Genomic DNA, 144,179 nt, shown 5'->3' on the forward strand with positions numbered 1-144,179 from the left:
TTGGGGGATTGTGACCATAGCTTTACGCTTCCACCACTCCCCGCTTGCAGAATTAGGTAAATTGGGTCCATTTTGTGACTTCAATGTGCTGTCTCGTAACTACAAAATAGCGTATACCCCCTGGACATCCAGCCCCAGTCAACACCCCCTAGGACAACTACCTCCTAGGACAACTACCCTCCTACGGCAACCACCCTCTAGGAAAACTACCCATTAGGACAACTACCCCCGGAAAACTATCCTAGGGGATAGTTGTCCGGGAGGTAGTTGTCTGGGGGTAGTTGTCCGGGGGTAGTTGTCCCGGGGGGTAGTCGCCCTAGAGGGTGATTGCCCTAGGGGGTAGTTGACTGGGGTGATCATATGGGGGGTGGATGTCCTGGGGGCAGGGGCGTACGCAGGGGGGGGGTTGGGGGTTCAAACCCCCCCCCCCCTTGGTATTTTTATGTATTTAAACCCCCCTAAAAAAACCTAAAACCCCCCCCCCCCCCTTTGTTTTTTGTTTTTTGTTTTTTTTATTATTTAAAAAAAAAAAAAAAATTATACCCACTGCTAACCTAAATCAGGTGACCTTACCCCCCCCCCCCCCCCCCTCAACGAAGAAAAATGTCAAATTTTGAAATTTCGAGACCAAAAAAAAAAAAGTGTCCGCTTACCCCCCCCTGAGCGACTTTTCGGCTGGCTGAGTCGTTGCGATTTTTTTTGGCCTCCAAAAAAAAAAAAAAAGTGTCCGCTTACCCCCCCCCCCCCCCCCCCCCCCACTGAGCGACTTTTCGGCCGGCGCGATTTTCAAATTTTCGGGAGCAAAATATTTTTAAACCCCCCCCCCCCCTTGAAAAAATCCTGCGTACGCCCCTGCCTGGGGGAAGGTGTCCAGATACGGAAAATAACATTACTTGGAAAATAATGATTACAAGATCAAAATCTAAGTGTAAAAGGGGTTAAGGAGTCATAATTTAATCATATAAACATACACGATATATACCAACGATATATTAGTTTTTTTAAAACTACTTGTCAGAACTGAACTGCGTTTGATGTTGCTTGGCTTTTTCCTTCTAAGTTTCCTGTTTTATTCTGGCCTTTTAGAATTTGGCCATACAACCTTCACTTACGATTCGTCAGACTGCTAGATAGTGAAAAAAAAAACATCCAGAATCATCAATCTTAGAGGAATGTCTCATTATAAGGAGCTTTCTTACCTGCAAGATATCGGAGTCACAGTAGTAAATGACCTGAGCCGCTTGTTGTAGGCATCATGAATTCTACGAGAAGTAGACTCTGATCGTTTTGGGGTCAGTACAGAATGCAGACAGTGCAGTGTTTTTTTTAATTATTCCCTCAACTGGACACGTTTATACACGATTTAATACCTAGAATTTAAATATGGCACATGTTTATTAACTTTGACTAATACTTAGAAACCCGTTGCTCTGTCCCTGCAAGTAGTTTTACTTGCACCATGCAAATAGCATTGCACCATGCACCTGGTTCTCGTAAGCACACACCCACTCATCGGTCTGCAAGAATCTTCAACTGTTAACAGGCAGACAACCCCAAAAAGAAGAGGCTACTTCTATGCAAATAAAAGTCTATTGTATTACTTCACGAATGAATGATCCCGTGTCCAGCAGGAATATAGATGTTTACTATTGAAAGATTCAGAGGCCGGCAGTTCTTTTTAACAGGGGCTATTTGTGTTAGAATAAAAGAATGCGCTTTGGTATTCTTCACGCGCCTACGTACGTTGGTTCTTGTTACTGGTATCCAGGCTCGCTTTGGTACGAAAAAAATAAGAGGCATCCAGGAAACAAGGTGGAGCTTGGTATATTGAAGTTTGAAGTTTGAAGTTTGAGGTTTATTTGTTCCACATTTACATCAAAAAATTATTTTATTTTTTTGATTTTGTTATACAAGCGTATAAGTTATAAGTTAAAGATTTCAAATCAAATATAATGTACGGAAAATGGGTACTAAGTTTCAAAATGTATAGATATGACAGGCAAGGTAAAACAATGTAATACATGGGGAGCCTAAATAAAAAGCATAGCTTGTATGTAAATAGGCTCCCATACTGAGTAACACAATATAGTAGATCTGAATTTAAAAGGTACTATAAGAGGCGAACACGAAGTAGTATAGTATAATATTCTGGAGACAAGGAGAGTGACTTTGAGAACAAAAGAAAAATAGAATAAAGACTAAAGCAAATAATTTAATATTGCTTAGTAGTGCATTCCCAGCCTCAATCACGCCATAACGGGAATCTAACCTTGATAGCAAACTAGTCTAGAAGAAAGAAAACAAAATCAGAGAATCTTAATGGTGAAAGTTATGATTTTAAAAAATAGCAATCACTATATTTCCCTATATTTAAGGCTTATCAAAGTGGCTGAATCGGTAATGTCTTTGTATAATCGCGTTTCCCTATCTCCGTGAATATGTGGCAAGTATATGAACATCGACTATGAGAGATACCCAACTTTGGTGCCAAATTACATGTACGTAAAGGATAACATTTCCACGTAACATAACAGAAGAAATAAAACGATAAAGGCTCATCAAATGCAAGTGTCCAATAGTTTGTCTTTTTATTTAGCATACGAGAGCAATGCACATACACTTCTTTCTATAATGAGTTGTTCGAGTTCTGGAAAATGTGGAGAATGTTTTGTGAGCTTTTAATTTTCTGTATTTCAGTTTGATTTGATTTTTTAAAATTGTTATGTGTATGTATTGCATAGATATCAACGTATTTACATTTACAATCTTATAACTTTAGACGTATGATAATGACATAGTATATAGTATATACATAAAAGGGGTCATTTTGAGATTAAGTTTGTAAGAAAACTCGAAGAAGAAATGTCACCTGAAGAAGATTGTTCTTAAAGTGACCAGGATATAGGATTAGATGTAATTGAAAAATTTGAACCAAACATTTTTCTGCAGTCCGGTTCCCCAATTTCCATGTGCAGTGCATTATGATCTTTTGCAAGACTGAGTCAGTTTCTTTTCATTCTGATCATTCAAAATATTTATATTTTGATAAACATCAATCCCCAATTCCTCATGCACTGCATAATCCACTTTTCACAAGTGTTTCACACAGTTGCTTTCACAAAGTAATTGCAAGTACTCGACTTAATCCATATATTGAAATAACTTCTTGTAGACATGTTAGAGAGGATCGGCCATGGGGCGCCAGATTACCCGATTGTGAGGGGTACTACATGCTGCCCTTAATTACTACCTGGACCCTACACACCATAGGATCACCATCGCTTATCGCTTACATTCTCGTTAAAAACATGCGAATAATATCGTGTTAGAATAACAACAAAAAATAAAGATATTTTAGGACCTTCTCAATTGTTCTACTAATATAAAAAAGATTAACTTTTCTTTAAAGGGATCCGGTCACTTTGTCTCAGATTCTGAAACAAGAACCTATAGATTTAGCTCATGCTGTAATGATAATTATAAATCTTTTTGTCAATCAGGAACCCCATGACTTTTACAAGCCGATCGCCCGTTTGATTATGAAGATATTTATAATTGGAAATCGATACAAAATTTTGCGTTTTCCTAACGGTTTTCATAACATTACAGTCTATTGGGGAAACGCAGGGGCGGATCGACGTAGCGATTATTCCGGCCCGCCCCCCCCCCAGCCCCCCAAAACGATAAAAAAAAATAGGATAATAACGTAAAGTTAACCTTTATAAAAACAAAAACAAAAGCGCCCCCTTCTCTCACGAATAAGGAGAAAAAAACAAAAATAGTGGTCTCACCCCCCCCCCCCCCACCCCCCGATTATTCACCGGCTGACTAAGTCGGAACTAATATTTTCTTCCCGCCGGCTGGATCCGCCACTGGGAAAACGAGTATGGTAAAAAAAAAAAAAAAGTCACTCATAGATTTTCCAACTACTTCTTTGCGTCTATTTCATGGAGCAGTATTCCCTTGCTGTCTATTAGAGCCCCATTCTTATGAACGCAAGGTTTACCCTGCATTGGGTCTGATTGATTGTTGTGAGAATCGCTGCTACTTGGTGAAAATGAAGTGATGAGAAGATCCCTAAATGGCGCCAATTTGGTCTTCCAGAGGCCACCCACTCGTTTGTTACAACACAGCACGATTGGTAGGATGAAGGCCGAGAGTTGGTTCAGAAGCTGAGCGATGATGGCTAGACTAGTGATGGGTTTGAACAGGAAAGCCACGTAGATGATCCAAGACGGAAGCCAGAAGACACCAAATATTCCCGCTATCTTTATGTGTTCATAAAACATAAAAGGTGTAAAATAGAAATAAATGTAAACGGCAGTGGTTTGTGGTGGCATGAATGATAGCGCCAGCTATCGACGCATCGTATGGAATAATAATAATGACAGTTATTGTAATTAACCGAACATCGATACCGGAATATAATGTAGTAAAGAACTCAAGTCGTGCATGCCTGAGCATGTAAATAAGTCCTAGCCTTCTACTGATGTCAAGAGAGATCTAATGTTCAACTCGTTATTAAGCATTCTTTGTTTAAAGGGACACCCAACCTTGATTCAAAAGTAGTCTTAAGGAAAACAGAAAATTAGAGAAGAAGACTGGTGAAGATTGAATTAAATTGAACAGAAATTAAGAAAATTATGATTTTTTTTCAAAAGAATGGGCTCTTAAAGATAAAGTTGAGTTCTGGTCATGTGATTGCATAGTGAAAGAAACGGTGTGGAACCTATCAGAAAAGGTTGATCATCTAGTATATAAGTATTCGTGTGTATTGCAAGGTTCTGGAATCATCAAAATCATAAGAAATTTGGCCAAATCTTGGCAAAGTTACAAGCACTGTACACAGAATGATGTATATGGGACTACACGAGCACATGGCGAAAAAAAACCTACCCCCCGATTTTCACGATGTTTCATGTCATATTTAGAATATGTAGGCATTTGAAGAGGCATGCTTTTCAGGGAACATGTTTAATCTTAATTTCTTCCACCCTTGCATAATTACAATGATAACGCTCACAAATTATTTTTTACCTCTTCCCAGAACTCAACCTTCTCTTTAAATTTGGCTGAACCGGTAATTTATCTGTGATGTACTAGCGGACAAAGTTTCCATTTGTTCCAACGCATAAAGTGACTAAAGTGACATAAAGTGATAAAGTGAAATTGTTAACATTTTAAAACGGATGACTCAGGAGAGTAATTATTTTCATTTTAGAGGACATATAGCTGGCACTATTATCTTCTGCAGTGGCAGTACAGGCCACCGTCAGGTATATTGTCGTACTGTTATTATTCCAATACTTGGTGTATTGTTTTTCTTTCATCGTTGTTTAATAATAATCATGAAACTTAGCTTTTTTTCCCTTTTTTTTTAAAGAGCACCACTCCGGAGTATTCCCTTAACATCGAAATATGATATCTAAAAGTGTACTTTAAGGGCCATCTATGCCACTACAGAATTACGGGGACTCTTTTGACACTATCTGCGATATCCGAAAAGCATACGACTGTTTTTTTGTAGGCCTAGTCCACGAAATTAATCAGAACAAAGAATGGTGTAGAGACAAGGCGGATTTGTTTTCCCTAAGGGAATATGAATCTGTCGTGGCAAATATCATCTTTAAAATTACCCAAACGACAGTGCTGAGATTATACCATACCTTTATTGTTATCTGACGGTCATTCCTCCAATCTGACTTTCCTCTCGAGTTAAGTGATGCTAACTCTTGTCGTGTGGCTCTCAATCTGTAAAGCACCAAAACAAACAAGAAACAGTCCACGAGGAAGGGTACTGCAGTTTGTACCGCTAAAAGATAATTAGGCCATCCATCTACAATCCAGCAGTATTCGTCGATGTCATAGATCTTGATGCCTCCAATGTGCAGAAAGACGGCTAGGAGAGAAAACAGCAATGGTACGCACCATCCAAAGAGAGAGAGGAGAAGGAATAAGCGGCTTTCAGAATCTTCATCGACGCGATGAATACCTTTCCTGCCAAGTGTCCACGCCAGGAAAATAGCAACAGCCGTCCACCAGTAGTTTGGTACAAGTACAAAGTAGTAAATGAGAGTAGCTAAGAAAACACAGAGTTGAGGATTATCAGTTTCAAGTGGGATGTACCCTGATGTGTAAAAGAGAGACAGCAACCCTGCAACTACAAGGCTCAGGACATTCTTACCATGGGTGTTACGGAGCTCTTTGAACATGACAAACGTGAGCAGGCAGCAGAGAAGTGCAGCTAAAGAAACACCGTTGAGGACTCGAAGACACATCTGCAACCACTCTGGAATCTTGTCCCACGTCTGATCGCCATACAAGAGGATAATTGGTGGTCCAAAAAATACCGTTGGGCAGTATAAGATGAACGACAAGGTGTCGATACGGACTGGATCGTCAAAATCATCATTAGCGATAAAAGCAAAGGGAGGTAAAAAATCAGTGACTATTGTTCTTTTTATACTACAGTTACCATCTTCCTCCTGCTCCCATTCCAGTGCCAACCAATCGCTAGAAGAAGGGCACGAGTTATCCATCCTGTTATTAGCATCTGCATAAATGCAGTAAAAACTGTATAGAATTGACCCACGTCCAAAGAGGTCAAATCTAAACAATTGATGTAAAGCATGATTCGACTCACACTCCAGCATCTTATATTGACAGTCCTCTGCAAAGTATTCAACATATGCAATGTAATTGTTGTTATCTGTGCACTGTTTATCAAAATCTTTTCGAAAATTTTGCATGGATACAGAAATAATGGAATAGCTTAGATTTGAAGTCTGATCCCCGTAGTAAAATGTATTATTTCCTAGGCAAACGGGAACTGTTTCAAACTCGTCAAAATATCCTGTAAAGGAGATCGTTACTTGGCCATCATAGCCATAGTCAGCCATCCCTTTCTGCCAAAGCCTTACGTTGTCAACATCTCCAGATAGGACGCTTTCTAAAGAAGTGCCAATATTTTGAACAAAGTTATCTGTGACAGAATGATTGGATTCTTCAGTCATTACTTCTGCTATCCCTGTGAACATCTGAACAGACGATGCAAACCAAGCTGCTTGGAGAATCACCAGGTAAAGAAGGACAAAGTAGCCTGGAATCTTACCCATGTTGCGTTTGTTGCTTCTAACTCGTATCAAAGTTTGTCTCATGAAGTGTGAGCTAGGTGTTGACGGTAGTGTATTCTTTTTGCAGCCTGTTCATATCCTTATAAGAGAGAATTTTCTGTCCTAACCTTCCATACGTGACATGGTTAATGCAAGCAGAGAATTTGGTGTAAAGTCGATGCAATTGTATAGCTATTCAAGTTGAAATTAATCCTGACATTTTTTACTGGTAGTCGTTGAAGTATCACAATAAATGTCCTTGATATCAAGTTTAAATCTTTTTAGCTCTCAGGTTTTATCACAAATATGGATTGTGATGAAAGTTGAACAGATTAATCACGGAAGGAGACTGTGCTGATCATCATATCATTCAGTGAAGAATAGTAGAACCAGATCCTGTGAAATGAATAGTATGGAAAAAGAGAAATTTTGAAATGCGGCACACAAATCTGTCTTTTAGCCCAATCATAGCAACGAGAACGACACCAGGGTCCATTTCAACGAAACATTCCTAGGCCTAGATGTCAATTACATGTATTTACATTGTCCTATGTTATTAGTTGACAACTTATAGCTTTTACCCCCGTCACATACACGAATTTTTGTTAAAGTCCTTACGGATCGCCAACTCGTAGTCAATTGCAAGCATTCGTAAATAACTCGCTGATATCCGTAAATAACTCGTCACAACTCGAAACAACTCGCAACAACTCGTAGACACTCTTAAGGATTCGTGATAGGAGAGGCATTTAAAAAAAAAACCTTTAAAAAAAAATCTTCTTACGATTGTCCACCGATTGATTTTCCCGTAAATAGCTCGTAAATAGCTCGTAACGATCCGTAAGTTTCGTAAACCGCTCACCACTACACGTAACCATCCGTAAACTGCTCGCAAGAATCCGTAAATGGCTCGTAACTAATTTTTGTAAACGATTTGTTGCAGTTAGTTTACAATTTGTTTACGGATTATTACGAGTGCTTACGTGTTGTTTAAGATTTCATTTGGGTCGTGTTACGATGGCTTTACGGATTGTTACGGGTTATTACGACCACTTTAGATATATATACGTATACTTACGTATTCTTACGAACTGTTTACGATTTGGGTAAGGTATAAAATCCGCAGATTCGAACACTTCATTTTCAGTTGTTATTTTTTGGGCTGAAAATCGTAAGGACTCGTAAATACTCGTAACTAACTCATAACTATTCGTAACAACACGTAAACAGGTCGTAACTAATATGTTAGTTGCTCATAGTTATCCGTGACAACTCGTAACAGATCGTGGATTTTTGCCGTAAATACATCGTAATGACTCGTAATAATCCGTAATACACCGTAACTCGTAACAACTTTTAAATTAATCATGAAAGTGGCCAAATCGCAAGGATCCGTGAAAGACCCGTGAATTTGTGCGATCCGTAAGGACGTGTAGGGGCTATTAGTAAAGTTTCATGAATATTGGCCCAGACCGGCAAACGAATGTATTGCATTACCTCGAATGGGGTCGGTTTTGTAGTACATAAAACACGATTGCAACTCATTCCTAAAAATCAAATTAAGTCAATTGCAATAGCCTTGTACGTCATCTTTTGAAATTTGCATCCATGACAACGAGGTTTTAAGCAATCCGAACACAATTTTTATGTAGTGTTCAACAGGGTATTGAAATTTCTCTTTATTTTTTTTTTCTCATTATAGTTGCGATCGTGTTATAAGGTACCTTGCCATTTTCAAAGAAATAAATTTCAAGCAGATGGTGTTGGGATGATTAAAAGACCAGACATATTAAGTAAAGTACATGTTTAAATTTGATAAGTATATGTCTAACTATCTGTTTAATAATGGCAATGATAACAATGATAATATGTTTCATTTACACAGGGTATCCTCATCAGTATTATAACTGTTCTCCCTGAGGGCCCGGCAATCATACTATTACCCCGGCCTTAGCCGAGCTACCATGAAATAACGCTCGAGTATAAAAGGAATTTCTTCCTACCGGGAGAATTTCTTAAAATATACGTCAAATGTTGCGTTTAAAAGCTTTAGCAAGTTATCCATTTACACCGAAACAATGCCTCTGGCCTAAACATCTCACTACTCACAGGGGCGTCAATCCTTTTTTTTTTAATGTGGGGGGGGGGGGACACAATGGAGTAACATATGGGAGTGTCTGAGGAGGGATATGGCCCTCTCAGAAGTTGAAAGAAAATTGAATTTTCAAACTCATTAAGATAAAGACCAGTTATGGTCATGCGATTGCATTGTGAAAGAAACGTTGTGGAATCGATCAAAAAAAGGTTGATCATCTAGCATATAAGTATTGGTGTGTACTGCAAGGTTCTGGAATCACCAAAATTATAAGAAATTTGGCCCAGTCTTGATAAAGTTACAAGCACGGTACACAGAAAGATGTATATAGGACTACCCCATACGTGCGCGACCCTTCGTTATATCTATCAGGTCCAAATAGATATAATAATTTACCAAATATATGAATTAGTAGGCGGTTTCTCAAGAAAATTTGTATGATCACGTATTAGTGAAAACACATTCTTTCACACGATTGGTAAAAAGAGCTTTCATTTCATTTTTTGAGAGGCCGTTTCCAAAACTAGTCTTTACCTTTAATTTCCAGCCATTTTTGACTGAAAACCATCGTTTAGATTCCAATGTATTTTTTTCTCCTGAAAGGGGGATATCTTATGAGATGATGATGTGGATCCTAATCAAATGATCGGTTGAAAGCGTACACGTGACCAGGAATTTATTTTGCCTAAAGCGTAATTTGGATAATGACCGGTCATTATCAAAATATGTTATAAAATATATTTTTTTATGAAACAAATAAAACATAGTGTTATAAAAAAATTATTACACATCATTTTGTTCGGGTATTTGCAAAATTACCCACACTCTGTACCTTCAAAACAGTCCAAACACCCTCGGATATCGCCTCGGGCGTGTTAGACTGTTCCAAGGGTACCTCGTGTGGGTATTGTTACTAATGCCCTCACTGATGTGTATTATTTGTATATTACTATTGGAAAGACTCGGAGACACATTTGCTATCTTAAGCTTTAATATTGTAATTATTATGTGAAATGATTCCATGGATTATCTTGATTACAACAGTTAAGTTTAAAGTTAGTTACTAAATGTACCTGTCTTTTTATTCATTATCGCTAACATAACGTTTTGATACACTGTTTAGGTATATTTAAAGATATTTTTTTCAACACTTTTGTCAAATATTGAGTGTCTATCCATTGTGACATTGTCTAACACAAAACAAAAAAAAGGAAACATGTAAGTCATGGTTATAATTTGTAAAAATGAAACTGTATACAAAATTATATAAACTACAAATAAAATGGATGTAAGTGAGTAATAATTAACCATCACTATGAACATGGCGGACAAAGAAAGAGGACAAAATATACAGTTCCTCATTTTACCCTCAACAATGGCTGTGGTAAATAAAGGAACATCCTTTCACTGCTATTATGTAAAAATGTGTAGAACAGGTGTCACATGCATATTCACCTGTTCTACACATATTTACATAATAGCAGTAAAGGGATGTTCCTTTGTCTATATACCACAGCAATTGTTGAGGGTAGAATGAGGGACTGTATATTTTCTCCTCTTTCTTTGTCCGTCATATTCATAGTGCATCTGGATATTGATATTATGATAACCATGAAAATCTCAGAAAAATATACAAGGTAACAGTTCATTTACCATCCCGGTTTTTTAGTATGGTTACATTCCATTTATCATTAATGTCTACAAAACGCTCAGTCCACTTCATATTGACGATAAACATCTTCAGTTTTAATACACATTTTCACTTGAAATAGAGAAATTGAATATGACATATCTCCTGATGAGTTTATCCAAAATTTCAGTAAGTCGAAATGTTACAACTCGGCGATAATAATGTTTTATACTTGGAATCTCGGAGTTTGTGGTATCAATTTTCAACCAGAGTGGCTAGAAAACTATGGTTTAACAGCTAGCTGAGCACCTTTATGTAGCAATCTCAAAACATTCGATCAGGTATAAACTCGGAAGTTGAGGGCTTTACGATTCGAGTTCGAGAATATAGTTAGTCATGTTTGCTAGCAATCATTACCATAACCCCTGATTAAATCACGTTTTGAACAAACTTAATTCAAACTGAAAGTGTGTTAGGGAAACGATGGAATACGCCCTAAATAGGCAAGAAACTCAATGATAACATTTCTTTTATAAATACGACATTAAAACGATAAAATGTTTGCCTGAAACTTTATGTATTATAATTTAAAGTAGGTCCATTTGGTATTAATACAAATAAATTGACTGCTATGAGAGGCATCGCTGTTTCTATAGGCTCAAGGGGACATTACATTGAGATATGACCCAAATGCGCCCGAGAGCCAGTATAGATACAGCTACGCTTAGATAAATATTATATATACCGAATTAGCAAACACATCTACAAGGAATTCCTACCGTATCCTCTTCTTGAGTAAAGACTGGTTAAAACATCACAGAAAATCTGAGACACTGTCTGTAAATCTTCGCTAGAAAGTTGCCTGAATGTTACGATTATTTGGGAATCGCAGACAAAAAGCACTGTATGGTATCCGCGCTCCTACAAAGAAACTTTTTAGACGTAAACCAATGGGGATCTCAGCAAAATTTATTCATGCGGCCCGTACGTTAGCCGGGCCAACGGGCATCTTTAAAAAATATATATTGTCCGGTAGGCGAGCATGGCTAAGATCACGACTCCGATTTCGACCAATCAGAAGGCTAGATTTCTAAAGAGAGGTATATAATTTCTTTTACTAATTCTTTATATCACGAAGCTGTATGTCATTGCCGTCTACTGGAGGCTCGTCGCTGTGATTAAAGGCTTTATCTTTCACTGAATGTGTTTGAGTGTTATGGGAATCAGTGAGACTTGTACTATGTGTTAAGCTGCTGAGATGATCCCTTAATGGCGCGAATTTGGCCTTCCAGAGGGTAGCCACTCGTTTGTTACAACATAATACGATTGGTAGGATGAAGGTCGAGAGTTGGTTCAAAAGCTGAGCGATGATGGCTAGACTAGTGATGGGTCTGAACAGGAAAGCCACGTAGAAGATCCAAGATGGAAGCCAGAGAACACCAAAGATTGCCGCCATCTTGTAAATTAAAGGAGAAAAATTGTACGATATTAATTAAACGCTACTGGGTAGCTCGGAGGGTTATATCTCCCTAAAAATGGAAGTGGATGGTAGGACTATATTTGCTTCAACTGATTTTTGTCTTTCTAATGTGAGTTACCGTTAACAAGTTTGGAAACTTGCTAAAAACAATTCTAATCATCCCAATTCTTCCCTCTTTCTAAAATAAAAATTATTTGATTATTCAAAAGAACTTCCATCCTTTTTACACAAATATTTACGTTTTTATAGCTCACTAAACAATCTTTATGCAATTGTAATTAAATTATGTGTGAGCATTCGAAGACGACAGGAGGAAGATAAGAACTCTTGAACACTTAGATTCTGATCATCAATAATATTGTAGGATAATTTTATTAGCGGTCAGCACCGTGTTGGCTAGCCTATCCGATATGCGTCGGGTATACTTGTAAAGCCCGACGCATATCGGATAGGCTACATGTTGGCCAGCATAGATATTAGATGATTGCACTGGTATGATTTTTTTTAATTGATCTCTTAGGAACTGAAGAGCTATGACATTTCATGTTACTATAAAAAATTGATTTTACCTTTATCGTTAATTGACGTTCATTCCTTCGTCTATTATTTCCACCCGAGTCCATCGATGCCACATCGAGTCGTGTTGCCCTTAATCTGTAAACCACCAGGACAAACAGGACACAGTCGACAAGGAACGGAATGAAACTTTGTGTGGTGATAAGATAGGTCGGCCAGCCATCGATAATCCAGCAGTATTCGTCGATGTCATAGATTTTGATGCCTCCAATGTGCAGAAAGACGGCAAGAAGAGAGAATATTAGAGGAAGACCCCACCCAAAGAGGGAAAGGAGAAGAAAGAAGCGGCTTCCAGAAACGTCATCCATGCGATGAATACCTTTCCTGCCAAGTGTCCACGCCAGGAAAATGGCAACAGCCGTCCACCAGTAGTTTGGTACAAGTACAAAGTAGTAGATGAGAGTAGCTATGAAAACACAGAGTTGAGGATTATCAGTTTCAAGTGGGATGTACCCTGATGTGTAACAGAGAGACAGCAACCCTGCAACTACCAGGCTCATGACATTCTTACCATAGGTGTTACGGAGTTCTTTGAACATGACGAATGTGAACAGGCAGAAGAGAAGTGCAGCCAAAGAAACGCCGTTGAGAATTTGAAGACACACCTTCAACCAATCTGGAAGTTTGTCCCACGTCTGATCGCCACGTAGAGGAATAATGGGCGGTGCAGCAATGGTCGTTAGGCAGTTAAGCGAATATGGCAAAGTATAAACAGGGGCGATTTCTTCAATGCCTGTATCATCAATGAATAGTAATTCTGGTTTAAACGCACCAAATATATCCTCATCGATTGTGCAAATTGAATCATTCTGCTGTTCCCATCGGAGTCTCAACCAATCACCGGCATCGGTACACAACCCAGTTTCAGACTCCTCATCAGGATTGACAGAAATGCAGAAGAAGCTATATAAAACTGACCAAGAATCATGAATCTCATATCTATACAGCCGTTTTAAATCAAGATTTACTTCACAATCCAGCGTCCTGAATTGACAGTCCTCTTCAAAGTATCCAACATACGCAACGTTCTTTTCATTATCGGTGCATTCTTTTTCAAAATCATTTGGAAAGTTCTGCATTGATACAGAAGCAATGGAATAGCTTAGATTTGCAACCCCATTTTCGTAATAAAACGTATTGTTTCGTAGACAAACTGGTTCAAAGTCGTCAAAAAGTCCTCGAAAGGAAATCATAATTCGGTCAGCTTCAGTACTTCTATTTTGAGGAACTACTACATTATCAACATCTCCTGACACCATGCTTTCCAAAGAAGTTTCCAGGTTAAGAAAGAAGTCGTCCGAAAGCGAAAAATTGGACGATTCGATGACCAATTCTGCAATTCCATTGAATGTTTGATCCGAAGCTGTCAACCTGACAGCTAGAAAAATCACAAGCTGGAGAAAAGCGATAGAGGCAACATATTTCCTATCCATGTTGTATTTGTCGCGAGCGAACAATTTGTATTTGCAAAAATAGTTGAAAAGTAAGATACATGAGGTTTTCAGGAAGCAATATACATCCCATCCATGTTGTATTCCTTGCACGGGTTTCTATGATTCGAGCTGAGTCGTGATCTTATCTTTGACGTCATGAAAATGTCTTTGTACTCCTAAATCATCATATTTAATGTCTCGTACGGCGTGCATAGTCAGTCTGGCAGTTTCTTGTCAAGTACACCAACAGGGTGTTATCTGTGTGCAGTCTGATGAATGACTGTTGGAAGAAACCATTCATTCTATACGATGCATGATCCTGTGGAAAGAACACATAAAAAGAGGTTTAAAGAGTGACAATGGAAGTTTTCATCTAATACGTCAGTCACACAGCCAAACCGACTTCACACCCGTCCGACCGATTCTTAGCCATTCAGGGTAAAGTAATTTTTGCACGGTAGACACAAGGTCGGTGACTTAAACGTCTCCATTTACAACCAACAATCTTGAATAACGAGTAAAAGGGGGAGGGGGCGGTGCTCCTAAAATAACAGTGCCCTTCGATTGTGGCCCCGGAACCAAAAAGGCACCTGACAATGTCTACATGTAGAATTTTCTTCGTGTATTTGAAAGTCACACTTCCACATAACCCATCTACCAACTTAGGTTTTCACTTTTCAAAGTGATTATAGGTATGTTTATCATGGAGTTTGTCGCTATTAAAATGACTGAACCCTTCAATTGCCGGCCACAATGACGAGAAGACAACACAAATTGTAATTAAGGGATTACATAGCCACTCGCTTGCAACCCACTACTAAAAAAAAGTCGATAAGAGTTTCGAAAAGGAAAAAGCAGTTTCCGTGAATCAATTGTAATTTTTCGGAATGAAAGACTTCAGTGGCCGTGTGTTTAGAAATTGCGAAACACCTGCTGATATCAAAATTTCGAACAAAGATTGACAATCCAATGAATCTGTGAAATGTGATATAATTTAATCATGTTATTAGAAACAATTATGAAATTTCATATAAACAGCCAAACTCATCGAAAAGATCAAAAACTCTAATTGACCTTGAAACTATATATTCTGTTTGCTGTTTCTGTTATCATTCTGTTTGTAAAACTGTGTAAGTCTATGTATTTCTTCTGAAACAAAAATCCTTAAACAAAATAAAAGATTGTCCCTAATCGCAATCACAATGATCAATGGGCAAGCATATACAGCTAGTATATATATATATATATATATATATATATATATATGTATATATAGTGCATTTGCAGGTAGTTAATGACCTCGAGTCTACTGTATTTGACCAATAGTACGTTACGATATATGCACTGTTGAACACTTGATTTCGTCTTAAAATTTCATGTCACGTAGTTCAATATAATCCAAACGCAGGGATATCTACATGAATAGCACTACTGATATATCCCCCGATAAAACGTAATATTCCTTAGTATATAGCCTGTCCTTAAGTGAATTCCAAAAGATCCTCTTAACATGTAACACCTAGATTTGTAATACTTTAAAGTGAAAATAACATCACGTTCCTACTTGGAAAATAATAATAGGCCTACACGACAGCATACCAATAATATATTGGTTGTTTTAAAACTAATTGTCAGAACTGACACTGCGTTGGATGTTACATGGTCTTTTTCTTCTTCGTGTTCTGTTTTATCCACTCCAGCAAAGCATAGAGTAAATGATAATGCGTATTGACCTTTAGCGCTGTATACTTGCTGAGAGGCAGCAATTACACACAATACACACACTGCACACAATTGTACTCTAATGCACACAATAAATATGATGTGGCTGATCGGCAAGTTCGACAGTCAGCTCACGATATGAATTTTCCAAATATTCTTTCTAACATCGGTAAGTTGAAAAGATTGTATTTTACTGTTATTTAGGTGTCATCAATTGTCACTAAAGTACCGATTTTGAGTGAACTCAGTTGAGTTATGTACAGTGGTGTTTGAAATGTTCAGAATCAACAGAACAGTTTTTAATACACAGCCAGGATAGTAATGCAGCTATGTGGGGTTTTATCCTGGCCTTTATTAGACAATAATACCTTCACTTACGCTTCGTGAGACTTTTAGTCACCCGAAAAACACTAAAATCATAAAGAACGGCTGTAATTGCATGTCTTAATAGGTATAATAATGAAGCCTTTCTCACCTGCAAGATAGCAGAATCACAGTAATAGATGACCTGAGCTGCTTGTTGTAGGGCATCTGAAATCCTTCGAGATGTACATGTAGACCGTGATCGTCTTAGGGTCAGTATAGTATGTGCAGTGCAGTGTTCTTTATATTGTTATTCTCTCAACTGTACACGATTATACACAATTTGATACCTGTATAAACCCGTCTGCTCTGTCCCTGCAAGAAGTCACATTACTTTAATGCAACTAAAAGGCTATTGTATTACTTCACGAATGAATGATCCCGCGTACAGCAGGAATAAAGATTTGTGTTAACCATTTACAGACTCAGAAGCCAGCAGTTCTTTTAGACCGAATAAAAGAATGTGGTTTGGTTATTTTTGGTGTTGTTCTTCACGCGCTTACGTTGCAACGAATACCAGAATACCCTAAATACCAGTAACAAGAACCAACGCGTTTGTTCTTGTTACTGGTATTCAGGGTACCAGGTAGGGCTTGCTATATTGTAAGTAGTGTCATTCCCAGCCTTAGTCACGCCTTAAAGGTACTATGTCCCATGTGCAGGCCAAAAAAATGAAAAGGTTAAATTCCAACGGCATTTGAAAGACCGTATACTAATTTAGAACTTCCCTCAAAACGAAAAGGCTTGAAAATGGCTTTTAGTGGCAACATGACGACCGTTAGTTATCGCATCTACTTTTAATAGTGATTGCAATGAAAGTCTGAATTCCAGACCCTTTTACCGAATGTGTGTACGTTTTGTGCTGCACTTAAAGATTCTCTCAGTTTATTTTTGGCCATTATGAGTAGTGGGTAATTGATTTAGGCAATACTTTCATGTACCTGTTTCATTTTATGTATGTTATTACCAAAGAAAAAAGATGACAGTCACTCAATAGTGTCTGGCAGTGAAATCTAGAAGGTAAACGGGTTTCCTTGCATAATTTGAATATTAGGACACTGATAATGTTTAAATTTCATAGATAGGACATAGACCTACATGAAATATTCATAATTCCTGCAAAGTTCTACAGAATTTGATATTAGCTGCAAAAGGGACATATAGCAAACTACTTTAGAAGAAATCAAACAAAATAGAGAAGCTTACTGGTGAAAGCTTGAATGAATTCAGACAAAAATTAGAAAGTTATGATTTTGGGGTTAAAACTTGCAATCGCTATATTATGTAAGGCCTCTTTAAATTGGCTGAACCGGTAATGTCTCTGTGATGTAGTGGTGGACAACTTTTTCATCCGTTCCAACGCACAAAATGACTGAAATTTAAAGTTAAAAAAAAAATGTATGACTCGGGATGGTAAAAATATATTATCCGTAATTTATTTTGAGTAGTGCCCCAAGGGTGAAGGCACAGCAATTAGTGATATTTTGTACACGACGAACCCAAACGGGAGAGATATCAGTCACTATGTCACAATCCACTGACAATATTGTCAATTTGAGATTCGCATAGCTGTAGTGATTTCATATTTCAAACATACGTAATTTTCTTATTGTGGGACAGATTTATTTCAAACTTTCGCCATTCTGTTTCTCTGTCTGACATACATGGGCGCTATACAAGAACCCACTATCATCATTATTATTGTTATTCTGCTTTTATTCAAATTAATTTATTACAAAGGTTGGATTACCTACTCCGACCCGAGTCTTAATTGGCTAGTTATGTGTAATGTGAAAGGCTACTATTTTAGGAGTCACAATAGGGATCACTTGCATCACCTCCAAATATTATAGTCGATTCCAATCCAAATGTATTAGTCTGACTTACTATTTGAGAGGAAATTCGCTACTTTGAGCATGGATTTCTACTCCTAAACGAAGTGATCCATCTTAATTATTACTCATTAGACGGTGGATTACTGTACAGTTAGAAAGTAAAGTTTGTTCGGTCTCTTCTCAGTCTCATTGATGAGACTAGGCATCAATATCAAATTCGGTGCAAGGTGAAAGTTCAACATCGGGATATTGGATTGTTGATTCAATTTTTATTCAGCAACTAAACGGGATGTTTGATGATAAACATGAGGAGGTTCTACGGCGCTTGCTCGGGCGACAACTTCTCCATGGCAAATTATTTATACTAACTGAATAAGTAACTCAACCATGGGTGTCGATCCCGGGGGGGGGGGGATATATCCCCCCCCCCCATATATTTCAGGTGGGGGATGGCCTGTACAATCATCCCCCCCAATAATTCACCATAATTATGTTTTTTTTAATGAAGAGAAAAAGTAAAGATGAGAGCCCGATGAGAGTAGTTAATGTTAATTACTCGCACGATGACCATCAATATACGCATTTTGCTATCTCATTTTCATAATACATACATATATACGAAGTAAATGAGACAACCGTATATGAGACAAGAATAAATTGAATTTTCGCTCATACGGCTTAATCAGGAATTGATGAATTTATTCAATTTGTTCAATTAACAGCATCATATAAATGCAGTGCGCCAAATGCAAAGACGTAGCGTCAAAAAGCAACGAGCTAAATGTTAAGCGCGAAGCGCAAAAGTAGCAATCTGCAATGCACATCGGACAATCCTGGACAGTGTTAACATAAATGAACTCTGTGACGGATTCGTGATGAGATCGGAGACAAGATTTTCGGACATAAGTATGACTTATAAGATAGTTCACTAGTTGTTATGTTGTCTCCGTTCACCATTTTTAAAATTCACGTCATTGTATCTTTATTTTTTATTTTTTCACTCATTTTATTTCCTGATGTTTCCTAAAACATTTTTCATTTTTGGAGAAAGATTATTATGTCACAACTGAATTCAAACAAGGATTAATATAGAGAACAGTACAGCGAATCGTCTTCTTTCTCTAATAATTAAGTGAAACGGCAAGGCTTCCGCGTTTTGCGCGGGAGGGGGCAACTAAATTCAGACTAGGGTTAAGAGTTATTTAAATGAAACGTCAAAGTACACGATACAATGAATCGTCTTCTTTTTCTAATAATTTAATGAAACGTGAAAGCTTCCGGGCTACGCGGGATGGGCGAAATTGATTTCAGACGTGGATTAAGAGTAATAATCAATGAAACGTCAAAGCTTCCGCGCTCCGCGCGGGGGGGGGAAACTGAATTCAGACAAGGACACGATACATGTAACAAATCGTATTCCTTCTCTAATAATTTAATGAAACGTGAAAGCTTTCGCGCTTAGCGCGGGATGGGCGAAAATGAATTCAGACAAGGATTAAGAGTAATAATTTATTGAATCGTCAAAGCTTCGCGCGGAAAGGTGTGGGGGGGGGGGACTGAATTCAGACAAATATTAAGAGTCGAGAATGGTACATCGAATCGTCTTCTTTCTTTAATAATCCAAAGAAACGTCAGAGCTTTTGCGCTACGCGCGGAGGAAGGGGAACTTGATTTAAACATTAAGGATTAAGAGTCGAGAATGGTACATCGAGTCGTCTTCTTTCTTTAATAATCTAATGAAACGACAGAGCTTCCGCGCTACGCGCGGAGGAAGGGGAACTCAATTCAAACAAGGATTAAGAGTCGAGAATGGTACATCGAATCGTTTTCTTTCTGTAATAATCTAATGAAACATCAGAGCTTCCGCGCTACGCATGGAGGAAGGGGAACTTGATTCAAACAAGAATTAAGAGTCGAGAACGGTCCATTGAATCGTCTTCTTTCTCTAATAATTTAATGAAATGTCAAAGCTTCCGCGTTCGTGTGGGAGGGGGGAAATTCCTCACTCCTTCACCCAACCCTCTAGGGAGCGCGCTTCGCGAGCACTGTAAGTGATTCGCATGCTTCGCGTGCTCACTACCGCTCCCCCTATAATGAAATCCTGGCTATACGCGCTTGGAGAGGGGTTGCCACATGCTTCTACCCCTTGGTTGCTTTGATCCATTGCCGAAAATATTTTGGCACCTATCATCCCCCCAACTACGGATACAAATCGACACCCTTGACTTCAACCCTGCACCAAACACTATACCTAGCACTAACTCTAACTCTAGACCTAGCTTAATACCCAATGACAGCCTTAAACCTAAACCTATAATATTTGACAAAGAGCGAATGTCGGGTCGCCATTGACGAATACGAAAAGAGTGGACACGAGTAGAGGGAAATTTTAACGAAACTATACATGTTTTGGTCGATTAAGGGAGTATAATATTGCGGGGGTAAGACTACCACACAGCCTAATTGCGATATCATTTCCATTGATATAATTCGTATAAGCTTAAGATTCTAAACAGCATGATAAACATTATTATGGTTTGGGAAAGTATAATGTATATCTAGGTATAGAAACGTTTTCATTTACTGCATATGCTGTGAATTAGAGTCAACTTGATAATCATTTGATGTCAAATTAAGTCAGTTGAGTAGTGTCAGCAAAGTAGTATAACGTACTGTTGAAATGAATGTACCTCTTTGTGTTCCCCAGTCAGTATGATAAGCAAAAGAATGGAAGTTCAATATTTCAATACAATAATTACTCCGCCATGACATGGTTCTTGAATCGTCTACGTGAGTTTCTCGTAGTTATTTCCCTTAGATTTGTTAAAGAATAGAAATCGGTTAGCAACTATTGGAACAATGTAATTCGGTACTTGTTTACTCACCGCTATTTGAACAATCCTTATAATAGAGAGACTCCACAGCAGGAGAAATGACCCATACTACAGGAAGGCAGGAAATGGTAGCAGAACTTGCTGAATCCGATCAAATAGGTCATTTGGTTATGAATGTTAGCTATAGCTATATGTGTGGGTGTATTTGGATTATCGTGTGGCTGCCTCGATGTTCTATAGACTAGTATTTTTAGCATTATTCCAAAATACTTTCATCATGCTCTGCTGGACTATCCCAACGTGATCCTCTATTTGATTTGGTGGTTGTTGTTTTTTCCCTGTCTCTTATCATCTCCTATCGCCTCATTTTTGATCTTTTTTAACTCTCTCTCTCTCTCTCTCCCCACCATTTAATATATATCCCCTACTCTTAATACGTGTGAATCTCTCTCTCTCTCTCTCTCTTTTCCTCTCTCGTATTATCTATATATCCCCTAATTCTGTATTTATCTAGTTCTTTATTTCTCTCTCTCTCTTTCCCTCCTCTCTCTTTCTCTCCCCTCTCCCCTCCTCTCTCCCTCTCTCTCACCCGAGACGGATCCTCAATGCGAATGATTTGTGCTTGTGTGTGTACACGGTTTTGTATGTGCATGAGTACTCTTCCTGTTTGAACTTTTAGCCTAAAAACCCACCGAGAAACATTTATTTCGTTCTTAGTGCTATCATTTTAATTGATATGTTACTATACATGCGACACAATAACAAATACTAAAAATTTAAAAATCCAAAATAAATCACTATTCTTTATAGGGTTCTATGATTTATTTCAATTACACGCAATTCCATTCAATCAAGTAGGGACAAACATATTAAAATACGATGAAATACAGCATAGTTACCGTTGGTAGGAAACTGGAGAAGCTTGAGAACAATCTAAACAATCTAAACACGATAAAGATGCGGGTAATATACCTTTACATTACCATATGAATTACTACGACGGTTGTATTTCTTTAAAACTTGATTTTATTAGCGCAAATATTCTCTAGTTACCATCTGAACTGCGATGAAAACGATGAATGTATAGTAATATATCAATATTGCTACTATTTTTACCAATTGAAGATCACGTAGATATTTATTCAAGGTTTATTGAAATGCTAATGTACTCTATCCGTTTAATTTTTGTTATGCTATAGCAACTGTCTTGATGTCTTAATTGGTGATATGAGACCATGTAATGGCAGTGATATATTGATTTTTGAAGGAATGAATAACGGATGCATGAATGTTCATTGAACGAAAGAATGAATGAACGAATGAAAAGCAAGGGATGACAGATCAATAGAGACGAAATTTATATTCAAATACATTATCAGAGTTCTCACCAATTTTTTTACCGTCTTATGTGCTTTGCAACCACGTCGGTAATCCTTATATATCAAATGTGTAACCTTGTAAAAATTAATACAATTTATGTAGGGTATTCAATTCTTCTATTGTTTCATCGGAAGAAGGTTAGCTTTGTATAATGATGAGGTGCATTATCAATACTACGAATGGATTGAAGAAAAAAGTAAGAATTTAATACGAAGGTATGGTCAGTTACGTGATAAAAATATCAAATTCCTATCACGATGTATTTATTGATTTCCTTTTTCACTCCCATAGTTAAAATGGAAGCGATGATATTATAACAGTGGAGCCAATGTGGACGAAATAAAGTCTTTTATAAGAATTTGAGTTTCTATTAAATGTACAGTGCGTTAGAACTTATTGGTACAATTTTAATATGTGTAGACCAACAATGTATATCTATTTATTTAGTTTCTCATTGAAATGACATTAGATAAGTTGGATTTGTAAAGCGGAGAAACTCGTCATTAACCGAGCATAAATACACAGAACGTGTTATTCAAATCCCACTCGATATTCCGTCGGATTTGTTTCCCTCATTCAGAAACTAAACAATTTGTTTATTAAATTCATTTATTTACATATAAAGTGTAACTTAAAATGTGAAATTCCTAGTGCGATATAAATTGCCAATGCTAAATGTCTCTATTTCGGATTCTTTAATAATTAAAAATACGTTTGCCTGCTTATTTTGAGGCAATGTGAAAAACCGTGAAAATCAATTATGCAATTATCCGATGAAAATTATTGTGCATGTATCATCACAATTGTAATAATCAGTAAAGTAATTTCTATATCTTATTCCCGGATGAGTTCTCCCGCTCCAGCATCCCGCAGAGCTGCATGAAGACGTGCTCGGCTACCACCAGTTCTCTCCTTCCACAGTCGCAGAACCACCCCGAGGGCTTTCTGGTAGTTTCCGCCTTGCAATGCTAAGATCATGGCCCCTTGATTGCAGAGTAGGCCGAGCGAGTTACAAAGAATGCAGTATTTAGATGATAGGAACGAGCTTGAAAGCTCGTCAAGCTGATCATCAGTAACAAACCTGAGTGAATTTAAGGAAGAGGAAATATCTGTTTGTATATTATTTCCCTTGTTCATTGTCCAATACTCTAAAATAGTCGTATAAGGTCGAGTAGGTATTCAAGGAAAGGACAACAGATTTTACAGTCGCAACTTTTCATTTAGTCTAATAATCATTTAATGATTATTATCATATATGATTAAATGATTATTAGACTATATATAAATATCAACTAGTTGTAGGCCAAACGGCTATAAACAATCTTCTTCGTGAGTGTTTGAGCGCCACTTACGTTCCTTGAACGCTACATTCAATTCGACCTTTATTTGACATGTTCGAGTGGTACAATAGGATCTAATATGATTACTGCAACTCAACCATTGGCCGTCCAAACCACTTTAAAAAATTACAAGAATACTTTATTTTTAATCTTTATGCTTACATTTCTGTGATAGTCATGCTGCAAGATTACGCTGATGATGATGCACCTTCAAGAAGATTTATGAAAAACAATAAGCAGATCGTGTCATCAACTTTTCCACCTGAACAAATAAAATAAAAGATAGAGGTGAAGATATAAAAGAAAGTAGTAGTAGTAGGAGTATTACTTCTAGTAGTAGTAGGAGTAGTAGTAGTAGTAGTAGTAGTAGTAGTAGTAGTAGTAATTGTTGTTCTTGATGTTGTTCTTGCTGTTGTAGATACAGAAGACGATTTGAGTATAAACCTTCTATTAATCGGATAAAAGCGGTACTGTAATATAAATGGTTATTAAAATAAAGAGTAGATGATACATTGATTTTCATGGTTAAAATAGTATTGGCATCTTACCTGAGGTCTGTTGTATCTCTGATACACTATAACATGTGTGCTTTACCTGAGAGCTAGGGGATTGTCCTTTCTACTAGGCTGCTAGTAGTGAAGTGGCTTGGAAGTTCAAAGCAGTGACATTCTTCCTATAGTGGTAATGGTATGCTTCAGTTATCCAGCTATTGTCCTATTGTCACTGGCTGGTATGTATATTATATTGGCATGTATATTACATTGGCATGTGCATTACATTGGTATGCATTGCAGCTGGCATGTATATTATTTTGTTATATATACATAACAATGTCCTCTTTCAATCTTTTCAATGATGTGAGTTTACTGTCAGTGGCATACATGTATATTACCTAGTATGTGTCATATTATTACATGTTCAATGTTGCATCCATTCATTGTTATGATCACTCAACGGCTGTTGTTATGCAGACAAATGTATATACTGCACTATTATTCAATAAAACGCCCTCCTGTGGGGGAACCTAATTGTATCGATTTAGTCAAAACAGATACTATAATTATGAAGAAAAAGATTCCACAGTCATCTACACAATCATTAAACAAAATCAAGAGTCCCTATTTCTCTCTAAACTATTCAGGTCATGATTCCAATAAATCATGATGTCCATCTATGTTATGTCTCTCTCTCTCTCTCTCTCTCTCCTTCTCTCTTTCAGCAGAAATCAGATATGAGAAAGTGGTATTGTAACGGTACTTACATGAATCACAACTCTACAACACTTTTACATTGACACCATCAGGTAGAAGGCTAGACCATTGTGTCAACAGTCGAATCATTACAATACTCATCCCATGCAGTCTATACTTGGGCATGGTTCCAATACAGACAGTTCAGTACAGACACTTCAAGCAATAAATAATCATGATAAAATAATGAATTGTCGATTACAATCGCTTCGTACTTTAAACCCTTTTCAGATTAGCATTGTTGCTCATGTTGTTAACATTAATATCATTTGGTGGGGTGTCCAAAGTTCACGTAAATATTTAAAACAAATTTTGGTATGTAATATTTGGTCCATGATATTTCATATCATACACAAATTTGTTTTGATCAATTACTACCTAATGATCAGCAAAAATTCTTGACTACAAATAGTGCAACTAGAATATTTATCGTCAAAAGGATTCCAGCGATATCGCGATCTCCAAATTCGATGTTGGATTGGCTTGCGTAGCAAGTGAAGAAAAGGTCATAACACCTTAATTCGCGCATGAAAGTTCACAGGTGATTTATCCGAAAGAGCGATCAACCAATGATAAGATGATTACATGAATTGGAAGGTTAAATATCATACAATCAATTGGTATCACTATTTACTAATAATGTTGATGCCATTTACTCTCAAAATCAAGATCTCCAGACCCTAAACGATAAGTTCATATTTTTTTGAACGGACGTTCCTCTTTCAATTGGTAATATCAGATTTTCGAAATCTTGCCGATAATTTTGAGACATGGAACTGTACGTGAAATGAGGTGACACTTTCATACGTGTCAATGTTGGGAGAGTTGGTGAGTGAGCGAGTGAGTCACATAGAGAGAGAGAGAGAGAGAGAGAGAGAGAGAGAGAGAGAGAGAGAGATTGAAAAATGGGAGGGATGATGGAGAGAGAGGGCATTGTAATGTAGGCCTACAAATATTGGCACACAGAAACTACAATAATATGCAATTGCAATATATGAAGACGCTCAGAATTAAAAATATATATAATAATTTACTACAACTTGGTCGACTCTGACAAATATAAATTAACGTCTTGTCAAAATTAGTTGGGTTCGACCTCCTTTTATAGGTCTTTTAATAACTATAAAACTATAAAAACTTATAACTTACACCATTGTATGATTATAGAGGTCACCTCGTCACGTACAAGTCAATACCAATAAGATGAAAAGTGAAAGAGCGCCACCTATACTCACTCCCCCTTCTCTCTCTCTCTCTCTTTCTTTCTTTCTTTCTCTCTCTCTCTCTCTCTCTCTTACATACTCTTATCTCTTTTTCTATATCCCTACGTATGTTTCTCCCTCTCATCTTCTCCATACCAATCTCCCTCTCCCTCGCTACCTATGCTCCCCTCTCTGACACCCCACCCAAACGCCCACACACACACACACACGCACACACACACGGTCACATACACATCCCACTCTGCATACTTTTCTTTCAAGAGAAAGGATATTTCAGTAAGCACTGGCTATGCCACGGCTTCATGTAATTACAATGTTTAATCGTTAACAAAAAGTAGTAGTAGTAGTAGTAGTAGTAGTAGTATTAAGTATTTGGCTTTGTCTGTCTGTCTGTGACTGGGAGGGGAAAAGTTAACTGAATAACTTTGGAATAACTGATTGGGGTTGTTAGGCCGTATGGACCACGTACACCGGGATCTATATATAATACACTTATTACTAATAATGCAGTGGGTTCTTAATGAACAAAGGTGGTGACTCTCCTCTAAATGGGGCTCCCATTCAACGTCCTATCCGAATAAAGAGTGTTCTCCACGATAACGTAGCATGCGTCTAAGAAACAGGGGATAGTGATCTCCCTTGGTTGGATTCCAAGTTCCAACCCACTGTATTTGGCTTGACAGGTAGACGTTTTACCGACTGAGCCAACTCACCTCCTAACTCAAACTATTATTAACCTGAGTGTGTTATATCATGTCTCACTATTATTATATCTTTGACTGATTAATGAAAAGCAATGGATGTACTCAAAGATACAAGTCAAACCAATTGGGATCTACATTGATTGGAAGAAAATCCACTTTTCTCTTTTTCATCCAACATGACTGTTTGTTTAATGAGCCGCATATCGAAGCCATATTATACAGTATTTACATTCATCTGATCTTTCGATACAAAATATCCACCCCTTCCCTTATCATAGTTTGCTTTTAAAGTGAAAGAGCACCCTCTTATTTCCTTCAGATCACCCCCCCCCCCCCCCATTTCTCATTCGGGACTAATAAAGGGACTCCTGGCGAATAAAAGCGCCAGTTACGATTCCTCATCGGTGATAGATGGTTAGCTCCTCGGGATGATCATGCGAAGGAGAGTGTTAGGAGCATCATATATATTTGATGATGTGGCTTCATTGAGATCAACCTGACAAAATGGCCACGGATAAACAAAATGAATGCTCATGTTCCTTCCATATCAGAATCCTCTACTTTGCTTTTTCAATTCTCTGTTTTCTCACAATTTCGATGTTTGTGCTAACATTCTGCTACGTATCGCAATTGCGAGAAACCAGGCTCTGCCTCCCCGAAGCTTCAGGGGAACCCTACGTTCGAGGAACCGCTACCATTTCTCAAAGCGATCGCTCGCACCGTGAGTTTGCTGGAACGGGAGGCCACCCAAATGCTAACACTTTAAATGACAATTTTCATCAAATTTTCGAAGATGGAAATGATTTGGAAGCTGAGAAAGGCAGAAAGCATGGTGCGGAAACAGGAGAAAATGGGATTTACAGTGAGAAAACTAGGAACTTGAGCGCAATCAGAAAGGAAGATGGGGATATTTCTCGGCGAGCTAGAAGGAATGTGAATGGAGTGAATGGTAGAAGGCTTCAAGTATTAGCAACAGTGCCCATATCTATTCCCGTATGTATATTAATCCCCTTTCTAACCATAATTTTGAATATGTCACATTGAGGAACTTTACTCACATAATCCTATACGCACTGTGTTATCATTTGGCTTATATTTTTGGCTCATATATTTTTTTTAGTTGCGGCTAATTGTTTGATCATGTTTTGTTGTATCATATACTGTTCATACCGAATTTGTAATTTACAGATCTTTCGTGAAAAAGTCACCCTGGTAGAAAATAAATATTAACAAGAATAAATAGGAGCGCGTACATATGTGAATAGTCTGCTGCTCACCATCATTCTGCTTGTGGCTCCCGACTTGGAGAGGAATAGGGAACGGGTATCAGATGGTAGAGCCCCCATCATCAGGTTCACCTCTTCACCTTTTGTCCTAGTCTGGAGTAGTTTACAGCTTTTTTGTTCTCTCTCTCTCTCTCTCCCTCTCACTCTCTCTCTCACTCACTCACTCTCTCTGACTTAAAATAATATAATGATAATAGCGGGTGTCGTAGATCTTCTTCATACGAATTAAATTTTGTGTATTAAATCGGACATGTAATCCAAGTGTGTGAGCGGCGATACCCCGCCATAAAAGTGTGGAGATACACGACGAAACGAAAAAGAACACAGAACAAAAACTCCTCCTCGTCACTCTCGATAAAATAAAAAATAAAGGTCGTGACAGAGAAAGGGGAGAAATGAGAAAAATGCAGAGAAATTAATAGAGAGAGGAGCTAAAGACTGTTACAAGTAAAGAGAAAGAGAAGGAGGGGAGAAGTGGCATTGAGGGCGATTTATGAGAGGGCCTTTTAAAGTAAACGACTTCAGTTTTTACACCCATCTGACACCAATGACACTCATACCAGATTAAAAGAAAATGTTAATGTCTTCTTGCACTATCATGATAATTTTTTTCGTCTCCCACAGCAACGCTCCATTCTCGGCTTCCATTACAGCGATTGAAGAATTCAAAAATCAATTCCGTTTTCAGACACAAATTTGTTACCTCTGGAGTAAGAGATCTATTTTTGTAAAAATGGTATCTAGATGAAAATTCCTTGTTTGGGGAAAATCAACTTAGCATGGTTGACACCCCAACCTTTTGAAAAAAGCAAGTGAGTGACTGAACCATTGGTAACTATAGAAGGTTGTTCTTGTGTCGTCAGATACGGTGATGAAGTCTGGTTTATTATTACTATTCACAATTTGTTTCTACTTGTCAGAAAATGTTTATTTTGCTGAATGTTGATCTGACATAAATACATTTTGCAAATTGTTTACTCATTCTCCTTGCATCGAAACTCAATAGGGACAACATCAAAATGACGGTTTGTATCCGGTTCTGAATTCAAGGGGGCAACCAAGTTGCTACGTTCATCCGATAAATATTACTATTAAGCTTTAACCTTTGACTCAGAAACAATCGCTCACTCTGCTGAATATATAAGAAAGTTCTGTGGGCAGCAACAATACAATCCATTATCACTACACAGCTGTAAACGACTTTCGGCGCTTGTCTCCAGAACTTTTACTTCTTACGCTCATCCTCTAATGAGTTGTGCAGAAGAAAACACCAAATTGTTGTCAAAATTAGAAGGGGGTGGTGATCAAAATATGTTAGACGTATTCACCACTTTTACTAAATACTTTCTTCCTATAATAAGAACGCATATAATAAACACAGCAGTATTTGACGGAGTCCCACTTTTACGTCTATACCACTTAGGCCCGGGCTAATAATGATTGTCTTCAAAATAGTTCTGATCTAGAAACATTGTTGTCTCAGTTTCTACTTCATACACGTTATCAACTGTAAACAAGGTATTGCAGACATTATGAATTTTCTTTTTAGGATGTCCTGGTTTTACTAAACCACCCCGAAAAAAAGAAAGCCTGTAGGCCTTTAAAAAAAATATTAATCATATTTTACTTCCCTCCTTCTGTTGAGTGAAACGCTGATCTGCCATTGACGGATGAATGTACTTCTTATACACTTGCACAGTGGGTCGTAGTGAGTGAAATATTGAAAATGATGACAAGCTTTTGACGTCTACAAACATTGACCTGCATGACTCCCACTTCATGCATTGAAGGTATTCTTGAACAGCGGAAGGGACTGGTGGTGCCGTAATATATATCTGCCAGAATTAATGCGATTGTGACTTTACATGTAAAATAAATGTATGTTTCCTGTTAATAGCTACATGGTATGAGGTTTGAAGGTGGGGAGTGATATGAAATCTTTTACGGGTCATGATAATAATTTGGTATTATTGACCTGCGATATTATAATCATTATCGAAGTGAACTGCATGCAGCTACCATTACCCCAGCACTGCCAGGTATACCCGTTAATTAAATGCACCTGGGTCGAAAGAGACGAATCGAGTGGAAACACATTGTCCAAGGATATCAGCACTGAGCAAGGACCTCTCTTATGAGGGTATACCTATGGCACCTCTCCCCTTAGTCAGGCGCGGATCCACGTAGATGGGGGGGGGGGGGGGAGGGGCCTGACCCAAAAAAGCAGTTTAAAAAAAGATGGTAACCACAAATTTACCTTTATCATGTTTTTTGGGGGGGGATGTTGAGTAAAGAAAAAAAAAGAAGAAAAGATTTTATTTTTAGTGCAGACCGTGGGAGGGGGGGGTGGCCCACGGTCTGCGCGATTCGTACATTTCTGCCCCCCCCCCCATTGCAAAATCCTGGATCCGCCACTGCCCCTAGCTGTTTGATGTAAGAATACACCTAAATATATTTGTATATATTACATTGGGGCGTGGGTATGTCTTATTCAATATCGTTATTTGATAAGATCAAAAAATAACTTTCGTTTCCATATTAATGCCATGGTCATAATGGATTTGACCACCTCTATAAACCATTTGTCACCATCACCACGGGTTTTCAATGCCAATTACCCCCCCCCCCCCCCCCTTTCCTCCTCATCCTCCACTTTCCTCACTTTTGGCTAAGTAATTTACACCCTTTCCATTCATCATGTACTCACCAAAATGTCAAAGAGATGCATCTCCATCATGACAAGACAATCGCCTAGAGAAATGTTCATGGATACGTTTTCCTGCCAGATTGGATGTTTTTTATGTTAGTAGTAGGACGTCCGTGACATAGATACGTTCATGAACCTCTGGCAAGGAACAAACATATAGTTATACCATCTGATGGTTGGGTATCGTGCCTGAAGAAACGGACCTGATACCTAATCTCAATCAGGAAAACATTCATTATTTTTGCGTAGATTCAACCATCTTCTATTTGTATTAAAGTTGCATAGTTTTTTTCAAGACGGCAGTTTCGACATTTGCCTCTTCAATTGTTGGATTTGAGCATCCAGGCACGTTGTCATAAACTATTCTTAATTTCAGTGAACATCACTGCGTCCTCCAATTATCACGATGACAATTTCGTAATACACTCTGCAGTATACATACGTAACGACTGCCTGGATCAGTAGGCGTGCGAGTTGCAGATTAACCAACAGATATTTAATTAACAAGGTGTTATTTAAACTGTTTACGATTATGTGAATGTAAGTGAGAAAGGGGACACTGATTTACTGCGAGAATAAAGGGTAAAACGCTATTTATTCTTCATTTTTTGTTGTTAAAAAATGGAAATAAAATCATATGATACTTCATTCACTTAATTCTCCTTTTTTGAGGTGGGGGGGGGGGGGGGTGGAGTAGGGATGCCCGTGCTCCTTTTTATTTATTTTTAATCTCCCCTTTCCTCCTACTACTGCTCCCGCTCTACATCATACTCCCCGTCTCCCCCACCTTCTCCTCTCTATTCATAATTATGATCATTCTGTACAGTCATCTTGGAAAAACCTGGCTTCATAGTTCTTATGAAACACTGGATAGTTGCCATATACTGTAGGCCAAATTCTTCTCACAGAGAGACAGTATCGTTGCAATCAGTCTAGTCAGGTCACTAGGGATATCACTTGTGTCTAAACAAAATCCACTAGCCACCCAGCACGTGAAATGGACTTTATCAAGTTGAATATCGCCAGAAATATTTGTAGAATAAACACAACTTTCGTGCACGCTCCCATAAACTTGGGATCAATGGAAGTCTCGGGCCAAGCCTCTTATTCCACGCGAGTTGGTTTTGGGAAAGAAACTTGCTTTACGTCGTTCTACAATTTATTGTTGTCTACAGTACAACCATGCAGGAACGCTCCAGGAACATTATTTCCAATGAAAGAAGAAGGGAGGAACTTGAAATTGTGTCAGACGGAATTCGTTCATATTTTTTCCGTCACTTTGACCTGCTTAAAATTCCAACAGAAAATCGAATGCACGTGGTTATTTGCACAATCAAAATCAGAGACCCAAAACAGTTTCTGAATGTTGAAATTGTTGGTCATCAGCGGTTAGGGTCGATCACAGTGATCATGATGACATATAAATGCAGTGAGATAATGCCCAATTATAGTGGAGAGATGTGACACTAGATACAAAGGAAAGGTAAATAGTGTTATTTGAACCTATTCTTGGGTGTGCGTGTGATTGTGGGTACATGCACGTGTATGTACAATCGGGTGTAAATATTGCTTCCCAACGCATAGTAACTTTAACATCTTCATAGTTATATTTTGGGTTGCATTTCGAGAACTTGAATCCTCACTGACTGCCATAGAATCCCTGACTGAACTATAAACTTATGCTTATGATTATGTAAGAGTGTTTTTCTGGAATATTTTTTGGAGTGAATGAAATTTATTTTAACAAAATAGGAACTTAGATATATATCCCCCCCCCCTAGTTATGCTTGTTATAAAAGATGTAACCCCTGTCAAACCCATGGTCTGTATTCCAATGATTCAGTTAAACCCAACACTACATAGGTTTAACAAGTCACACTTACTTCCCTTGTTAAAACCCTTTTTTATACGATAACTTAGTATGTATAAGCCAACGTCGGGTTTAACTATCTGATGTATAGGGGCCAATCAATATTTGTGAAGATGATATTTTTATTAGCAATGTTAGATACAGTAAACATCCCTGATGTATGCCCCTGGCGACAGGGTTTCCATCCCTTTGAGTGATAAATCTTTGTATGTTGTAGTCCTCTCCCGGCTATGAACGGCTCAAGTTAGGTAGATAGCTTGTATCCGTTTGTAGCCTATAGGGTTTCATAGAGAAGTGTGTATTGATCTGAAGCTCATTCCAATAACCCCCGCCATCTCCGAAGGCGGGATGATCGGTCAATTCCTTATGGGTAAATCACACTCTGGTGTCCTCCCGAAGGTCATAAGGTGATCTTTGTATTCTATTTCCCTAACAGCTATGATGTGTTTGTGCTTGATGCTATCATCCCAACTATAAGGGGGAAGGGGGGGGGGTGAACTCGTCTTCATGTATCTGTATTCTTGCTCCTCTGTTTGACGGTTTATTATATTTTCTTTACATAGGAATAATCCAAGTTTGATTTTCACAAGTTTTTCTGTAAAGCTGTTATTTTGATATTTGTGCTGTATAATTTTAATTCGTATTTGGAATCGAATGATATATCCCCCTTAGAAAAGAATGCATCAATACCGCAAGGGGTAACAATCGCGCTTATTGGAACATTGTTAGAATGAGCCTGATTGATTAAGGCAGTTTCATGCCCCTTGTCGGAGTAATACATAACCAGAAAAACTGCGCCGTTTAGGGGATCCCTGAGATAAATAGCAATAGTTACACAAGCTATTGTTCGAAGAAAATTAGGTATGGACGAATTGCTATTAGCGTCACAAGATGATTTACAACACTTCATTTTAAGTGTGATTGAATGAGAGAGACAGGGAAAGAATGAAGGAAGAATGGAAGGAAAGAAGGAAGAAAGAAAGAGAAGTAAGACAGACAAAACGGAGAATGAGGAACAGAGCCTGTCGAACTCGACCTCATTCGGAGTTCACAATACCTACCATCTGTAAATCATGTAAGTCAATGATTGTTGTTGGTGTCGAAAGGTGAACAAACGAACAGATTCTTGGCAAAATCCTGCCTTTCTTACAGTGGATCCAATTAACATTCAAGTCGGCCTTTTATGGTAGCTTTTGTAGCTTTGTAACACCAACACCAAATCGGGCTAATGGGATTTTTCTCGTTCTAAAAGTTGTGGAGTGAGGGCGAATGACATGGGCTGGTCATATTTAAAAAAATCATGTATATTGAGGGATGAAGTTTCAGGAATGGAATCGGCTTGTGCGTTTACGGATATGTCGATTTGTTGTTTTTGTTTAATAAATCCAGGGGGCATGTATTGTGATTTAGGGTTTATCATGTTTATGAGATAATAATGGATTCCGTGTGTACCACCATAATATGGGGGTACGCTTTCTGAGCAGTCAGGTAAAATAACCACCACTACACACACAAACACACCCACACTCACACACACACACACACACACACACGCACACTATTGTCTAACATTCAAGGCCTCTGAAATGTTTCTTTTCGGCAATACACAAGAACCAGATCTTTTTTCCTGAAGGGTACAGTACAGTATATCATCTACTTGAAATTATCTCTCAAACTGTTTTTTGAAGAATATTCGCAACAAAAAACATGGTTTTGTCCGCAAGTAGCTGAAATCTTACTCTCTCGATTCGTATAACATCATCCTTCCCATCATCCACTCTTATCGCCGTTTCGTCAATAACTAAACAAATCTTTAGGACTTTCCCGTAATCATCCTGCACGTACAGAGGTCAAGTAAACGAAGTACCTTGGCATAGTTTCCCCTAATCCCCGGCGGTGAGACGGAGAGGCGTTAGGCGACGTCCACTTACCGGTAGCAGTCGAGCATGAATGCTAACAACATGATCTTCACCTGTTGCTATAGCAACGCGATGAAGTTTTCATCTGGATATTGGAGTACTGGCATGTGCTTGGAGGTTTAGGAGGTTAGGCTGCGCACGTGGAGCGGAAAACTAAACTGCTCAGAGAGGATGATTGTGGCACAAACAACCCTTATTAAATCATATACTTCAACATGTCCGTCCAAATGATGTAGTTTGTATGGTATATCGGATAACATGCATGAAGGGCTCCACCGTAGGGAATTCCCTGGCTATCGTTTAACTTCATATTATGATACCATCTGTCTTATGAATAAAAACATTATAATCATATAGAGTACAATATTGTCCTCCAACTCGCATGGAAATTTGCCAAAATATCGCTGTCATGTAGCCGTCATCACTTGCACTTCAAAAGACTTCAGGGAAAGCAACCTCATGTTTTATTGCATTCCGGCACATATTCACTGATACCACCCCTCCCGCACTCAAACACGTACACCCACACTCACCCCCACACGCGCGCACCCAAACACACACGCCCCACTCTTCCCACATGATATGACATTATGTCGCATTAGTATGTTCAACTCAACGTTCAAGGTTCCAACATTGGCCTTTGTCATATTCCCTACCTCTTCAGTGATCCATCATATGTTTCTTGTACTTCAGTCACACCGCCAAATCGACTGCAAAACAACTCAAAAACTACTCTTGCATATATAATTTGGTGTCATATTGTGAATAGGCTATAATACACAGTGTTGATTAATTAGTAAGGTGTATGGTTTTCATATAACAAATTAATTGTTATTCGTGCATTACATTTTCTTCCCATACATAGAGCACACGGAAATTGCGACTTTTCCTAAACCACTGTACAATGGGCTCCACAAAGTATAAGCATCTCTTGATAGCTCCATGGTATAAGGGTCTCTTAAGTAATAATAACCCATTCATCATATTGAATAAAAATATTGTGTAACCTATATTATATTGAATATGAAATTGATATGCTGTAGCAATGACCCCTCTAGTAGTCGATCAAAGCCAAGAAACCCAATCTAAATACATTTCACGATTAGGAAGGTTTAACTGGGTAACGGATTTTACTAAAACATTTACATCGTTTACACCTCTATCATACATTATGGACTATTGTGTCCCACAGCCTTGCCCTTAGCACCAATGTGCAGATGCTGTATTTCATATTCCACGGTCCCAGCGGTGACATTACTGGCTGATGAATGCTTCAAACTTTGAAAGGCATAATATATCAATGTTTAGTGTAGTGGGACTTTGCAAGTAAGTAACTGAAGATGGCCGCGATCAGCCCATGGAAGAATGCAGACAAAGCTCTGACTGCGCAAAAAGAACTAAACATCAGTGCTGAGCAGGGTGACCCAGGGTTTAGGAACAAGATCATGTGAACTACATTTTCATTTAGAACTAAGTCCTTTGATGGATGGGGCATGTTAGAAAGCAGGAAGGAGATAGCTCATAGCGAGCGATGGGCAGAAAACATACATTGAATACACCCACAGGTTTTACCAGGGAGGTCCCTCCCACCTCCATGGCTGTACCCAATAACACCGACGACAACGACACTTCACCGACATCAAACCGATCAAAACATTATATTAAATCGAATGGCCAAACGTCCAATCGTTCTAGAATCGGTTGAGAGCTAGTTTGGTGGTGTGACGGAAGTATTACGGTGAGGTTGGAGGATCCTTCTAGTTTTAAGAACAATCTTCCTGTACAGAAAATAACAAAATTTCTGCCAACGTTTTTCCTCTGTCTCGTGATGAAATTCCAGTAACGTATGACGTGCATTAAACTTTCACCTTTTGGTGTCAACAAACATAAATATCATTCAGGTGACAAAGATGATTGCAATACATTGAACTCTCCAAAAGTTGGGAATATTTCAGGAAAAAAAATCATTCTTGAGACTTGTAAGGTGATTTGATATGAAATATACATCTTTTGAAAGAAGTTTAACACTTTATTTCTTTCTTGCGCTGTTTAGCTTTCAGGTGACAAGAATAAGTGCAATACATTGAACCGTCTGAAAGTGAAAATACGTTGAAAATTCATTGTTAAAAATTTGAGAAACTGGTTTAATATGTTTTCAATCAGGAAGAATTTAATTAAAAAAATTATCTCTTCCTTTTCTTTCTCCAGCTTTCTTCAATAGCAAACGTATGCAACTGGACAAACGGAGAATGCCCAACAGGTAACATTACTATTATCATGATTATAGTTATGGTATTAACTTTCTTTGTTTGGCATGTGGGAAAAGGAAATTTGTTCTTGAAGTATATACTTTTGTAAATATATCAATGACAAATAGGGTTTATTTGAGAATATCGGGAAATGGTAAAGAGCTGAGATCTCTCAACCTTGAATATCCTGGATGAAAGCATTTCGGAAATTATTTATTCTCCCACGATATTAAACCCCTTCTCATAGTAATTTATGTTTGAGACTATCGCATATCTTTTTAAAAATCTGATCCCCCAACATTAAATAATGATTTTGCTGAAGAATTATTCTGATAACAAGCTGCATTAACCTATAAATTATTGTAATATGGAACGATTTACTGATTTTTATTTTAATAATGACCAATAATATAGCGCTCATATCTGCCAGGTGGTGAGGCTCATGGCGCTTAGACATTATTAACCTGGTTATATAGCCGAGCCACCAATATAAAGTAACTAGCGTTTACACCTCACCACTTCAACACATTTACACCTGAGTTGCAAATGTAGATTAGCCTCTTGCCAAAGGACGTTAAAACGGGCTGGGATTTGAACCCCGTACCTTGTGATCTATAGACGCTAATGTATCACCAAGCTTTAACTGTCTTGGTAATACTTCTGTGCACAACTGATAATATAAACCCTAACGAACTCTCTCATAGCTCTTCCCGGTGTCACCTGATCCTAGAAAGCCAGCCAGAAAATCTAGGATGGCTTTTATCAGTGTATTCCATCTACCGGGGGACTAGGCTCGCTTAGTTACTGATTCTTATCATTTGAGGGTAAAGAACAGACCTCTTCAAACTCAATTTAAGTCGCTCTTCAGTCACAATCTATCCGCCACTCCTCTTCCTTTTAGAGATACAGTGATCTTCCAGGAAGCTTATATGTTCCTCACGTTCATGTCTCGAATAACGATCTTGTGGAGATACGGTTAACCGTGCCTTAAAAAGGTAACACTCGCTTTACATCAGTATAGTTGCAAAGCTGGGAAGTAGATCCTTCATAGTGGTTCCTTTAAGGTGCTGTTTAAAGATTTAATATAAAATTGAAGGTGACATGACAAAATGCACTGAACACAATCTACTGGCCAATACCTCTCTATCATTTCTAATGTATACTACATCTGCAAAAAGAGCTGATCCGTGTACACCTAAGGTTGTGTATAAGATTGAGAATTACACTGAGAATGACACGACACAAAATTACTCTATACACAATCTATACGCCACTATCTACACTTACATATTTACTGCAACTGCAAAGTGAAGATGTCCTCTTAATTAGTTGGAAGGTGCTGTAACACACTACGAATTACAAGACACGGTTAAATTGGAAGCAGTTTGATACACAAGCACACACATACCCACGCATGCTCATATACAAACAAACAGAGACATGCACACGAAGTTCAATGATCCTTAGAAAATGGTACATTTATTTGTAAACTTCGAATGAAGGTACATTTTGGTTCTGGTAAATGATCATAGACAACAAGTACGAAACGTATGCTTGATCATATTGATTGATATTAGATTATGTCATCCCCTTTTCCGTGCTTGAAACATTCTAAAAGGTTTCATGCAAAAACCATCGACTTTTATTTCATTATTACCAAGAATGTTACCCAGTACCTTTAAACTAACTTAGGCATGCATGCTAGGAAACCTGTAGCAAAGGTATCTCAATGGAGCGCATCTCTAGAGGAACTTAAGTAGAGCGGCCGGGTTCTTTTTGATGTCGATAATACCAGTTAGATGTTATCATGTCACACAATCGAGTAGGAGTCGGCCATATCAAACACCTCTTCCATTCACTAGTGAATTCCAGCTTGAGATTACATTTCGAGAATCACTCGATATGGCGCAATATAAACGTGGCGAACAAGCAGTCGCTGTTGCCCAGGGTTTTTCCCTGGCGGATTACATTTGCCAGCTTCATATCGTGTTGTTATTAGGCATCATGACGGTAAAATAAGAAGTTTGAAAGCTTAAAGATAAACTCCAGTACTGGTAAAAAAAAAAAAAAATTCTCACAGAATCAAACGAAACTTACACTGAATGTTCAAGATTACAAATAAATGACATGTGCCAAACAATTTTGGAAGAAAATGTATACTGGCTGAGTAATAAGCATAGAAAGACAAGGAATCAAGATAGTACTAGCCCCGACACCATGTGTGTTGTCCCATATATAGCTTTCTATGTGAGTGCTTGTTACTTTACCAAGACTCGGTCAAATTTATTATGATTTTGATGACTCCAGAACCTTGCAGTGCACACCAATACTTACATGCTACATGATCAACTGTTTCTGATCCTTTCCACACCTTTTCTTTCACAATGCAATCGCATTACCAGTACTAAAGTTTATCTTTAAAGTGAACTGGTAACGTTGTTGTAGGTTGATGAAAAAACTGCGTAATTTCTGTATGATATGTTACTTATTATATTTTTACTGTATTAACCCTCTAACATGAAAACAAAACCTGAAAACAATTCTCAAACCACAGAGATAATTATGTTCTTTTTTAAGGCTTTACTGTGCAACACCTCTAATATTTCACTTTCCCAACCAATTTTTGAATTTTCCCAACCGTTTTTTCCATGAAAATAACACATAAAACAGGCTTTAACAAATCTTTCAAGATTGAAATACGTGGAATGGTATATAGAGAAAATTCATTGCATTGTAAAGATTCACATTCAGCTACATTTTAATCTTAGTATAATAATAATAGTTGGGAGAATTAAGAAATCGATCAAATAATTTTCCCCCAATTTTTATCATTAATAATGGTCTGTTTTCACTCAAACTCAAACCTGTATATTTCTTATCTGAACAATGTTACAAAGTCCCTTTAAATGATTTACTTGTAGCTTCATAAAGAAGATCAATAGATTGACCCTTTAATTATTGGTACCTTTTTATCCTGCAAAAGGGGGCCAAAAACAATCAAAAACGTTGTGTCTACGCCCGTTTGATCTTAAACTGACAAAAATATACATGTATAAGTATTTTGATGTTACAATATATTAGCAAGTAGTGAATGTAGATTGTAGAGGTGTTAGTTATTTTTTATTATCATTATAATCAATTTTGGGGGCGACCATATTTCTTTTTGATTGACACTTAAACAACTAGCTCAGCCCATCTCCATGTTCAGTGACGATTAAAAAAAAACATATCCATGTTTTGATATACCTTACAATTTTACTCCAGAGACCGGGATACTTCTTACCTCTATTATATTCGGACTAAAGTCTGTATATCCCTGCTTCGTTTATGCAGCTTATGGCGTCCCTTATTATCAGGCAATACGATCTCTTGGTTATATCATGTACTACGTTTACTAATCATCCGTCAATCTTGCGACTATCTTAACCACCGTGACCCCTGCATTTCTTCACACTCAAACTGACAATTTCACTCAATTAAACGCTTAATTATAGGAAGCATGGCGTTCCCTAATTCAATCACCAATCACAGATGACAAAAACATGAGGGGGGGGGCTTTATGTTTTTCTAATTGGTCAAAATTAAGACGTCGTGGACAATGTATTCCGAGAAACGGTGTAGCATTTTTACTTTTCCGCTGTATTTAACATTAAAACGTATATTAAAAACGCTGATGTACTTGTTTTCTTCATAAATGATAGCTAAATTTATTAAATACAAATTTTAATTTACTATGCAATTAGCTTCCCAAATTTCGTGGATGAATTTGATTGCACGATAATAAGTGCTAACATCATCTAGTTGAGTACAGCGGAATCCCTAAATCCTACATCTCTTTACCTTTTTGTACCTCGTTTTGTTCATCCTCTTCGCTTCCACACTGCTGTATTCATAATGCTATTATCTATCGTAGATGTAGACTTATTACATGGTTTTCAGCATAGCCGGATAATAGAAAACTACGGGGGCATTTGGCTAAAAATGTATATAAAAAAGATGTGCCTAGACGAGGTCTTTCAGTACAGCCAAATATTATATACAATTTATTCAAGGACCAGCTGGAGAAAGTTGATGTCTTGATCACCATATACTTACAAGTATTATTTTCTAACACACCAGTGGGAAATTGCCAAACTTGCAACAGAATGCAATACGCATTATCCATTTAAGCAGGTTCATAATGAGCTGGGTTAAAATGCGTAAAAGAAGAGGAGATATGGACATAATGACTGATTGTCAAATATATTTTGTTTTACTTATCGCCTATACATCATTCAAATCTCGAATCCGCTTCGGGAATATTTTATAACTTGCTAATGTGTATTCAACACTAGATTGATATGGTGACCTTGACTCTTTGATTGCAGCTGATTAACGGTCAAAAGCTTCCTTAGTACTTTTCAAATCCCTATTGACAGAAGAGGAAACGGTATTACTGAGTGTGCATATTATGAGGAGAGGACTAGAATAAAGTATAGATAACTTTTATAGGGAATTTCACAAAGCCCATTAGAGCCCTAGATACAAATTTTAATAAACAGATGACAGAATGATAGATGACAAAAAAATAGTAGTACGTACGTAGGAAAATGGATTGCAAATCGGTAATCATATGGACAATTTTATGAGACAGATTATGCAATAAGTACGGGAATAAGTATCAGAAATACTTGGTATTATATTGGCTCCATGAAACTGCATGGGTATCAGTTGCTGTTTGTAGATAGCAAAACAGTTTTAAGATCTGAATAATTTTGCAAGAGATATTGTAATGTAAAAATGAATGTTTTCAGATGAACCCAAACTGCTGTAAATAGCTGTATAATTTTATATCTGCACAGTTTTCACCAAACGGATATTCTTTTCAATAATGAACGTATCAGACTTATGATTTGTTTGGAAATATAAATAAACTTAATAAATGATATTGACGAAACGTAAATAATTATATAACTGTATAATTGTATTATTTCAATTATTACATGATATTGTTCTTATTCTCAATTCTTCAGCTTTGTTGTGATTTTTTCTTTTGCTTGTTTGTTTAGTGTTCCTGTATTTGTATTTAAATTATATGTATTTGTCACTCTATATGTTAATGTATTTGTGACCCTTCCTCTTGTCAGTTAATGAGAAAATGTCTCTCTTCTTTTGGCAGAGGACCAGATAATTTCGATATAACTTTAAGGCTGTCGCGACACTTAATAACTAGGGAACGAAAATACGAACTCTATTAAGAAATGTCAAAGTTGTTTTAATTACTTCAAGGAAAAAGAAACCACCCATCCCCTCCTCTCTCTCTCTCTCTCTCTCTCTCTCTCTCTCGTCTCTCTCTCTCTCTCTATATATATATATCTCTCTCTCTTTCTCACACACAAACACACGCGCACCCTCACATACTTTTTAATTATTTTTTTTTTTTAACAATTTTGTTTTATTTCTCCAGATGTGTAATACAAACCATGACATACAATTGAATAAAATAAACGTGTTCAATATTGATGCTTTTACATAAACATAATTAAACACAAACTTATTTGCAGTGTAATATAACTTAGCAACAAAGTAAACGTATAAGTACCTAAACATAATATGTCAATTGTAAATGTTATTTACTTATATATTACAAAAAAAAACTTAAACAAATCTGGAGGTAATTTTACTGAAACAATCCTGCCCCCTCCCTGCCCCTTCCATCACACAAACATACTCACCCTCTATCACACAAACATACTCACCCACCCACACACATACTCACACACCCACCCACCCACCCCCCCCCCCCCCACACACACACACACAGTACTCACTCAGTGGATGTCTGCCAACATTCTCAACTCAAGAAAAATATACTAAATAAGTTATCCAGGCCGCAAAATAGAGTTACGCTTTTAACAGGCTCACGGTGGAGAAGACACACACACACCCGCACACGCACACACACACACACACACACACACACTCATATTCAGAGCACATTTGGCCAATGCTTGATCACGAGAACTCTCGATGTCATAATTTCAATTGTTTATCTAATAGGCAAATGACATTTACTTTAGATCACCTTTTGGTCTGTCAATATATACACATTCCATTCTTGACAAACTTAGCAATGTGTAATTCTTTTTCAACCATTAGGGATTTTAATGGCAATCTAAATACGAGTAAGAGGCAAAAGTGCTATACTAATGATATATATGTATGGTGATGTTATGATTTTGTTATTGGTGTAGTACATGATTGGTTTTATATTTGTTTGGCTGTGAAGCGCCAAATGTCAGATTGACGAAAGTTACTCTTTGGATTTTAATAAGTTCTTTAATCGCACGAAATTCAGAGACTTTTCTTGAAACAATTACAGTCGAATAAAGTTAATAGATAGGAAACGTCTTTACTTTTGAGAAAGTGGTATGATTTATACCAAACCTTAGCCTCTCATCTTACACCCATCCATTTGACAGTGTGTGGCCAGAATGACTTTGAATAAAGCTAGTTGAAGATTGAACGATCAATCAAAGATATAACCAAAATGACAAATATGAATAAATGAATGAAGCTCTAACAGAGATGACAAACTTGAATGCTGTTTCTAAAATTGGACTCACTTTGATGACAATGATAAGTTCCTTGTGATAGATCCCATAATATATTTTAGATGGTAACCCGCCCAGCCAATGCATTATTCTTTGTATGGAACACTTTTGCATGAGGGTAATTTATTCATATTTTTCCCGGATATTCCTTCCTTTTGTATTTTGTCATATCTCTAAGAGTGTAGAAAGGATTATGGGGATTGTCAAGTCGTTTCCTAACACCTGTTGACTATAAACATCCCACCAAGGGACAGCTGTATCATAAGTGTGATATGACTGCGTGGGTGTTCTGTTGATACATAGAAAGATACATTCTAGATCAACATATGAACTTGAATCTAGGTAATAGAAGTGATTGGTGTAGTGTAAGTTCCCAGTGGCACGCCTACAATACATACGCACAGGTCAATGTCAAATTTACACTACACACGCGTACATATTTTGTCCCACAAACTCCCAATCGTGTGTTTACTCTCTTGATGAATAAGTGGAAAGCGAGATAATGGACCCCTATGGCTCTGAAAACGACTTAGAAATTCTCATTTTCATCTGAGCAAACATTTTAACGTCAAAAAACAAATTTTGGTGGGAGCAGAAAACCATCATACTCGGGAATTAATGAGTGGACAAACTGAAACCTGAGAAGTGCCAGGGTTTGTTTTCCACCCATTGGGTCGAGATTGTCGTGTTGATTCTCACGAAGCGATCTTGGTATCTTTGATTTCTAGATGATCTTGAGAAATAGTATTTGTGAGGAACGTTTTTCTTCCTTGCCCATCCAATGGCGTACCCGGAGGAGACGTATGCACCCTCCGTTCCATGTTAAGGCCTAGGCACAATTTAACAAACTTGCGGTGGCTCATTTTACGAAATAAACAGCATTACCGTTGTCAGTTTAATCAGCAGTCATATTGGTACAGTAACAATGATTAATACCATAGGCAAATTACAAAATTCCCCCACCCCTATAAAGCACTCAAAACATTGTTAAAGATCAAAATTATATTTGTCTTGCCTTGTGCTCAATATTGAAAAGGCACTGTTACAACTAGATGGCCATCGCGCGCTTTCTCTCTTTATCCACATCCCTTGTTAGTAATAAAAGCGATTTGTATGAATTGCGGTCACAACTTCATTCAACGTTTTCCTTTTTAAATGAAGCCATTAAGTATAAGCAGGGAGATGGTATAAGACCTTCGTGTGCCTGGTTTTGTCACCGTCAAAGTCTCCTTAGGGTATACTTTTACAGTTGTACTTCTCTTGAATACAGGGAGCTCTATTCGGAATGAATGTTTTGTTTGCTAAAAAGGTTTGTCTTTTGTCTCTTTGATGGGTCTTGGCATTGCTCGTCTGCTTAGTTTTGTTCTTTTCATCTCGGAGGAGGAGTAAATCCTCGTATTTGACTGTTTTCAGTAATAGAACGCTTTCTTGTCTTCTTTTGTTTCGCTTTCTGTCTCCCCCTCACACTCTCTCCCTCGCGTATCACAACCATCTCCCTCTTTTGGTTTTAATACGTCTTTTAAATATTCTCTTCTATATCGCTTTTGTCTTCTTTATTTGTCTTTCCCACTCAGTCTGATTTACGCTGTCCCTCATCTACCGTTACTAAAATTAGACACAAAAGATATATAAATAGAGAGGAAAAGGGGATAGAGAGGACAAGAGGGGTAAGGGTCGGGGAGAAGGAGAAGAAACGAGAGAGATGAAGAGACAGACAGAGAGAGAAAGAGACAGACAGAGAGAGAGAGAGAGAGAGAGCGTCAGAGAGAGAGAGAACGAGAGGGTGGAGATATATATATATACAATTTCATATATATATTTATATCTATAATTAGAGGGAGAGAGAGAGAGAGAGAGAGAAGAAGGGTAAGAGTTTAATTGAGTAGGGAAAGCAGAGGGAAGAATTATATTATTAATCATGCAGCCTTTTCACACACAGCTAAAATTCTATAAACATGATTAGTTTAAAGGGCTTTAAACTAATCACCTGTACATACGACATGATATTATGGAATGCACACGCAAGCCCTTCCAGTTTTCATACTGCCACACGTAAGCAATGACAGTTTTCCCTGTATCCCTTACTTCAATTATCAGACCAGGAGAAGATAAGCAAGATAAGACATTGAGGAATCATGTTGGTCAGGGATGTTTGATGGCTTTGTCGCGAGCATGTTTCAGGCTGATGGAGATTTCATGTGACTTGCAATTAGAGGGATGATTTCCAGGGCGGTTTAGCAATCACTATGCCTGAATGCCAGGCAATTTGATACAATCAGATACCACACTATACGCCCGAGGCGAGTGCTCATTACTCATTAGCAATACATTCCTGATGAAAGAAATAGAAAAGAAAGATGCGTGAATAATACCATCATACATTCTAAGGTATTGAAAAGATTTGTTAACATATTCTTTAAAATAGCGAAATCAATATTTAAACCCTCAAGTGCTGAAATCTGATTTATAATCCAAAACAGAAACGATGATACCTATTTTGATATTCGATTTATCAGTTCTATTACACTTACTTTGGTAACGAAGCTGAAATGCTATAACTTTTATGATTCTCTCAACGAGACATTATTTTACAAAAAAGCAGGCTATAAACTTCTTTTTTTCTTTCTACTAATAATCCAAATGAGAAGTTGAAGCTGCACGCAAGGCACGTCACCAAAGGCAAAAAAAGAAAAAGAGATCAAATCCCCCGGAAAATAGTTCATAGCCAGAATTGCTTTCTGTGTGAAGAAAAAAAGAAAGAAGAAGAAACTGCCAAAGTCTGTTCAATCTTTCAACACTAAGTAATTACGAATCATCATCAACAAGCCAAAAATAAGAACAGTCGCTAAACATATAGCTGCAGGAATGATTTCCATATACTAGCCAATTTTCATCCCAGATATGTAAATATCCAAATAAGTCGACCCCGTATTTCGCTTCTCACTTCAAGCACCAGCAAACGTCAGCTACAAGTTATTATGTACCTCACGGTTACCAGTGACCCTTGAATAGATAGCGGGAAACAAGTTTCGTTGACGAAGAGATGACAACTCAAAAACATTTTGAGAATTATACAGCCTGTTGAAATAAGTATGACACCAGTTTGAGAGGGTGAACTTTGACAGATATCAAGAAGTGAAAAGGATTGCATTCCAACTGTCGTGATTTATATCATGATCTTGTCTTTGGGTAAACATTCTATCCACTTGCATCTTCGAGGGCAGGCATTACAATAGTGATAACGATGACGTGTGGCAATTTCCCTGTATCTTTTCTATATACTTTCGCAATATTCTCACACTTCTGCTCATAAAATATAGGGATGGGTATGATCCTTAGATGCATATTTGACTTAGATGCCCTCATATTGTAAATATAAAAATAATACACGCTAGATATATATAATTTTGCCGCTTTGTGGCAGATTATCTTTTTTTTAATAATTAGCATGTCACCTGGGTTATTCAAATACATTTCCATCCACGAAGAATAGGCACTATTATGAATAAAGTTTCCCGCCAATAAACATGATTCAGAAACGAGCTTGGGAAAGAGGGTATACACGCACAAAGTAGAGATTGAGTTCTGTATCATATAACAAGCTTTTTATTATGACAGTGACGTAGAGTAGGTGCAGACATGGGGGGGGGGGGGCACCGGTATCATGGAGAGGGGATGGGGGTGGAGTTGGGAATGAATCCATTTATTATACTTAGTAAATGAGATGCAATTTAGTAAGGCTATTTGTTAGGGGACATTGGAGGGAGAATTTCCCTTGCCGGTTCCTAACCGATTTTCCTTTTTCTTCATTATTTACCTTATTTTTCCCCCGCCATTCGAACGGGGCACTTGACCCCGTGCCCCCCCCCCCCCCCCGAAGCTACGTCACTGCATATGAAGATAAAGGTCTGATAACTATTCTATATGGTCTATCCTCACAGGTCCAAAAGGAAACCCTGGTCCTGTAGGATTGACTGGTCAAATCGGTCAGAGGGGTCTTCCTGGACCAAGAGGTAAGGTTTTGTTAAAACTATTAAAAAAAACATGTAAGAAAAAAACAACAACCAATTGTTGTAAAAAGCATATTTTTTAGTTTTTTTTTAATATTTTGTATTATTTTAGCCAGAAAAAAAAATTCCTAGGCAATATTAGGCACTGCAGCTTTGTTGTATTGTACACGTTTCCGATCTCTAGATTCATAGTCATTTTTGTTGATCAAATAATTGTCTTGATTATTTGTATACAGTTAATAATAGTCAGTGGTCAATACTTTGAAGTATGCTAGAGCGCCAAAATGGCAGCACAGCTAAAGCCGGGGTAATAATCTCCAAGTTTGGAAGCGTTTAGTGATAGTAATAAGCGTTATATAAAAGCTGAGTATTATTATTATTATTATTAAGAGCTTTCGTAATTTCAATTCATACATCTTCTTCTAACTTAAATCAACAACTCAAATACAAATTATTCAATGAATAATCTCTTGCATATCTTTTCCGATTCAGCTAACTAATAACGATACTCTCACTTTTTTCTTGGATGACTTTTTCTAATCCATGCAGGAGAGCCGGGTGTTAGAGGGAAGCGAGGAGATCGAGGTAAACCGAAAGCTCCCTACGATTCTCCCTCTGACAATTAACTGTCATTTGAATGGACTTACTATATGTAAATCATTGGAAAGTAGTTTGTTTTATAATCGGATTACTTGTCGTCTGAAAAAAAGAAAGATTACATATTGATAAGATATTTTCAATTATTCAGCAGTATCAATCCGATTTTATAGCCAGTTGGCGTATTTCATTGTGTTCAATTTCCATGTTGATTCCTGCACGCTTGACACGCTTTGAAATTTGTTGCTCTCTTTAATAAACTCTTTCATGTTAATTTTACGCATCGTTATTTGACCCTATTTTCGTTTAATTTTGAACTAATTTCTTCTTGTACTTATTATTTTATACTCTCCCTTTCCCTGATTATATCTTGCTTTTTCTCTTCCCCTTCTTTCCCCCTTCTCTCTCTCTCTCTCTCTCTCTCCTACTCTCCCTCCCACTTTCTCTCCTATATCTGTCTCTCCTTCCCTATTTCTCTCTCTCATCTCTCTTTCTCCCCCTCCCCTTCTCTCTTTCCCTCTCTTTCTCTCTCCAGGACCCAAGGGCCAAGCGGGAGAAAATGGAGATCGAGGGGCTCGTGGTGAAAAAGGTGAGGGTCACTATGGATCTTTCGTCAAAGAACGGGAAAAGAACCAATGTTACAGTGTTTTTGTTATTATACGCCTGCAGGGTTTGTTTAAAGATTTATTCATGTTTCAATTCTTACTCCAAAGAAACCGAAGTTTGTTTGGGAGCGTGCACATTCGGTGACGGGTCAGAAAGTGTAAGATTTAGTAACATTGTAAGCTACTTAAGTTGAAATTTAAGAATGTGTTGTCGGGTTTTATTTTAGATAATGTAACTTCGTGCAATGTATCACAAATTAGCCTAGCCTTTTGTAATGTTCTCCCAAGCTACAGTTATGTGGGTTTTGTAACGCTTTTTCACAAATGACGAGAAGTAGAATGTTATTGCGGCATGTGGCATTTCAGGAACATTATATAGTATCAGTTCCGTATGGTATGTGTTGATATGAATTGTTCTTTTAATATGCTACAATGGGGATATATGCAAGAAAATTGTGATATTGTATGCTGCTCAGAAATCAGCATGAGGTATGGACGACCCAATGTTTAAGAGTACCTTACAAAGTTAGAATTTTCTTCATATACCGCTCTTAAAATATGCTTTCAGTCACTATAAAGAACACAGTTAAATAAACATCGTAACAGGATGAATAATTCATTGATCGGAAGCTTAAAATCAAACTATTCATCCAAGGATAAGCTTTACAGTATTCGAGCGGGGTTTTCCTTTAGTTTGTCGGGTACTGTTTTTTTGCTCCATTAAGGCATGCAGACCCGGTAGTCTAAATCCTTCACCAGAGCCACACGCTCCTATTGTGGCCTAGTCCTAAAATAATATTTATAGAAATCAAAGCTGGAAAGAAAGGGAACTCGGAAAATATAAAGGAATATTGTATGAGAAATTTTAGCGTCATGCGCTACCATGAAAACCCGATTTGCGTGAAGCTTTGAAGAAATAATTCCTGGTCAAATCCCACGACGTTATTTGCACTTTCTATTACTTTGCCTTCAATCAAAAGACCTTCAGAAAGAATTTGTAAAACTACTGCAAATACATTTTTTATTTTAATATTGATATAAGTATAGGCGCCGAGTTGAGAATAAAGCGAGGTGTCATATCGCTTGTATTTCATTTAAAACTTGATGAAAATGCTATGAAATTAAGCTGAAGTATATGGAGAGGTAAACGACCGAAAGGGAATGTCACCAAATACTATTGGAGACAAAATGGTGTATGCATTACCGGATGCATTATTCATCAACGAATTTATCTAAACGTTTTGAAACATCTATTGCATATGAAGTATATTGCAATCATTAAACAAAATGTTAATCATATTGATATACCAACAGAAAATAACGTTTAGTACACAAGATCTGTTTACTTTCTCAGCTATTTTTGTATTTAAGAAAATGAGACTTTGACATAACCATAGGATATGTTAATGACAAATTTTCTTAAAGTTTGTGGTCGAACATGTGCTGTGAGAAATAAAGAAAATCCTGCTTATGAAACACAAGTGTGATTACGGACAGTTATAAGGATAGTGCTTCATTAATTTTTGCAATGAAAATGGTGTCAATTCATATTTTGATTAAGAGAGTCGTTGATCATGTTAACGGGGGTGATTTTTAAAGACAAAAGTGAAGAACGGAGTCTACGGAAAAGAAACATCTTCTTTGACGTAGGTAGAAGGAATACCGTTCTTTAAGCTTCCACCGTGTAAGCTTTACACTTTGTATGAGTAGCTCTTCTATCATAATAGACACGCGAATTACAGGGATGACCGTCTTTCAAATGAAAAGAGAGGTATGGGTCAAGAGAAAAAACGAGATGCAGAAATTGACCAATCTGTCCTGGGACAGGAAATCTGATGGAGCCTGTTCCACACACCTACACGTGTTAAGTGCATTTGCCATGGAAATGTTTTGCTAACACCCAGCTAAGCTGTGAGGTTTTCCAACTCCCAAATGTTTACCTTTACAGAGGGTCACCTGTTGCGATAAGTGACGTTTCTATAGGAGCCTGGGATAAAGGCTAGCCTGCAGGGAGGAGCACGAATTGAAAGAATAGAAAACAGTTTCCAGGTCTCGTTTTGGTTCAACGTTGACCCAAATTTCAAGATTGGAATAGAGTTTTAAAATGATATTCCAGCTATTGTGAAATTAGACGTGCTTAAAGACATGTAGAGCTTTGCAAAAACGAATAACGCTTGGCAATTTTATCAAGAGAATCTATATAATTAACAAAAATATCGACATAAAAATTGTACACCGTATGTGCAGCTAATTCACATGCAAACTACAAGATAAAAGGATGAAGGGTGTTTATATGTGATAATATTCGCGATATCAAAACAATAAATTAGGTGATTTTGTCGGTGTGTATTAGGAGTCGTCTTGAGAAAACAGACCCTAAAGTCTCCTATAAAACTTTCAAAATCCAATTGAAGATGTGTTTGCAATCGAAATCTTCCTTTTTGCATGAATAGAGGTCCATTATTTTTAATGTCATTTTCCACAAATTTGGGGTCATTTTGGATTCCGGGTACAGTACTCGTTACACATTCATAAACGAAGTGAACATATCGTTCTCTGGATACACAATCTCTAATAATAATAATAATTCATTTTAATAAAAGAATTATACCAGTCACGAACAAAATATCGAAACCGAAAGTGTGTAGATGATTTGAAAAATGAACAGTTCCTGAAGAAACAAGCAAATCTCTAGTGACAGTAATCTACAAATAACCCGTCAGTTTTGTCATGTACCATAAATCAAATTCAAAGCGCAGACGGTTCAGACCGTCCGGGAGAAGAAAGTCTCCGTAAGTTCGTCTCTAATGTTCGACGTCTGACCCCATTATCAGAAGAGACATTCAAAATCGGCGGTGCAGACAGTATACACTGTTTTATACATTGAAACATAGGAAAAAGGCGGGAAGGGGAATGACATCACTGTTTGATGGTAATGTGTGGGGGACACCTAAAAGATGAAACACTGATAAATAATCTCTCTCGCTTTGGGGATATTAGGCCTAGCTACATGGAGTATCCATGGTCACCAATTCATTTTAATTTTCACGACTTGAGTGGATACTAAAAAGTAAAATGATGGAATAGGTCTCTTGCCTTCTATCGTTATTTCATTGTAGAAACAAGATGAGAATTCAAATAGACATTTTCTAGGGTATGGAAAAGACCTGGTAGTCAATAAAAAAGGGGGGATTTTCGGATTTCCAGCGCTCTCTGCATGGTTTAAAAATTGGTAAATATCAGGATCCAGGATATTCCAAAAGGAGTGGGGGCTGAAGCCAACGTGTGCGTGAAGCTCGTAAGCCCGGGCCCTTATGGGTGGGGCCCAGGAGCTTGCCTTAAGGCCCCTGTCGGGGGGGGGGGTGGGATGGAGCCCTCATACGTTCTCGAGGTTTAGCAATTCAGAAACCCCCATTTAGCCGTATTGAGCGAGAGAAACGCCCACTCTCTTTTTAGGACGATTTCATACAGCAAAGCGTTGTCTTGGAAAGCACTTCTATATTTACGGACAGTGTCCAGGAGCCTGTTTTAGGATCCCTTGTGGGTTCAAAATATGTTGCTAACAAAACAATTTGAAAATATGCCAACTTTTTTTTACCATCTTCCTTTTCTTTTTTTCAGGAGACATGGGTTTATCTGGACCACAAGGACCTCCTGGTATTCAAGGGACTCAGATTGACAACTGTTCATGCCTGGGTAAATACTATTCAACTGTTCGAAAGATACTCCTGGTGAACTCGTGTTTAGCTTGGGAGACGTCGCAAACAGAACCCGATGTAAACGTTTCTCTTGTGGTGATTAAGAGGCACAGTGGCGTAATAAGCAACCAAAAAAAAGAAAATGGGGGGGGGGGGAGAAATATTCGCATCCCCATCAGGTGGCAAAATGGGCAATTGTTTTTAAAGGGGGGATGCGGATATTGACGATAACGGTCAAGATATGGGCCTTCAAAGTACGTTTTAGCTTTTGCATATTGTTTTTTTTAGGTTATGTTGATTCATGAGGCATCTAACCAATGTCACTAGTTGATTGCTTACATTAATGTTCTTCACACTTTGAGCAATGAGATGATAAGTCAACATTCCACCCATTATCACATTGATGAAAGTGTACAAAAACGTAAGAAAACACTATATGAACCAGCAAGCCATTCCATCTGATCTCGACATATCTCGGTCAGCTCAAAGTCTCCCGAATAGCCCCAAAGAGCCGACTGATATCAATCACAGAGTGTGTTCTGTGCCATGTTTAAAATAGATGCTTTAAGGATATCCTTACAATGTCTTAATGACAATATCGATATCATCGTCCACGAAAACAGGTAGACAAGGTACTTCTTACGATCGCTTCCACCTTCTGTGTATCTATCAATGATGATATCAAGATCATCCGCGAGAACTTGGTTGACTGTATCTCGCTCTACGGCACACATAATGGCCAAGGAACGGAGCCTTTCTTGTCACATCGTGTTCCTGAGGTACACTGTAGGCCTTCAATTCTTTCAATGTGCTCAGTGATCGCTCCACGGAACAAGATGTAGCGGGGATTGTGGCTAGAATGACGGCCAACCTTGAATACGTGGGTAGGATGGCGTTGAACCCTTTCTCATACAGCCAAGAAACAAGCGCCGTGCAGCCTTTCGGCAGTTCAATTTAAATGCTGCAGAGAGGATTCTTCGTTTAGCTTTGAGCAGCCCCTGATCCATCTCATAGAAAGAACACATGGTTCACAATGCCTGGTGGTCATCTACCTTAAGCTTTCTGACAGCCATCCCTCTGAATCTTCCCCAATACTTCATGATTCTTGCAACTTCCTTCAATGAAATTGTACAGCGACTGTATAACACCAAGGCAATTGCGTATTTCACAGTTGCTCGAGATACTCTGCTGCAGAGCAAGATTAAGTCTGTGAACATGGCACTACTAAATAAGCATTTTTTTGTTGTTGCTTGACTATGAATTTGGGAATTTATCCTTTTAAAGTATAATTTACACAAAATTGAGAAAAAACCCGGATGATCATGTCATTTTATCAACAATTGTACATCTTTGGTATCGAATTAGAAATAAACCACGTTTAAATTTTATTGGTGGGGGGGGGGGGGGGACTGCCCCCCCCCCCCCCCCCATCAGTACGCCAGTGAAGAGGCGCGTCATAGATGTAATAATAACATCGCAGCATTTTGAGCCTGACATGGATAGTTGATCGCCTGAAGATTGGAAGAAACAAAAGTATTGGTCTAGATTGATTATAAAATTTGTCACTACAACACTTTAACATATTACCTTTACATGTTTAAAGGCATTTCCCGACGGGCATTCGATGTGATGCACAACTTTCCAATTATTTTTGGAATCAAAGATGAAAAGTGACATTGATGCCGTAATTTGCTAGACTTTCAATTAACCCTGAAAACGATTAACATCAATCAAAAACATTGACACCCTTTTTTGTTTATCTGTCTGATCATGACTGTTTCTAACTACAATTATGTTTTCGACTCAATTTTTATATCTAGGCACTCGTAGATCGACAGCTGATACTCACGGTGTTGAAAGTATTCCCCTTCAAGAGCTGGAAAACAAGATGCGCAGAATTCTTCTCCAGTCATCGATCTCTGGGGTTGTCACGATCGCCAATGATACTTCAGATACAGCAGAACTCACCATTAGCAGTTTTAAATCCGTTAAGCGCAGCTCTTCCACGCCCCTGGCAACGTCATCTGGCGAGTCGACAGGTGTGCAGAATGACGTCACTGATGACGCGTATGCTGCGCAAGATTCCGAGGTTGATCTTGGAAGTGATAACCATGATGCTCGCCAACCACAGGCTCTTGATCAGGACAGGACGTTGAAGCAATCGGAAAATACTCGCCTACGAGCTGGAAATGATCGCATTGCCGAAGGCACTATTATGGACACTGCAGCGACAAAAACAGACGTGCCAACATTGTTACCAGCGCATGCACTGAGTACAGAAAGCAGGACTATGGTCTTGAACGCACAGGAGACCTCAGAGGGAAGTGGTCCGCCCTTTTCAGATAATGAAGCAGAAGAATCAGCGTTCCTCACTGGCCGTAATGGGGCGAACAGCATAAACCTTGTTGACGACCAGGAAGGGATGGTCACCGAACCTTCAAAGATGACATCCGATCCTAACCTGCAGCAGATGACAACGCAGGGAAGCACCGCTGAGGGAGAAGTGACAAGGATGGGGATAGATGAACAGAAATGTGTGTATGGACGACTACTATTGATGAAATATGCGTTTTTATATTTGTAATCCAATATTTCCGCTGTGTTAGTCTTTTTACTCGTAAATGTGACCAAATTCCAGTTCAGTCAACTTGATAGATCTTTAACAAAAACTTATTGCATTTTATTTTTTATGTTTTAACCTGCAGTAATGAATATATCAGCTCTTCTCCAGCGCCTCAACGAGCTCACAGCTAACAAGACGTCTCTCTTGAACTTTGTGCAGATGTCTATCGCAAAAACGGTTACCTGTGGGTGCCCCGGACCACCAGGCCCCGTGGGTCCCCAGGGAGAGGTTGGGCCAAAAGGGGATAGGGGTTTGGTCGGCCTTACAGGATCTACCGGGGATAAGGGCGAGCGTGGGTCTCTGATAGACGGTGAAGGACACATATTGCATGGTCCACCCGGACCTAAAGGAGACCAAGGCATTTCTGGTTCAAGAGGTCCTAAGGGGGATCCAGGGCTTGACGGTGTTGATGGGATAATGGGTCTACCTGGGTTTAAAGGAGAAGCTGGTCCTCGTGGTATTCTGGGTGAAGTGGGGGATCCTGGACCGATGGGAATGAAGGGTTCCAAAGGGGATATGGGTCCGATGGGAACCAGGGGCCAGATTGGGTACGATGGTCAGAAGGGTCGCAAGGGAGAAACGGGTATCATGGGACACAGAGGTGTTCCTGGATCAACAGGACCGTTTGGACCGAAAGGAATCAAAGGAGATCAGGGTAATTGAATAATGGAAACATTCTGGGCACTACGTTGTATTGCTTTCCTTCTCAAAATAAATTTTGTAATTGATTCCTCTTTGGATATTAAGTAAGACGCCATCAGATACGAAAGGCATCGGAAAGAATTTTTTTTTTTTGCGTTGAGCCAGATTCCCCCCCCCCCCCCCCCTCCAAAAAAATGATCATGAGCTATTTACAACTAACTTTCAACAACAAGTGTACGTGATGCAACTGTTGAAATGCAATCATTTCAATATAAATACTCTTTTAAATGCATTAGCTATTCGCATATAAAAGATTTGAATTTCAATGGGGTACCCAATTGAGGAGGAAGATTACTTAAAATTTCCCCACCTCTTTGCCTATACGCACACCATTTTAAATAATAAATAATCAAGCGTTTCTATGTATCGTCAACAGCCGAAATTTAGATACATGTATTTTAAGATGACATTTGTGAGACAATATTCATGAATCCCAATTTCTACACCATGCAGGCAAGAGAGGCGAGATAGGCTACCCCGGTCTTACGGGTTCATCTGGTCCGCCAGGAGTGCCCGGAACACCAGGCCGTGACGGAATGAAAGGGCAAAAAGGAGAAAGGCATATTTATGTGCTCCCAGGTTCGAAGATGTTTAGTAGAATATGTTATCATTATTGCACAGTCGGCCATGATAAGTGTTATATTGACTATCGTAGCTACGGATATATTATTTTCAATATCCTTCTATTATCATTTCAATTACACCACCACAACATAATATATTCCTGAACAAAAATGCAATCGGATTGTTTATACCAAATGTCAGTCTTTTACTAACCGGATGACTGGGACGAAATAAATAAATAATACTTGTACCATGTACAAAGGTACATGGTACAAGTAATATAATGATGGTACACAGAACAAAATGTTCAAGTGAACTTTTTTTACAATAATCATGTCATTTTTTTTTTACATCAGATGGTAATGTGTCGCCTACAGAATATTCTTCTCTCACCCCATCGGACTCGAACCCAACAACCAAGCCAGCTAACATCGAACCCGAAAAGATGTTCAAAATCTACGAACCAATCGTGAAATCACGTAAGTCTCATCATTGTGTTTGGTTATCAGATAGGATGTAATTGGGGATACCTGGGACTGATTAAAAAAAAACAGTTGCGATTAATCGCAGCTTATTTGCGATTGGTATTGTTGGGTCGGGGCAATCTACTCATATTGGCCCTTCCACAACTCAGAATTATTTAGATAAATAAAGAACAATCAAGATGATTTGGTTACCTTTGATCCGTTTATTGCTCTCAACTCGAGCCGCATCTTGGAATTAGCATATCAATCAACATCTCATTTGCATATTCGTAACATATCTCCCCCCATAAAAGAAAGTTTCTATCAGTAGTTAGAACTTTCTTCTGAACAATGTAAGATGTAAAGGCGAGAAATTAACCACACAAAAGGTATAACAAGCTAGCATATGAACATCATTTTTCTAATATCAAAGACAGACCGATTAGTCCTTTCATTTCAACATTCAATAACAAAACACAAACTGCAGAAAAATGAAAACAACTTCGATAGATAACATTATACATGTATGTTCTCTTCCTGAATCCTGGAAGTAAGTACCAGGACATAATCAGACACCTTGCCTGTGTTTTGTAAAGAACCACAAACTGTGGTGGACGAAACACGTCTCTACACATCACACATAATGAATATATGAATACATGAATATATGAGCGTAATAAGCACGCGCTACAAATGAAACACTGAATATTCAGCACAGGCGCCGATATCCTAAATGCACACAACTACAATAACAGGTGATTGCATATTCATATAATGAACGCGCACAACGTAGTCACATGACGCGTTGCTATGACGACACCTCATTACTATGTCGGAATGCACGCAGAGTCTCATTAAATATGTCGGTCAACAAAAACAATATGTTATAATGATCCACATAACTGTGCACAGCTCGATTTGAAATATTTCTGACATTAAATGCAAGAATAAGGGTACATACATGTACATATTTTGTGTACATATTACATGAGTAACATAATCTTTTGAGTTACTGCTGCAAGTTATAAATTGAAACTTGTTTAAATACAAACAAATAAGCAAGACTTATCAAGTTAAATCACAAACATAACACTTGCCTTTTATTCAAATTATTATCATAATTATTTTGTTGTTGTATAAAATGGAAAATGCATCAAGCTTTGCATAGCATAGCTAACAGTGCTGCGTATAAACAATAATTGTTCTCTTTTGATCAAAAGAAAACTATTCTCAATAACATACATCTGTTGGGTCGGGGCAATCTACTCATATTGGCCCTTCCACAACTCAGAATTATTTAGATAAATAAAGAACAATCAAGATGATTTGGTTACCTTTGATCCGTTTATTGCTCTCAACTCGAGCCGCATCTTGGAATTAGCATATCAATCAACATCTCATTTGCATATTCGTAACAGTATCAACCGCAACTATGTACATTATATATTGAAGAGTGCAAACTTGCGATTGGTTAGAGGGCTTGCGATTGATTCGGATCAATCGCAACTCTTTATAAGACGGGGCCCAGATGGCACACCGCCATCTTTTCATGACTACATAATGATAAGAAGGAAAACGGAAGTGTTCCAAGGATGGGACGGGATAAGGTGTAACCCCTTCCCTCTCTGTCCTCGGTTTGACGGCCCAGAAATAGATAAAATAAGTGGGTGTATGCGTAATGGCTCCTCAAAAAATGACTTTATTTTTCTCTTGTCACAGATCCTTTACACTAAATGTCCTTATAATTAATCTGCTGCCCCTGGTTTATGACACGGGGGTGCTGAATACATTCCGCCCCTTACCCCAGTCCGCCAAGGACCCCCTCCCCCTCCCCTACACACACACACACCATCTATATCTTTGTATGGATACGCCACTGGCATGGCGATACACTTCTCTCAGATTAGTAGACAAAAAGAAAATGAGATTTTTTAGTTTTAACTTGTCTTCTCGTCCAAATCTAATCGGGAGGAAATACATGACAATGTCTTCCGTTTTTAATTTCTTTCTAGACTTAACAAATTTGTTGACTTGACTATTTTTTATCCTGCGAAATTCTGAAAATTTGCTTCCGGATTATAGCATTTTTGGGCCTAAGAGCATTCTTTTACACTGTGTTTTATTCTCATTTTGGGTGGTCCTTTCGCCCCGCCCTTTCTCAGTTTGTTTTTGCAGTGGGCATGATAACATTATTGGTATCTGTATTTTTATATCTTAGAGTGCCGTTTGACGAATATTTCTTCTCCACGTGAGATACACGCTATGACAAGATCATACGGAGCCTGGATGAAAGACACCTCTATGGATAGCAGACATCCTGATATGATATGGGTTACTATGCATCACCGTGGTGCAATACTCATAGGTAAGAATCATTTTGTGTTACTCATTCATAGTACACGTGCTGGAGCGCAACATCTAAATGTTTATAGACTGTCGGTAAATCATTGAAATTGATTTACGTTCGAAAATTTAATAAATCTGACAAACACCGTTTCGTATTGGTAGCCGAAAATTTGACATTTATCGGTGTTTCAGTTATATAGCCTACGTTTTATAGGAGAGAGAGGGACGGGGGTTTAAGGTTGTAAAAAGAAAACTTTAACATAAATTTCAATGTACTTCAAAATTACAAAAAGGAGGATTAAACTGAGGGTTCGAAGACAGACTATGGTCTAGACGAGAGGTTAAAACATTGTGAAAAGGCATGTCAAACTTTGCCTACATTTTTGCAAACGTAGTAAGTACTAGGAGAAAGGAAAAGGAACAGACCTACCTTGACAATTTGTCAATACAGTTTCACTGACTGGATGACTCTTCTTGCGCTTCTCCATGAAACAATAAATAACAAGCATATCACCCCTCCAAATTACAAATCCTTCTCTTCATGTTACGTCTCTTTCCACAGAGTACAAGAATCTTGATGAAATGAAAAGGCGTCGCCTCTCAGCAACCTTCGCATTGCCTTTCCAGTGGGATGGTGCCGGTCACGTTGTATACAATGGATCGTTCTACTATCATCATCTCAACAAAGATTATATCATTCGATATGACTTGACTACAGGATCCATTATTGAGCGCGTAAGTTTGTTAATAAGTTTTAAGTGTTCTAACTTATCACATCAGTCGTAAAGAGTCGAAAATCAAACTAGGGCAACTTTAATTGCCTTGTACATCACTTATTGAAATGTGCTAATGGTTGTAGTTATCGTGGTAAATGTTTTACAAAGTAGAATCATTTTTGGAATGGCAATTCAATGGCATCATTGGGTGGTTTTTAACGGGGAGGGGAGGGTACTTGACCAACAAATAAAACTATTTGTTTACAAGGCTCAAGAAAACCTGGCCGATTTAAATATTAAAGGCGGACGGGGGTTGTATTCACTCGTCAACTCTACCCTCTACCCCCCCCCCCCCCCCACGTACACACACATACAAAGATATACAGTCTAGATAATTCTCCTTGATATAGTGTAAAAAATTGTTTATTATCACTTGTTGTTTGTTATTTTCTTCAAAAGGCACATGTTCCATCTCTAGGTTATGCCAGCGACGACTTGTTCCAACTATCATCCGGATACACCAACGTCGATTTCGCCGTGGATGAAAACGGTCTGTGGATCATATACCCAGTCACTCGCCCTGGATCGGTCGGAAAACTCACCGTATCCAAACTCGACCCTGAATCACTGGAAATCATCACAACTATCACGACGGATCATAACTTCGAGTCAACGGCCAATGCGTTCATTGTCTGTGGAGTCTTGTACACGACCAAAGGACCGCATAGCCGACCATCGAGGGTCGATTTTGCTTTTGACTTGTTTAGAGAGGTTGTATTGGAGGATATAAGTATGAATATTCAAAACAGACATCGTAAAACTGTGATGCTCTCATATAATCCTCGGGATAGACTCCTCTATGGATGGGATAAAGGAAAACTTCTGACTTATGATGTCGCCATCAAGGAATATACAGACGATTAAAATATCATTTTGTTCGGCATTGTGAATATGTAAATAGTTGAAATAAAGATAATGTAGTATAATCTGGATTTACATAGCACTTAATACGAAAAACCTTTTCTCAGCGCTTTACAGATATGATTACCCTAGTCATCAGATTCATTCACGCACAATGTGCACCATCTCCACTCCCTGGGGAGTATTCCTACCATATGGTCACATTGAGGGTATATGGCAATTACTAACACAAAGGCTTTCGTCATCTTACACCTCTCCTGGGTATGCAGTAGCACATGCAAACTAATGCCATGCCAAAGGACTTAAGTGCCATATCGGGGATTGAACCCACGACCATTCCATTTCGAGTCAAGAACTTAAACCACTCGACTACAACACCTCTACAAACATCTCTTGTAACTTTTTTCTAGAAATGATACAAATATTGAATAACTAAGTTAAGATTTAACTTAAAACTGCAATTAAAGAACATGATCATAGTCCTTTAAATTGAACAGTTTGGTAGATTTATGCAGTTATTAACATCCGTATTCAAAGAATAAATGTTGTAATGTACAATTATCTTGTGTTTTGTGTACACTTCTTTGGCAGAAAGGGAGTACATGTATATTCAAGTGATAATACTAATAATAAAACTAATAATAATTGGATTTATATAGCGCCTTTTACAAAGGATACAAGGCGCTGTCTCTTATAGACTATCAACAATTTAAGAGGGGTTGTACAGGTACGTGATTTCAAAATTGTCTCCATTTCAATTAAAATTGATACAACAGAAATACCACTCAACTTATGTAAGATTGTATAAGATGATTTTAGTACAATCTAACCCTTGCATGTGGGGGAAAACGTATCATGGTCCTTGATACATTTGGAATACTATTTCTTGTAGCTAGAAAGGAGCCATGTAAATATATATTTTCTGTTGAGGTGCTATAACTTATGTAAATAAAACGTAGATATGTACATAGTTTACATCTGTTAAACTTGAAGTCTTATACCTTGCACTGTATCACAATCTCACTTGTTTCCTATCTTGACTTTGATTTAATTAGATTGAATTATTATTACTGCATTGTTTGATATTTTACAAACTGTGTATCGAGGGTCCAGTGACACAAAGACGTAACTCTATATTTTGCCAAAATGAATATTTGATATCAATATGTTCAGAAAAATGTGGGCTTTCCAGGAAACACAAAGACTTGACTCCACCCAACACCCATTTGAAGTCAATGGCTAGTGAAGCACAGACTTAACTCCTTAAGGCCTAAGTGCTCAGTGACACATAAACCACTTTTTCTAAAAATGGCCAATATGGAGTTACGTCTTTGTGTCACTGACCCATAGATATGTTCTTATTACATGTAAATTTTTCTTGTTAGTCTTTAGTCAAATTCATGTGAAGAAGTGTATTTGCTATGCAACAAACTGTCTTACTATGCTGTATATATTTATATATATATTTATGTACATGAGCTTATGTGATTTGGTTTTCCTAGGCATGTTAGGTCATGTTGTTTATTTCCCTAGTTTGAAAAAGAAGCAGTTTAGTGGAAAAATTTGAAATTTTGTTTTGAAATGGAACAACACAACCCCCCAAATCTAGTTTTAAAGCTTGATAATTCAAAACTTACATTAAAATCATTGAAACTTATATAATGTTACAAAGACTATTTTCTATTTCAGAGATGCATTTTGACAAAGTGTTTATATAATATTGGATGGCTTTGAGTATGATACAAGAATATATTGCTCAAGTTATGACAATATAAAGCGCTTCGAGACATTGTATTAAGCACTATATAAGCGGAATATTTTACCATTATTTATTTTTAACGAGTCGGAGACGAGTCCAATATTGTCATAGCGAGAGCAATCTATTCTTGTATCACAAGAAAACAAAGCCATATCATATTATTATTATTATCTATATCAGGCTGACTATCGAAATAACAAAATTTAATTTACCTCGGTAAATAGGCCTTTGTTTTTTGTGTGATATCGATATCGATAATTGAAGTTCCCGGATGACTGAGCAATATGAAAACAATATTTGTCAGTCATCCGAGTACTGCGCTAAAGATATTATATACACTGATTTAGTGAACCACTAGCAAGCCTTATATAGATAATATTTGAATATACCCACAAAATACTTACATAATGTACATGGACATTTATCCATGTATTTACACCCATAAAAATGATTCAAAAATTGTCTTGAGATTTCTGAAAAGCAAGATATTTTATTTACTTTTGACTTTTATCCATGTTTAACATGACAAGATAGGCAATATTAGGAGGTTTCAAGTACATGTTTTACATGAAAAGAAAAACTTGGTTATTATTTACAAAAAGTACTATGTGTTCATATGACAAATGAAAGAAATAGAAAACAATTGAACCAGATCAATATCACATGAACGTAGCTCGTACTAAACTGACCAAATCTTGTCATACAGTCATTAGTATTTTTTTTTTAAATTTAAAAACCAACAACTTTTAATTGTGTATTTTGCCTGAAAAAAAAATTAAAGATAATATCGGAATAAGAGTCAGGGATCTTGATTATTTTGTTGTCCGCATCTTTTCCTGATATTTTCCATTAAAAACACTGAAATATCTTTCATACCAAGAAATGGTTTCACAAAAGTCCACCTGCATGATTTTCCTTCAATGTTTCAGATATAAATAAAGTTTGACCTAAACATCTTTTAGTAATCATCCACAAACGGTACTTCTTATTAGTGAATGTGCAGTTACAATATCATTTTAACAATGAAAAGTAAAGTCAGTGCAAATGAAGAGACATAATATTTTGAGGCACACATTTTAGATGGGAAAACATTCAATATAAATTTGTGCTGCAGGTGCTATCAATTTGCAGTTTCAGTTTACTTACAATGTAATGTATGCTCCATTGTTCCCCTTATGGAATTTGATGCATTATTATTGCAGTCATGTAATGCAATCCTTAGGAAAAGCACATTAATCCTAAGAAAGCGAAAATGTTTTCACTGTATATATTTTGGACATACACCTGAAGCTGTTGTGATTTTGTAATAAACCTTCCTCATGAAATTAAGGGAAATTTGCTTTGAGCATTTCTTCTCTACCATGAAAAAATGACACTCAAACTTCTTTAACACAGATAACACACATATATGTACATTCTTTGGTGTGCAAAGTGGCATAACGTGTCTAGTGTGTAAAAACTTAGTTATATTCTACAAAAATATATTTACACTCTTAACCCTTTATTCAATTCTCTTCTATTAATGCTGGTTTTAAGACAGAATGTGCAAAATTTGGCATTATTATTTATTTATTATTAAGGCTTCTATTAAAGTGATACAATAAATCAGTGTATTCAATATCTTTAGCACAGTACCCGGATGACTGATCAATATTGTATTCGTATTGCTCAGTCATTGGGGAACTTCAACTATCGATATCGATATCACATGAAAACAAAGCCATATGTATCAGGGTAAGTCAAATTTTGTTATTTCGCTAGTCAGCCTGATATAGATAATAATAATAATATGATATGGCTTTGTTTTCATGTGATACAAGAATATATTGCTCTCGCTATGACAATATATTCTTGTATCACACTCAAAGCCATCCAATGTTACATAAAAATTGTCAACCAGGATAAACGGTATGAACAGGCACATAATGTGGAAAAGAGTACATGTATATCATGATACACCCAAGATTGCAAACATAATACAGATATGCATTACTGAAATTCTGCATTTAGGATTCTCATAACTTTTTCCAGCATTAGCTAGTCGGGTCAGCCTTGATTCTTCTTAGAAATGTAACATAAGGTCCCTAACAGAATTTACAAACAAATTTCTTCCCTTGTGTATTTGAAACAAAACTTGACTGCACCGAGAAGGATTTCAGTGGGTTTGCCTTTTCTTATTCAGCTTTTGTTTATCCCTTGTCTTGTTGCAATATGGTGCCAATTACATTAAAGTCTATTAGTGCACGTGTGCTTTTCCAAGAGGAAACAAGGCACTAAAAATGTACATATCACAATTCTGTATTTCAAAGACAAAGAAATCCAGACCTACTTCCTCATTCAAAACAAAATACATGTGATGGAGAGATGCATTTTGTGAGGCACTTGCAGAATTTTAATTTCCAAAAGTATATCCATATATGTCATATTATCTCTCATATATTAGGCACTTAAATGATTTGTAATTTGCACAAGGCCAGTTTTATGCTTTTGCCTAATCAGAGCAAATAAACTGTATTCTCTTGTATCTCCTGCATTAAGGTATTTCCTGAATTTAATACTGCTTCACATAATATAGGCTGTTTATCATATGTACACCAGACAAACAATCTTGAAGTTCTCTTTAATCTAATGATCACCATTCCAATTAATAAAAGTAGAAGGAGGTATGGTCTTTGTCCTTGCATACGAGCAGCCCATCAAATTCCTATCCGGTACGAGCCTCATGTTTCTAGCCTCTCTGAATAGGTGATCAACAAAACACATACACTGTGCATTTGCCATACGTTTTTCTGGGACCCCTTTCACAAAGCCTTTTTTTGTAATGACAAATGACAAAATCCAGTGACAAATCTGCTGTTAACCAATCAGAAGCAAAATTTCAGTAGCTTATAACAAAAACTGTCAATTGTGACTGATGACAAGTTTTGTGAAACAGGCCTAGGTCTCTGGCATCTCTAATTAGGTGATGAACAATACCTTAAAGTACAGTGGTTGACTGCATGTCTTTGACATGTTTGCAGCCAATCCTGGACATTCTGTCTGCGATATTTCAGAATAGCTGATATAAGACACCCAATGAGCCAGGGGTGGCATCATTGTCCTTGCATGTAAACAGGCCACCCTGCAGCTTTCCTCACACTAGTTCAAGTCCTGTAGGATCCTAGATCAACTGGGACCCGTTTCACAAAGCCTTTTTTAATGAAAAATGACAAAATTCAGTGACAAATCTGCTGTTAACCAATCAGAAGCAAGGATTTCAGTAGCTTATAACAAAAACTGTCATGTGTCACTGATGACAAGTTTTGTGAAACAGGGCCTAGGTCTCTGACATCTCTGATTAGGTGATGAACAATATCTTCAAGTACAGTGGTTGACCACATGTCTTTTACAAGTACGCAGTCGATCCTGCCCATTCTGTCGGCAAAATTTCAGAAAAGCTGATATAAGACACATAATGAGCCAGTGGTGGCATCCTTGCCCTTGCATGTAAACAGGCCATCCCGTGGCTTTCCTCACACATCTTAATATCCTGTAGAATCCTAGATCAACTGGGACCCGTTTCACAAAGCCTTTTTTTCAATTACAAATGACAAAAAACAGTGACAAATCTGTTGTTAACCAATTAGAAGCAAGGATTTCAGTAGCTTATAACAAAAACTGTCATTTGTCACTGATGACAAGTTTTGAGAAACGCCCCCTGATCTATGTGGAGTGACAGAGGTAGGGTAGGTGTCTTTACATGTAAGCAGCCCATCCGATGTACATCAGGCACAGGTTCTTCTTGTCCGTAGCTTCTCTGATCAAGTGATCTTGTAGGATCCTAGATCAACTGATCTATGTGGAGTGACAGAGGTAGGGTAGGTGTCTTTACATGTACGCAGCCCATCCAATCCTAGATCAACTGAGCTATGTGGAGTGACAGACGTAGAGTAGGTGTCTTTACATGTATGCAGCCCATCCGATGTACATCAAACACAGGTTCTTCTTGTCCGTAGCTTCTCTGATCAAGTGATCAACATGGCCCTCGATGGACAGGGGCAGAGTCCGTGATTTGTTCTTGATCTTCAAGATGCCCTGCAGTCTCTGCTCTATGTCACGTACATGGACCAACGCCTGGACAAGGAGAAAGATAAACCAGGAGTAAATGTTACCAGAGATGCTTCAGATCGTAGTAACTTTTAAGGGCTGACTGAATTTAAAGGTAGCATTTATGTCATCATACATATAGTAAAGAGAAAACACCAGCATCATCATAATCATCATCATCATTCCTCCTCTTCTTCATCGTCATCACCATCATCATAATTGTCATCATCATAATTGTCATCATCACTATAACCATCATCTTCGTTAACATCACCCTCATGCACCTTTCAAGCCTGGTGCTTTTGTTAAACACCATAAAAACTGTAAGAAAATATTTGATTTGGAAATGCTTTACTGCATGTTAGGGAAAGTACATGTACATGGTTTTGCTTTAAAAGTATAAAAGCCTACACTGTACTTCAAATGGTTCAAACTTGCCTTTTCATTGTTGATTTCTCCCGATTCACTGAGAGCATTGCTTCTTCCCCTGGACGGTTTGCTCCACTCCACCAAAGGATCATAGATGAATGTCTTCAGGACACTGTATCAAACACATGTAGGATATTCATCAAGCATAATTCTCATGTGCATGTAAAGAAATTGGAAATTGATATAAATCAACAAAGCCAATACTCTAAATTTGCTGTATAGAGATTTCTATCAGTGTAAGAGTCTAAAGAGATTGAGAGCTTCATTTGAAAGAATACAGGATTTGTTAATGAAAACTAATAAAATACAACTGTATCTAAACATAGTTCACAATGTTTCACACAGGATTTAAAAAGCAAGATGTATTAAGTATGTGATTTATGAATCCTTTACATGTGTGTACAATCTGTTGACATGGTGCTCATAAATCATGCAGCAACAGGGTGAAATCTGAAACCTCTCTTCAGAACTTGACTCTAATTTTGTCTAGCCCATATCTATTAAAGGTAATACAAAGTTTGGGTATGGGGTCATGAATTTGGTTCAAATGAACATATTGGAAGCATATGGGATCCTACAATATTCAATGATCATTGTCGCGGTTGAAATCGAGTCGAAAGTTATGAAATTGTAAATAATAAACTCTTTATGCTGTATAGCTCCCTCTCAAGGTCAACATATTAATTAAGCTATAAAACAATATGTCTTGACTAAAATCGACCAATTAGCTATTCCCGTTTGGAAATGATATATCACAACTACATATTCTGAGATTTTCATGGTCGCAGCTACCATTGTACGGCCGTAGGCCCCATTTGAAATTTATCAAAATTTACCTGGAGCACCGATAAATTTTGATATTCAATTTTTCTCGAAAGCAAAAGTGTTTTAGGGGCTTAATTTTCTAGTGCTTATAATACATCCACAGGGGTATCCAATTAAATCAAAATTGTAAAGAATCACTATCCACCCAATTTCAAAATTTCCCAAAACTTTGTATTACCTTTAAGAAAAGTGCAGATCTGACCACCACTTCATACCCCATGGGTCCCACAACACACACCATTAGAATGGTAGACTTACCTCATGAGGGGGTCTCTCTGGTCCCTCATGACTTTCATGGTCCCCTCACAGAAATGTCTGACCACCCCTTCATACTCCATGGGTCCCACAACACACACCATTAGAATGGTAAACTTACCTCATGAGGGGGTCTCTCTGGTCCCTCATGACTTTCATGGTCCCCTCACAGAAATGTCTGACCACCCCTTCATACCCCATGGGTCCCACAACACCACACCCTAGAATGGTAAACTTACCTCATGAGGGGGTCTCTCTGGTCCCTCATGACTTTCATGGTCCCCTCACAGAAATGTCTGACCACCCCTTCATACTCCATGGGTCCCACAACACACACCATTAGAATGGTAGACTTACCTCATGAGAGGGTCTCTCTGGTCCCTCATGACTTTCATGGTCCCCTCACAGAAATGTCTGACCACCCCTTCATACCCCATGGGTCCCACAACACACACCATTAGAATGGTAAACTTACCTCATGAGAGGGTCTCTCTGGTCCCTCATGACTTTCATGGTCCCCTCACAGAAATGTCTGACCACCCCTTCATACCCCATGGGTCCCACAACACACACCATTAGAATGGTAGACTTACCTCATGAGAGGGTCTCTCTGGTCCCTCATGACTTTCATGGTCCCCTCACAGAAATGTCTGACCACCCCTTCATACCCCATGGGTCCCACAACACACACCATTAGAATGGTAAACTTACCTCATGAGAGGGTCTCTCTGGTCCCTCATGACTTTCATGGTCCCCTCACAGAAATGTCTGACCACCCCTTCATACCCCATGGGTCCCACAACACACACCATTAGAATGGTAAACTTACCTCATGAGAGGGTCTCTCTGGTCCCTCATGACTTTCATGGTACCCTCACAGGCGCGTCTGAACACCCCTTCATACCCCATCGGTCCCATAGCACACACCATGTTGTGAGTTAGACGGAATGGTACCCTTTCAGGCCAGTCGAAAGTCTCACCCTGTAGTAAGGAAAAGCATCAATCCAATATCTTAATTATAAATTTCACATTTAAGCCTCTATGACAGTTACATAATGCCCCTCTCTTTGTGTCAGGTCTATGTGATGCAGAATCAAGGTTATCACCCCATTACATCTTGAAGCAGTAATCCAAAGTGTTTCATGGACTTGAATAAAAAGTTCAATGGTTCGATTCCTGGCCCTGTGATTATGCCTCTGAGACAATCACCTAAAGATGCCTCTCTCTATAGACCCTTGTAGAAGGAAAGGGAGTGTGTACTGGTGTTGGTAGTGTTGTTTGGTTGTGATGTTGGTGGTGGCAGTGGTGGTAATGGCGGCATCATAATTTCTCTGAACAACGAAGTGATTCATACCTTGTTGAAGAGACAGTTGAAGTCGACATGAACACAGTCTCCGTTGGTGGAATCAAAGAGGATGTTCTCTCCATGACGATCACCAAGACCAAGGATGTAACCAACCATGGACATCACAGCCATGGTACGAGCGTAAGCAAGGCGACTTAGATACCTAGGTAGACAGGTTAAAAACATTCCTTAAAGGTATAGACCAGTTCTGGTCATGCGATTGCATTGTGAAAGAAATGTTGTGGAATCAATCGGAAAAGGTTGATCATCTAGCATAGAAGTATTGGTGTGTACTGCAAGGTTCTAAAATCATTAAAATGATAAGAAATTTGGCCCAGTCATGGTAAAGTTACAAGCACTGTACACAGAAAGATGTATATGGGACTACCCTATATCTATCCAGTCCGGATAGATATAATAATTCACCAAAAAATATCAATTAGTAGGCGGTTTCCGAGCAAAATTTGTATTAGTCAAAACGTATTCTTTCGCATGATTGGTAATAAGAGCTTCTATTTCATTTTTTTTGAGAGAGGGGCGTTTCTAAAACTGGCTTTACCTTTAAACATTATTACAACAAAGTAGATCTCAAGTCTCCATCTTCTCACATTTCAATCTCTCTATTGCCTTTTGATTAAGAGAACATTACACAGAGTATGGAGGATGTGATGAGAACCCTTACCATGATGTAGGATCTGTAAATGTCTTCTGGAACCATTCTCCAAAGACTGGTGGATAGCGAGGCATCAGTTTGTTCTCAAAGATGTTCAGCTTCTCACTGGAGAGAGTGATATAAATATATATTATTATTAATTATTATTATTCTGTTGGTAGCGAGGCACCAGTTTGTTCTTAAAGATATTCAGCTTCTCACTGGAGAGAGAGATATTAATATATATTGTCATTTATCATTATTATTATTCTGTTTTTAATTATTTCATACATCAGCAAAGTATATTTCTACACCTGTTGATATCTATGTACGTTGGGCATAGAATGCTGAAACGCTAATGAGTCAAGTTCAATGACTCATCAACTTCATAATACATCAAAACCTCAGAAAATAAAAGTCTTGAAGTGTTTTAAAAAAATAGCTAAACACTACTACAGGGTGTACATGTAGGACAAAACAAAAAATGATGATTGGGAGGATGACCTAAAGTGCACTGTCTCCTCCTCACCCATAGTGGTAGAGGTTTGAAAACATCAAACACAGAACGACATATGATTGCATGATATCAGTAATGTAGAGTACTTACTCAATAGGAGCTGAGAGACTTGGGATCATAGCTTTGAGTTCACTGCCGGAGGTATACAAGCCTTTCTCCCTAGGAATAAATGAAACAATCAAACATGTCAGTGCATTTATCATCAGAAGCTGAGAGGATGTCTCCTTTCTTTAACATCTTTGGAAATTTAAATCAACCTGTCTCACATCATTCTAGCCCCCCCCCCCCCCCCCCCTCTCCTATCATAACAGATCTAATCGATAATAAACGATAACGCAAGAAGCCTTAGTGGCTATTTGAATAAGGGAATTGTCCTTTGATTATGCCCAGAATGGATAACAAGTAATTACAGAAGAGAACACTCAGTAGGTATAAGGGGATGTTACCTGTATATTTTGTGTAGTATTGGTCTGAGTCCAGCAGTGTTTGAGACCCATTCAATCAAACCGCATTCCTCGTTCAGTGGGATCACAGTCTGAAATAACAAATACATTTACATATCATCATCAAAGGTCTTGTGACATATCATTGGGTGACAGGTCTTGTGAAATATTATAGTATTAATGACTGCTGCCTCTGGCAATAGCACAATTCTAACCTTCCCTTGAGCGTATAAAAACAACTATTTCTCAAAAATTAAAGCAGTCATTAATACTTTTATATGCCGAAAACAAAAGAGTCAACTAATGACACCACCTTGGCCTTTCTCTAGTTTATCTACATGGTTGTTTTTTATGAGTGTATCTTTGAGAGTAGACTAGATCTAGATTCTACTAGTCTAAGCAAGATATTTTTACAATTTTGGGGGTGGGCCCGCCCTGTGGGTAATATGGAGAAGAACCTGCGCTTTCATATGACACCTCACTTATTGGGTATCACCTTCAGGATCACAACAGATAAAGGTTTGAATCTCGAATTGAAAAAAAGACTTTTTTTGCATGGTCGCGCAATGCACGTAGACTGCACAGAGACTGCATTGCGTGCAATCTCTATGGGAAGAATTTTAACACACAACATCGGGTGCGTGATCAGATCTATTTTCGTCTACGTCTATGCTTTTTCAGCAACTAAACGAACATGTTTATGGATAATTTCACGTACCCTTTTTGTTGTTCTTGCTGTCAGCGAGTCTTGCATTTGATAAGTTGAAATCTTGGGAGAGTTTCTTTAGCCATTTTTGTCTTGTTTGGAATTGTCTTGTCTTGTATGAAAATACCGACCGATAAGTTCTTCGCACACGTACGGTATCCTCGATCGCTCGAACCATTTTTAACATGTAAACCTATGGGTAACCATGGTTACTGGGATTTTAGAACTATTTTTTAAAACTATTACATGGGTTTGGAATTTTACCTGGAATTTTACAGGAATAGTTAAAGTTTATGAATGCGATTTCGAACAATCAGATGGCTGGATTTCTTAAGTTAGGTGTATAACATTGTATAATAGGTTATGTGATAGGTCTTGTGACTGAAATAGTCAGGAATGAGCATACTCTTAATTAGCAGATTCTGATCTGAAAACAAACAGCAGTACTTCAATTATTCAGACTACATTCATCTGCCCTTGCCACTGAACCCCTGCCCCCTCCTTCCCTCTCCCAAAAAGAGAGAGAGAAAGAGAGAACAGAGAAGTATTAATGAAGGCTGTCATTGCCTTTCATGCAAACTCTTGGGAGTAGAAATATTAAACCATCGTTCACAAACTTTAAAATCTACCCAGAAGTGTTGATCTAATTTTCTCAAGCTTGAGATTGCTCAGGCTCATTAAGAAGCACTTATACAAACTCAATGATAATAGGCAAAGAAATACAAACTTACGTATGTTCTGATATAGAGCTCTCTCCTCCTAGACTCCACATTCTTTCTGAGGCACTTGTTGATGATACCATTGAACTCCATCAGACGATTGTCTTTCCTTAGATCATCCTGCAAAGGTTGTATGGTGCTCACATTTAAGATAACAGTTTGGGAATACACAGAGGAATCCATAATACAGGTATGTCCTCTTAATATGCAATGAAAAGTTCAATGGACCACAAGCAACAGGGTAAATGCAAAACGTGACAGACATGTGAAAGCCAAGTATGTTTGTAAACACTGTCTATATGTATATTGCTTCATTCTCGTGTAAACTATTTGTAAATTTGTTCATACATGATGACATAGTAACACAAAATGGTAGTGAGGATATTTCCCTATCCCTTCCTATCCTTCCCTTTCTTTGATATCTGTAGTCCCCTACCCTTACCCCTCCCTCATTTTAACCCTTAAAACTCTCTTCACTATAAACCTTACCTTTCGTTTAAACATCATAACATTGAGCCTACCATCCCTACCCTGGCCATCGTCTTTGGTATCGGTAGTTCCCATCCCCACTTCTCCCCATCCTTCCTCCGCCATGTGCAACTATGTACCTCTCCCCATTCATGATTTTAGATCAATGCCTACAAGCTTTCACCCTATTAACATTACCTTGGGTTTACACATCATGACATAGAGTCTGCCATCACTGCCCTGTATACCAATCTTCTTGGGTCTCTGTAGAGATGGCAGCACTTCAACCTGCATTGTGAAGAGATACACATCAATTGTACAATCAGATACCATCACCTGATAAGACAACTTACCTTTACATTTTGTGGACATTAAAGCAATTGGATTTACACCCTTTAGACCATGATTTTTTTAATAACAGCTGCCATCAAAAAGCGTTCAAGGAATATCTTTTTAAGAGCTACCCAATTGTGGCTCCTGGATAAAGAGAGTAAAGAGCAAAAAACAGCCTTGTCTTTATACGGCATACAGTATTAAAGCCCTACTGTACTACTTGTAGCTACTTGCTCCCTCTATATAGAATACAATGCCTAAGCGGTGCTTGTTGGTCCCCAATAATCTTCTTTTTCTTATGTTAATTGAGAGCTGAGTTGATGAGATAGCCACCTGTCAGTGACCACACTATGTGGTCTAATCCCTCCTGGCAAACTAGTACAGACGGGCTTTAAAGCATTATGCAAGAGAAGATGAACAATGATTCTTGCATAAGCCCTTGCTGATTAAATTATAAGAACATTATATATTGTGTAAATACATGTAGTGTGTATCGTTAATCATTCATTTCACTCTAACAGGGTTGGATCATCAGTTGTAAAAACCTTGTCACAGAGAGCCCCATGAAAGAGAAGAAAATCATATCTGAGCAGTTTTAAAAACTTACCGTATCATCAAAGCCAATGATATAGACCTCAGTCAGTGGGAAGGGGTCATGGGTATGGTGAACTGACTGACTGCTTGGTAGGGTGACCGTCATGGCCGACTGCAGAGGGACAATAATCTTGCTGAAGTTGCTGCAATAAGATAATATTCCTAACAATTAAAAACAATTTTTGTGAACAGTCAAACCTCAGGGCCACCCATGGGAAACACCAAAGGTGGCCACTGTAGACAGATGGTCATTATAGAAAGGTTCTTCATCACACATTTAGTTCTAGAGGGAGGCAATATGGGTGATCAATATAGACAGGTGGCTCTTATAGAGAGGTGGCCCCTAAGAAAGGTTTGGCTGTAGCTTCATTAGTTATTCCTATTAAAGTGGTAAAGAGTTTGGCGCCTTTATTAGCATTTACAAGTTACAACATACACCTTAAACCCCTGGCCCAATGGAACCAGTTGGCTCCTGTATTAAGCTTATGGGAATGAAAGAACTCAGTAGTCAACAGGTTATGAGAGTACTAAAGGGATCAATAATTTTGTTATTGCTACACCATGCATTTTGCAAAAAAAATTAATCTGTGAAGTCGACAAAGAATGTTTTGACTCCCTTCTTGAGCAGAGATCTTAATTTTGCCTTCAAATTACAGAGGCAGGAATATTTAATCAGTAACAAAGCTTTTCATGACATAGTACATGTTTACCAAAATGAGCAAATATAAATAAGAATCAGGTATAACTTACCTATCAGCAAGGAGTCTCTTGAGTGATCTGAAATCGCTGTTGATACTGAGTCTCTGACATCCTGAATCCACCTGTCTGTTACACAGATCTAGTAGTCTATCGGTCAGCTTGATAGCATCCTACAGTAGGTGATCAGGATTTTAAAAATGCAAGAAAGGGAGAAATGATTAAGAGAAACTGAAAGTACCTACAAAATCTTTTGTGACAATTCATCTTTTACAATAATTTTTTGTTGCTTACCTTGAAAAAAGAAGAGAACAGACATTCTCAACCATGTTTCTTCAGTAGTACTTTCCATTAGACATTTGTGTATCTCTTGCCAAAATTTGCAAACATTTTATACCTACACATTATAGAATTTCAACAAGTAGAACAACTTCAACACATTTATGATGTTTCATTTGTCATATGAATGGCTTGTTTCATGCAAAGCAATCAAATATGTATGTACACGTAAATGGTCGTCTTTTCAACAATCTCAATGGCAAAGAAAATATAGTGTACTTTTACAAATATTTATTTTGTTAACTTATTTATGATGAGCTGAAAACATAATATGGACAAAATAAATCACATTGAAATCGACCTAATCATCACTGTTGTGAACATTACCTCTACGTTCTACTGCTGAAAACCAACCTATTTTGGGGGATATATTTCATAATAGAATAACAACTTTACTTACATGGATGAATTTTTGCAGCTTCTTATCCAGCGCCTTTGCCCGACTGAAGATTTCAGCACATCTTCTTTGCCTCATTTGATATGAACTCTGCAAATAACAAACAGGAATTTCAAAAAATTCACTTGCCAAATACAAAATGTTAGCTTTTTAATCTCAAGTAAAACCTTAGAATAATTATCAAAATTTGAAACAAACTGCGATCAATGTAGATTACCATGCTCATCCAATAACTAAGTAATCTAAGCTTTTAATTATGTTAGTAATGACCGTGAAGTAAAACAAACATTTACAAACAGGAGCAGTGGCAAGTGACCGAGAATTGACTTACTTTCTTGAGAATCAGTGCTCAATACTAAACCCAGATATAAATTTTTATGAAATATCAACCGATTTTTAAGTAACATGAGATACACTATCACTTTCTCTCCCTAACTTGAACTTAAGTTTGAGAAGTAGACTATGATTACCTTAGAGACAGCCATTGACATCCACACAGCTTGCTGTGGGAATGCCACAAGAACCCTAGCGATGATCTCCTGTAACAAAGATTTAATTCACAACAAACCATACATGAACATGTATAAAACAATTTAAAGACAACACTCCCTCCAGTCTAATCCAATCATTCATGTTGCATGAAGAATACAATATATTAGGTATAGATTGACATTAATACCCCCCCCCCCCCCCCCACAAAAAAAGAAAATGGGTGAAACAGTGATAATTCAGTACATTTAACATAATTCTCATATAAGAGCCTACTTATCCTAAACTGTGTCCAATTTGTCAAATAAAGTTGAACAATGGACATGCCATACAAACAAATTTATGGCTGATAGACATCTGTGAAAACAACAATTATCACATTTAACTGTATACATCTTAATAGTAAATCCCCAACGTAATAGTCTATGTAAATATGTACGGGCAGTGTTGTACATATAAGTGCAGACAAGCCAATATTTTCTACCTAACCAGACTACATCGCCTTACCTGTAGCTGAAGGGAAACTTCTTTGTGTGAGTGACAGATCCTGGAGATGAGTTGAGAGAAGGATGTCAGAAACTGGTATGGGGCTAGCTTATCTGTGAATTCAGCAATGATCTGCAAAGAAAATAATATGAAAGACAAGTTGAGAAAAGGATGTCAGAAACTGGTATGGGGCTAGTTTATCTGTGAACTCAGCGATGATCTGCAAAGAAGATAATATGAAAGACAAGTTGAGAGAAGGATGTCAGTAGGAACTGAAGTGTGTTGATGAAGATGTACATGCAGATGTAGTCAAGGCATGTGAAAACATGAATCAATTTGTATCTTTCTCCCGGATACATGACACATTCAGGAGGTATTGTGGTATAGTGGTTCGAGTCCAAGGGTTAAGGGTTTGCATCCCAGCTCAGTACTAATGTCCTTTGGCAAGACATTAATCCGTACTTGCCACTCTCCACCCAGGTGCCAGATGGGTACCCGGTAGGATGCAAAAGTCACTGTAGCTTGCTCAGCAATGTGAGTGTCTGTTAAATGGCGTATGGCTGGAATGCTTCCCAGGGAGTGGAGAATGTGCATACACTGCCTGTGGGTAAGCCTGAATCCGATGATGAGGGTTAGTTAATATAAATTTGATAGCGTTTAGAGACATCATCTAAGTATTAAGTGCTATATGAAACCAGAATATTATTATTATCATCATCTATTCTTCGATGACAACATAATACAGTCAAACCTGCTTTAGTGACCACCTGTCTACAAAGACCACATTAATTTGTTTCCCTTGAAAACGGTTTCTCATTAAAACGTGAACTAAAGGAACCTGTCTACAAAGATATCTTTTTGTGTTTCCCTTGGGTGGTTGCTATAGACAGGTTTGACTGCACTTACCTTATGGAGCTTAGCCATGACCTGTGCAGCCTTGTTGACCTTGTTGCCTTTCTCTAGGTCTGAGACGTGAGCACCGTAGTCTAACCAGAGAGTGAGTAGGCGTGGCATAGACTGGTAGATGTACTGGTTACCATACATCAGAGATTGACCAAAGTTCTTCACGACGTGTACAACAAACTCTCTGAAAGTTGAGGGAAAATATGAAAAATCATATTATAGAAAAAAGAAGAAAAAATTATTTTAAAATAAAAACCACAATGGGAATGAGTAGGCATGGCAAAAACTAATAATATAGATGTACTGGTTAACACACATCAAAGACTGACCAAAGTTTTTCAGGACGTGTACTACAAACTCTCTGAAAGTTGAAGCGAGGGAAATGTGGGGAAATTAATCAAACTTCTGGGAAGTGGCATGTTTAAACAAAAATGGAAAGCTGCTACACCATCAGATTGTCTGATACATGCTCCTGCAACAGTTGCACTGTCATCTACTTCAATTATTTATGTCTTATTTGCAAATTCCATGACCTTAACCCTAACCCTGGATCCGTGACTATACCTAAACCTTAATCCAAACCTAAAACAAAATCACTCCCGAATCCTTATCCTACATCTTTCATGAAAAAAATCTTTAGGGAATTGTGAGTTCACTTATATACATGTACTTCCTCTCTAAGAACACAAGGTAAGCTTAAAACCGACTGACTATTTCCACAGTCGCAAACAATCTTATGAGACCTACCCAGCCTTCTCTGGTCTATCAGCAAAGCTGAGCATGAGCCGGTCATAGTACTTGGCCAGATAGAAGTGACCATCCTCCCATTCTGAGTTGACCTCAGTGACCGACATGTATTGTTTCATCACAGAGTTACTCTCAAACTTGGCTGTGTCCTCCATGAAACGTCCTACAAGAAGCAAGGCCTTAAAACAAAAGACAAAATTGAAATAAATCAAAAATGATAGTAGGAAAACATGTAATTAACAAAACTTTCACATTCAATTTCCATCAAAAGGGGTGTAATGAAAACAACTGCTTATTGTAGCTCCTCTTGATTATACTGTCTGCTTTTTGTTGTTTAAAAAAATCAATTTAACTTGTGCTATCTGGTTGGATATTAATTAAAGTGAGGGATTTTAATGACATACATGTAATATGCCATTATTTCCCTTTCCCCCTACATATTTCATCAATTCCTGAAGCCTTTGAATTACCTTAATTTCATTACCTCAACAGCAGCAATCATTCTATGGTGTTATAAAATCATTTCAAAACAAATGAGAATAGATCATACACAATCAATATATTCAATCTTGAGGTTCCGTAAAGATTTACTATATATCTACTATTCAAATAAAATTAATTAACACAAAACATACTAATTACCTTTGCATGGGCTAGTCTCTGTGCTTTTGCCTCGGCGGACTTGTCATTCTGTAGACGGTTGCCCTTGGAGAAGTGTTTGGCCACGCCCTTCTGCAAGTCGATCAATGCTTGATGACAATCACCCTGTACAGAAAGAGATGTTTTACATATTACAGAAACCGCTGAGTTGCATAATGATATATATTAAAACTGGTGACAAGGTAAGTCATGACAACAGTGACAAGTTAACCCATTACAGCAGGACTGCACTACTTGTATCTACTAGCGCCCTCTGTATAGCAAACAATGCCTCAGTATCCGTTGGTTCCCCATGATCCCCTTTTTCTGACGTTAATTGAGAGCTGATTTGATTAGATAACCACCCGTCAGTGACCATGCAGGGTGGTATAATCCCTCCTTTTTTTAAAGTTTTTAAAAAAACTAATATCTGATCAACGGTGGAAGAAAACAAGATATTATTTACCTTCCCCCAGAGCCATTTTGCTTTCTCGATGCAGAGATCTGGTAAGGAGTAGAGACCAGCATTGAGTAGAGAGCTATAGGCACCCTGAAGATGGCCAGCCCTGTGAAGAAAAAATTAACAAATTTATTTTCATAAAGTAGAGTCATGCATTTATATCCATTGAATCCATTTATCACTTCCTTAGCTTCTTACCTGGACAACTTTCAATGAAATTAAGTAAGTGCATTGACATGTAATGGCGGTAATAATATTTCTGAAATACAATTTCATATTAGTTTATTTCAAATATACATCTACATGTATGTCTGCATGGAAACTATTCATTTTAAATCAGACAAACAAATGAACTAATAAGTGAATGTACCTATTTATACATATATTTACAATGAAAAAGCTAAAGTAGATGAACATTTACACTGATAACTAAACAAACTGTAGTACGGTACACATCAATTATTAGAAAAAGAAATTATCAAATAAACTACTCATAAAACTCACTTTCTTGCAACTTTGGCACTCTTCAGCCAGCAGTAACCAATGTCCTTGTTGAGCCCTGTTCCCTCGGAGTTGATAGGACTGAAAGAAACCATTACATTTATTTCAAATTCGAACTCACTGGCAGCGATGGTTTAGTGTTTCAAGGGCCCTGTCTTATAAACAGTTGCGACTAACCGCAACTTATTTGTGATTAATATCAATCGCAAATATGTACATAAGAGATAGAGAAATGCAAACTTGTAATTGATATAGATCGATCGCATCTCTTTAAAAGACAGGGCCTAAAAATTCAAGCTATACTACCTTTCTATAAGCTTTTGATTGTCTGCATTTGACTTCTAATTCATGCAGTAGCAAAGATAAAAACACAAACAAATATTACTCATTGCATCAAAATATTTACCTTCAATACTTATACTTTTAATTTCAATAGGGAAATTCCACTAGCTTCATAATAAGCATAGGCATCTTAGAACTACACATCAGTTTCTATTTGATATTTCAAACATTATTAAAATATTTGACACAACTATTTTTTTTAAACATCATCTCAGCTGATTTTTAAACTTTGTTCTGCATGAAATATTGAGACAAACAATAGTTTTTCTAAATTTACACAGATGCATTTTGTAAGAATGTGTCTTACTTGTTGTTGAGACCCAGTATACTCCTTCGTAGACACAGCATTGGTTCTTGTGTTCTGAATGAGGATTGAGCCATGGTTTGCCTAGCATCCCACCACTCCATCAACTCGGCTTGTGATTGGTTCTTACTGTCACCCCCAGCAGAGAAACCTAGGAGGTTGGTGACCCCTAGATCCAGGTCACAGAGCATGTGCAGTCTGCAACATGAGGCATACAATAAAGAGGGGATTATTATGGAAGGGTTGCTACATCTATGTTCAACTAACTCCATCCTCACACCCTTCTAAAAGATTGTCTGTTAAAAGCCAGAAGGAGCTTATACTTCTGGCTCTCTGCAAAAGGGTCTGTATTTGCTCAAAGAGCAATTGCCACTTGCATCAAAGATATATGGTTAGGGTTTGAGCTTCTATTGGGTTTTATCTCCCATCCTCACACCCTTCTAAAAGATTGTCTGTCAAAAGCCAGAAGGAGCTTAAAATTTATGTCAAGGTACTTGAGTTGAACACCCTTCCGGCTCTCTGAAAAAGGGTCTGCATTTGCTCTAGGAGCAATTGCTACTTGCATCAAGATATATGGTTAGGGTTAGAGTCTCCATTGGGTATTGGCTCAGGTTTAAGGTTAGGATAAAGGTTAGTCTAATTTTGGTATATGGGTTGGGTAGGGAAGTGTAAAAAAATTCAACTGCATAGCAATTTTTTGCTGGAGCATGTGTCCTACAAGCCTCAGCAGATCAAACAATGATCATTTCTGAGCAATAAGGACATAAGTTGCAGAATCTAAATATGAACATTAATATGAAAATTATAGAATGATTAAGATATATATCTTTGGAGAAAGGGGTTTTCATACAGATCCTACCTTGCTATGTATTCATAGGCTCTTTGATAAGAGCCTTTCTCCATGCTTGCAGCTGAGAGTGGTCCCATCTGAGCACTTCTGGCTAACTGCAACTGAGTTTGAAACTCGTCCTGGTTCTGAGTAAGTCAAATATATCAATAAAATATCCAGCACACTGATTACAATGCATAACAAATGATACCTGTAGGTACATGTATATAAAAGTTGTACCAGTTCCATAAGTTACAAATCAATCCGGTGTCACAAGCAAAAATCTCTGGCTGCGTCAGATGTCCAAATAAAAACATGAATATATGTTTGAGTGTCATAACATCAGATCGTTGAATCATTTTTGTTTTACACTGTATCCTCTTGTCTTTTTTATTTTTAGAAATGATCAAAAAAGAAAATCTGAAGTGAGTCTGGGGAATGAGACTACATGTGAATATGCTGGAGATCTGACACGGCCGGAGATTCTCGTCTGTGACACCAGATGTATAAGAAAATGAAATTTCTTTTAACATGGCAGACTAAAAAAATTACAATATATTTTTATTTAAAATGTTATCAAACTTTCTTTAAATTTTTGACAGGTAAACTCTCTCATTTTCACTGGCATAATACTTAATCACTCTGTTCATGTAGGCAATAAGGTGAATTAGTTGGACACTGTAAGAAATGGTTACATACCCCTTCTCTTACAGCAAGCAATGTCTTGCCGAGGAGGATGTTCCAATCACTGTTATGTCCTTCATGTTTAAGGTTGGATTCTAGATCATCCCATTTAGCGAGCTTCCAGCATGCTTCTACTCGATAGGAATTCAGTTGGCTTGACCAGTCTGATCTGCAGTAGAGAGGGATGAACAGAATGTCTGTAAATATTCTTCTCTATACCAACATTGAGTTTCCAGAACTACTTTAATAAATAGAGGGAAAAACAAGATTTCATGTTCTAAATTAGGATTAGTATCGTAGAATATTGTATCCCTATAAATATATATCATTACGTCAAACAATGTTTTTTTTGTTTAATTATGAAGAAATATTGATTGTAAAAGCCAGTCACCAACCGCAATTTCTGAACTTGTTGGTATTTTGATAAAGAGGCAATCATGGTCTATTACATTATCAGAACACAACCTCTTGAGTAAGCTATTTTCTAGAGGAAACATGAATGACACGTTCCCGTTCCTAGGTCACCCTCTTTTTTTCAAGTCCTTTCTTCCTTACATCCTTTCAATTTCTCTTCACCTCATGCAAGCTTGATAATTCAGAATTTTTTTAATTATCTACACAATGTATTCCCTCTGACATCATTATTAATGTGACCGTCACTCATACCTTTGAGAGAGTACCCCATTGACATGAACCAATCCTGTGTTGAGCTGACCAAGGTCCAGCAGACATCTGACCAGTCCTTTATGATGACCCATCTCTCCTGTCTCTAGCTGAGTGGCTCTCTCATAGCAAGCCACTGCATCCTGGAGGTTACCTGAATATTAAGATGGATCAATGATTTGAAGGAATTCATCAAGTTAAATACACCAGTCTAACCTGTCTTAGTGGCCACCTCTCTACATAGGCCACCCGTCTATAGTGGCCATGTAATTTGTCAACCTTGAGAAGAAATGTGTGTTTTGTTGAACTTGTCTAGAAAGGCCATCTCCACAGTGGTGTCTTTTTCTGTTTCCCTTGGATGACCTTAATAGACATGATTGACTTCACTACTTTCATGATTTTATGCCTCTGATTATTTTTTAATCTAAAAAAAAATCATAACATCGTTAATTTTTTGTAAGTTGAATCTGAATAATCTAAAAAAACGTGGCAATAAGACTGAAATATAGACACACAGATGATTTTTCTGTTTAATCTTATAATGTAGTTCACAAAGAAATAAACCTCTGGACTGCCATATAGAGCAAAACACTTGTCACATTGTGACATTGAACTAATTAATGCTGTTATCAAGAAACCATAGTTAAGAACGGTAAGCCATTTTAAGAGTATACATGTATCTCTTGATATTTCAGATGCATCACCATCACACGACTTGAATGAATTTTGAATGTGCAGCCTGATAAAACCATACCTGTGCTTTCATGATCATGGATCTGTTCCCTGAAGCTAGGTTCTTGTAGTCTGATAGCAGACACCCCTAACACACCATCAGGCTCATCCATGGCTATGTACAGTTTCTAGATGAAGGAGTAACATCAAATAGGACAGTTAGAATCTTCCATTTTTATCAGTAACTATCTACAAAAACCCTAAATACAGACATTGACACCAAAAGCTGGCATTTATTCTTCTTCAGTCTGCAGAAAAATGTTGAAAGTCTATCTGAAAGGCTTGGTATTTAACAGACATCGCTACCACTGCTGTAATGTATTTTCAATTGACATATTTGTGGCATCTATTGGTGAAAGTGTACATAGAGCAATTTTATAGTTCCTGTACCCAGGATATCATCACAAGCGCGTAATCCAGTTGGTGATGCGTTGTGGGACATGGCTGTCGACACATCAGTACATTGTGAGGAGCAGGTCATAGTATACATAAATCTGGAGTAGTGTCAGTAGCAGAGATGCCAACTTTTGGAAATCAGAAATAGGGAGGATTTGTAATCGACACCAATTAATGTGCGCGTAGCGCACATCTCGAGCGCGTAGCGCACATCTCGAGCGCGTAGCGCCCGACACATGCGGCCGGGGTCCAGGGCCCGCCTTAGGGCCCTGGAAGCTCTGGGGTTCTAGATGCTCTCTGGTGCAATCTGAGCCTTATTTTGGAGCATTTTACATGTGTATTTAGTTAAATAATTCCCCCTTTTTTTTTAAATAACATAAAAATTGTACAAAATGCATGATGAATTACTTTCAGACTTCCGATTACACAGGTACTTGATACTGTATTCGGTCTTATACTTCCGAGACCATTTCCTGGTCTTATTTTGCTGATTTTCCGCCATTTGGATTCTGTGGCAATATCCACGCATTGGTTACGGCGATCCATATGCTGAAACAATCTTTCGCTACTCTTAATTTGTCTTTTAACATAGTGGAATTATTACATGCTTAAGTTAGCAGATGATATTTCTCTTTCAATTCACAGATATATATACTGATAAGCGCCCTCCAAAAAAAATCATAATAAAAAAAAAAAAAAAAAAAAAAAAAAAAAAAAAAAAAAAAAATCATTTTTTTTTTTTTTTTTTTTTTAATAAATCGGGAGGATAAGGATGGTGATCGTAAGGTCGGGAGTTGGGGTGAATTATCGGGAGCCTCCCGATAAAATCGGGAGGGTTGGCATCTCTGCAGTAGAATACACTGCTTTTATTTTAATTTTTTTTTTTTTTTGATAAAGAGAGGAAGCAACTGATGAAGGTCACATGTATGTCACACTAGTTCAAGCTTGATAACATACATGTATAATACATTTATCTTAGAAAATATCGAAGTTTTTGAAGCACATATACTTAACCCACTGAATTTGATTTTGGTATGACACATGAATTTGTACTCTGAATATTCTCTGGCTTGGTATTCAGTCGGATAACTAAATGAACAATAGTCTGTAATTCATATCTCAACTCAATCAAATGACTCGCTATTAGCAGTTGAATCCTCAGAGGGAGGGGGGGGGAGGGGGTAATGCATACCTGCAGGAAACCCAGATGGTTCTGCACATCTTGATTGTTTGACGTTATGTACGACTCAAAGTGCATGAGAGATCTGGCATAGGCTCGGCAGTTAAAGGAGGCTCTCGCTAGGATGTCCTGCGGAATCTCTTGAAGGAAAACCTTCACACACTCAAGGTATCTCTCTACAGAGGCTAATTCACCTACAATGTGTAAGGAAAATCAAAGACCATTGTATTTATATGTTAAATAATATTTGCCATACAAAACAGTAGGGAAAATGGATATATGCCATTAAAAACAGCAGAAAAGCATAGATATGGATTTGATATATTGCTGGAATTAACAATTAAGCAGCAGAGATTTATATTTGGTTCTACTGATTCAGGGACTTAGATTTTCTGAATCATTTTTGGGAAAAATCTTAATACTGAAAGAACACTTATCAAAATATTTCTACAAAAAAAATCTTGTGAAAGCCGGGGTAATAATATATCTGTAAAGCGCTAAGGCACATCGTATTGTATTGAGCGCTATATAAACACAGAATATTATTGTTATGATTATTTACATATCGTTACTTGAGACCCTTTCCATGGGTGAATTGATAAGGAAGGCTTACTCGAGTTGCTTGCCCCACGCCTACTCTTTGCAGCCTGTAGGATCTGCATGCGTTGTCTCTTCCAGTTAGTCAGGTGATCTAGAACGGAGAAGACCGTCTGAGCGCTCATGGGGCGATCTTCACTGGATCGCTGGTCTTCTACTTTCTCTGCGTGGGTCAGTACAGCTAAAATCTCATTCTGAATCTGGAATTCAAGAGATTTGATGCTGATGTTTCAGTTCACTGTTACAGGCAAAGTCCTCTTAACAATAACAATGTATAGTACTTAATATAAATTTGTATTGTCATGTCAAGTCATGTATAATCTTCATATATTGTCCCAGCTCTACCTAAAGTAAAGTATATGCTTATATGATTTCATCTCAATTGCTCTGCATAACCATAGTTTCATACAGGACAGGAAGATACAATCGAAGATCAAATACGCAGGGTCAGACAAATGTGCATATCATTCACTGAAGCAACAAATAAATCATGTCAAAAAATTTGATATATATTTAACTGACCCATTGGCTACAGGAGCCAGAGGACTGTGAAGAAGAGAATTCAACAGTCGAAAGGCTAATGGCTGACTGTAAAAGTAATAGATAAAATGTTAAATTATGAATACGATCTACAAGTAGATGTTTGACCAATGAATGCTTCAAACGGATGCAAAAATTACTGTAGAAACACTATGAGTTTCAAACCTCTTGCTTGTCATCATCATTTGAGTCGAGTAGTGCATAGAGTAGTGTGTAGGGAAGTAGGAACATAGCTGTATGGATGTCATGCTTGATGATCATACTGCATGCTCGGAAGATACGACCAGGTTTGCTGGCTTTAACCTTGGGACATAAACAGGAAAAACAACATTTCTTGAAATTCAGAGGAATGGTTACATTGACAAGCCCAACATCTGGCCGACAAATATATGGCATTACACTGAATGGCCAAAAGTTGGATGGTTTAGAGTTGCTTGGCAGTGTGACTGAATTCTAACTTTAAAATATTTTCTACAATCGTAAAAACTCTTAAACATTAGAGATTGATAGCTGTGCCAAAATAGTATACATAATAACATTGTTAAATTATTAGTACAGAATATTAATCTCTACAGTATCAAATGTCATAACATTTAGTTCTTTCTTTTCATAAAAGACACTCAGAAAATTTCTTAAACGTTAAAGGACATATTTACGTTGTGTATACATTTGAAATGATAGATGGTTTAAAAGAAAGTGATAGTTTCTGACTCACCAAAAGGTTTTTAAAAATTGTATGTACTGTTCTTGAGAATTTTTTAAAATGTAAGCAAATATGCTCCTGACACATTTGAACTCAATCATCTACCATTATCAAAGAATAACAAAATACCAAAGAATTTCAATAACCAGGCAAATTCATCAGAGCTTTATCCTTCAATAATCAAACCATGTTTCTTTTACCTTTGTGACTAAGTAACTGGTCCAGGTACAGACCCAGTCTTTGAAGGTCTTAGCCTTCTTACTGCGGTAGATAGGATGAACAGTCACTTTGCTGATAGCTGAAGCTGCAGAAGGAATGTACTTGGTGTTTTGGAGGGGGGATAAGATCTCCTGGATGTGTTCAGGGAATCGCTGCCAGAGTTGCCGGCCAGGTCTAGAGAAAAAGATAAATGTTAACAGTTTCTTCTTGATAACTGGGTTGTTTGGTCATTAGGGTCATCATCGAGCCGTCCTAATAAATTTATAAGTCTTCTCCTTCTGATTAAGTCTGCCTCCTTCAATTTACTGAAGATTCTGTTGTGTTAACCGCAATTTACGTCCATCAAGTGCTATTTACGTTAGAATACAGTTTATTTACAAATATTTACAAGCTCATGTACAGGATGGAGGAAGGCTAGCCACTGTCACCAACCGTCTGCAGTCGATTACGGAAGGCTCCAACAGATGGCGCTGCATCTAATTGCTCAAGGGTGGAATTGATCATTCCTTCTTATCTGAAAAGCTGTAACGCAAAGCTTATCAAGACCCTCTATGAGGTTCTTCTGCACAAAAGTGGCTGGTGACCATGCTTGTTCTTTATATTATAGTGACGTTGATTGAACCTTGGCAAATATGTCCATGTACATGTTTGCTACAACACTGTGCAGAGCAATACAATGCACATCTATCTATTGGGCTAATCCTTGATCACCGACTGAATAAAAAAACACTTTAGAATCAAAAGAACCTCAAAACCACTAAAAGATTATCGAATTTATCGGTGTGGCCAGAAAAAGTTATAGAACTATACAGAATCAGTCAACAAACATGAGCTACTGCCCCCTGCCATGCTGTCACAGCATCAACTGTGACTATATGTCAACACAGTAGCATCTGTCATTTAGCACCCACGCTAGTCTGAAAGATGTCTCAGAGAAGCAAAAGCTCATCTAATAGGTAACTTCACTGATCATGCACCAACAAAATAATCATTTAATTTTCCTAAAACTCATTTCACTAGAGACAAAAAGAAAAAATGAAAGACTAACCCATCTTTGCTGACACCCCTGCACTCAAATATCTGGAGCATTTCCTGAATGGCATATGCAGAGCAGTCCTGTGACCTGGGATCAGCTGCAGCTAGGAATGCTCTGACAAGGTCATTGATCAGGTCAAATGCAAAGTGCATGTCCTCAACACTAGCCTGTATGTCGGAGAGAGACAGAGAGAGAGTGAGAGACAGAGAGAGAGAAGGGGGGGGGAGAGGGGGGGGAGGGGGAGGGGGTGGAGAGGGTACAAAGCACAAAACCATGAAAATGTCAGCTCAGAAGTTAGAGTATGACTTTTTTTTTTAAAGCTAGACATTTATTCTGAACAAACCACATAATGAAGCACAAGATTCAGCATCATGCAAACCCAGGATTACTGTCTTTCTCTGTGTGTGAAAACAATATAGCTTATAGTTTCAATGCTTTAATTTTTTTTTACAACAAAGACTGTTGTTTTCTTCTCTTATCCCATTAATTGTATTTCATTCCTCCTAAGTTTCCCTTTCCCCAGTTTCTTTTTTTTGTTTGCTATCTGCAGCTGTAACATTGCTAATCCCTGAAATAAATCTGACAAGCAACTGATGTACTTACATGAAACTTGGACATTTCAGCTTTCTTAGACGTGGTGCTCAAATCTAGCCTGCCAGGGTCTATTGCTCCCAGCACACCCAGGCATACACCAAACAGGTTCTTGGCTTTATGATCAGAATCATGACATCCAGATAGGAGCTACAGGAAGGAATCAATGGTATACTGAATGGCCAGATGGGGGTCGCAAGAATATATGATACTACAGATAAGTCTTTCAGACAGTTATTACAGGTAGCTAATGGCACACCCAGGCATTCACCAACAGGTTCTAATAAGGGTTCTCTAAAAGTGTAGATAATTTCCTCTGAAAACATTGAATATCACTTCAGTCAAATAGCACAATGTTATTATTTGATTAGGTTTGTCTTCTTTAATAGCAAAGAACAAATAACCAAGGAATACTGATTTTTCTGTTAACATACATCCCCATTTAGAATTTGCAACCGAAATAGGCCTACCGGTACTTTTCTTTGACAATGTGCTGAATGTAAAATGTACTACGAGTATGCATTATCATATGCAAATAAAATCACTGAATGATAGTTCAACTTACCACTGAAACGAGCTCATTTATGACTGGTGCCACTGTCTCACTGCCCATTACATACTCATGAAGACAACTCTGAAAAGAGAATAAAAAATGAATCTTCAAAGTTTACCCTGCACCCTTACATGTATATCTCCTGGTACATCTTAAATCACGTAATGAATTCCTATTACTGTAATAATTTGAAATACTATCTCCTAACCTTTTTCAAAACATATTTATTTGTACATTCCTCTTGTGGATAATACAAAATGCTTGATAATAAGACCCCCCCCCCCCCTCTTTCCACTTATTCTGCAAGCATATAATCAAGTCTACTGTTTTTGTTTTTTGTTTTAATTATCATTTCTTTATTGCAACCAAAACTGGAGGTTGGATTTTATAGAGAAATAAAAATACAAACAGATAGAAAACAATGGTAGAAATAATGTACACAAAGTCAAAGAAACTGCTTATTCTGATTCATAAATATGTGAATAACAATGTGCTTCAATAAAATTATTACACATCATAAACAATAACAATAATGGGCATTCATATCATCAACCATGTACCTTTTTTGTAATACAAACTCAAATAAAGGATGCATGTGAGGGTGATTACCTGGTTTGTTTGAAGCAGGTCCCTGAGATTGGAGAGAGCATGGATTCTGACATCCACACTCTCATGACTGACCCCTTTAAGTGACCTCTTCAGCAGGGTTCGAAGGTCAGGTTGGCTGGATGGGTCTTCCCTGTGCTCCTTCAATAGTGCGTTGACCTCTTGTAGCTCGGGAATGTCCGGGAGGAAGTAGATCTCATTGAATCGGTCACTAAATGCATCTCTGAGATGAATCATCAAATGAGAAAAATCATAAATGAACATTGAAGCCAAATAGTCTAATCCTATTCCTTAGGTACTGAGTAAAGTGCACTTTCATTGTAGTTTCCAACTGCAGTACAACATCTCCACAAGCAGGGCATCATTTCATGAAATTGTCATATACCGGTATACAAGTTCACTGGCATCCAATTGAATATCGTCCTATATTGCATACACACGTTCCAAAGGGTTGTCGGCAAACTTGTACTTATGATGGTTTCGTGAAACGCTGCACAGTTGAACATCATACATTTACCAATCCACATTCTCTGGATTATTCATCTTGATGTAGCACATAATGAGAGCTGCTAAATTAGCGTGCTTATACAGGGGTGATAGTGAGCACTAAAAACAAAAATGGGTTTTTTGTTTTCCCCTCAACCACGCCCCCTTTGAGTAAAAAAAAAAAAGAAGAGGATTCGCAGGGAAAAAATGGTATCTAACAACATTCCCCCCTTTCGAGTAAGAAAATTGGGACAAAATTTGGAAAAAACAGGGCAAAATAGGGAAGAATAGAGACAATAAGAGGGAAATCGGGAAAATCAGGATAAAATAGTGAAGAAAAAAAAATCGGGAAAAAATCGGGAAAAATTTAAAAAAATCGGGAAACTGATTTAAATCGGGTTTTTATCAGGCCTGTTATAATATGAAACAAATTGCTATACATATGCAATGGACTAAAAAATAAACAAAATACAAGTTTATACAATATTAAAAGCAATAGGAGCATGGTGAGGTGGGCATGGCGAAATGGTCTTCATTTACATGCTACATTGACGCCAAAGTACAACAAAGTTGATGAACAAAAAAACTCACAAAGAAAATGAGCTCTCTATTAGAGACCCCATTTTCTTTTCAAAAATGATTGCGACTTACCTATTGTCAATGATGAGAGTGTGTATGATAGTACTGACTTGTTGAGGTAGCTGGTTGAGGAGTGGGAGGAGGGTCACGATGACCTGACTCAACATCGGACCAAGGGAGGAGGCATCAACACTGTCAACAAAGAAATTATCCAGCATTTATTAAGGTATTATGAAGGCTCATCATGCAGGAGAGTATTGACAATTAATAGTTAATATAAAAATGTAATTGAATAAAAGTAGACAAATATTAAAGAAAATAAACACAAACAAACAGAGAATTTTTTAAAATTTGGTTTAACATCATTTAACTCATTGACACTGAATTAGTGTTTCCTGTATAAACCCATTGCCATTATACAGAAACTGGTAGCTCCTGTTTAAAGCCTATGGGACTGCGAGAATTCAGTAGTCAATAGGTTCAAATTATTGGGAACAAGGGAATTCAATAGTTATAGGTGACGGGTTTATTCCTACTCAGCAAAAGTAATAAAATGGACACGATCAGTAAAGTAAATCTGTTGAGATCAAGAACACACATAAGATCAGCCTCCTCTTGAACAGATGAAGCAATTGCATCCAAAACTGATCCGAAAACAATTCTGATCAATCCTAGATGTTCCCGATTATAGTTGAAATGTACCCCTTGTACATGTAGTTATCCTCTGTTGGCAGTCTTTCATGAACTCATTATCCTTTATTTGATCTGGAATATCCAATCCAATCCAATCCAGGTATTTATAAAGCACCAATATCTAGTTGCCTAATCAAAGGCGCTGATGAGACTGAACAACTACCAAAAATGTCTGTTTATGAATCTAACTGGGAAAGAAAAAAAAGCAGTGACTAATTGTAAGCAATCTAAAATAGGTACATGTATGTCTTTAGTTGAGTTCTGAAAGTGGATAACTGGTGACAAGAGTGAAGGATTTGGGGAAGACCATTCCACAATCTTGATGCTAGTACGTGAGGACAGAATGTTGACTAACCTGTGCACGAAGCAGTCCCATGCCTTGCAGGAGAGTGCAGGGAATCCATGTTCCTTGTAGCGGAGACCAATCTTCAGTGTAGTCATGACCTTGACTCTCACCCCTGTGATGTGCCTAGGTCCCATCAGCTTCATGATGCATACTAGACTCTCTAATGCCTAGAAATACAAATATTACACATTCTAATGTCATTTATATTTCTCGATATGTGTCAAGTTACGTGTTGGTGTAGCCTTTCAAACCCCATGTAAATGTACAATTTGTGTCATACCTGTGCATTAGCCTGTATCTCCCACCTTTTTGTCACCCTTCTCCAAATTTCTTAACCAACCTTTAAAGTCAGTCTATCTTGTAATTGGAGCAGATTCTTCTTCCTGCTATATCCATTTCAATACTTTGGCACACCAAAAACTAAGTAACACTTCAATGCAGTACACTCCAGAAAAGAGTAATGCCTATGAAAACAGAAAATACTTTCATTGTAATCCAGTAAGTAACGCCCCAGAGTATAGATCAGTGATGCCAGTTAGAATTGATCAGAGGGCCTGAAAAATCACCTAAAATTTGCTATTTTGTACACAAAAAGACCTAAACTATGGCCTGAAAATAAATCGCTAGGGCCTGAATTTAGGCTTTTGCCTGAAAACTGGCATTCCTGATAGATGTACCAAAAACGATTTTCTCTTCCAACTTTTCTCACCAGTTTCTTGTCTTGAATGGGTATCCTACTGTTGAGGAGCTGAGAGTCAAAGAAGGCTAAGATTCCCAGGAGTCTGGGCTGTAGGAAGTCAGCCATGTCTGCTGGGTGTGTGATTGGACGAGGTCCCTTGTAGGCATCATCACGGGATGCTAGCATTGCAAGGCCGCTGAACACCTACAACAGAAAGCACGCGGTTTGTTACAACCATTTGAAATTTGTGAATAGGAATAACCAATGATTGAGTAATGGCCTTAACATTTCAAATGTGGAAAGACATTATGTACTTGTGGAGGTAGATGTTAACCTCTCTCTTGGGAAACTCACACAAGTAATAACACCAGTAGAAACACTTGCTACTATGTAAATGTCTACTCACACTGGAATTCATACCTATATCTATTCAAATTTAACCTCAAGATGTTTCATCTTTTCCTGTTTGAGCCAATGCCAATTCCAAATCTAATTCTGCCTTGACAAAATTGAAGTATTATTGATGAAATAAAAGACACTTCATTTCATTTTTATTATCCACACTCAAGTTTAAAAACATGCAAAATACAAAATATTGCACATGTCACAGATTTGTAGGTAAAAATTCAAGGGTTTCTGTTATCATGAATTTGTCAAAATCCCCCTCAAGACATAATATGATTTTCAGTACTTCCAAAGTGCCAGGTTTTTTTTTTTGTGAAACAAAGTGACATCACTCCAAATCTCACCTGCGAGTAGTTATGGCTGAGATGCAAGAGAAGTTCATTATGAAGACTCTGATAATCCATCCTGAGAAGCCGTCCTAATTCAATCTCAGTCTCACTCTATACATCAAACAATTTAAAATAGAAGCATTAAAACAAGCATAAGTTAAACAATGACAATTACCAAAAACTGGTTTTACAATATATCTTTTTATTCACTGATTACATACTAAAGTTTATCAAGGTAAATGTATTTATAATGAGAGTAAAGAATTAAAGTATTGTTTTTCAGATGTATATGTAATTGTGAAGAAAAGTACTGACAAAATAAAATTATTAACTTTGCAAACGGACAGAAACAGATTTTGAAAGTGACACCCTCCAAAAAATAACTTCTGGGTATACTCATGGAATTTCCTTCAATTTTTTTTTTAGCTGTTTCGGAAAGAAATAAATAAACATATATTTTGGTAGCATTCAAACATAAATGGAATTTCCATTTCATCATTCACAAGTTTAATATTGAAAAATCATCACAAATAATTTTAAAACAACCTTTCAATTTTCTAAAAGAAAAGAATTGAATGACAATACTTGAAGATCGTATCTACCTGAATGTAGTGCAAAGCCTTTTCCAGCTCAGTCTTGCCTTGGGTTCTCACCAAGTAAGAGAAAATGAACTTAAAATTCTCAACCAACATCTCTCTGTGACTCTGTACAAAAAACAAAAAAAACAAAACAAAAAAATCAACCTTTCCTGTGAAACAAAAATTCCATATTCATTTGTATAAACTTGTATCATAAAGAGGATGAAATACACGACACACTTATTTCAAGAAAGAGAGAGAGATTCAAGACATTTCATAATTATAATCATAAAACATACACAGAATACGGAACACAATATGGAATTCCGATGCCAAGAAAGCATTCACAGATTCCCTTTAATATTCCGTCAATTACCAAAACAATAATTTTACAATGTTTATATATAAATATCCTAATTTCGATTTGCAGGCCTGTGCTTATTTTACAAGAGACAAATGCAGAATGTTTCATTTATATGTAGGTTATCACTATTCTGCTTTCCTAGGTGTACTTACTATTTTCAATGTCCTTGCCAGGGCTTTGAGTAGAACACTAGCCTCAGCGCTGGCTTTACTGACAATGTGAGGTAACAGGAACTCCAATGTACGCTGTTTGATTGTGAATGAAAGAGGGATAAGTTACTCGATAAGAAATACTTAATTGACAGAATACTCTACAGTGTATATGCTTGGTTAATTTCTCACATTGTGTGTTTGTTGTATGTCACTGATTAAGGTGAGAAATAATCTTCAATAAGTAAAACCTAATATTTTCCTTTATTGAAATAACCGTAATGTTGGGCAGAACACCACCTTGAGCGATCGTCACCCCACCACAAACACTACCAAAATACATGTACCGTCAAAATAGATGATATTCAATAAAAGAAACAATTCTCCTAACCAATGTAGATTTTATCAGCATTTTATTCATTATTCATACATTGAAATTTGTAATGGAATTAGTCAAGGTAGTATACTGTACATGAACAATATTAAAGGCAGGGTATTCTACTGAAACTAATTCAGATTTACGTAAACTTTCATCTCCTGCTCACAATGTCCCGATGTGTCGACATCCACGTTTCACAATGCATCACCAACTGCATGATGCGTGCGTGATGATGCCAAAAGATTTTGCAATTGAGAATACATTATAGTGGTGTAGCGATGTCAGTAAGATGCCCTGTCTTTAAATATAAAGGATTTTCAGTATTTAAAAAAAGCATTATTAATGTCAAGCAGAACAATTTTTCACTTTTGCAAGTGATTCTTGCATTTCTTCCTTTAACTCACCTCATAGAATGTCTCCAAATCCTTGAATCCGAATGCATTTGAAACCTTTGTGATGGTTTCCAGGCACGGGTCCTTGTCCTGGTCCTGGGTCTCGGACTGGTTCTGAGACCAGGACTGGACCGCATCGTGCATGGCCTCTACCAGGAACTTACACACAGGCTGCTTGAACTGAGACAAGATGGCCGCCATGGTCTGACCCTTGGCTTCAGCTATAGCGTGGAGCTGTGAAAGATGGAAGAAATTGTTCTCATAAATAATCCTTCACAGGGGGTCTGTATTTTAACTATTTTTATTTCTAGGGTTTGCCCGGCATTGAGCTCATATAAATTTCAAAATTTGGGGACCGGAGTTGAATTTAGAAGGCCCATTTGCATTGGACCCTTTTTAGTGTCCCACTCTTTATTAACTCTAAATTACTATTTGAGTAAAAAATACAAACATCTTCCTATTTAAGACATTCATCCAAAGTTTTGGATTCCATCTAGATGTGTCACCGTAAATTTAGAGATAGGGAATATTCTTCTTATATCCAACTGATTTCCTAAAACTGAAATGAAAATATAAATCCTAACTTTGGTCAAATCCATACTCACCTTTACTGCAGTGTCTTTCTGTAACATTCACATGCTCTCTCTCTCTCTCTCTCTCTCTCTCTCTCTCTCTCTCTCTCTCTCTCTCTCTCTCTCCATCTCCTGCACATTTCACTGTGCACACATGATTCTTTAGTTCAAAGGAGATAAAAGTATATCATTTCAAAGACCCGAGTGAAATTCATGCATTGCATTACCTCAATATAAGCAATGGAGTTAACCATCGTGACTGTAGACAGCAAGCTTTCCAACAGACAAATGATGGCTACCATTAGTAACTCTCCCTCTGCAACCCTAAAAAAATGATCAATACAAATGACTCTGTTAGTGTTCATCAAGGGAAGTAAGTGAGCAATACATCAGTTGGCTGATAATGCACTATTTATGTGTCTTGGATAACAATTCTTCTTATAAAGAAGTGTTAAATGTGTTCCCTATAATTGTAAAAAAAATATCCCAATAAACTATTGTTTATCATGATAAATTGTAGAGGTAAAAGATAACAATATTTTCTTCTAAAAGCTCAACACAAGTGTCAGAATCAATGCCCAAGTCCTATATCACAAATGAACATTTATCACATATATGTATATAATTGCAGATGTGCCATAATAATCAACTCCTTCGTTGTGGGCATCAACAGAAAGAAAAAATATATTTAAGGTGCAATTGATTTGGAATAATTGCAACACTGGTCTACAAACAATATTGACCCAAAGGGACATTGGTCACTTACTTGCCCAGCTCTCCTATAGAACTGACCACTGTCTCCTGCAGACGTCCATTCCCTGAAGACTTGCCGGATAGGAAGGCTGACTTGAGCTGGGTGACCACTGCTTGGATATTCAGGTCACTGCACTGGTCACCGTTACCAACCAGATACTTGATGTTACGACTGGGAGTAAGATGTGAGATATAATTGTGGATTACATCATTATAACTGGAATATAAGGATGGAAAAGACCAAGGACTCCGCTTTTATACAGTACAGCTTAGATAATACTGCTTGGATGTTCAGGTCACTGCACTGGTCACCGTTACCAACCAGATACTTGATGTTACGACTGGGTGTAAGATGGGAGATATAATTGTGGATTACATCATTATAAGTGGAATATAAGGATGGAAAAGACCAAGGACTTCGCTTTTATACAGTACAGCTTAGATAATAAAGGGTGTATAGAGTAGTCAGAGAGAACTAGCTAGCACTAACATCAATAATCTCAAGTTAAAATGGTGCTTATTTTTTAGTACAAATGCATAATTATAGTTATAATATCAACCAAGAAGTGTCACTGTTCACAAAAATTTAAAAGAACAAACAAAGCAAATTGTTGTACCTGAATACTTGTCTGACTAGATGATCATCATCAACAGCTAGGGTTAAATAGGCATTGAGTACCCCAGTCACAGCAGAATTGGTGAATTTCAGATCCAAATGTGATAACACCTGCCTCAGACTGTGTATCATACCTAAAATGATGGAAAGTATATATTTTGGCTACTGCATGTGGGAATTTTAAAGACCGACAATGAACAATAAGAAGGCAAACATTTGTAAATCACAGAATTGAAATGAAAGAATAATCCGCAATTCTGATAAAGATATCTGATATACATTTACTATCAAACAATAAACTTTTGCACATTTATGAGTGGTCAAGAGTTGTGAAAGTTCTGTGACATTAACTAACTGAATCACATCAATAATTTTGGCAATTTTGCGAAAGCTTTTGATATATAAGTTTCTGGTTTGATTGGGATGGAGTAATACATGTATACATTTTTTTACTTGTATTTTTATGTCACAAATATTAATCAATACTCAAATGAGCAACAATTACCTAGTTTGGTTTTGACTCCTTTCTGCAACAGCACCACGAATGGAGAGATGATTGAAGCATCTAGAATGGTTGGTTCCGCTGAATGGTGCATCTTGTCTGCTGAGGTTCCCTCTGTGCTTTGGCCTGGGGTACAGGTGGTACACCTGAGTAGCACCGCTCGGTGTAGTGGTGTTTGCTCCCTGTCTAGCTCTCTGCTCAGAAAAGTATGTCCTGATTACTTATTTGAAATATCTTATAAGAGAAACACTTTTTTTATGAATTGAATTGAATTGGTTTGGTTTATTGCAAAATCACATCAAACAAGCAGCTTGCAGGCTGAAAATGTTCAATTTTCAAACAAATTAAAAATATAGAGAGATATAAATATACATGTATTCAAAACTAAAGTACATACATTTTAATGCTTTCTTTACTGTCGTAACTCAGTAAAAAAAGAGATCCAATGTTATTATCAAACTCGAATACTCTCTCTTATATTATTGTACATTACTTGTGTTGATGTAAAAAATACTTCCATGCCACTGTGAACTTCACTTTCATTCAGAAATATAAACAAGCATAACTGTAAAAATATAAATCAATTACTGGAGTAGTCACAATGTTTATGAAAATTCATTATAAAGTATTCTTCCTTGTCTGTCATGTATGATAATAATTTGTCTGCTGAGAGGCAAAAGGGTGTTCAATCATAACCTTTACCACAGCATTAATGCCCTTCTGGCTCTCAACAGATGAATCATAAGGCCTAAAAAATATATATATTGTATTGCCCTTTGCAACCAAACCTAAAAATCTTGAAATCTATGGTCGGCTTTTAGAACAAAAAAAAAAATTACTGTTTTTAAGAGGAAAACAAAATTAAAGCATTCAAAACTGAGAAATATCAGCCCAAAGAGGGAGAAAAAAAAGAAAAAAAGTTATAAAAAAAAGATTTCCGACCGACCGACCCATATTTTGGCACCTAAAGGGCAATACAACATTTTTTTTTTAAGGCCTAATTGCAAATCCTCTTACCTGTGGAGTGTACATCCAGTAGCTAGCACACAACATAGCTCTCCCATTATCTCAGCCAAGCAGCTAGTAACAGACTCAGATTCAGATCTGCATAGGGGGCTTTGGATAGAAAGCAAACATGCATACAGAATATGATGCAAAAATCAATGAATTAAGCTCAAAATTTTGAAATATTTAAAGTGACTCTTTCCTCTAAAGGCTAGAAGAGATAATCCTATAAAAGGTTAAACTTTTGAGAATTGAGATACATCACTTTTCCTCTAAGCAATAGAACAATAAATTCAGAAGGATTTGCACCCTTATTCAATTTGAGACTGATAATAATAATCATAATAATACACAACATTTATTAGGCGCTTAATACAGTTGTTTCTAAGCGCACCATTGTCTGACTGCAAATTACCAACCAAAACTTATAATAAACACACAAATTATAAATCTGTTCTTTATTCAGTAAATCATGCATATATAATAATACAATAAAAATGAGATCAAACATAAGATAAAACAAACAAGGAATAAGATGGTGTGCACCTCCTTTGACCGACTGATAAAAGAACAAGAATATATTTGCAGCATGAATATCGCCCATACTCTATCCAAACTATAATTGTAATCTCAAGCAACTAGCCAACATACTCAGATGTTTGAAAAGAAGGGTACTTACTGCAGGTGTTCTTGAATAAGTGTATAGTAGCTGGGTGTCAAGTTGAAGAGAAGTAGCGGAAGTGCTTGAATAGCTGCTATCTGGATACTCTCCTTACTGCTGGTCTGAAAAGTTAAGGTAAATTCAAGATTTAAAAAAAATGAAATTAACACAATTATCTATCCCCCTTCTCTTCAACATGAGGCTAGATCTAGTTTCAAAGGGCACTTTTATTTCAAATGTTTATTTTTTTTTTTTTTTAATACTTCCTTCATCTTTTCCAAGTGTGAGGAGAAAATATGAAAAATACCATGGTTTTATTAAAATATCTCTTCATTGCTAATTTAGTATTGCAGGCAATTTTTTTTTTAAATCTCAATTTCAAGTCAGTTTAGGAGCTTTCATAATGTCAATGAGTGAACCACTTTTCAAGATATCTAGATGATGGTGAAAAATTACTTTGCAAACAAAAAACAAAAATAAGATGAAATCATATTGACTTTACTGAAAGAAATCTGAGATGAAAAGAGGTCAAAATGATGCCCTAGTTCTATAACTTGTCAATCATTCAACAAACAAGCAAGATATCAATGACCTGCATTCTATAGATGTACATTACAGGAAGGGAACTTCACAAACATGTAATCAACAAGAAAGGCTGGTAAATTCTGCATTACAGTGATGTAAATTACAGGATGGCACTAGAAATACACAATGTAATCAACAAGTGTGGTATCTCAAGAGACAATGGGCTGTTTATTGCAGGAATGTTAATTGGATTTGTTGATGGATGGATAACAAAAGCTTGACCTCCATATTGCTTCAGATCAAAACATATGGGATGATCTAGGTCAAGCAGATGACCCTGATTTCAAACACCAATCTATCTGTTAAAACTAATGGTCATAATATATATTCCACTTGTAGACTTACGATACTACAATATCCACACATTAGTCAGAGTAATATATGACGACATAACTTTAAAAGAAATAATTCTTATACAATGAAGCATACAGTCAAGTAATCAATCTCTTCAAATCTGATTATCTTGATAATCATATACTAAAATTGATGTAGATGAAAGTTCTGTTTGTCTCTGCTCTGTTACAAGCATCGTATCATCAATGATGGGTCAATTTCATATCTAGCACTTTTTCTTGTTTACACTGTTATAAATTATTTGACTAAGCTTACCATCCCATTTGAATTAAATAGTCCATCTCTTCCAAAGGGTTAATTTTAAGTTTTACTACTAATACTTTTTCAATTTAGAAAGGTTTGAATAGCAAAGAAAAATCTAAAGTGAATGAATATACAGGCCTTAAATTAATCGACGGCCATCGACGGCCAGGCCGTCGATGCCCCTATGACTGGCCGCGGTGCCCTCCCAAAAAAAGATATATTCACGGCCAAAAAGGCCGTGCCCTTTTTTTCAAACTGGCCGACGTGCCTTTTTTTCCAACTGGACGTGCCCTTTTTATTTTAAATTTGCGCACATAAAACCACCAATTGCGCCCATAATCATCTAAAACTAGACGGCAAGGCGCAAGTGTTTTCCGTGAAAATGCGCCCATAAATTATTAGAACAGTAAAAATACACGAATCACGAACAGTTTGCCGCCCACGAGCTCTCTTCTAGCTTCGTATTTAGTGCTTTAATAAGGCGCAAGTGCCGTGAAAATGCGCCCTTTGTTATTATATAGGCAATGCGCTAGCGCACGTACGTACGTACGTACGTTCATATTATGCGATCGCATGATATGCATATGGTGCATGCTGTTGACGCACGCACGTACGTACAAATCGAAGGCCAGGATCAAGAAAACAAATCGTCAAATGGAGAAATAAACAAGCATTCAAATAGTCATTAGAGATCTGTCGAGGTTTGTTTGTAGGCCTAGAGAATCTAGTTTATTATTTTATCTCAAATAGAATTTAGAATTATCTTATTAATAAGTTAAGAACACCTACGATGTTCTCGATCGTAGTTACTCTCATTTTGCCACCAGCCGACCTCGCTTCAAAAAGCTACCCCGCCAGCTTCCCAAGACGAACGTTTCGAGTCCCGGTAAAATTCCGAGGGTGCATCGGTTTCGCTGGCAAACTTCCAGCCCGACAGCTTCCCACCAAAAGTGGCGAGAGTGTGTGTGCGAGGAACGATTTTGGTTTCGTGAATGCACGTTACGCAACTGAGCTGAGCGTGTCACTTTCAGCTGTCGAATGTCTATAAGGACATTTTTACATCTTATTTCATTAGTTAGGCCTAGATCTATGTAGACCTTTCTATACAACAGTTAAAAAGATAATTTCTTCAAATTTGCTCCTACTACCGATAGAGTGGCGGAAGGTTTGTGTGTGAGGTGCGATTTTGATTTGGAATACCCGGCCCGGTAAACTTGCCAATTAAGTCCTTCTGACTTTCGATGTTTGTGAAATTGACAATTTATTTATTCATTTGCTCATCAATATTTTTAGTTACTTTAAAATACTGTTTAATGTGCAAGTTTGATGTTCTTAATCAATCTTTCCTGTTCATATTGTTAAGATTAAAAAGTAAATTGATCGTTCGATCTATTCACATTATGAAATTAACATTTGTAGACTCTCTTTGAACTTATGATTAGATAAGCGGCCTATCTGTTTTTGGAAAATTGCCCCTTGCTCTGGTAAATTCCCGTGGCAAAGGGCAACTTAAAAAAAAAATTGCCCCTTGCTCCTGGCTGCTAAATCTAAGGCTTGCGGGCCGCCGCCTTGTTTGCAGGCGCGTAGCCAGAGTTTGGTGTTTGGGGGGGGGGGCACATACATGTAATCGATCGAGGTCAAAAAAAGGGGTCTACAAAATTTCAACCGATCCTGGAAATTTTAGGGGGGGGGGCATGTGCCCCCCGTGCCCCCCCCCCCCCCCCCCCCCCCCCCCCCCCCCCCCCCCCCCCCCCCCGTGGCTACGCGCCTGCTTGTTTGTATGTACCGTAGACCTCTATACATTCTGTGAAGAAGCTGGTGCTAAAAGTCATGGGAAATTGATCCTGCACAAGTTTCATAAAATACACATGACATCTAACAAAAATAGAATCAATTTTTTTGGCCTCATACTCGATGCCCTTTTTGTAAAATATTTTGGCCTCGATGCCCTTTTTGTAAAAATATTTTGGCCTTGGTGCCCTTAAAAATATGAGGTACTCGAGGCCAAACTGGCCTTGCCCTAAAAATGACGAAATTTAAGGCCTGAATATACCATGGCATCCTTGAAGATATGAATCCTCCATTTTGGTGCAACATCCTTTGACAGCATAGCAACAAGATTAAGACACTGCTGCATTGAGGACTCATCTAAAAAAAGAAAATTATGTAATAATCAAAATATATTTCAAATGCTTAATATTCTTAATATCAAAGGGGTAAAATAATCATACAAAAATTAACAATTCTAGATGCCTTGAAATAATGCATTTATTTTATTTTTAAGACTGCACCTTGTCCCATCATTCTACACCCCTGCATGACAAATGATTCACTTTACCACTTGCACATAAATCTATCAATACAACCACCCTCCCCCCCCCCCCCCCAATGTCTACACTTTAGTTGGCTTTTAGCAACAGATCAAATTTTTACGAATAAATTATTAATTGTTTTGTTTTGTTTTTTGTTTTTGTTTTTTGATTTTTGTTTTTTGATTTCTGTTTTTTTAAATTCCTAATACTTGGATTTTCATACATGGATTTCCCAGGTAAAAAGATGTGTTTCATAGATTTTCCAGTGAAATTCATGAAAAAAAATTATAAAGTATAAATAATGCTGATACCTAGCTTTTCTGCCAGTCTATTTCTGAGACCTCCTACTTCCTTCATGGTAGATTTGCCAAACATCTTGAGATCCAGCCAGTTGGCTTCCATCTACATCAAATTAAACAGAGGTCAAATCAATGCACGTGATCAAATCAAGAGTGTATAGTAAGTGTCGTACAAGTCAGTCTAACACTTTGAGGTTCACAATCAATCTCACATTTTGAAATGTTTTGAAAAGCAGGATGGGAAGACATCTCTCACACATCTGGTGACAAAAGGATATATTTTGAGGCTATAGCATATTCATTGTTTCGCTGCTACTCGTATAATAAGTATGTGTATAAAACATTACTTGCATAATTAATGCACTGGCAGTCCAAATTTTGAAAGCACAGCAAAGTGGCAAATTGTACTTACAGGCAGCCAAGGTAAACACAGAATCCATGTAACGGAGTGAAGGAAATCTTGTGGTAGTTTCACGTCACCTACGGAAGAAAAAAAAACAGTAGGGTAAATTATAGTAAAAGATTTCTATTCTGTATTCATCAAAGCTGCTAATAATAAAACACATACCATATACTTGTTTGTTCTGGTTTTACTAGGAGATAGAGAATCCTGCATGGTTTTAATTATCACAACTACAAAACTCTTAGTCATAGAATAATCATGCAAATCAATCTTATGTTCAATGGTCTTTTATGAAACCCAATTACAGCAGAATTCTCGCTCAGCGCATCAAAGTTTAAATTCAAGGAGATTTCTATTTGAACTGCATAATTTTTGCAACTTCAGAAGCCTTTTTCCATAGAGGGCTATCATACTTTTAACATGAATGAAAAACAAAACAAGTACAGAATGCTGATGACGCTTCTTACCAGTCAGAGAAAGCACAGCAGCGATACTGCAACAGATACACTGGTAGGAAGACTGGACTAGACGATTGACCGCATCACCCTCATCCTTCCCATCACCATCTCCTCCCATCTTCTTCCCACCAGCACCAGCTTGCCCCGCCCCAGCCAAAAGCTGCAAGGTCCTCAACCACAGATCACACATCTTCTCCAACTGCTCCGAACTAATCCACATCGACAAGGTATTCCTGGAAGAGACTCCATCTCCTATTCCTCCTCCTCTTTCTCCATCACTCCTTCGTTCTCCTCCTCTGGGTGCTTTCCTCAAAGAGTGGGTCTTGGGGCTGGTGGTGCTGCTGTCCTTGATGTTGGTGAGGTTTCCGAAGTCCTCACCAAATCTGCAGCAGCTTCTCGTAATGACTTCCATGAGGCTTCTGGTAGCCTCCAGGACATGGTACAAGCTCTGCAGAGCACATGGGTAGAATTTGAATGACTTTACTGCATTTCAGTTTCTCAATACCTCAGCACGCTCATGACAGTAATTATACTTACCTATAGAATTTAACTAAGATATACAGCATACTAATTAATCAGGAGTTACCTTTGCTTTGAATGTACAATTCAAATATACATATCAAAATGGTCTAAATGAAAGAATATACATCACATTAAATCATTGTTGTAAAGCATTATTAAACTGAATTATATAAAACAGATACATCATTGTAGCAAATATAGATACTATTAATTATCTTGAGTAAACATTTTCTTTTGGCTCTCAAAGAAAATGTTTTAAAATTATGAATGAAGGAAAGAAAAAAATAGCAGTTTAAGAAATAAACTTTACTACCTTGTTATCAGTGGTTTGTATCTGACAGAGTGAATCCAATTTGTACAGAACATCTTGAAGGGTGCAAGACTTCTCAAACATAGGACTACATGTATCACCTTCAACAGCATCATCGTTAGGATCTCTGTGTGGGTTTTATCAATTTAAGCGGAGAAACAAGATAACGAAATCAGGATAATTCCTTGGCTTTTCATACGGCACTCATCACAAGGCTAATGAGATGACATTCAAAAGGTTGAATTTCCATACAGTTTCAATGGAAATTAGTGTTATTTACATGGTATAGTTACATGCAGATGAAGAAAAGCATGTACATCCCCCCCCCCCCCCCCCAGCGCTCTAGAGCTTTTAGAGTTTTGTTCAGAATGCACATTTATCACAAATAATCCCAACAATTAAATAACCACAAATCAAACTTTGAACAACAAAAAATGAAGTCTGAAAAGGAATAAGAGACAAAGGAGAACCATTGAAGAAGAAAAAGAAGCAAATCTGTGAGCCATTACCTAATGGTTGTATGTCCAATGGAAGACTTTCTCCTGGAAAGCTTATTCCTTTTCACCAACTCCGGTACTTCTTCCCCACTGCTGGTATCAGTAAGGTCAATCACAATGTCTTCAGTGGTACCACCATGGTTACTTCTAATGTTGTGCTCAGAAGAATCTGGCTGCTGGGTGGGAGAACCCTTTGGCAGTGATGCCTGCAGCTCTGAACGGATGGCCAGCTCCAGGGGTAGAACTACACACTGGAATATCACAAAAATACACAGATCAAAATAAATATAACTTGTAGATGAGTGATTTAAAGTATACAATAAAAGAGTGACTTCTAAAAACTGCAGGGATTCAGGAAGCTTTTTTAGGAGATTCCTAAAGATTTGCTCCAAGGCCAGTGCGTTACTTTAAATGGCAAAACAGGAATTGTTAGCAACAGTGAGAAGTAGAGAAAAGACACAGAGGTAATCCCCTGCCTGTACTTTGCTACAAATACCCAACAAATAATCCATACAGCCTTCACTTTGCTTTTGATCTTGTTTTACCTGGAAGAAGGGACTTTGTCAAATATCTTTCAAGGAAACTAACATTATATTAGACTACAGATTAGGATATAAGGATGATTTTTAGAAGGATGAAAAAGCAATTTTGACTCAAGTTCTATCATATTGCCCATACCCCATGTTATACTCCTAAGATTATTATTATGGTCCCTGTATTAAGTCTATGGATAAGAGAGAACTCAGTAGTCAATGAATGGGTTAAGATGTTGTTTTAGTCTTGACCAAAGCACTGCTCATCCAAACTCCAAAAACAAGCTAAAACTTATGCAAACATACTGAGTAAAATGTCTAGCCCAAATGAATAAGCAAAACCCCCAAAGTACAGAGTCTAGTGACTCTCCATTGAATTCTTCTTCTTCTTCTTCTTCTTTTGGATAAACTGCCTCCTTCAATGCTGAAGATTCTTGCAGATGTATGTACTGGGGTGTGCAGGTGGACCACTACATCGGGGTTTCCCCCTACTCTTATACGAATAGTGCAGTGGGTTCTTAACGTGCAAAGGTGCTGACTCTCCTCTACATGGGGCCTCCATTTAAAGTCCTATCCGAGGGACAGAATTGCACATACCTGTCCAGACTGTAGCATGTGTAGCTGCTGGATAAAGGCTTGATTGATAGTCTTCATTCTAGTCTCTCTCACAGACTCCAGAGACTCGTACCCAGGAGGAATATGACGTTGGATGTAGACTACCAGGTGACAGAGAGATGATTTCAGTGATTCTAAAAGAGAAGCAATGATGGATGAAAGATGTTAATGAAGAGACTGGTAATTCAAATATGTAGACTATACATGAAATAATCACAAAAGTATATATTAAAGCCTGTCCATACTAGTTTGGCCAGGGGGGAATTAGACCTCCCTGCAAGGTCACTGACAGGTGGCAGACCTGCCAAACTCTGGAGTTCAAAAACTGTATTCTTTAATCCCAAAAGTTGTATTTTACTGACAAAAGTTGTATTCTTTTAAAAAACACAGACTGTTATGCGGATCAATGCCTCTGACAGTTCCTACATACAGGAAGAATTTTTTTTTTTACAACCAGGAAATGTGTTTTGTGGATGTTCATCACACCAAGGGTTAATTATCATATCATCTGTTGACATCAAACAGTGAATCAATGGAGGAAGAATATTAGCTAATTCATCACACTGCAGTCATATGCATTGGTCAATGAATCTACAAATTGAATGAATATCAAGATGACTAAGGAGATCTCACCTGATTTGATACTATGTAGTCCATATTTAGGAATGTTTTCAGACAGTGTTTCCATGATGATCTCTATGACTGAGGGTGGTAGTGAGTATCTGGGTTTTCCTCCACTCTCTGCAAAGAGCTCCTGGATACAAGCTGACAGATTCTCTTCTAGCTGATCTACATCTCTGGAAAATTGTATTAAAACAATGAAGCAATATCTTAGAATTCACATATCCCACATAACACTGAAAAGGATAATAAATATATTTTGTGTACACAGTCTTACTACGTTATCTCACAAATTTTTCATAATGTAAATTTATGAATTGTCTACAAAAAAGGCATACGCATATGGCCTATATTGTTATAAATATAAGGTGTTGCAATTGATTTCAAACTAGAATTCAGAATGAACCCCAATTTAATTTCTTAAGGCTAAAAGACTAGCCCTAGATCAAAATAGGACCAATCAAATCAAATTCATAACCTGCATCTTGCACATTTTGAGCATATTTATTTGAGGCTACAATTAACTTGTCTAACATATAAATTTAAAGAGCTGTCATTTACAAGCATTTTATGATCTCTCTAATAAATAAACAAACTATTCTTCTTATTTTTAATGAAAGTTGGTAGATACCCTAAATATGAGGATTAATTTTTGTTTTGTATAGTCTTTCTTTGACTTACTTGTAATCTCTGAACAGATCATGCCCTGATTGCAAACAGGTGAGAGTGGTGAACATGAGATCCACTACATGTATATGGTCTATAGACTGTAGAGGAGGTGAATCTACATGGTGGATCAACATTGCAAAGGTTTTTAAGGAGGCCTGTTTCAAGAAAATATAAAGGAAACAATAAGGAGTAAAGAAAAACATATCATGGGAGAGCAAGGTATGATTGGGAAAGAAAATGTGAACAAGCAACAAAACAGGAAGACAGTATCCAATTGAAGAGGAGGGGGAGATGAAGTATGAGTGAAAAGTTATATAAAAATATTCTCAAAATCATAAGTCTATTCACAACAAATGTAACGTGGCATGTGAGATGATCAGTTGAATGTGAACAAGAATAATTACATAACAAATTATTAACCGTATCAGACATCTGAGCAGGGCAATTTTTAAATGGTATTGCCCTCAAGGTTTTGATGGATAAGTCACCAAAATTACAATAAGTTAGTCCGCGCAGAAAAGTCAATGGGATTTTGTGTGTAATTTGGCGGGCAATATAGGTTATATAGAAAACCAATGCGCAAATATTTTACCCCGCTCAGAAGAGTCAATGGGATTTGTGTGTAATTTGGCGGGCAATATAGGTTATACAGTAAGTCAATGGACAAATATTTTAGCCCGCTCTGAAAAGTCAATGGCAAAATGCGTGTTAAACTAGTGCGCAATAATGTAGTGCCAGTTGTAATTTACATCGCGCATCAGCTATTGTAATTTACATCGCGCATCGTGTATTAGAAAATGCGCACTTTGCGCGAACTCCATTGTGACGTAACAATCACACCCTAGGCAAACTGTTTGCAGTGTATCGAAAATCTGTCAAACACTGGATGAACAGTGCTGGTTTGACAATGTTTTTGCAACTTCTAATGCTAGGAAACCCTGTGTAGCCTACATAATTTAAGAGTATAAGATAGTAAGAGTTTCTTGTTTGCTCTAGATGTCTGATGTGGTTAATAATAGTAATATTGACTGCCTAATTCAGGGCAATACGACTTGTCATATATCACCCTCACCTTCGGTTCGGGCGATATATGTCGTATTGCCCAGAAGGCAGTCAATATTACTTAATTATTGACCTCCCAAATGAAATTTATCATGAGGTCAAATTTTTGAGTACATAAAAAAAGCTTTACCTCTTGTCAACAATTTAAGAAAGATCCCCATAACAAAATGGACACAAAAGGATGAATGTCTGCTGTCTTATTAAAATGAAGATCATACCTGTTTGATTTCTAGCTGTCCTGTTTCAAGTTGCCATGCTAATGTAGTCCAGAGTAGGAGCATGTTGTTTGATAGGAATGGTTCCACATCAGTAGCCATCTCACACAGGATGTCACTAAATAAAGCAAATTAATTATTTGTTTAAACAGCTTGTGAGCGGCAAGTAACGCCCGGCTGGAATGCTCCCCAGGGAGTGGAGGTTGTGCACACAGTGTGTGCGGGCAAGCACTGAATCCAATGACCGGGGTAATAGTATATTTGTAAAGCGCTTAGAGACATTTGTATTAAGCGCTATATAAAAATTAAATATTATTATTATTATTTTTATTTTTTTTTTAAATTATTAATTACATCACACACCTTATACAATGGCAATAAGAATCGGGTGTAGAGGACTAATTACAAATTGATATCCTATGTATATATATATATATATATATATATATATATATATATATATAACAAAACATGAATTTTGTTAAGCACGAATGTTTGGAACCAGCACCCATGACAACATGGCCAGTATGACATCACACTTTGGTACTCTATTATGATGATGGTCCATGAACTATTCTAGTCTGTTTGGCATTGTGACTTACCAGATAGCTACTTGGAGGAGGTAGCAATTACTGACATGACCAATCTCTATTTGCCTGGGATGAGAAGCGATGGTCTTGAACTCAGGATGCTCCTGGAAAATGATTGATAAGGCAAAGTGAGTGTCACCTGCAATGGAAATGACTGTTCTCCCATTACAAAAGACTACCGAAGCTGTGATGTCATACAAATCTATTTTTAGAATTTCTCAATTTGAACTTCATTTTCAAAAAGAGCATCAAAAATAATGTCCACATGTCGAAAACCAATTGAATATGTTAATTATTGGCTAGGAAATCACTGTTATTTTGCTCTGGTTCATAACATTACCAGAGCAAAACAACAGTGATTTCATATTGAAATTTGGATTGTCATAACTCAGCCAATACTTAACATATTCAATTGGTTTTCGACATGCGGACATTATTTTTAATGCTCTTTCGGAAAATGAAGTTCAAATTGAGAAATTCTAAAAAATAGTTTTTTTTGAAGACGTCACACTTGACAACTCTATATAACGACAGGTCCGCGTTGAATTTGTTTTAGATTTCTTTGCATGTTTTGGTATGACTGTATAAAGTTTTTTTTTTGAAGACGTCACACTTAACAACTCTATATATCGACAGGTCCGCGTTGAATTTGTTTTAGATTTCTTTGCATGTTTTGTTATGACTGTACAAAGTTTATCAAAAAAACTTTTACTGCAAAAGACACCTTACATGAATCTCTCACTACACTAATATCTTTTACACTGAAGAGCCTACAGCTACTTACAGACTAGAAGACTGCTGACAGGGTGGTAACAAGAATATCACAGCATACTTATCAATAATAACCATTCAACTTATTCACAATCATTCGCTCTCAAATAAACAATGGGGACTGACTGACCTCTGGATTATCTGAGCTCCTGACCTCCACAGCAAAGTGTTGGACTTGAAGGGGTGGATCAGGGCAGTCATCGTCTTCATTAGTAAACTTTTCATGATTGATTTGCATTAATTCTAGAAAGGAAAAACATTCATAAAAGGATAACTAAAAGGTAGTACAATTTACATTAGGATCACTAAATCTAGCAAGGTTAATATCAATTAATTTTTCTATGAGGACACAGAAAGCATACATATTTCATGTCCACATCTGTGGCAGGAGTATGGTGACATACACATATGCAATTGAAGGGTGTACCAAAAATGTGTTAATTACAGCCGAAACATTTATGAGTTTGACTTTCTGTTGGTCAAAGAGATTCGATGTACCTATTACATTATCATTGAGAGCAAATCAGTAACATCAAGAACTAAGGTTAGAGTTTATGGAAATGTGCATTTTACCGAAAAACAAATCATATCCTGCGGTTTAAGTAAGACCAAGACAGCTCCAAATCTTGCAGAGTAAAAATGTCTGTTCCAAAAAAACTTACCTGCTAGAAGCCTTGCTAGATCATTGAAGAAGCGATAGAAGCTGTTGATTTCCTTGAACTTGATAAGATGAAGCAATGAGATGATGATCTGTGATGTCTGCTGATGGATGGTATGACAGGCATGCTCACCCAGCAACTGAAGAAGATGACATAGGAGCCACCTGTTCAAAGCTTTAGAGATGAAAATGATAAAACAGGTGCGTAAAGCTAATGTCACTTATCATAAAAGTGAGGGTTGTGAAAAGGCACTCTGAGCAAATGCTTTTAAGTGGTACCCAGGGCCCTGTCTTACAAAAAATTGATATCAATTGCAACTTATTTGCGATTGATATCAATCGCAACTATGTACATAAGAGATAGGAGACTGCAAACTTGCAATTGATTGGAGGACTCGCGATTGATTTGGATCAATCGCAACTCTTTGTAAGACGGTTGTTGTCTTGTAACTGAGAGGTTCCTAGATCAAAAACAAGTTTGTGCACTAAAGCTCTTATGTACAGCATTCATTCTCAATTATAAGTCCCCCAAGTTCTGCACATTAACATAATAAGATTAATCATAAATTCCGGAAGAAAATAACACAAATTTTAAAGAAAATAGAAAGTGAATTGCAATTTGTAAGTTCCTGTATTAAGAAAATTCCTTATTTTCAAATCTCAATGAAGTATTCTTATCAGTTTTCAATACATTTCATAATACCGGTACATCAATTACATACATTTTACTACCGTATGTGAAACATGTAGGTCACTCATCACGTGTATAAGAGGTACCAGATCAATTAAAATTCATTCATGACATGTATTTCTAATATACCGGTATGCTTTGAATTAAATATATATTTTGTTACAAAGTCATCATTGGATAATGAAGTGTTACATTAAATTTTATGTTCAATCAACTACACTGCTACTTCCTTTCTTTTCATCAGGATTTAACTTACTTTCAGCTACATAGAAGTCAGAGTGCCCACTCCTAGTGGACTCCTTGCTGCCAGAGCTGTGGGTGGCTTGAGAGTCTTGTGGAGGGTCAGAGCCGACAAAGATCAGGGGCTTCTCATTCACGCAGTACTGAATGAAGTTCAACGCCACTTCACAATGCTGACTTGAGCTGCCTGATGAATCCCCAGCTAGTTCATTGCATACTAATACAAGGAACGGAAGAATCGGGAGAAAAGCATTAAAATTTCTATGTATGTCTTTGCAAGTTTGCTTCTGTTATTTAATGTTTGTTTTGTTATATGTATATGAGAAAGTATCCCCCCCCCCCATAAGCCTATTCAAGCTTATTTCTGGTTTCTTTTATTATTTACTAACTACTTTGTATTTTGCGTTTAAACTAAGCTTTCCTGTGTACATTGTGCAAGACACTGATAAAAAGTTACTTGTAATTTATCTATCAACTTATACATTATGTACACTGATAAAACTTGTATGTAGTTGTTCAATCATGTACACCAAAGAATCTTGTCAAAGATTTTCACTGCCTGTAAATCGATAAAAGAATAAAAAGGAGAGACTCAAATGCTCCTCATCCATTCAAATATTTACCTTCATCAAGATTGGAAAGAAAATCAGAGGTGATTCGGCAAATGGTCTTTCTATAAATCTTGATCAGCCTGTACTGCTGCTGGGATGAGGAGCTGTTGGGTAAAATGATTACATACCAGCATCATTAATACTATCTGTGAGAAATTAATAAAAAGGGCAATAATGCTCATGACCATACATGATATAGATAGTTTTCAATGGAGTATGTTTACTTTGGCTTGAATGTTATGGCTTGGATACTACTAGCAAACTGGGGCAGGGGTATAGTGGACTAATGGTTATCAACAAACTGTAACACATAAGTGTAATAGTCTCGCTGTTTGATTATACACCATTTGTATGATTCATTTTAAAGTCAGGATACCGGTACGCACATATTTCTTGACTTTAACAAAATCTGATTATCATTACACATACGGAACCAAACATATAATGAACGGAGACGAATAATGCATCACACTAGAATGAAAATGGCGAATTTAAATATATCCAGGTGATTTCAACATCTAAACCAGGGCTACACACTAACATTTCTACTACAATGCACGTTGTAATTTTACGGCCTGTGTAAATGCCCCTCCCCCCCCCCCCCCCCCACCAATAAAAGACTAGAATATTAAATGGGGTGGGGGAGGGGGGGGATTAGTCATCATTTGGAAGACTATGTGGACCAGCAGTTAGGGCAGGTATTAATGTGGAGTCCTGTCTACCCAAATATACATGTATTGATGGAGATTGGGTGTCCGGACACTTAACAAAAAGAAAGCCTTCTCTTTTGCATATAGCACTTAACCGTCAAGATTATTTATCCTTTGTAATATTGCCCAACATAATCTTAGAAAATGTAAGAAATATTGCTTGTAAACTAGACTCCAAATTGCTGTTTTAAGCCCCACTGCACTTCTTGTAACTATTTGCTCCCTCTACACAGAAAACAATGCTTAAGCAGTGTCCGTTGATCCCCAATGATCCTCTTTTTCTTATGTTAATTGAGAGCTGAGTTGATGAGATAACCACCTGTCAGTGACCATGCAGGGAGGTCTAATCCCTCCTGGCCAAACTAGTGCAGATGGGCTTAAAGCAACAGTCCGGATACACAACCTGTATGGACAAACAATGTCTGGGTATACTATAAACTTACACTTGCATGCTACTGAGTTGGCTGATAGCCTCCTTCAAGTCTTCTAGCACAGGATGAGCCACTCCATCCTGTTGCACAGAACTTGCCATTTTTCATCAAGTTTTCTGCACTGAATTATGAGAGAGAGAAAGAGACAAAAATAGAATACCTTCCTTCTTGATCTTTGTCTGACTCTGCATATGGCTTCAATCATGTCCCAGGACCAAAATCCAATTGAAACCAGTTGAAATCTCCAACTGGTTTCAATTGGTTTCAACTGGTTTCAATTGGTTTCAATTGGTTTCAATTGGAATAGAAAATTTCCAGTTGAAACCAATTGCCGAACTGGAAAATATTGTTATGGGTACTCATTTCCAGTTCAAACCAATAAGAAGTGCAACTGGAACCAGTAAGGTAATTTTTCCAGTTACTCAATTGGTTCCAGTTAGAAGTCATTTCCAGTTACCCAACTGGTTCCAGTTAGAAGTTCAACTGGAAACAGTAAGATGATTTTCCTGATACTCTATTGGTTCCAGTTAGAATTCATTTCCAGTTACCCAACTGGTTCCAGTTAGCATTCATTTCCAGTTAGATTCATTTCCAGTTACCCAACTGGTTCCAGTTAGAATTCATTTCCAATTACCCAATTGGTTCCAGTTAGAAGTCATTTCCAGTTACCCAACTGGTTCCAGTCAGCATTCATTTCCAGTTAGAAGTCATTTCCAGTTACCCTGGTTCCAGTTAGAATTCATTTCCATTTAGAAGTCATTTCCAGTTACCCAACTGGTTCCAGTTAGAAGTCATTTCCAGTTACCCAACTGGTTCCAGTTAGAATTCATTTCCAGTTACCCAACTGGTTCCAGTTAGTATTCATTTCCAGTTAGAAGTAATTTCCAGTTACCCAACTGGTTCCAGTTAGAATTCATTTCCAGTTACCCAATTGGTTCCAGTTAGCATTCATTTCTAGTTAGAAGTAATTTCCAGTTAGCTTACTGGTTCCAGTTAGAAATTAATTTCCAGTTACACAATTGGTTCCAATTGGAAATATTTCCAGTTACCCAACTGGATCCAATTGAAACCAGTTAATTTGCATATTATCTGCTTGTGTGCAGATCAATGTTTTATGTAATTTATTTTGATTTACAATGTACTTATTAATTAATTTTCATTTGCAAGTAATGCATTTGTTTTAGATAAATATAAAGATTAATTAGCAATGATAAGCATGTTCATTAGTAACATATTTTTGTAATTACACAGATTAAAAGTTGATTAGTAAAACACTAACCATGTACAAAATACATCAAATACAAACATATATAATGGCAATGCCTTCCTTGTTAAGTATATTATATGGTCTGCATATTATAATGCCCTTTACATTGTACTTAATGTAGACACATATAACAATGCTTCTGTGTTGACATGAGCGATAATCAGTGCAAGAGCTAATTAACTTATAACTAATTAAGTTTATGCCAACTGTAAGTTTCAATTGGATCCAATTGAAACCAATTGAAACCAGTTGAAACCAATTGAAACCAGTTGAAACCAATTGAAACCAATTGAAGCCAACTGGTTTCAATAGGGAAATTGGAACAAATTGAAACCAATTAGGCAACTGGAACCAGTTGGCAATTGGTTTCAACTGGTTTCAATTGGAACCAGTTGTTCCAATTTCCCTATTGAAACCAGTTGGCAACTGGTTTCAATTGGTTTTGCTCCAATTGGTTTCAACTGGATTTTGGTCCTGGGCACGCATTGGTTCAAGTCCCACTCTGAGCAGACGAAAATGATTGTCACTAGTGTTGTAACATCACAGATATTTCTGATTCCGTTTAACCGCTAGTCAAAACCGGACGGTTTTTGGTTAAACAATTTTTAAAATTTTAATTTTTAATAATTTTTTTATTTTTAAATAAATGGTATCAGTGAAGTATTGTGCATGTATTTCAAGGCTGGAAACTTAGTTTTACAGGTCAACTTCTCAATCTACAATCTTGCAATTGATTGTTATCGTGTAGATTGCTGCTCTGCAATTCAACATTTAGGGCTTACTTTGATGATGACTATAATGTTGGCAAACTTGATTTATTAGCTTCATAAACAAAGTGAAACCCAGTAAAGGCTCCGTTTTTGTTCAGTGATTATGTTTCTAATTATGTACATTTTGCATTTTCCAATAAAATAATTTTTTTGTTAAATTATTAATTTTTTAATTTTTTTTTTAAATTCTAAAAAATTACTGGTAATAACATTTTTAAAAATTTTAAAAAAGGGGAAACGAAACCGTCCAATCGAAAATGGATAGTGCCATGGGCGGTCGGATACTGGACGGTTAAACGTTTGACCAAAGCACTAATTGTCACCCCCCCCCCCCCCCCCCCCCCGATTGGTCAACGTGATGGGAAACAATTATTATTATTAAATATTTATAAGCATGCCCAAGCTTCCCGCCTGTCTTTGATGCTGGTTCAGGTTCAGGTTCATTTATTTATTTATTAGTCTTTTTTAGTAGGGTGGCTCCATCAGAAGAGGTAGTTTCAGCTCCTTCAGTAAACTCCTTCAAAAACAGACTAGACAAACATTGGAAGAATCTACCTACCGTCTTTGACCCCGAAGGAGAGAGAAATTCAAATTGAGAACTGATTCTGCTCCATGCACACACATCACTATCCAGTTTAAACATACATGTATGTATGAAAGACAAATGTTCACTTGATAAGACTTACGCCCGAAGAGAGATGGAAATGTTTTTAACCCAATGATCGATGAACAGGCATTGCCCTACAAGCATCGATGGATTAAAGTAAGTAAAGTAAAGTAGACGTAGTTAAATACTGTTTTCTGCGGAGGCCCTACATCATAAATACAAAATTTACAAACATATTGATGTAAACAATCTAAATCAAAACAAAATGAATTCAGTTACAACATTTTCGAACAAAAGAAAAGAAACAAAAACAACACAATGAACCAGTTCAATGATTAAGATTATTATAACGCCAAAACAAAAGAGTAAATGAAGAATTTCATGGGAAAACACTCTGTAGGCCTATACCGACAGTACTGGTATCTATTACGGAATACATACAGCAGGCCCAATGTATAGGAGAAGAAGTTTGCATTACACATCCAATGATCTATAGTCTCTTTCGATCTCTTAGACCTATATAATTAAGTTATTTTTGTTACAGTGATTGATGAACTTGTCATTTTAGTCAGAAGCAATCATAATAAAATGTTTATGCGACAGGTTTCCTTTCATTCAATTTTATGAATACTGCATTTCTGCTCTCTCTCTCTCTCTCTATTTATTTGTATAGGCCTACTTCATTGTCTAACCATATCGTCCAACGCAACCTCTGTTCAATATAACTCCTGTTAAGTTGGGGGAGGGGTCTGGGGTAAGCAAAATAGCAAGGGCTTCACGATGATTACGATCGACCCTTTAAATTTACCCTCCACAACACAACATTCAAAACAACAACACATTAATTAAAACAGCTGGGACTGTGCAGTAATATGTGCAACTGCAAGTAATTGTGCAGTGACTTTAACTCAACGCAGCTCTGACGGAATTTTATTAATCTCTGTTCCATTCAGTCTAACAACCGGCTCTCTAGCCTTTTCTTTGAAATCATCATTTAAAAGATCATTGTTTTTCTTACCCTAATTTTCTTTGAAACTGTTTGGTATTCGTCTCAGCTCATGATCTTGCATTTACCGCGGCGCCGTCAGATTCCCGCAATCTCGAAATAGTCGAGCGCCAGCTCGTGGCACATTTATGTTCATTTTGATCAGACAAATCAAGAAAAATTGCGATGAAGTCATCCCCTTGTTCGTTTAATTTATCCAGAACTAACGATTCTCATCAGTCCTTGTCAGCACCATCATCATAAAAACAACACCCTAAATTATGTATTTTTTATTTTGTTTAATCTTCCTCTTTCCCATTTTTATTTTTCTCTCTTTTTACTGTAAATGATGGTACTATAGGTTGGTTAATGTACATGATTAAAGGGTAGAAAATTGGACAAATCTCATATGCTCTTTTCATTGTTTTTCATTGTTTATTTTTGTTATGTTTGTGTTATACCATCTCACTGAAAATACACATGAAATTTTGAACAAGCAGCCTTCATTAATGACCAATCCATCCATCCCTCTCTACTTCCTCCTTTAAACTGTCTATCCTACCACTCTTTGTCTCCTCCTCCTCCTCTCTCTCTCTCTCTCTCCCTCTCTCCCTCTCTCTCTCTCTCTCTCTCTCTCAGGCCTCTCTCTTTCTCTCTCTCTCTCCCTCCCTCCCTCCCCTCCCTCTATCTCTACACCTCTGTACTCACTGCTCCACTGACAGAAGACAAAAATCCAATCCACGTCAATGTAAGGTGTGCAAACAAAACCTACATGTTTTACACTTACATGTGTTGTGTCTGAGCTATTTAGGTGAAATACAAAAGAAGTTCCTTAATATACAATTGATTTGATTTGATTTTAAACAATATGGTTTATTATTAAAAAAAAAACATTCATACAGGGCTGAAACAAATTGAATTTCCATTCAAATACAATACATTTCCGAGACACTTCCATTCACCAGCTAATTTTCATTATTTTCAAAATGGTTGAAGGATTGTTTTCTTCCCTTTTCATTACAGTAGGTTTATTCCACAAGTGTGGGGCAACTGACCGCACATTTCTTTGGAAACAAAGATTAAATGATTGCCTACTGGAAATAGGTGCCTTTAAAGCCTATGGGAATTATAGAACTCAGTAGTCGATGGGTTAAAAGGGAAAGGAGCATTTATTTTTAAAAGTTGCAAAATAGAGTCTGTACTATCTAAAGAATCATGTTCATACATGTACATAAAAGTACCGTAAGAGATAAAACCATTTAGTCAAAAACTGCGGAAAAAAATACATGCCCAATTAAATATTCTTTACAAAAATAAGAGCATAATTGAGTGAATTATAAAAAAAAAAGGGGTACCGGTACCTTCTATATTTTCCAGAAAAGTCATCTGAATTGAGCCTGAAGAGAATTAACTTTGTGTTGAGGTATACCAGTTTACACCCTTTTGACTCACATGACGAAAACTCGTCGTTTAAAATTGAAACCCCCACTTGACTTTCACTACTCCAAGAGCTAAGCCTAAAGTAAGCACTAGCGCTATACAATGTAATATTATTTACCTAATATATCATTAGAAAAAGACACACCCCCATTACTTTGACAAGTTTAATGCATCCCCAACCAGTTTATACAAACATTATATATCACATTTTAAAAATTATTTATTTGTTCTTCTTTTTTCTCAACTGCACCTGAAACACATGAGTCATGTGCAATAGATGAACTTGGCACCCTAGACACTTGAAATATGGGATAAAGACCAGTTATGGTCTTCTAGTTTGGAAGAACCATATACTTTAAAAAAAACTTCCCTCCTACTCCCAGTGCATACATTTTGAACACTTTCAGTGGAAACCACATGACGGAAGCAGGCCTGCCAATCATAACATTACAGTGATCAATATACAATTTATGGTATGGATATCCACTCAATTTGTAAACCTCCATGATGTCCAAAGATAAATTTTCTTTAATTTCAAGACCATATCTGGCTTGGCTGGTATGCACATCAGCTTTGTAAATGTTTATGTGCATCACGTAACACCTTTTCCATATCGCTGTATCCTGACAGCCGAATAGCTTCCTCCAAGTCGCACCACTTGAAATCCTGATGCTCATTGGACAATTTCACCCCTGCATTTGGATCCTTCAGCTCAGCTAGCCAATAGACAACCTCCTTTGGTCTATTCCTCACAACATAATTGAGAGTGCTCTTGAAGTCTGTAACTGTGAGTTGATCACTGGTATAGCCCGCTTCTTCCTCCGTCTCTCTCAAAGCTGCGATACGGTAATCCTCTCCTGGGTCCAGATGGCCTGAACAATGGAAATAAGGAATTGATTAAGGATATTGATGGTAATTTATAAATATTGGGCTTTTCTCCCATTTACAAAAAACAATAACAAAAACAAAGAGTAAAAAAAAAACCCTGAAAATATACCAGAATTGGAAATACATTCTTATGTAGTTAATTCACAGATGTTTATTGCTCCGAGACTAAAAAAATGTTTCAGATCTAGTCCAAGAGTACGCGTAAATTGTGATAATTTCAGACAAATTTCTTGTCACCGTCTTAGACTTTGAAAACTAAGTAAAAACTAAGCCTGAGTCATTACGGTTTTTGTGCTAAACGGTTAACCGTTAAAAGTATACGGGCGGTTTCGTTTAACCGTTTAATAATAATCTGAAAAAGTGAAAATACAGTATTTTTAATAGTGCTGTAGCTCGGAACCCTGCTGGTCTTCAGACTGTCGGGCTGAGCATTCCCAGCCCCGGACTATGGCACAAATTGGGTCATCCTGATAAACAGAGACCAGTAATAAACAACATAAAACATGTCTTATTATTCCTCATCTGAATTTGATATGATGATTAACCTTGCAAAGTTACTCAGTGAAGTTAGTTGATCTGTGACGTGTTTATATATGCCTTTGCAATGCAATGTTTGCACATGGTCAGGGAGAGAGCTCCCTGCATGTATCATTGCCATATGAAATTATGATGAAGTGTGTATCACACACACCCAAGACACACCCTGCAATGAGCTGATCCAAGTTAGTGACCAATCAGGAAGGTTCTCTAGCTATGTGGGTGGAGTTTGATACCAGCATAAATTACAGGTTGGTGACCGCGCGTGCTTTCACCGTACCCAGTTCAGTGGGAGGTCAAGAAGCCACGCCCACATGTGTGCATGTGACAAGCATGACCTCTCCATCTGTGTGTATGTACAGTGTATTTGGGCGCCGGAGGTTTGTGTGTACATGTGTGTGTGACTGAGAGAGCATATGGGCTAGCATGTCCTGCATGTCCCTGCATGGACGAGGCAGGGACATGAGTGAAGATCGAAGTAAGAAAGGGTGGCTGTGTTAATCGGCTGAATTGAAGAATGATCAAAAACTTAAATTACTCACAAATAATATCCAAGACTTTGTTGATTGATATTTCTAAAACTTCAATTATTATTGTTATCAATATTTTTGTATTTTATTTATATATGAACATTATTTTAGGGGGCGAGTCGGCAAGGGATGGATATTAATATTGAGAGAGAGAGAGAGAGAGAGACTCGGGGGAGAAGGGATGTGAGAGGAACTGACCATCGAATGTGTAAACATTTAGAAAGTTGTGAGCTGAGAGTGCAGTAATAAGAAAAGGTACATGAGCGATGAACACATTGCAGAGAGAAGGGAATAAAGAGGGTGAGAAAAGAGAGAAGGGGGCTGGTTGTTTTATTGTTTACAAATTCATTCATGGGGATTACTGCTGCCAGAAAGCTGGCGCGCAGCGGCCAGGGTGTAATATTACACAGCGGTTTCTTTGATTATCTTTATCATCGGCTATTAGCACATTCCAAAATGTATGCAAATAACGGTTAACCGGAGCGAGAAATGCTAAACGGTTTTGATGAATGCGGTCGGATAACCGTCGGTTAAACGGTTTGACTCAGGCCTAGTAAAAACAGTAAGTGGTATTAAAGGCCTGCATTGTTGCTAGGTCAGACATAGCCTCAAAAAACAAGTAGTCATTCAAATTAATGATGAGCAATCTTTTTTTCCTTTTCTTTTGTTTAATTAAAATTTTAAAAAATTAAAATGTGCACATTGGAACGTACACTGAAATAAATACATGGGACTGAAGTGTAAAAATTTGTTTACTGCTTTCGAGAATTATCTAGTTACCATTACCTTTGGGTGGTGTCCAGTGATGTTTTCCATATGATGTTTGGAGCAGTAAGTATTCAATTCCTATTTGGAGTCTTCTAAATATAATAAGCCCTCCTGCTCGAAGCATTTCAGAACTCATTGTTAATTTTGATCTTCACTTGACTCAAGCAGACAGCCAATGATACCATTCAAGTTAAATCGGATATAAAATTATAAGAACACACCTTGGGGGTTCCCCGTTTTATAAAACTCATGCCGCGGCGGTATACTCGCATTTTCTGCGGCAAAATACACGTAGCTCCCTCCTCCATCCGAATTATTATTTCCCTACTCGGCACCTTCTTTTCTCACATTTCACTTTTGTTCAGGATCTTATTTTTTATTTTGCACCCCTTATATCCGGTTTACAATTCACAACTTTAAAAAATGGGGGAAACATTCATACGTGCTCAGTCAATTTTCGTCCTCCCATAACATCGTCTCATACAGACTTTGTTTAATTTTACTTCCTTTTTGTTCAACAGTCAAATTTAATTTTTTTGTTGTTGTTTTGTTTAACGTTTCCCTAGAAAGTACCTAGTCCCCTCGCTATGTTCTACATGCTGTGTAGATATTTTTTTTTATTCATCATTTGCACAAGTGATCATCATAAAAAGCTAAAAATGTGGTTATTGCACAACTTTGGTTGCTCAAATATGGCAGCAAAGGTTGCCATTAGATAATAGAGCATAAGCAGAGATCCTCATTTACTGGTGACCATACAGTTATGTATGTAAGGCTTCTAGAAGTATAGACACACAACAAATGCATAGCATCAGCATTGCAAAGTTTATTTTCAAAGCATATAATATATTTAATTCATACATTTCAAGTTTTGACACAAGTATACAAAGTTGATTGACATATGTACTTCCTTTTCCTTATGTAATTTTTTCATGTTTGAAATGGCAATATTAAAACTCAACTTTTATTCATAAAGACATTTTAATATTCATAATCTGACTCAATGCTAAATTTGATACATTGATGCATTATTGTTTTTATTTTATTTTGTTAGGGTGGGGGGGGGGGCTAATTTAAAATTCCATAATTGTTGAAAGAAGGCATATATCTTTCACATAGAGGAAAGTGGAAACGTGGTAAAAATTAGTCAGATGTTATACATATAGCAGAAGTATTATGAAATATAATTGCTTAAAGAGCATATTGGAGTATGTTGCATTCTCACAGACACAGAGAAATAGATTGCAAATCAATATACAAGCAGTTCTCTTATTTAGTTGCCCTAGAATAAAAACCACAATCGAAGAGAGTTACTGCTGTAATTTCACAAACAGTGTCTGTTCCCCAAGAAACATGGTACTTGAGTATCTTCTAGTACAGTTGTATGTTAATTATCCAACACAGAGAAATGATTAGCAGATTCATCGATCAATTTCATTGTTATTCAGTCCTCTGATGCATGTCTATTCAGGAAATGGTCTGAATTAATGGAAACAGGCGCGATAGCTTAGTCGGTAGAGCAGTGGTCTCGTAATCCGGTGACCAGGGTTTGAAACCAAGGCGATGCGCTTGTGCCCTTTGGTAAGGCATTAATCCTCATTACCAGGTCCCTCGGACAGGACCTAAAGCCGTCGACTGTCTGGTTGCTTACTTACAAGCATTTATGATTTCTTAGCAGTCAGGTAAAATACCACCACCTAAAAACATGTCCTTGTTGCATCCTAGGGGGTAGTGATTAAAAAAAAGAAAGTTGAAAGTGTTGTGGAAGAGTTTTCTGAAGTCCCCACACTTGGTATTAGCACTAGCCTAGCACCAAGGGTATCATTCCTTTTAGAGAACCCTTGTGTCACACATTTTATAATCTCTGCCCTCCCACGGTTGGTGCTTCACCTGGCCCTCCTGGACCAGTACAGACTTGTCTCCAGACACGATGTGACAGCCAGCCAACTGAGCCAGTCAATAGCAAAAGTTTTGACATATTGCATATTTGGATAAACTGATTCTCATCAAAATCATCGTCCTCTTTATATTTTTCATATTTCTTATTCTTTGGGAATTGAATTGAACATTGCACAGAGATCCTGTATTAGAACATAGGCCAGTACGATCTGTACGGGACCTGGGTTGTCATATGTCGCCATCTCTGGGCACGGGGTGGTACAGGCACCAATTCCCCGATGCCTACCGGTAGACCAATGAAAAGATTGGATGACCTGCCTCATAACACTCCTGTAGTTGCTCTCCTTCCAACATCACCCTCCGACTCTTCTTCAACAGTTCTCTCTTTTTCATAATGTTCATCAATCACTTCCCGAACTCTGCTCTTTAATCTATCTAGTCCTTCTCCGTCTTTGGCAGAGATGGGGATGACATCTTCAAAAGAAATTGGCTTTCTGACTTCTCCATTCTCCTCAGTGGTGCCTTCTACCATATCAGGATGACTGTGCGATGTTTCGGTGTCTGGTAAAGAATGAGATGGAAATAGGTGAGAAATTGTTTAAGTGCATGATAATCAGTATCTATCCTCCTTGTTCCTCCTTGCAAGATAGTTTTGCCAAGCTATCTAGTTACATGCCCAAACCACAGCATCACTGGCTTGCAAGACAATTAAAAGACTTAGTAATGTCCTTGAATGACATTCTTATTCATATTTTTTTTTAAACCAGACACAGATGAAATGTGCATTCTGTGAATAACTGTTAGATTACTCTGCGATTATATGGTTTACAGGACTTCACATATTCCTGTAAACTGTATTTCTCAGGGTATGTAGCAAAAGCATAAGAGGAGGACTATTCCCAATCAGTGAGTGCACTCAAGATCACATTTTATTACAATTATCTCACATTTCTTTGGTGACAATTTTGAAAGCCCTCTGTGTATAGATATAACAAATACCGGTAGGTACTACCGTAGTAATAATGGATATATGTGAAGAGTAAGTGTAGCACTGCTTCTGCTATTGTCTTTAAGATCTGGGGGGGGGGGGGGTTTCACAAAGATACAAAGTCAAACTTAACTCTAAGTTGGACTTAAAAATTATGGAGAGCCATTTGTAGCCTTAAAAACAAATATATTAAAAATCTAAAAATCAAGTATTTAAAACTTTTTATGAATTTCACATCAAGAACATAAAATCTTCTTGATAATAGAAAATATGAATGATTTTAATCAACATTTTGTGCCTTTTAAAACAACTTTTTACAAAATATTTTCAAAGATGCGAACGCCTTTCCATAATTGTTAAGTCCAACTTAAAGATAAGTTCAACTTAGATCTTTGTGAAACACCCCCATGCTCCTGTTATCAGATGTGGAATAGAAATTACACTTACTGTTCTGGATGGCTTCTAATGTTTCCTGGAGTAACTCATCTGCTCCTTCCATGTCTAGTTTATTCAGTGCTAGGATCGCTGGCTTTTCTACTAGTTCGGACTTGTACAGCTCCAATTCCTGCATGCAAAATAAGTAAGTTATCATTGAAATAGTAAGAATACTACAAAATTCATGATTTATTTAGAGTTCAATTTCTGTTTGTGAAAACAAAATATTTCAATAAATATCCAAAACACATTAGCGTACCATAGACCACCTTACTCCACAGAATGTGCATATCATTTTCGAAAATTTCCCAGTTTATTCTTTAACTTACAGTAGCTATAAATACTTCCAGGAATATAAGCCTTTAGGCAATTTGAGGATCATAAATGATTGTATGGATGTGCAAGAAATAAGAATGCTTTGAAATAATTGGCACATATAACACAAACAACATATCATCCGCTGAGAGCCAGAAAGGGGGGGGGGGCAGAATGTGTTAAATGCATAAAAGTATGTATGTGTGAGTAACTCCCTTCTGGCTCTTGGTAAGAGAATGTTTACAATGAAAAATATATTACCTTGTTCAGGATGTTTATTGTCTCAAAAGCATTCCTATAAGCATGTCTGGGTGACAGTTGAAAGCCATGGACGTCAACGACAAAGAGAAGGAGTTTGGTGCGTTCAACATGGCGTAGAAATCGGTGTCCCATTCCCATATTCTGATGGGAGCCCTCTATCAGACCGGGAAGGTCAGCCATACTGATCTAGGGAGACATGCATAAAGTAATAGAGGACATTCAGAATTGTGAGTAAAGATGTTACAGGACAACAGACTTAAAATAGAACACAAATTTGACAAAATATGAACTGAAAAAAGTGAAAAAAGTAAAATATTTCCAATGTTATTCTCCAGAAGAAGACACAAGTATGGTGCATATTTTTTAAGATTTGTGCAAGAATAGCACTAGTTTTGCCTAAATGAGAAGCTTATAGTAATTGCTACAAAGTATGGGAGAATCAAACTACACATATTCTGGAAAGTTGAACAAAACAATTCAAAGACAAATTACCTGCCGTTTATCATCGTATTCCACAATTCCAACCTGTGGTCGTATGGTAGTGACTGCATGGTAGAGGGATAAGGCAAAAACGCTGTTAACATTATCATAAATTCAAGGTATTTGATTTTCACCAACAACAAAGAATTAAGATAAACTGATACAACACACAAAAGAAATATCTAGGATTTTTTTCATGAAAGAAATCTCTGTCAAGGATACTTATGTTTTACTGAAATATGCAAAACACATGTGACAAAATCCATACATGTAAATACAAGAGTAATATGGAACAAGGAAAATACCTTGAAAGTACGCTGATTATAGAGCAAAATTTGCATCACGACAATTAAAACGCTTTGTGTATTTTTATTCATTAGATCATTAATAATTGGATAACATTAAAAAAATAGAAAATTATTTCATCCTCTACTTCAATTGAGTAAAGTACAACAATAAATGATAACAATCTTACATGGATAGTCAGCTATCTTTGGCTCAGTTCTCGAAACAGCTTTCAAAAGAGTTGATTTGCCAGCATTAGGGAAGCTATAACGAAAGAATAGTTTAATAATGTGATACATTTACTGCCAATATTTCTTTTTTTTTGTGGTCATGTTGTTGACTATGGGCCTATATCATGAACCCTACAGGGAAGAGGACAGAATAAAGAACTTATATATGTATACATTCAATGGCTGTAAGGAGTATCCATTCTATGTTAAATTGTTACATTCCGCCAATATTTAAATATTATAATGCCATTCATGGTTTGCATTCAATTCACATACTTACCCAACAAATCCAACATCAGCGATCAGTTTCAAAATGAGTTTAAAACTGCCTTTGGTTCCCTTAGTTCCACTCCATTCATTCTTTTGCTTCCCACCTTCCCCACCTCTAGCAACTAAGACCTTGTCTCCAACTTTGTTCAAATCTCCTGCAGAAAGAGAAAATATTTAACGCTAGTGTTCAGTGATTACTAGTAATCAGTCAACAACAAAACAATTAAGGCCTTGTTATAGAACATACAACACACATTTATAGATCATATACCATACGTTTTCTAAAAGAGCAGTGTTTTAGGCAAGATATTGGGTCCTGACACAGAACTAAGGAGGAAAACATTAAGAACATTAAGAACATTAATTTAGCAATAGAAGTTAGGATTGAGACCAAGAGCAAGAAATACAAAAACTCAGACAAGGATTACCGGCCTGGTATGGCTACATCCCTGACAGGTAAATGGCCTTGATACTGTGACAGCTTTGCCAACAATCATAAATACTCTTACCCAGTAACCGATTGTTATCATCTGTAACACACACCCCAGGGGGCACCTTGATGATCAAATCTCTTCCTTTTACACCTTGAAGAATCCGGGCTCTAAAAGTTGAAATGAACAGACATCAGAATTAATTTACTGAAATAAATCTAGGTGTCATACAAAAACTAATAATAATACTTCCATTGGTCGGGGTAATCATTAAATGTAGTTTAGGCTTCTGAAGTCGCAACCTCAAAGTTATTATATTAGGCAATCTTTCTTCTACTCCTGTAGATTTCTTGAGCCAAGTCATTCTTCACAGTTTCTGTGTGAAGAATCACTTGGCTCGAGAGACACTCAAAATCTCTGTGAAGAATTGCTAGGCTTGAGAAAGTCAACAAGTTGAAATGAAAGCTATGCTTCTGAGTTTTAAGGTTGGAAGAGGCCCAAACTACATATTTCAAATGAGAGATGCACATTGGTTCATCTCATGCCAGTACATCAATATAATCATTATTATCATTGGTATAATTAGGGAGACATTTCCCTGGTATATATTGCAACAGATAATGTTCAGGTGTATGTTTAAAATGAAATTGGGAAATGGAAAGTCATATTGAAGACAAGGGCAGGATATAAACTATAAAGGCTTACTTGCTGTTGTCTCCTGGCCCGGCAATATAACGCTGTTCCCTTTTGGAAGACTTCACATTTTTCAGCGTTTCATCAGGCAAAGCCTGGACATATACGTCACCACCACTCCCTCCGATTCCACCAAACTTGGGATGGCCTTGCCCTCCACCTCCTCCCCTGGCATAGATGCGGACTTGATCAATGAACCTGTGTCGGTTTTTTCCAGCCTGTCATTGAGAAGAAAAAAATCCAGAATCCATAAACTGTGAAATTAATATTAAACACAAGGACTGGCTTTTATGTGGTTTACATATGTTTTGATTGATTGCAGTCTTGAGTTCTGGTTATGATGAAAAATGAATTCTTGGAGAGTCAAAACCTTTTTTTTTTTAATTTAAAAAGTAGACATCGGCCAAAATAATTGTTGATATAGATTAAAATGTACAACAGTTGCTACAAGATATGCAAAGAAAGCTGTAAAAACATAGGAATTCCTCTTTTTAAATGAGCATAAATATGAAAAGATGCCTCTTTAATCTAACTCCCAAAGTTATATTATTGATGACGATGATGATGATGGTGATGATGATGATGATGATGATGATGATGATGCTAATACTAATTAATCTGATAATGAAGATGATGATGATGATGATGACAATGACAATGAAGACGATAACAATAATAACAATAGTGATAATAAATAATAATAATAATTTTAATAATAATAGAGCCTCTATGATGAATATGAATATGAATAAATCTAGTCCAGCAGGCTAGATCTATAATAATTAGTACAGAAATGTATTGAATAAATTGAATATTCACGAATTGGATTATTAATAACATTTTCTTTTTTTTCCTCTTTTCTTTCATTATCAATATAGACTATTTCATCCTGATCATCCTCGCTTTATTTTCTTCATTCATCGTTTCTGGATTGAGCAGATGATTGATCACCTTGTCGTTGAATGGTTCGATACTCGATACTCAATATGCATGATATGCATTAGCATTTACTCTCTATGATTTGCTGGATCTGAAGTGGATAGACAAGGGGAGATGTCATATCTCCCTCGACTCCTTGGATAGATGACGCGATGAGCAGCCCAATCCATACCATCCTTGCATTGCTCACAAAATTATTAACGTATGGGACTACGACTGAGACTGAGCTGAACTGGCTAGTACTAGAATATGGACAATCGGACGGTTTCGGACCCCGAAATCAAGACATGCTTAAACATTTGCAAATTTGTGTTCAATATAAAAGATACTTACCTGAAATCTCCCCTTGATCTTGTTGGAAACTAACAGAAATCTCGTTAAGAAAACCATCATGTGAGTCAGTTTTTCAGATAACTTTTCTGTAACGGTGTCTTCAAGTCGATGGTCAAACAATAATAAATGAAACGAGAAATAATAGAATCGAGATGGAATGTAGAATTAGAGGGAAAATAGAATATGAATGAACAAATTCAGCCCATAACATTGATAAAATTGGATACATATCAAAAGTAAAGCAGTTTCAACTATAACCTATAATACAAGGATATATTTGACTGTCAGGGCGTTGTTTCAGGAAACCATCATAAAAATACCAAAAATAAATAAATGATTTTTAAAAAGATCGAGTAGCCTACACGTTCGCCAACAATACATCCCATTGAAAGTTTGAAACACTTTCTAAAATTAATACACACCTTTCAATGGATTGTCAGCGAACTTGAACGGTTTCCTGAAACAAGTCCACCACTACCCCCCCCCCCCCCCCCCCAACTGCTCAATGTAGGCTACCCTCCTATCTATATGATATTCCAGATATTTTATAAACCCTTTAAAAAATTCTGGGGGCCGTTTCTCGAAACCGTCATAACTACAAGATCAACGACATCTCGCCACTGTCACGCAACTTGTCAGCTAAGTGTTTCACGAAGCCGTCTTTGCCAAGATGAGCGACAACTTCCGCGACAAGCGAGTTGTCACTGCTCCGAACCAACGAACTCAAACCAAGTAGAAGGATTGTGTCCGTTCACGTTTCACGCAGCGCAATGGCACCGCTCGAGTGCGCCCGCCGCCATTTTGCGTAGTACAAGAAATCGCCTGCGCATACGTATTGTGTACAAGCTCCTATTGCAATTGGAGGAAGGGACGTCCAGAAACCAGGGTTTTATTGTTAGTTTTGGTGAAAAATATCTTTACATATATTGTTTATTACCCTTTTCCAAGTCCCATACAGATGTTTGATGACTTGAATATTGGAATAAGAGCGGCAGCTTGGACAGTAGGGGAGTTGAAATTTTAGGGGTTTTTTTTGCATAAAGACTAGAGCTAGACTATATCATTTGTGGTATTAGGCTAGTTTTGTCTCTTTCTGTGATAGAAAGAATATATCAAATTATTTAGGCTCTATCTATATAAATCACTCCCACTTTCTCTTTACACACACTCGTAAATTCTCAGTCTTTGTGTTTCTCTTCCCACTCCCCCTCTCTCTATCCCCTTCTCTCCCTCCCTCTCTTTTTCTTTCACACTCCCCCTCTCCCCTTCTTTCTCTCTACCCCTTTCTCTACTCCCTCTCTCTTTCTCTCTATCCCCTTCTCTCTCTCCCTCTCTTTTTCTTTCACTCTCCCTTTCTTTCTCTCTTTCTCTCTATCCCCTTCTCTTTTTCTCTCCCCCTTTTTCTTTCACTCTCCCCCTCTCTCTTTTTGTCTCTCTCCCCTCTCTCTTTCTCTATCCCATTGATTCTTGGCACTGCAGAAGTAGGCCCACTGAATATTAATATTATTTCTTTTCTTTCCCTTGGGAGGCTACCATTTAGCTGCCAGATATTATTTTCATCCCATATAGGCATATTAAAGATTTGTCTAAGAAGTGTTAAGTAATGACACATTGTGGCAACTATTCACATGTCTTTCCACATAATTGTGAATACTTTCATCTTTATTAAGTTTTTTTTTAACCTTGGCATTGCGCTATGTATTACAATCATGAATGAATGAATCATGAATGAAACTGCGTTCGAAGGTTGACTCCGGTGCGGAGGGCAACACACTTCCTCTTCGGATGTTTCGTGGGATGTATCCTGGCCATCTCACTAAGGATGGGGTTCCTCACCCTCAATCAGTGCATAATTCAAGTGCACGGTTGTTCGCTTACAACGAAACACCAGTGATGCACTTCGGTTCGGTTCGGCTGCCCTGTCGTTTCAACAACTCAACTTGGCTTTATGCTACATTCTACATCGTTGAGTCCAGGGGTCCAGCGATTATCGGATGTGACACAGGCTTGAAACTGAAGCTGCTTACTCTACACACACGCATCAACGAGATCAAGCATTCAGCACAGATAAGCTCTACTGATGACCTAGTAAGGCAGTATCCAGACCAGTTTGACAAAATTGGCAACTTCCCAGGAGAATATCGTATTGTTCTTGATCCAGACGTTCAGCCTGTTGTCCATGCTCCTAGACGGTGCCCAATCCACCTACGAGATGAACTGAAGCGTGAGTTTGATGACATGGAAGGTAATGGCGTGATCACTAAAGTCATTGAGCCTTCAGCATGGGTCAGCAGCATCGCGTTTCAAGGAAGTCGAATGGCAAACTCCGGGTCTGCTTGGATCCCAAGGATCTCAACCGTGCTATTCGACGTTGCCATTATCGCACTATCACGACAGATGAGGTGATACACAAGCTATCAGGTGCTCGACACTTCAGCAAACTCGATGCCAAGAACGGTTATTGGTCTATCAAGCTCGACCATGACAGTTCACTTCTGACTACCTTCAACAGTCCCTTTGGACGGTACAGATATCTCAGGATGCCTTTCGGTCTAGCAATGTCTCAGGATGTATTCCAGCAGCGAATGGACGAAATCCTCGAAGGTTGCCCCGGCACAATAGGGATTGCTGACGATATTGTTGTGTTCGGCAAGAGTGAAGCAGAGCACGATCAGAATCTGCACCACCTCATGTCCAAAGCTGTGAAGTACGGTCTGCAGTTCAACAGTGGCAAGTGCAGCATAAAGGTCACCAGATTTCCTTCTTCGGTATGATCTACGATGCAGATGGCGTCCATCCGGATCCTCACAAGGTCGAGGCAATCAAGTCAATGTCTCCACCTGAGAACAAGAGCCAGCTTCGTGAGTTCCTTGGTATGATAACCTACCTTAGCCCATTCATACCAAATCTTTCAGCCCAGACTGCAAGCCTACGTGGTCTTTTGAAGCAGGACGCTGAATTCCAATGGACTCCAACGCACCAGTCTGCCTTCAATGATTTACGTGACAAGGTATGTCATGATGCAACTCGGCGTATTTCGATGTTAACAAGCCTACGGTACTGCAGGTAGATGCTTCTCTGCAGGGCTTGGGAGCGACTCTACTGCAGGATGGAAAGGGTATCGCGTTTGCATCAAAGGCCCTCAGTGATGCAGAGACGAGGTACGCCAACATAGAGCGAGAGCTGCTTGCAGTGGTCTTCGGCTGTGAACGATTCCACATCTTCCTGTACGGGAAAAGTTTCATAGTTGAGACGGACCACAAGCCCCTGGAGATGATCCAGCATAAGCACCTGGCAGCGGCTCCACCTAGACTCCAGCGTATGCTCCTTCGTCTACAGCCATACAAGCTGACAATTGTCTACAAGCCTGGTAAGGATGTACCAGTAGCTGACTGCCTATCCAGACGTCCTCTTGGTCCTCCAGAACACATCCACCTTGACCTGCAAATCAACTTTGTACAGTTTGCTCCAGACCGTTTGAGTCAGTTGAAGGAGGAAACAGCCAAGAATGCAGAGTTTGCAGCACTACAGACGGTGATTGTGAAAGGGTGGCCAGAGAAGAGACGTGAGCTACCACGGCAGCTGCAGAGATACTGGGCCTTTCGAGATCAACTTGCAGTTGAGGATGGACTGATCCTGAATGGTGAACGAATCCTTATTCCACACTCCATGAGGGAGTACATACTGAGCAAGCTCCACGAAGGTCATCAAGGTATCGAGAAGACACGACTTCGGGCTAAGGCTTCTGTGTACTGGGAATCAATCAATGACGATATTGAGGTCCTGGTGAAAGGCTGCTCAGTCTGCCAAGAGTACAAGCCCTCGCAGCCCCATGAGACTCTTCTCCAGCACGAGATACCCACACGATCCTGGCAAGTCTTAGGTACAGACTTATTTCACTTTGAAGGGAACAATTATCTCATCATTGCAGATTACTTCTCAAAGTTCCCTTTCATCCGGAAAATGCCTCAAGAGTGTACCAGTGCTGCAGTAGTCAATGCGACCCGTCAGGTGTTCGCAGAACAAGGAGTTCCAGAAAGAATCGTTAGCGACAACGGAAGACATTTTGACTCCTCAACATACAGAGATTTTGCTACACAGTGGGGATTCAGCCATGTTACATCCTCTCCCCACTACCCCAGGTCAAATGGCTTCATTGAGCGAATGATTCAAACTGTCAAGAATACGCTCAAGAAAGCTAAAGTGAGTGGTATCGACCCCAACATGGCTCTACTATGTATCCGTGCCACTCCAATTGACAGCCGCATTCCAAGCCCAGCTGAGCTTCTTTACGGGAGGAAGATGAAGGACAACTTACCAACTCGAATCCGCAACAACTCCCCTGGTCGAGATGATGTTAACCATCGTATGCAGCTTCGACAGCAGAGCCAGAAGTATCATCACGACAAATCAGCCCATGACCTAGCACCACTCTCACCTGGGCAGCTTGTGAGAGTCCAAGACCAGACATCACGTCACTGGATAACAGCTACTGTTCGTGAGCAATGCCATGAGCCTAGGTCATATCTCGTCGAGACGCCTAATGGAAGAGTGCTACGCAGAAACCGGCAACACCTCGCTGATATTGAGCCCAGGCGTATCCATCATGATGAGGAGGTAACCAAGACACCCGATCCTCATACACGCGAAGAGATGACGCTTGATCCAACGCCCGACATCAGAGGTTCTCCTGCCCCAACCCCTGCCCCAAACCCTGGCCCAAACCCTGTCCCAATCCCCAACCACCAGCAGACCACCCGCAGTGGCCGGGTAATCAAGAAGCCAGTAAAACTGACTTATTGATAGGACTTCATCTTTGGATACTTCAAGTTTGGACATTATGGACTCAGTTTATTTTTCTGTAAGGGGGATGTAATATGTGATCTTATACATTGACTCAATGCTACATGCTATACACACATACACACAGTTAATGTACACTGTGGTGTATGGGCTCTTCTATACACAATATAACCAGTCATGCTGGATTGCAACTTCACTCTGATGTTTCTCTATACCATACAGCTAAACAACCCCACATTATATATAGTACATATCAAAACATCCATGAACTATTGCAATGGTGGATATGAAGAAAAAAAAAATCCTCAATGGTGTGGAAAAAAACGTTCCTCAAGCAAGCAATCATGGCACATTATGTTTATACCGGCACATTTCTTATTCATTTTAACACACAGAGAAATAATCACATGTACATTTGCATTTGACTGACTACAATGTACAAAAGGCAAGATTTTCTCCCTTTTAGCACTCAAAACTTGAACATACTTCATTAAAAACTAGACATCACCAAGATATAATACATATGAATCAGTATTTCCCTCTCTTTGGTTTGTTCATGAAGCAATGTATGGATTCATCTGATTTCAGTGAAAACTTTTAAAACAGATTTTTACTCTAGATGAAAGTTGCAACTTTCATTTAGCTCAAGCTCTTTCAGTTGGTAAACATGGATACAACCATTGCAACTACAGTTTGAATTCAATAGTGTAGAATAGATGAAACTGCATATTGAACAATAAAATCATTGGACAATATTTTATAACAAAACAGGGATCGTTTGCATACACCGTAAACCTCTGTATACAGATTTTCATACAACATAATGAGTGACTTCCTTATCTAATTTGACGAAACAATTTGTTTGTACACACATGTATGTGGCACTATGCCATCACCGAATACATTATCCATTATCAAGAAACATACGCACAATAATTTGTAAATAGCTTTGGGAACCATAAGTGATCAGAGTAAAGTTAAAAATACAAAATTTAAAGAAAATCCCTTTCCCTGAAACACGTTGACAATAATCCAGTTTTTTTTTAAATTTCTTTGATGCCTCTTTCGCAAATTCTAATCTCAAATCTTATGCAATCAGATTCAAACTATACCTAAACCTGTCAGACAGAAGACAGGCTAGTGTCAATAATAGAATCACACAATTCCTTTCTCTCTGGGTAAGCCTAGATGTATAAAACACAAAATAGACCAATAGGGCAAACATCGTAATAAATATCGTATATAATATCCCTGTAGTGCACATTCTGTCATTTCAGTGGGAAGGAGAAGATGAAATAGTCTGTTTGAATTAGTATATTTATTTCATCAATGGTGAAATATTATGTAAAAAAATACACATAAATAAGATTGACCAATTTTTTACCCTTTTACAGCAGAAATCCCCAAATATTTCAAAATGTATATGTCTTTAAAGATATACATGTACCAGAATAATGGGAGCTTCGCAAAATATTGCCTGGTGTTTTTTTTGTCTTGATTTGTATTTCAAGTGCTGTGCTTTACAAGACCATATGAAATCAATACATAATCTACACATATTCATCTGAGGAGCAAGTTTTAGAGGACGTAGGAAGGTTCATGCAGGTAGCTTCTTTAACTGCCATGACTGACAGGTCGTAACTTTCACAATGACCAACTTTGATGAGTAACATTTCTTGTGTTTTACAACAATTTAAATGTCCAAAATTAAGGTGTAAATTTTGAGTAAATTCCTGTAAATTTCGTACAATAATGCTTGAAAGTCTGACGACTCACGGGAAATTGTGTCACTATTAATACCAGCGCCGCGATGCAACATGTTCATAAGTTCAAGTTAATCTTCAAAGTAACTTGAACCAAGTTTCACCAAGTCAAACAAAGAAAGTGAACTGCTTATGCCCCAATGATTCCCCCCCCCCCCCCCCCAAAAAAAAAAACAACAACAACAAAAAAACAGTACAGTATTCTCTGGATATCATGTATTCGATATTATCGGTTTATAATACTTTGCAGCTCTGTGGAATTCAATATTTTTGATAGTTCATAGCCGATGTCATTGAACTCGAGCGAAAACAGTTCACAAACATGGAAACGAATAGATGGGACCGATGTACAAATACACGCTTTAGTCTGTGGCTTTCTGCGTTCGGATTATCATGCAAAACTGTTTATTTTTGCCATGTTTTTAATGAAGTGATCACTTAACTATGAAAGGTTATTCCAGAGCCTCTTTTAAGGCGATTGGTGCAGTTGAAAGCTGCACAATATGGCATTTTGCAGACGAAAGTTGAGCATACACATAGCACGTAGTCGCAGTTCGCTTTCACAACGCTCGTTCTATCCAAGATGGCGCACGGCGGTGCAATACACCAGTTTACAGTTGTACCAGTGCGCATGAGCAGACAGAGGTCAGAGGTTATTGGCCCCAAAATTGGGGCCAATAACCTCTGACCTCTGGTATTTATGCGTAAATTAAGATTGCGCCCATGCAAATGATGATATGCGCGCACAATGCAGCGCGCAGGCAGTGATATCATCATAATTTGCATGGGTGCAATCTTAATTTACGCATAAATACATGACCTCTAGGTCATTGGCTTTGTTTAAAATGGCGCACACAACTGTAAACTGGTGTATTCAGCGGTCTCGGAAAATCCTTCTACTTACTTGGATTTCGATGCTCCGAACCCGTCATATCTTTTTAATTGCTGTAAAGCGCCATCACAAGTCAGTTTGTTGCCATTCCATGGGCCGCGAAATGTACGATTAGTTTCACTATCATTTTGAGAAAAATATAGACGAGTTCGGTACGTAATTCTCTGGGATGCGAAATGCAAATGTACAAAAGTGAGAATACAAATTATACAGAAACTTTAAAAAGCTAAATATAAACATTAAATCACAAATCATTAAACTATAACATATAAATAAGATAGATAAGAATATTACACACCGTTTTCCGTAGTCGATCCATAGTCTTTTCTTAGGATACCGTGATACCTTGGAGCCTATGTGCATTATTATTCCCTCTCTAATTACTTCTTCCAAATTATATTTTCAATGTCAAATCAATTATATAACAAGTATTTATGAGACTCTAGAATAAAAACTGGCTGAAAAAAGACATTTTGCCTAAAATTCCTCGTCACAATAAACAAAAAGTACGTATACACCAGTTAACAGTTGTGTGCGCCATTTTAAACAAAGCCAATGACCTAGAGGTCATGTATTTATGCGTAAATTAGGATTGCGCCCATGCAAATTTTGATGATATCACTGCCCTACGCGCTGCGTTGTGCGCGCACATCATCATTTACATGGGCGCAATCTTAATTTACGCATAAATACCACTGGTCAAAAGTTATTGGCCCCGCTTCCGGGGCCACTGACCCCGCTTCCGGGGCCAGTGACCCGAGATCAACTGTCTGCGCATGCGCACTGATACAACTGTAAACTGGTGTATTGATAAACTATCACATTACGGTATCCTTCAACTAACTTTTCATTCGACTGTCGAAAAAAAACACTCACCGGTTTTTCTTCAATTTAAGAATCTTTACAGAAATATGCAAATCGTTTGGTGATCTACATTTGATAATGACACTATTTATTATTTATTTTAGGAGAATTTATATGTATATATTTCTTTTTGAACAATTTTAGCCCCAAAACTTGTTTTGGGTTATTCTTGATAAATCAAATGGATCGTGACAAAGACTATGTTCTTGAGCTGCTAGTATCGCGATATATCGATATCATGTCTGTCATGGCTTTATGAAACGGTTTATCCGCTTCATGACATCTCCGTAGGTCGCCGACAAAGATATGACTGTCATGGAGTTGGTTTCGAGAAACGGCCCCCTGGGGCTCGTTCCTAGAAACCAACGACAAGACAGTCATAACTTTATCCGCCAACTACGGAGATGTCTCTGATCTTCCTAAACCGTTTCACGAAGAGCTTACTAGCTAGTATCTCGTGAGATCGATACTATCGGCGAGAAGAGGAGCCAAAACTTAGCCTTAGTCGCAATACCACCGGATTATTACAAAATTAATATTAGGGAAAATGCAATTATTTAAATGAATTAGTAATAAAAAAGATTGAAAATGATACCAAGAAATAAGAGATGCAATGTACTTCCAAATGTATGTAGATTGTACAATAGAAGTACTTTTAACATATAATTGTGAGTATTTCATTATATGACCGGTGAATCAGTTTGGTTCTTGAGATGGGTACCCCCCGGATATTTTAGTTTGATAGTTTATAAAAATACACCAATATATTATTTTTAGAAAAATACGATGTAATGAACTTTATGTCCAATGTTTTAGGTATCAGTTGAATAATCAAATGACAAAACTTCAACATTCCAAAGGTTAAAACACATGTTTTAAACTGTGCATTTTACACATTTGAAGAAAAAAAAGCAATATGGGTCTGAAAACTAAAGAATACACTTCAAACTATGGCTTGCATGCTGTGGCAAAATAGCTATCCTTTCGACGATTTTACAATGTGAAAAGAAACGCGTATTATCAGTTTATTTAAGTGGAAAAAACCTAAAATATAAACATGGCATATTTTCAACAGATTTTCTAATGTAAAAAATGATAACTTCCTGTTTAAGTGAATGTGTTGATAAATCATAGTTGTAGGATTTATTGTCCTTTTTTGCCAGCCATAGTCTACCCAATAAATGACATGTGATGGCGCTGCCCATCGACTAAATAGTTATGACAGAGATACGACGGTGTCAGAGGCGTCATAACTCCTTAGTCAGGGTGTTGTCGTTGATCTTGGCAAAGAGGGCTTGGTGAAACACGTAGCGGACAAGTTGCTCACTAACGCTGATTTAGTCGAGAAGTTAGACTTATGACGGTTTGTAGGAACGGGCCCCAGGAGTCCAAAGAGACTGGAGAGAGAGAGGAAAAAAAAAAGTTTCTACCTGATTTAAATATTTTAGCCCCCCCCCCTACTTTGAAAACCGGTCCACGGGGCCTGCATGTAACATGTAAGAGTGGTGATGATGCGGACCCCCCCCCCCCCCCAACACACACACATACAAAAAGAAGCTCCTGGCCCTCTGTGTGTTTTAGCTATCGAGACTTGTCTACTAAAGGACAATAATTAAAGGACAATAATTATGTAGGCATAGGGGATAATGTATCATCTTTATATATTCACTCATATAAGATCAAGAAATAAGCTCACTGCCTTCTCTCCCCCCCCCCCCCCCCCCTTCTCTCTCTCTCTCTCTCTCTCTCTCTCTCTCTCTTCGTGCCTCCCTCCCGTCCTCTCTCCCTCCGCTCTCTCTCTCTCTCTCTCTCTCTCTCTTCATGCCTCCCTCCCGTCCTCTCTCCCTCCGCTCTCTCTCTCTCTCTCTCTCTCTCTCTCTCTCTCCCTCTCTCTCTCTCTCTCTTTCTCTCTATCTATCTCTCTCTCTCTATATTCCTTCTCTTCTTATCATGTTTGTTTGTAAGTTGTTTTTATTTCCGTCATAATTATAAAGAAAATATACAATGGAAAGAAAAAAAGAATCGCAAACTGTATAAACTTACATAGTATTGTTTACATAAACAAGAAACCACACGACCTTACATTGGAGGGGAAAAAAAGGGTACAACGAAATAAGAAAAAAAAAACAGAGAATCAAAAGGCTAGATGGACATTTTCAGCTGCACTTGCATAGTGCAGCTAGTCTCCCATGGGAACCAGAAGAAAGAAAAAAGATGGAACATAAAATAAACTACCATCCGTTTCATCCTCACGACTCACGAGCGAATAGGTTTTATAAGGGCGATTGAAATCGGGATCCACGGCCACTATCAAAGGGCCTGCAAAAATGGCCCCTTCATATTTTTTTCTGATATGTCTAGATCTGCATCTGGGTTTTTAAAAAAAATTAAGCTTATTACTGTCTCAGGGTTTAAAATTGGAGATTGATCCTAGTTCATTTCCGGTTTGAGGTAAAACAAAATATATGGTCAAACAAAATTCAGCCTTTGTTATCAACAAAAGAATTGTGTTAATTAACGTGTCGTACGATATCATTATTATTGATCTCATGATAGATATTGATTTGCCATGGAATGACTGTAGGCGGAACATGCACGTCTACTCCGTGCTTTCGCTCCGGCTTTGAGGAATAGGCTCCTAGTCACCTTTTAACTGTTATGGGGGGGGGCAGGCGCGGATCTACGGGGGGGGGGTTTAAGGGGTTCAAACCCCCCCCCCCCCTTGGGCGGCCCAAAAAAAAAAAAAAAAAAAAAAAAAAAAGAAAAAAAGAAAGAAAAAAGAACGCACGCTGGAGAGAAACCCTTTCAAGTGCAAATATTGTGAGAAGATATTCAACTCATCTGGTAACTTAACCAAACACATGATAAAAGGCTGGATATAACTGTGTATTAAGCTGTTACTTGATTTAAAAAGACGTTATCATGCACTGCTTTTTATGGTCTCCATTGTGTTAATAGATGCCAGGAAAACATCACTTACGGGGTTCAAATAAACACCCCCAAAAAAGTCGGCTCGCCGCTACGCGGCTCGTGGACGATGCTCTGCATCGTCATTATTTTGGTCAAACCCCCCCCTTAGCAAAAAGCTAGATCCGCCCCTGGGGGGATGCGGGGGGGGGGATGTCGCCTTTCAAAAGTTCATGATGGAAGAATCATCTTTGGGAGCGGGGCCTAGCTTCAACTGACTATTTTTGTCTCCAAAAAATGTCCAATGTTTCAATCAATCATGACTGAGTGATAGGCCTATATGCATGCCATTTCAACGTACCTCCTCACAAAAAGTGGAAGAAATGAAAATGAATAAATTAAGAACTTGGTAGCTTCGTGGCAGGCAGTATAATGCATGAGCCTAATATAGATAGCATACTTCGATTAGGTCTATGTGAAGACCAACTACAATGATATAAGAAGTTGAGACAAAGGTAGATCGTAAAGGGTTGGTATACGAAAAAGCATAAAATATTAACTTTTACTATTGTAGAGTCCATACTGTAAATACAAGACTGATCGGATATGCCTGCATTATCTGCATATAAAGTTGTTGCAAGAAGAAGAAAAAACATATCGAAATATATGTGAGCTTCCCTAGAAGATTTAATCAAAATTTTGTGGGGAAGGTTTGAATACTATCCGGGGTAAAACAAATTGCGCTAATTCCAAGAATATTAGTCTCATGTATAGTGAGTCAGTGACCCTTCTCACGACATTTTGGTCATTTTGGCGGTCAGGGGTAATTTTTTCCGTTATTATCAGCAAAAGAGATTTGATGGGACTATAATCTATGTGAAAATGTGCAACGATGCTAGAAAACGGGTTTGAATTGACCCCATGCATTAACATCAATTATATTTTCTGTCACTTTTTTGCCAAAATCAGGCCAAATTTTTTAATCGAAATCAAAATTGATGGGTGGTTTTTGACATACAAATTTTATATAAAAAGTGCGCAAATATCAATCTCTTTGAAGTTATTTCAGTTAATTTAATTCGATCTGCACTGGGCCGTGCAGTGGCGGATCCAGGGGGGGGGGGGGCCCGGGGGGCCCGGGCCCCCCCCCCCTTGAGAAAAAAATCATGTAAAATCACGTGATTTTTTACGATTTTTGGGAGTTGGGCCCCCCCCCTGGCGCTCAAGGGGGGGGTGCAAATTGAAATTTTTTTGAGGATCAAAAAAAAAAAAAATGTGCTCACTACCCCCCCCCCCCCCCCCCCCCCCCCCCCCCCCCCCCCCCCCCCCCCCCCCCCCCTGAGCGAATTTTTGGCCGGCGCGTTTTTCAAATTTTCGGGAGCAAAAAAAAAAAAAAGTTGGGCCCCCTCCCCTACGAAATCCTGGATCCGCGCCTGGGGCCGTGTATTATCATGAGTTATGATTGATCTTGCAGGGCAAGTCCACTCCAAAAATAAGTTTCAATAGAAGCAGAAACGAATAAGACAAACCAATAAAAAACGGGGCAAAATCTGATAACTAACAAGATTTTCTAAGTTCCATAGTTTTTCATACTTATACAAGAATTCATAACTTCCATATTAGTTATCCGGATTTACTCAATTTGTTTGGCTCTGTTTCTCTTTTTTTTTCTGCATCAGTTAAAAAGCAAATTATTTTTGGAGTGGACTTAGCATTCAATTGATCAATACAAGATGAGCCATAGGTATAGAACGCTCAATACTGACCTTATCAATCAAAGGATACTGACATTTAATGGCATAACATTTTGGGTAACCAACATTTTGTCGTCGCCCACTGCACTAGAACTGCGAGTTGAACTGTCGCGGCAAGCCGTTGAGGGCGCTGTTAATTGTGAATCCACCCTAAGATTCGGCATCAGAAATGACCATTAAAAGTGACTAAAAATGGAAGATTATGCAGATTCCAACGTCGGAGAGTATAGTAATTCAACCCTTTCAATCAAGCGTCATGTGAGATTTTTCAGGATGTGTCTTCAAGCTCTGCCTTCGTCGTATTCATCTCTTGATACAAGCAGGTATTGTGCCCACATATTGAGATTTGTGTTGTCATGAATTTCATGTCGTTAAAATAAAAAGCACCAGTCATGATTTCGACAATGGCCATTTTTCTGGGTGAGTGGGAATGCATAATGATATCTGAACCACTCTACTGATGGGCCAGTTTCTCACACAATGCGTTCCTCACTTAGACTTACTAGATCTAAGTATGAGTGTTCTCGGTAATGTGTAACGAACTGCCGAGGTGAACTATTTTAGCTGGAGAAAAGAAGAAGAAAAAAGATAATGATATGAGAAAGTGAGAGGAAAGGAAACAAAGTCAAAACTCAAATTGAAATTTGAAGGAATGATAAATTAAAGAAATAGAGGCTATCTTAGAATCTAACCTTTGAGAAAAATGTATTTGCGTGATTCCGTGAAAGCAGAAAAATAGATAAACGGAAGAATGGCGAAAGTTTGAAATGGATTTAAATATTTGTAATTAATAAATGATTATCGGACCAAAGGCAAAAGGCGATACCAATTATAATTATTATTTTTACTTACTTACTTTGTTTACTTGGTTGTAGAGGCTTGAATCATCAGCTTATGAGCCAATCTTGACAATCGCAGCACTATTTACGTTGATAAGGCCAAGGGGTATATTTGAGAGAATGGTGATGCCAATGCTTTTCAAGTTCAGATTTCAAGCTGTTAATAAATGGGGCTTGGACTGTCGATTGGGGTAGCCCGCTCAAGAAAGTTATGGATGTTTGATTTTGAAACAAATAATCTAGAACTCTTTATAGACTAGACAGTAATTTATGTGAATTTCAAATTGGCAGTTTGGTCAATCAATAGAATGGATCAGACAACTCTTCTATTTTTCGTTTACAAAAATATCAATAATTTGTGTTTTCTCCTAAGGCCCTTCCTTAGCATGATATTATAGATCCTCTTAAACAAAAATACCATCCTGAGTCATGCATTTCACAAAAAAAAGAATTGACAATTTGATTTTGTTCTCCCTATTTTTTCTCTAAAGTTTCACCAGTGTGCTTCTCTGAATTTTCTGCTTTCTTTTAGAGTAATTTTCTATTAGGTTTTGGATTGGATTTCCCTTTAATAGATCCAGCATTGTTTGTAGACTAATTGATCAAACAGGAAAAGTTTCCACACCTGCTGATGTGTCATCAGCGTGAGACTGAGAGGTCCACTCTGACTCATTTCCTGAATGATACAAGGAAAAATAACAAAAATTGTAGATCTGGAGTAAACCTGAAGTTGCATGAACGTGAACTTTGAAGAGACTTGAAGGCTTAAATATATTTTCATAATTTTTAATGATTAACGTATAAAATGAATACATAATACTTTGATGTTTACAGACTCACCGTTGCTTTCTTTGCGCTATCTGGTTTGGATGTCCTCAATTCTCTTGATGTTATTGAGTCTGAGAAACAAGATATCATCAACTGGATATATTCTCTTCAAGTGTTACCAGACCCTGAGAATACAGGTGAGCAAATATCTTTATTAATAATAATAATAATACCGGTACTCAGTTTTTATATAGCGCTTATTACAATCACTAAGCGCTTCCAAACTTGGAGATTATTACCCCGGCTTTAGCTGTGCTGCCATTATGGCGCTCTAGCATTTCAAAGATTAATTCCTGCCAGGTACCCATTTACATCACCTGGGTTGAGTGTGGCAAGTGTAGATCAATGTCTTTCCAAAGGACATTAATGCCGCGGCGGTCTCGAACCGCGGACCTTGTGTTCGACAGTCCAGCGACTTAACCACTCGACCGCGGCACCTCTTGCATGTGAATTCTAGGTGTCAATCAAAATTTGTTGTAGAGCTTTTGCAAGGTATGGTAAAACAAACCATAGATGATTGTTTAACCCAAGACCATCCTTACCAATGCCCTCTCCCACAACTTTTTTTTTTTTTTTTTTTTTATTTTAGTGAGAGAGAGAGAGAGAGAAAGAGAAAGAGAGAAATTACATGTGTATTTGTCTTTCTTGAGAACAATACATGTAGTTTCTGTGTAATAGGC

At 37.7% G+C, this 144,179-nt stretch overlaps 9 protein-coding genes and 1 long non-coding RNA gene across 10 annotated transcripts in view; 2 read left to right on the forward strand and 8 right to left on the reverse strand.

The window, feature by feature from the left end:
• Positions 1 to 1,757, reverse strand: part of LOC580683 — a 6,050-nt gene extending 4,293 nt beyond the window's left edge. The window contains exon 1 of the transcript XR_004062509.1: positions 1,200 to 1,757. The gene's annotated coding sequence lies outside the window, so the exon portion shown is untranslated. The remainder of the gene's footprint in view (positions 1 to 1,199) is intronic.
• A 2,169-nt stretch (positions 1,758 to 3,926) lies between these two features.
• Positions 3,927 to 21,240, reverse strand: LOC115920535. Its single transcript, XM_030976408.1, has 3 exons — positions 21,132 to 21,240; positions 5,667 to 7,508; positions 3,927 to 4,268 (listed from the first exon to the last, which is right to left on the reverse strand). The coding sequence occupies exons 2-3, from the start codon at positions 7,155 to 7,157 to the stop codon at positions 3,927 to 3,929; spliced, it is 1,833 nt and encodes a 610-aa protein (XP_030832268.1). The 5' UTR covers positions 7,158 to 7,508; positions 21,132 to 21,240.
• LOC752929 lies at positions 10,932 to 16,934 on the reverse strand. Its single transcript, XM_001180614.4, has 3 exons — positions 16,524 to 16,934; positions 12,887 to 14,645; positions 10,932 to 12,293 (listed from the first exon to the last, which is right to left on the reverse strand). Exons 2-3 carry the CDS (start codon positions 14,324 to 14,326, stop codon positions 11,955 to 11,957), a joined length of 1,779 nt encoding a protein of 592 aa, XP_001180614.3. The 5' UTR covers positions 14,327 to 14,645; positions 16,524 to 16,934; the 3' UTR covers positions 10,932 to 11,954.
• A 1,436-nt stretch (positions 21,241 to 22,676) lies between the features above and the next one.
• On the reverse strand, positions 22,677 to 25,232 carry LOC115920488. The gene is made up of 3 exons (XR_004062374.1): positions 25,062 to 25,232; positions 23,963 to 24,062; positions 22,677 to 23,541 (listed from the first exon to the last, which is right to left on the reverse strand). It is a non-coding gene; the product is annotated as an uncharacterized LOC115920488 (long non-coding RNA).
• Positions 25,233 to 27,427: 2,195 nt separating this feature from the next.
• LOC115917878 (gliomedin-like) lies at positions 27,428 to 60,850 on the forward strand. The gene is made up of 12 exons (XM_030977217.1): positions 27,428 to 27,970; positions 36,968 to 37,019; positions 47,543 to 47,614; positions 48,161 to 48,196; positions 48,744 to 48,797; positions 52,435 to 52,509; positions 55,217 to 55,789; positions 56,290 to 56,415; positions 56,757 to 56,879; positions 59,083 to 59,229; positions 59,773 to 59,945; positions 60,386 to 60,850. Exons 1-12 carry the CDS (start codon positions 27,482 to 27,484, stop codon positions 60,848 to 60,850), a joined length of 2,385 nt encoding a protein of 794 aa, XP_030833077.1. The 5' UTR covers positions 27,428 to 27,481.
• Positions 60,851 to 64,975: 4,125 nt separating this feature from the next.
• LOC763088 (serine/threonine-protein kinase ATR-like) lies at positions 64,976 to 96,478 on the reverse strand. Its single transcript, XM_030976879.1, has 41 exons — positions 96,328 to 96,478; positions 95,789 to 95,885; positions 95,002 to 95,223; positions 94,222 to 94,314; positions 93,730 to 93,831; positions 93,143 to 93,238; positions 92,424 to 92,597; positions 91,724 to 91,881; positions 90,748 to 90,867; positions 89,614 to 89,833; positions 89,017 to 89,085; positions 88,464 to 88,601; positions 87,873 to 88,027; positions 86,806 to 86,998; positions 86,068 to 86,205; positions 85,379 to 85,562; positions 84,778 to 84,959; positions 83,212 to 83,317; positions 82,461 to 82,611; positions 81,810 to 81,963; positions 81,141 to 81,256; positions 80,285 to 80,479; positions 79,639 to 79,716; positions 79,141 to 79,240; positions 78,678 to 78,800; positions 78,036 to 78,214; positions 77,292 to 77,472; positions 76,407 to 76,517; positions 75,881 to 75,949; positions 75,414 to 75,500; positions 74,729 to 74,847; positions 73,992 to 74,121; positions 73,250 to 73,339; positions 72,596 to 72,703; positions 71,162 to 71,250; positions 70,806 to 70,874; positions 70,229 to 70,324; positions 69,556 to 69,709; positions 69,031 to 69,182; positions 67,131 to 67,233; positions 64,976 to 66,719 (listed from the first exon to the last, which is right to left on the reverse strand). Exons 2-41 carry the CDS (start codon positions 95,861 to 95,863, stop codon positions 66,546 to 66,548), a joined length of 5,253 nt encoding a protein of 1,750 aa, XP_030832739.1. The 5' UTR covers positions 95,864 to 95,885; positions 96,328 to 96,478; the 3' UTR covers positions 64,976 to 66,545.
• Positions 96,324 to 106,359, reverse strand: LOC115920536. Its single transcript, XM_030976409.1, has 13 exons — positions 106,212 to 106,359; positions 105,094 to 105,332; positions 104,588 to 104,711; positions 103,762 to 104,200; positions 103,304 to 103,371; positions 102,904 to 102,994; positions 102,334 to 102,428; positions 99,117 to 99,220; positions 98,450 to 98,548; positions 97,436 to 97,626; positions 96,932 to 97,064; positions 96,581 to 96,655; positions 96,324 to 96,486 (listed from the first exon to the last, which is right to left on the reverse strand). The coding sequence occupies exons 1-13, from the start codon at positions 106,266 to 106,268 to the stop codon at positions 96,324 to 96,326; spliced, it is 1,878 nt and encodes a 625-aa protein (XP_030832269.1). The 5' UTR covers positions 106,269 to 106,359.
• Positions 106,360 to 118,717: 12,358 nt separating this feature from the next.
• On the reverse strand, positions 118,718 to 121,836 carry LOC756144 (bis(5'-nucleosyl)-tetraphosphatase [asymmetrical]). The gene is made up of 2 exons (XM_030976936.1): positions 121,309 to 121,836; positions 118,718 to 119,439 (listed from the first exon to the last, which is right to left on the reverse strand). Exons 1-2 carry the CDS (start codon positions 121,424 to 121,426, stop codon positions 119,135 to 119,137), a joined length of 423 nt encoding a protein of 140 aa, XP_030832796.1. The 5' UTR covers positions 121,427 to 121,836; the 3' UTR covers positions 118,718 to 119,134.
• A 279-nt stretch (positions 121,837 to 122,115) lies between these two features.
• On the reverse strand, positions 122,116 to 128,921 carry LOC581167 (GTP-binding protein 10). The gene is made up of 9 exons (XM_781180.4): positions 128,850 to 128,921; positions 127,590 to 127,795; positions 126,963 to 127,054; positions 126,464 to 126,608; positions 126,144 to 126,217; positions 125,681 to 125,733; positions 125,189 to 125,374; positions 124,625 to 124,742; positions 122,116 to 123,750 (listed from the first exon to the last, which is right to left on the reverse strand). Exons 1-9 carry the CDS (start codon positions 128,907 to 128,909, stop codon positions 123,509 to 123,511), a joined length of 1,176 nt encoding a protein of 391 aa, XP_786273.2. The 5' UTR covers positions 128,910 to 128,921; the 3' UTR covers positions 122,116 to 123,508.
• Positions 128,922 to 141,929: 13,008 nt separating this feature from the next.
• LOC115920775 (geranylgeranyl transferase type-1 subunit beta-like) overlaps positions 141,930 to 144,179 on the forward strand; it is a 3,357-nt gene continuing 1,107 nt past the window's right edge. Inside the window, exons 1-2 of the mRNA XM_030977399.1 lie at positions 141,930 to 142,155; positions 143,506 to 143,636. Coding sequence (XP_030833259.1) covers positions 142,025 to 142,155; positions 143,506 to 143,636 — 262 coding nt within the window. The 5' untranslated portion in view covers positions 141,930 to 142,024. The remainder of the gene's footprint in view (positions 142,156 to 143,505; positions 143,637 to 144,179) is intronic.

The sequence above is a fragment of the Strongylocentrotus purpuratus genome, unplaced genomic scaffold, assembly GCF_000002235.5.
Source record: "Strongylocentrotus purpuratus isolate Spur 01 unplaced genomic scaffold, Spur_5.0 spur5_scaffold_9, whole genome shotgun sequence".
NCBI classification, from domain to species: Eukaryota; Metazoa; Echinodermata; class Echinoidea; order Camarodonta; family Strongylocentrotidae; genus Strongylocentrotus; species Strongylocentrotus purpuratus.

What these genes read in the sequence shown, in the direction of transcription:
- LOC756144 (XM_030976936.1), bottom strand. Translation starts at nt 121,426, where the DNA reads ATGAGTTCTGAAATGCTTCGAGCAGGAGGGCTTATTATATTTAGAAGA. An exon ending in TCACTGGACACCACCCAAAG is followed by an intron (nt 119,440 to 121,308) that starts GTAATGGTAACT and finishes TCCATTGTTCAG; the next exon opens with GCCATCTGGACCCAGGAGAG.
- LOC752929 (XM_001180614.4), bottom strand. Translation starts at nt 14,326, where the DNA reads ATGGATAGGAAATATGTTGCCTCTATCGCTTTTCTCCAGCTTGTGATT. An exon ending in AACGTCAATTAACGATAAAG is followed by an intron (nt 12,294 to 12,886) that starts GTAAAATCAATT and finishes TTAATTTACAAG; the next exon opens with ATGGCGGCAATCTTTGGTGT.
- LOC581167 (XM_781180.4), bottom strand. Translation starts at nt 128,909, where the DNA reads ATGATGGTTTTCTTAACGAGATTTCTGTTAGTTTCCAACAAGATCAAG. An exon ending in AATACGATGATAAACGGCAG is followed by an intron (nt 125,375 to 125,680) that starts GTAATTTGTCTT and finishes ATGTCTCCCTAG; the next exon opens with ATCAGTATGGCTGACCTTCC. An exon ending in ATTAGAAGCCATCCAGAACA is followed by an intron (nt 123,751 to 124,624) that starts GTAAGTGTAATT and finishes ATTCTTTACCAG; the next exon opens with ACACCGAAACATCGCACAGT.
- LOC115920535 (XM_030976408.1), bottom strand. Translation starts at nt 7,157, where the DNA reads ATGAGACAAACTTTGATACGAGTTAGAAGCAACAAACGCAACATGGGT. An exon ending in ACCGTCAGATAACAATAAAG is followed by an intron (nt 4,269 to 5,666) that starts GTATGGTATAAT and finishes GAACACATAAAG; the next exon opens with ATAGCGGGAATATTTGGTGT.
- LOC115917878 (XM_030977217.1), top strand. Translation starts at nt 27,482, where the DNA reads ATGGCCACGGATAAACAAAATGAATGCTCATGTTCCTTCCATATCAGA. An exon ending in CAGTGCCCATATCTATTCCC is followed by an intron (nt 27,971 to 36,967) that starts GTATGTATATTA and finishes TTCTTTCTCCAG; the next exon opens with CTTTCTTCAATAGCAAACGT. An exon ending in CAGGATCCATTATTGAGCGC is followed by an intron (nt 59,946 to 60,385) that starts GTAAGTTTGTTA and finishes TTTCTTCAAAAG; the next exon opens with GCACATGTTCCATCTCTAGG.
- LOC763088 (XM_030976879.1), bottom strand. Translation starts at nt 95,863, where the DNA reads ATGGTAGCCATCATTTGTCTGTTGGAAAGCTTGCTGTCTACAGTCACG. An exon ending in ACTCTCATCATTGACAATAG is followed by an intron (nt 89,834 to 90,747) that starts GTAAGTCGCAAT and finishes GATTCATCTCAG; the next exon opens with AGATGCATTTAGTGACCGAT. An exon ending in AAGAGACTCCTTGCTGATAG is followed by an intron (nt 74,122 to 74,728) that starts GTAAGTTATACC and finishes ATCTTATTGCAG; the next exon opens with CAACTTCAGCAAGATTATTG.
- LOC115920536 (XM_030976409.1), bottom strand. Translation starts at nt 106,268, where the DNA reads ATGAAGACTATCAATCAAGCCTTTATCCAGCAGCTACACATGCTACAG. An exon ending in ATTGGACATACAACCATTAG is followed by an intron (nt 104,712 to 105,093) that starts GTAATGGCTCAC and finishes AAACCCACACAG; the next exon opens with AGATCCTAACGATGATGCTG. An exon ending in TAGACTGGCAGAAAAGCTAG is followed by an intron (nt 102,429 to 102,903) that starts GTATCAGCATTA and finishes TTCTTTTTTTAG; the next exon opens with ATGAGTCCTCAATGCAGCAG.